At 40.6% G+C, this 122,348-nt stretch overlaps 9 protein-coding genes and 1 long non-coding RNA gene across 16 annotated transcripts in view; 7 read left to right on the top strand and 3 right to left on the bottom strand.

The window, feature by feature from the left end:
- Positions 1–142, top strand: part of fgf8b (fibroblast growth factor 8b) — a 5,112-nt gene extending 4,970 nt beyond the window's left edge. Inside the window, exon 5 of the mRNA XM_055040964.1 lies at positions 1–142. This exon is cut by the window's left edge and continues 670 nt beyond it. The gene's annotated coding sequence lies outside the window, so the exon portion shown is untranslated.
- A 1,263-nt stretch (positions 143–1,405) lies between these two features.
- On the bottom strand, positions 1,406–4,613 carry dpcd (deleted in primary ciliary dyskinesia homolog (mouse)). The gene is made up of 6 exons (XM_055040966.1): positions 4,504–4,613; positions 3,296–3,376; positions 3,077–3,198; positions 2,839–2,972; positions 2,572–2,674; positions 1,406–2,178 (listed from the first exon to the last, which is right to left on the bottom strand). Exons 1-6 carry the CDS (start codon positions 4,565–4,567, stop codon positions 2,074–2,076), a joined length of 609 nt encoding a protein of 202 aa, XP_054896941.1. The 5' UTR covers positions 4,568–4,613; the 3' UTR covers positions 1,406–2,073.
- Positions 4,614–4,803: 190 nt separating this feature from the next.
- Positions 4,804–9,881, top strand: poll (polymerase (DNA directed), lambda). The gene is made up of 9 exons (XM_055040939.1): positions 4,804–4,878; positions 5,303–5,446; positions 5,882–6,179; positions 6,643–6,763; positions 6,886–7,239; positions 7,668–7,841; positions 8,250–8,378; positions 8,832–9,000; positions 9,093–9,881. Exons 2-9 carry the CDS (start codon positions 5,332–5,334, stop codon positions 9,452–9,454), a joined length of 1,722 nt encoding a protein of 573 aa, XP_054896914.1. The 5' UTR covers positions 4,804–4,878; positions 5,303–5,331; the 3' UTR covers positions 9,455–9,881.
- Positions 9,882–11,699: 1,818 nt separating this feature from the next.
- Positions 11,700–13,446, top strand: LOC129367188 (zinc finger protein OZF-like). The gene has a single exon (XM_055041487.1). It carries the CDS (start codon positions 11,700–11,702, stop codon positions 13,023–13,025), a length of 1,326 nt encoding a protein of 441 aa, XP_054897462.1. The 3' UTR covers positions 13,026–13,446.
- Positions 13,447–14,378: 932 nt separating this feature from the next.
- On the top strand, positions 14,379–28,343 carry wbp1lb (WW domain binding protein 1-like b). 2 transcript variants are annotated; one of them, XM_055040954.1, is made up of 4 exons: positions 14,379–14,864; positions 22,152–22,278; positions 23,517–23,678; positions 25,107–28,343. In XM_055040954.1, the coding sequence occupies exons 1-4, from the start codon at positions 14,778–14,780 to the stop codon at positions 25,907–25,909; spliced, it is 1,179 nt and encodes a 392-aa protein (XP_054896929.1). In that variant the 5' UTR covers positions 14,379–14,777; the 3' UTR covers positions 25,910–28,343. The 2 variants fall into 2 exon arrangements, with proteins under 2 accessions (XP_054896929.1, XP_054896931.1); XM_055040956.1 differs by having other exon boundaries at positions 14,380–14,864; positions 22,176–22,278.
- On the bottom strand, positions 23,868–74,698 carry LOC129366891 (uncharacterized). Of its 2 annotated transcripts, XR_008606658.1 has the most exons (4): positions 74,595–74,698; positions 42,990–43,044; positions 41,987–42,099; positions 41,652–41,796 (listed from the first exon to the last, which is right to left on the bottom strand). It is a non-coding gene; the product is annotated as an uncharacterized LOC129366891 (long non-coding RNA). The 2 variants fall into 2 exon arrangements; XR_008606659.1 differs by lacking the exons at positions 41,652–41,796; positions 41,987–42,099 and adding an exon at positions 23,868–24,163.
- On the top strand, positions 29,388–34,257 carry as3mt (arsenite methyltransferase). The gene is made up of 11 exons (XM_055040958.1): positions 29,388–29,478; positions 29,763–29,811; positions 30,668–30,795; positions 30,887–31,037; positions 31,507–31,643; positions 31,731–31,800; positions 31,892–31,973; positions 32,350–32,481; positions 33,243–33,382; positions 33,452–33,574; positions 33,666–34,257. The coding sequence occupies exons 1-11, from the start codon at positions 29,462–29,464 to the stop codon at positions 33,753–33,755; spliced, it is 1,119 nt and encodes a 372-aa protein (XP_054896933.1). The 5' UTR covers positions 29,388–29,461; the 3' UTR covers positions 33,756–34,257.
- Positions 37,294–89,760, top strand: cnnm2b (cyclin and CBS domain divalent metal cation transport mediator 2b). Of its 2 annotated transcripts, XM_055040925.1 has the most exons (8): positions 37,294–38,976; positions 75,843–75,986; positions 78,491–78,628; positions 82,165–82,334; positions 84,605–84,698; positions 85,373–85,435; positions 87,242–87,420; positions 88,066–89,760. In XM_055040925.1, exons 1-8 carry the CDS (start codon positions 37,491–37,493, stop codon positions 88,345–88,347), a joined length of 2,556 nt encoding a protein of 851 aa, XP_054896900.1. In that variant the 5' UTR covers positions 37,294–37,490; the 3' UTR covers positions 88,348–89,760. The 2 variants fall into 2 exon arrangements, with proteins under 2 accessions (XP_054896900.1, XP_054896901.1); XM_055040926.1 differs by lacking the exon at positions 85,373–85,435.
- Positions 89,761–91,828: 2,068 nt separating this feature from the next.
- nt5c2b (5'-nucleotidase, cytosolic IIb) lies at positions 91,829–112,383 on the bottom strand. Of its 4 annotated transcripts, none has more exons than XM_055040940.1 (18): positions 112,054–112,383; positions 110,459–110,578; positions 105,105–105,178; positions 100,550–100,667; positions 100,031–100,126; positions 99,834–99,925; positions 99,692–99,749; positions 99,001–99,094; positions 98,813–98,866; positions 98,607–98,690; positions 98,451–98,492; positions 98,227–98,334; positions 97,940–98,006; positions 97,664–97,834; positions 96,626–96,677; positions 96,216–96,276; positions 95,865–96,041; positions 91,829–95,160 (listed from the first exon to the last, which is right to left on the bottom strand). In XM_055040940.1, the coding sequence occupies exons 2-18, from the start codon at positions 110,557–110,559 to the stop codon at positions 94,930–94,932; spliced, it is 1,680 nt and encodes a 559-aa protein (XP_054896915.1). In that variant the 5' UTR covers positions 110,560–110,578; positions 112,054–112,383; the 3' UTR covers positions 91,829–94,929. The 4 variants fall into 4 exon arrangements, with proteins under 4 accessions (XP_054896915.1, XP_054896916.1, XP_054896917.1 ...); XM_055040941.1 differs by lacking the exon at positions 112,054–112,383 and adding an exon at positions 111,438–112,047; XM_055040942.1 differs by lacking the exons at positions 110,459–110,578; positions 112,054–112,383 and adding an exon at positions 105,897–105,999.
- A 3,594-nt stretch (positions 112,384–115,977) lies between these two features.
- Positions 115,978–120,393, top strand: inab (internexin neuronal intermediate filament protein, alpha b). Its single transcript, XM_055040950.1, has 3 exons — positions 115,978–117,250; positions 117,917–118,041; positions 118,158–120,393. Exons 1-3 carry the CDS (start codon positions 116,222–116,224, stop codon positions 118,420–118,422), a joined length of 1,419 nt encoding a protein of 472 aa, XP_054896925.1. The 5' UTR covers positions 115,978–116,221; the 3' UTR covers positions 118,423–120,393.
- The last annotated feature ends 1,955 nt before the right edge of the window (positions 120,394–122,348 follow it).

Below are 122,348 nucleotides of genomic sequence, written 5' to 3' on the forward strand. Positions count from 1 at the left end.
ACGTGCTCTCTCGGAGAATTATGTAACCTGTTTCGTTTTTCTACATATATGGATATATTTTTACTGTAAAAATGTAAATTACATCAAATGATGGATATATTTATTGTAGAGTGTATATTAAAACCACTAAAGAGTTTCGTAATCTGCTTGTGTGTTCTCTTGTGGCTGTTTTCCAAACTAGAAGCTGGCATACCAACCAGCCCCCTTCACGCCCCCAAAATAGAAAAAAAGTTGTTGTTTTTTGGTGGGTTTTTTTTCTTCTTCTTCGTCTTCTTCAAGCTGAAAACCTAGATAACTGAGGGGCAATATCTGTGACAGGCTACTGAATTCAATGTGCTCAGCAAGTGAGACTTGGGCCTGAATGGTCTGAGCTATGCATTAAAAGCGATGAGGTCAGCCCACCATTTTGGCTCAAACAAAGGTTACCACCATGTAGTTGCATTTCTCACGATCGCACACCGTAACCCTCTGATCAAATGGGCCCTTTGTGGGACCTCATATAAAAGGGCATGTTATACAATAGTGGGTTCGAATAATAACACGAGGAGGGGTCAGTTATCAAAAAGAAGCCAGTCACACAGGGGGAGAGGTGGCGGAGAGGAAGCTGAGGGGTGGGGGGCGGGGGAGCGCCAAGGCCTGTGTGGCAAAATGTGGCATCAACTGAAAGAGGGGGAATGGCTGGGAAGAGGCATTCGGGAATGAAAGGGAAGCAAGAAAGAAAGCCCCTTCCCAGAAGCAGTTGAGCATGACCGTCAAAGGCCAAATGACAGGGGAGAGGAAGACCCTAAACAGAGGAGTTGGGCTTCTCTCACCAAGCATGAGCTAGATGTCAAATTCGTTAAGTTTGTTGCCTCCTGCTGCAGGACCACGGACTTTTTCCACTTTCTGTCTACTCACAAAAAACAAACTACAACCTATTTAAGTGGTATTCTGTGTGGTAACAATTAATTTCAACTCAATATTAAAAAAAAAGAAAAGGTGATCACATGCTGTTTTGTCACATCGGGGTTTGACAAAGAAAAAAAAAAAACACAACTTCTCCAAAACAACAGGACTGGTTGGTTTAAATGTTTTCTTGTGACCTGTCCTTTCCATCTGGAAGAAGACAAAGCACAATGGTGAGAGAGGACCTGTGGTTTTGTCTCTGCTTTTTGCACTTGCTTTCTGGGTTTGGACAAGCGGTGAAAAATGCAAGGAATCACAAGGTTGAAACAATCTATTTTTAAGTGCCATTGTCCCATTTAAACAGCACCACCGCTTTTTTTTATATCCACTGTTTAAGCATCTTCAGTCGAACTGATTGTATTTCTTTAATATGCAGTGGGGAAAATAACAATTTGTCTTTCTTTTTCTATTGTACTGTTTTTTTTGTTGTTGTTGTTTTTTTAAAAGAGAGAGAAAAAAATAGACATTTTATATTTAATCAGAGGAGCAGTGCAAGGCAACTGGAAATATTTCACCGATTTGAATTTACTGCCGAAGTTGAATCCGTTTACAGTTTTTGCAGCATTTCAGCCGCCGTGTGTTCTAACATGAACCGGTGAAACAAGCTTGTGTGATGGCTTTCAGGGTGGCCAACAGGGTGCAAACAACATGAGGGAATTCATTTAACACAAATGAGACGTCGTCGTAGCCGTGACCTCTGAACGAACAAGCATAAAGCATTGTGTGTCCGGAGTGTTTTACAAGGACATCAGTGAAAGCAGAGTGGTAGGTTATGTGACCCTCCTACCACCCCCCGCCGGAAAAAAGAAAACACCTTCAAATGAAGTGCAGTAAAACAATAAATACACCGTTAGGGAACTAAGAAAATAAATGAACTTGCAAAGTTCTTAAATCAAGGTTTTAGAAAATGCATGTCTGTTTTTTTAAAGTTTTTTTATTACTACTATTATTGATACTGCCTACATCCGATTGAATAATTAGCCATCAAAACTGAAAGCACAGAGACAAGGCACTGAGGATCCAAACAAAAAGATTAAAAACAAGCCTGCGAGTGAGGAGGGATATGACAATCTGAGGCGCTGCCTGAAATGCAGCCCTCTATCATTTTCTTTTCATCGTACTCAGAATTCACTGGGTTGTGCAGTCGACGTCCCCTTCACCAGTCCCCTTCAGTTTCTTCACTTCCTTCAGCAGCTCCTGCTCCAGCGTTAAAATCTCTTTGGGTTTCTGGTACTGGACAAGAGAGAAGAAAGGAAACGGTCAACCTAGAATTACTTTGGTATATATGTACTTCTTATATATATATATATATATATATATATATATATATATATATTATATATATATATATATATATAAAATTTTATATATATATATATATATATATATATATTATTTATATATATATATATATATATATATATATATTTATATATATATATATATATATATATACGAATGCAATTTTTAATTGTAATAATTTTTTTTCTGGAGAGACCTATGATGGAGGCTTTCAGATCAAAACAGATCTAGCACTCTGCATTAAATCATCTCTTTTTTTATTTTTAAAATGGTCAACATTAGAGAAAAAAAAACCATATAATTATTAGGGTGTGTTTGACTTACACTGACTATTAAAGTGTTGTTGGCATGTGTGTAACTGAGTGCAGAGCTGTCAAGCGGCAGCTGGCTTCGATCCAGATCAGGAACGCTGAACTTCTTGTAATACCTGGGAAGACATGAAGAAGATGGCATAACGTGGCCTTAATACTGATGAATGTATTGCAAAACAGTGCCATTTATATTTAAGACATAAGAACTGAATCCAGTCAGCATACTTTACAAAAACAAAAAGGTGCTCAGGAAAATGCCACTGTTTTTGAGCAAATGTACTTTTTATTTGTGGTCTTTATGATGATGCATCTCTCAGAGGGCTCCATGGAAACACTGAAGACATCCTTGGCATAGGGAAGGTTACGGATTCGCCACTGAAAGCTGGTCTTTGTGTCTTTACGCATAAACACTGGCTAAGGAGACAAAATAGAATTAAAAAAAAAAACACACACACACATTGATTTTAAAAAAACTGATGCTTTAAATATATTGGGAACACAAATAATAATAAACTCACGTTGGAGCAGTTTTCTTTAATGACATCGGAGTTGAGAGCTGCAGGTACATTTACAGGCTCCCCGACTTCTACCTGCCAAACCCCCTGAACTCCCAGCGTGCTTTTCTGCCGCCACTTTCTAGCTGTAACACGCAGTGTTTTAGTAAAGCACAATGAAATATTACAGACATCACGCGTTATTAATCTGCAGATGTGTCGAGCAGAAAACCCGCTGCTTACAGATGAGTTCATCTGTTTTCAAGTCGTACTCTTCAGCCATTTCTTTTCCATCTGTGAAGAGGTAATGGATCTTCCTTTTCCCTGAAGGTCAAAGACAGAAACACATTCATAATTCCAATGTACACAAAAATAAAAACAGTACGAATTAAAATTGTTAAATTATTTTTAATCAAATAGCAATTCTGGATGAACAGATTGTTATTTATGATCAAAGAATTACAAATCCGGGTTCATTCTAAAAATACCAACAAACGTTCACATACATACATACATACAAAAAAATGAAATAAAGATTAGGGTGATGGGACGGAGGCTTAAAGGGCTGGAAATGTTCAATAAGATGAAATTGCTGTTAAATTTTCAGTAAAAATGTACCAAAAGCTACTGAAGAGTTGGATCACTTCTTATGTGTTTTGTTTTTTTTTCCATTTTGCTTTTCAATATCATTTTTCTTAGTTGCATCATCCACTGATAGAGACCTGTCTGACTTCCTACCAAAAACAAACTTATTGGTTGAAAGAAAATAGTCCTAAACTTAAATCTATCAGGGGAATGAAGAATTTTGGCTTTACCTGTCCAGTGAAGATACGTGGCGTCTTTAACACAACTCTATACCGCACTCTTGTGGCCAGATTGTGTTTTGGATTTATTTTTTTGAAGGTTTTTGTTCTTCTTTATTTCTTTTTTAATTTTTACTTTTATTAACTCTGAAACATATTGAACCAAATACTAACCAATGACTGCCTGATGGGCAACTGTCAAATCAGTTGTATTTGTGCAGAGACCATAACACAACATTTTTGCGCTAAAACTGCGTTCCTGTTGTGTTATATGAAAACCGTGTAGAATATTTCTGTGCATCTTTACCTTTTCCATTTCAATAATATGCTTCAGTTCACCTTTGACTGACTAATAACGGATTTCACACGGGATAAGTAAAAGTGGCGTTGAGCTATATTAATTTTGAGGCACTTCTTCTGGTCAATCTACACTGATAACAAACGTATGCTAGTTTGTGTGTATTATTTACTATTCGCGTGTAAAGCCTCATTCTTTATTATTCAGAATGTGCGGCTCGGTTGTAAAACGAGTTCGTTGCCTAGTAACAGGAACTACACAGGTTGCAACCCGCTTACACGATAGAAATTAACTCACAGTGTCGACGAGACAAAATAAGTTCCGGCGACAATATGCTATGCGATGCTTACCGTCCTGTATCAGCGCCGTTTTCTGCGAAGATTTCAGGACATCGATCCAGTTTTGCACGGCCATGTTTCCATGAGGGCCACTTCCGTATTCAACTTGTAACCCCAGCAACCTGATGACGTACACAAACACACAAAAAAGAAACCCCGTTAACTCTCGTTTTACACAGCTTGGTTAAAAATAATTAATTCAACAAACAAGCGAACAAACAATAAGTACACAATGTAATTATTTATCATATAAATTCTGAAAATGAGCCAAAGACACACTCTAGACTTAACGAAACGATTGCGTCGCACCCGGAAGTGAAATATTTGAATTGCACGTTTTACTTCCTGTGTCGTCGTTACTGTGTTGATGGTTAGAGCAGAAGTGGGGTAAGAGCTGAGATTTTAAGTTTGAGATCTCACTTTTAAGCCAGGCAGTTTTCGGTACGTCGTCAAACGTGTGCTCAAAATCGAAACGGATTTATTAAACACACACACATACGTATTTGTTTCACGTCAACTTAAATAACAGCTAGCTTGCTACTAGCACAAGACAAGTAGTGGTAGTTGATCTCAGCAGCAAAAACTAGTGGGTAAGCTGGTTTTAGACGAGCGAAGATGTAATTTTGTTAACCTTTTGGAAATGTTAGTGATGTGAAGTCCAGATTTTTTTTTTCATTGGTGACAGTAAACCCAGGCTTTTTTATGATTACAGATGATTCACATTAAGCACTTCTTCTGGTCATCTATACTGATAAACAGCGTTTGCTGCAGAGCTCCAGGCTGCATTGATTTAAACTGCTTTGTGCAACAGGGCGGTGGCTCCTCGCTCCAACAGCCAGGATGGAGCCTCGACACGGGATCATGAAAGACTTCCCCAAAGTTAAACGGGCTAAAGTGTTGCAAGGGAAGGACGTGCCTCCCCTCAAGAAGAAAGCAGAGGAACATGATGTCACAGGTTGCTTTTTTTTTTTTTTGTGAGCTGTAGTCTGACACAGGCAGTTTGACAAAATATCATTTGTACAGTGTTGGGTAAAGATGTTTATGTGCCTTTTCTACAAATTCTTTCCCAAGTTGCAGCCACAAACTTCCACGTTCAATAATGGGATTTTGTGATAGACCGAAAAAAGTAGGGCATTATCGCAAAGCAGATGGAAAATAGGTTTCCTTTCACTTCAAAATTATGCACTACTTTGTTTTGATCCGTCACATAGAAGCTTGTAAAAAATACATTGCCTCTTGTCATCTAATAAAATAGGAAAAAGTTTAAGGGATATGAATGTTTATGGGTGGTGTACGAAGCAAATTATCAAGAGAAACAAATCCTCACTACCCTTCAGAATCTGTTAAGCATGCTGCTGTTGCTTTTTTTTTTTTTGCTTTCCTGCTTCAGGAGACTTCTTTAATGGCGTCACAGTTTTCCTTCTACCTGCTGGAATCGGAAACGCCAGATGCCAGATCTTCCACAGGCAAATCCAGCAGAATGGAGGGCAAATCCAGAGTTTGTTGTCCCCCTCCGTCACTCACGTTATTGTTGACGACACCATGGACAGTGACAGGGCTCTCCGCCTGCTGAAGGTGGATCGTCTGCCATCTGATGTTCATCTGGTGAAATGCACGTGGTTAAGCTTGTGTATTAGTGAGAAGAAAGTCCTGGATGAGGAAAACTACAGCCTTCTGTTACCCAAAAGGTTTGTCGTCTAATCATTCTTTATTCTAGAACATAGTTTCAAGCCATATTTTATCAATTTTCACATGATCACTTACACATTAGGGGTGGGCATCTGTCGTGTATTGTTTCGTTGGTCATGGAAAATTTCTTGTTTGTTCCACTGGAGCGTCACTAAATATCAGTAAATTAGACGTTTGATTAAATGCACTTCCTATGTTCAGTTTAAATCACAGTTCTTTAAGTAAGCGGTGTCCAGAATTAGCCCAATTAAAGTGCACAGCCATAAAGTTTTCTAAAAGAAGAAGTAAAACTTTTTGGGGGTTTTTTTTTGTCATTTTTAACATTATCACAATAATACCACGAAGTACTGTGATAGATATCTAAGTCCATATTGGCTGTTTACACATTCTTTTGATAATTAATTTAAGTGAAAAGCAACTCAATTATCAGTCTAACAGCACTTTTTGTGTGGTTTCACAAAGACACTCGGAATCTAAGTATGAATGTACAGAAGACAAACAATCAGAAAATACTGAACATCCTGCTGAAACAACCACAGAGCCAGAAAGTCATCTTACCAAGCAAGAGGAGACTCTAGACATAGTAAGTTTCCATGCATCATCTACATATTTACTTCTGTCGATAACTATGCTTAGATTCTGAGCTGAAGAAGGAAATTTATGTGAATGAGAATCATTCACATTTGACTTTTCTTCTGCTTCCAGACAATCCCAAAAGCCAAAGAAGAAGTGAACAGAGAAGAAGATGGCGTCTCTCAGAGCGACCTGGAAGCCCTCATCACCGGACGGCATCCTAAACAGGAGACTCCCGACTCCAGCACAAACTCCGGTCCAGATGCACCCGCCTCTGCTGCTGAAGCTCAGAAACCCATTTCGGGAAAGTGGGTCTGTGCTCAGTCGTCTCAGTCCAAAAGTAACAACTTCAACAAACACATCACAGACAAGCTGGAAGTGTTGGCCAAGGCCTACACACACCAAGGAGACAAGTGGAGAGCACTGGGCTACTCCAAGGCTATCAACGCACTGAAGAGCCTCAACAAGCCCATCACATCATATCAGGTAGCCTATAGAAACCTTTATTAGCTGGTTGACTTCAACTGTGCCGCTCTTTGCGTACAAATATGATTTAAACTGGTTCAATTTATCTCTAGCTATATGTTTGGGATCAGTGCCTTCCTGGAAGATGAATCTTTCCCTGCATCTTAAACTATTTTCTTTCAGGATTGACCTGTTTTAGCTACATCCATCATGTTTCAGTAGTTTTGGAGAAAGCAACATAGTCACTTCATTGTATTATAAAATTGCACAATGTTCCTGGAAAATACATTCTTTAAATTACACAAAGGTGTAATCCTCAATTTACATATCTGGTAACTTCTGAAGGCAAATTATTATGCTGGGATTTTATTTGGATGTGCTAAATTAGACATGAAAAGGTTTGAGGGGGATTCATTATTTTTTCTCCCCCCACACACCTTTGGTGTTAGGAAGCTTGTCAGATCCCAGGAATAGGAAAACGCATGGCGGATAAAATAGAAGAAATTATGGAGAGTGGCCACCTGAGGAAGCTCGATCACATTGGAGAGGCCGTGCCTGTCTTGGAGCTTTTCACCAACATTTGGGGAGCAGGAGCGAAAACAGCACAACTTTGGTACCAACAGGTAAACACAAAAACATTATCAGTACTACAGAGATCCTGTGCTGCAGCACCTTGGCACATTAAAGTCATATTTTATGTCTGTTGCGTCATACATTATGTTCATATGTTTAAAGCTCAAATAATGCATTGACTTCAGTTTATTAGTCAAGTTCCCTATCCCTGGATAGTTTTCTATACAGGGAAACCCAGCCAATGTGTTTTGACCAGTTTCTTGCCTGTGTATTGTGGCACATCCAAAACTAATCTTTGTTTTTAATGTTATGTTATTGAGTGTCATTAAACTACTACTGAAACCTATTATAAATATACTTTTTGCATTTTTTTTTTAACTTCTTTTACCTTTTGTTTAAAGGTAAATTATTTTAGCGAAAACAAGCATAATCTCTGAATTTCATGATTTGTCTTGCAGGGCTTTCGCACCCTGGACGACATCCGAACCAAAGCCCACCTGACCAGCACTCAGAAAATAGGACTGAAGCACTACGATGACCTTCTAGACCGAATGCCTAGAGAAGAGGCGGCAGCCATAGAGAAAGTGGTAATGTGTATTCATTGTAATACTGCAAGCATTTAGTGCTCTCTGGCTGAAATACCTTTATTCCTTTTATCGTGTCAATGTGTTTAGCAAGAAATTGGGGGGAGGGGAACACCCTCAACTTGTAGCCCCGAAATAGAACTGTGTTTAGTGGAACGTGAAAATACAAACATTATGCAAAATTATACACCAAATACTTTAGCTCAACAAATAAATTTGAGATTATGGATGAGGGAACTAAATGAAGATGTGAAAACAAACCAAAAGCAAAGTTGTGATTCGACCTCCAGTCATATTGGAAAGAGAAGCTAGCGAACGCACAGACAGCAGGAGAGAAAGTTCACGACGAGACACTGCGAGTTGAACTTGCTGCAATCAGTAAAGATATAAAGGACAACACCAAGTGATTTGGCTCTAAGATAAATTTTATGACTCATAAGTTTTTATCCTTTGCAGGTGAGTGATGCTGCACATGCCGTCGATGCCGATCTCGTGGCAATGGCGTGCGGCTCTTACCGTCGCGGGAAAGCCACGTGCGGAGACGTGGACGTTCTTATTTCTCACCCTGACGGCAAGTCCCACAAAGGAGTTTTCAGTAAAGTCTTACAGATTCTCCATGACAGTGGTAAGTCCTGTACTATCTGACAGTACAGATAGTTTTTGTTTTTATTGTTTTCATTTCTAATAACAAAAAGAACATCAATCTGTATTTCTAAGGGTTTCTAACAGATGACCTGGTGAGCCACGAAGACAACGGAGAGCAGAAGAAGTACATGGGCGTTTGCCGTTTGCCAGGGCCCGGTCGGCGCCACCGCAGGCTCGACATCATCGTTGTGCCTTACGAGGAGTTTGCCTGCTCGCTTATGTATTTCACCGGCTCGGCCCACTTCAACCGCTCGATGAGAGCGCTGGCAAAGACGAAAAACATGAGCTTATCGGAGCACTCTCTAAACAAAGACGTGGTGCGTCAAGGCAGCTTGAAGATGCACGGTGGTAACCCACTTCCCACAGCGACGGAGAAAGATGTTTTTAGACTTCTAGGGATACCGTACAGACCACCTCAAGAAAGGGACTGGTGATGAACTCCAAAAAAAGTTTTGCTTTTAGAAAAAGAGAGCTTGACGTGTATTTATGAATGGTAAATCAGGAATTATGCAAACGCACTGTCCATTGATATTTAAAGATAAAAACTTTTAAAAATTATGGAAGTATTTCACTAACTAATTTATTTAGCAAAATAAAAAGCCTGGATTCAGAATAGAGATTATTATGATGAGGTTTGCTTTGTTGATCTGTAGAGCTTCACGGCAAATGAGGCTCTTGGCTCAAGGAATCTTTGGAAATTGAGGACTGAATTTATTTAAACTCTGGCTGCCAATGTTCTCACCAACATGAACAGATAGAACTGGGGATGTGAAGGAAAATAAAGGCTGGAAATATCCCGATACTTACTCAACTTCCAAACTTCTCCTGACAAGAAATGACAATAAATAAATTTACATCTGACTCCTCCTGGCTCTGATTGGTTATTTTTGACTGAGAAATGTTCATTTCTGCAGAATAGAGGTGGTAAAGAAGTGTAATTTAAATATATATATATATATATCTACTAGCAAAAGAGCAGATAAGTTGGATAAGGAGCTGGTTACCAAAGGAGTTATTGATATGCCAATAAAAGGATCTAAAATCAAAGGCAAAAGCATAGTTTGGAAAGAATTTATGGAAAATGAGGTGGGATAATGAAATAAGTAGAAAACATTTGCTGAATAGGACACAAAATACAGCTGATGTCATAAGAATTAGAGGAATAAGCAGGGGGAAGAGATAATTCTAAATGCAATAAGAACTGCTCATAGTTTTTTGAATCAAGAACCTCTTACTGGTTCATCGGTGTAGTACTACAGAAATGATAGAACACATTTTTATCATTGTGGAAATAGGTTTTAAGAAAAATTTGAAATTTTGAAATATGATTGTTGTATGAAGCTCCATATTGTTCGGATAAATAGTAATGACCGGAAAGATTTTTCTGCTTTTGAAAAATACTGGAGAATTTGAAGAAAGGCGATGAGTAGTAAAATCCAGTAGGTGGCAGTAATGCAACATTGATGGGTGCAAGCTCCCGTTAAAAACTAAAGAAGAAGAAGACAGCGTATGAATTTGGATGAAAAACAACGTGCTGCGATGAGTTTGGACGAAAACTGTTCAGTTTTTGCTGAAAGGGCATCTTAAGAAGATGTAACAACAAATACTTGGAGGCAGCAGCTCAAATGGCAGCAGTGAGCCGCTGTCGGAGACATTTCCGAAGAAGCTAAAGCGGGACAAAGAACATAACCTGCGACACATCATGGAGGCAGGTTTCAACCAGAGGGTTCTGCTGGACGGATTAGGTTCGTATGCTTTCGTGACAGTTGCATTTGAGGCACATTTTAAGACGACTCGTGGATCTGTTGCTTAAAGCTCAAATTTAGCCAGTACACGTTTTAGACGAGCAACGTCCGCCATATTATGAGTGGTAAGTAGGGTTTGGAAACCGATTAAAGTGTTCCCTGATTATTTTTGTTTATGCTGCTGCACAAAATAAATCAATAAATATCGATGGTTTTTATATTTAATAAAAGAGGCTTTCAAACGCATCGGATCAGTTTGAAATTTAGGAAAAGGACCAAATTACAAATCCAGACATGGTCTTGCAGTTTTAATGACTTGAAATTAGTCTGTTAATCTACCAACACAAACATGTGCAGAATTGTCGCTGTGCTGCTGTTATGTGCAGATAAATGAGAGAGCAGAATCTGCTCAGATTATAGATGAACGGGTAGGAGCATCAGACTGAGGCAGATGTTTGTGTTGGTGTGTCTAATCAGGACCAGTTTATTGAGCCAGGAATTAAACAATGTGTTTGCAGTTTAACAAGCTATAGATCATCGCAAAATATCTCAGAATTACATTAATGTGTTCATACAAAATGACTTCTGATACTAAATTTCCTAAAAAAAAAATGGAAAGGTTCACAATGGGTCTGCGATTAGATTTATGAGTTTTTTTTTCCCACATAGAAACTAGTTTAAAGTATATTTTGTGCCACTGATAACATTCTATTCAAGAGTTATTGAGGCAAAAAGAGGCAGAAATGGTTTCATAATGTGGTTGTTTAGAACGGGTGAACAGATGTTCACATAAATAGACAGAAACCTTCCTGTGATGTAAAGGATAAGAAAATGTTTGCATTAAATTTAACCAAATAATCTAAATATATCTTTATTAAAGTACTTCAGTCCAAGCAACAGTCCAAATACATTCTAAGATGCATAATGTGTTTCCATGCTCGCTGCAGATGTTAAGCAGATGCTGATGGTTAAAGAAGAAGCTCCTGAAGACCACAGATCTGTTGCTGGGCTGCATGACCCAAAACCCTGGCAGATAAAGGAGGAAGAGGAGGAAGTCTGCATCAGTCTGGGAGGAGAGCAGCTCAGCGGGAAGGAGGAGATTGATGCCATGAGGTTTCCAGTCTCTGCTACTCTCATAAAGAGTGAGGATGATAAACAGTTCATTCTGCTCTCACAGAATCTTTATAAAGATGAAATTAAAGACAGAGATCTTCCAAAAGAAAGTGATGGGGGAGAATCCATCAAAATAGAAAACTGTGGAGATGCTTCTATTCCCTTAAAGACTGAAGATACTGAGAAGGATGAAGAGGACGACGATGTAAACAAGTCTACTTCTGAGTTAGATTCTGGTCTAAAAACTGAGAACTTGGACAATGACTCAAAGGAGAGAAGAGCTCCAGAATCAGAAGGAAACATTAACAAACCTTTTAACTCAGAGTGTCATGAACAATTTGTTCACTCTTGCTCTCTTCAGAAAGATATGACAGATTCAGAAATGGGATCTTCGACCACTGTGGGTAATAAATGTTTAACAGAGAAGAAAAATGTGGACTCAAAAAGTAAGATCCAGACAGGAGTGAAGTTGAGCTGTGAATACTGTGGTAAAACATTTTCTGGTAAATACACTTTAAACACACATGAGAGAATCCACACAGGGCAGAAACCTTTCTGTTGTGATCTCTGTGGACAAAGGTTTAACCAAAAATCAACTTTAAACAGACACATGAGAAACCACACAGGACAAAAACCTTTCAGCTGTGATTTTTGTGAACAAAAATTTAGCCAGAAATCACATTTAATCAGGCACACGAGAAACCACACTGGACAGAAACCTTTTTGTTGTGACTTTTGTGGACAAAGTTTTAGCCAAAAATCACATTTAAGCAGACACATGAGAAACCACACTGGAGAGAAACCTTTTGGTTGTAACTTATGTGGACACAAATTTGGTGAGAAATCAAATTTAAACATACACATGAGAATCCACACAGGACAGAAACCTTTCTGTTGTGATATTTGTGGACAAAATTTTGCCGCAAAATCAAATTTGATCACGCACACGAGAAGCCACACAGGACAGAAACCTTTCTATTGTGATCTCTGTGGACAAAAATTTAGCCGAAAATCACATTTAAACACGCACATGAGAATCCACACCGGACAGAAACCTTTCTGTTGTGACCTCTGTGGACAGAAATTTAACCAAAAATCTAATTTAAACACACACATGAGAATCCATACAAAAGGAAAAAATGTTTAGCTATTAATACTCAAACTGCGATTATTTATCACAACATTATTGTCATTAACGTCAAGAGTTTTCTCTCTGTGGTTTCTGCATTATCTCGTAATTTTGGTATTTTATTTCTTAAACAATTAGCTGTAATAGACTTTATTTGAGAAATATTTATTTTAGATATAAAAACCATACAGTAATACTGTAACAATACTGCAGGTTGTTTAGTTTTTAGAAATTTTAATAAAATACTGTCACACAAACGTCACCATGTTGTTCACGCTGCAATGCATTTTGGGTAAATGACATCCATAGGTCCAACTGCACCAGCTCCGTCCAGCCAAACCAGCAATGACGAACGTCATTGAGCCTTTTTGATTTGAACCGGAGCACGTTAAAATCAATGGGAATGTAGAATGAAAATGACAATAAACAAACAGATGAAGAGGACAGTCGGTTCTTGGAGCTGGTGTTTCGCTTTTGTTGCCACATTCAGCTTCATAAATGAAACAATGAATGATACATACCTCTTATCAGATTGTGTGATCCTGTATGTACTTTCATCAACTGTATAGGGTCGGTGGTTTCATATTCAGTACCAAGTGGCAGTATAGCTTCATCAGCATTTCAAAGAGCTTCCAGCTCTGCCTGCCACAGCACGGTATTTGTTTTTAGCTTGCAAAGGTAATGATCACCTGTTAGAGTTTTTGTCAGTTTTGCTCATACAAATGACTCAATGTCCTCTGGAGACAAATGTTGAGGGCATAAATGTAGGTTCTTTGGAAGTTGCTATCTCCCACTATGTTCTTCCTTTTTCATGTGGGAAATTATCCAGTTTCACCTTCCCTGCACACATTTATTTGGTTCCTTATTGGACATTCATGTCAACTTTTCTGGCCATTATGTTTTAATACACTCTGGAGATCTGTCCTGTAACAAAAGAAAGTCTGTTAAATTGTGTAATGTGATGGTAAATTAGCATCACGCCTCCTCTGTGACTCAGCTCCTTCAGACTAGCTGGCAGCAGTTAGCAAACACCTGGTGAAACTGCTAGCTGAGCTCATTGTACAAGCTACTTCTCAGTGCAGAACTGGTAAAAAAAAAAGTTGTTAAAGGGTACAGTTTTGGAAGGAGCAGACATTTTTAAAGACATAGAGCCCAATTGCAATGCCTTATTTTGTTTTTTTTTTTTGTTGTTGTTTTTTTACAACTGAAGACCACTTGACTTCAGTTATATATAAAATGGCACCATATGTCTAGAAAATACATAATGTTGTCTCTTTAAGTTTGGTCAAATTTTTTTTATTTCCAAACTTTCTGAGGCCACCTTCCAAAGTGTTCATATCCACCTTATACTTTTCATTAATCCTCCCAGAAGGACACAACAGAGTCAGAATGGCCTGGCTCCTCCACTGACGGGATGAGTTACATAGAAGATGCTCAGAGTTGCCAAACACTCACCAAGTTATTCAGTTTTAAACAGTTCGTTCAAGGATTTGCGCATCACCGGTGACCACGCCACACCCAAATGAGCTTGGCAGCGTGTCTGCCTGTCTCGGGCAGGGGATGTCTTGTGTAACAGCGGTATCAGGCAGTGGCGCGCCGACAGCAACCAGTTGCTCCGGCCCGGATTCTCGTTGTCATGTCCCAGAGGAGGCGGCGCATACGGCGGCCTCTGAACGCAACTCGAGCCGAAATATAAGTTGAAGACACGGTCAGGGGGGACGCTGTTCGTGGACAACAGTCGTTTACCTCCCGCGGCCGGTTCTTGGAGGAATGAGAGGCGCGTGTTCGGCTCTGAAAATGGGGTTGTTTTTGCACGCTGTCGGCTCTGTCACCCCCACGGAGTCCGCACCAGAGGGGGTAAGGTTGGAAGACAAGGTTCTTAACCAGAACCGCTGGCTTAAACCCCAAACGAGTCGGCACTTAAGGACTTTCTGTCCTTAAGCTTACTACATCATGCAAATACTGAGTCGTTTGTTTGAGCAGCTCGCTTTAGATAACTGACTACAGAGAGTTGTTTGTCCTGCATTCGCAGTGCTACACGAACTGAGATGTAACAGTTAGCTAGGCATGCTAGCTGTGGAAGCTAACAGCTAGCACGCCTAATAGCTGTGAGCTTCCACAGCTAGCGAGGCTAAAGCTAGGAAGCGGTCGCGGCCTTTCTTGTTTTTATAGTTTGGGGGGAGTTTATATTTTAGTAGAGCCCGGTTTTAGAAACAACAACTCTACAAGTGAGCATAACACAGTTGGTGGTATTATTGGTGGAAAAATTGGGTGCCAACAACATCTGTTGTCGTTTACTTCCAAGCTGTATCATCTTTTAACAGCAGTCTGGTTGCATTTTTCTGTCTTTAAACAATTCCAGACTGATTTGCATTTCCTTTGTTTGGAAAGCAGTTTGAGGTGTTTATCGGAACAGTTTAGTTTAAAAGAGCACTGTTGGAAAATTCAAATAACCACATAATGTTTCTCGGTTGAAAATTAGGCTAAAGTGTTTCAAAAGCCAACATTCTGGCTTTTGAAATTCAGACTAGTGAAGAGCTGTGGCAGCATAATCACACACCAACAGAAAATCAAAACGGAGATTGTTGTGAAACCTGGAGCTGTTCAATAGATTTTTCTGTTTTTTTTTTCATTGCTGATATTAGTTTAAAATTACTGTAGCAGCCCCTTTATTCTACCAGTAGGTCATGTTTGTTCTTTTTGCTTTGTGTGACCAAGACTTCCAACCACAAGTCAGGCTTGGACGACATTCACACACCAGGCAAATGCATCCCATATCTGACTTTTTCATGTCAGTGAATGCTCTGATCTTTTCACCCAAATACAAATCCACATTGTACCACCTCCATATGTGTTACTAAATCAGATATCAAATTGTTTTCAAAGCATCTTCAGTCTGAACTGTCTTTTACGCCGTTGATATGTTACATGCCTGAGCTGTTGTACTCATTTTCTACTTTTACTAGTTTCAGTAGTTTATTTTCAGAGCATCTCCTTGGAACCAGAAGAACCGGGTTCTGGGTTCTCCTTGTACATAGAGAATATATAAACAGTTTTAAACAGTTATGAGACACAGTGGGAAAACCCAAAATTGCTGCAACGTAAGTTTCTCAACCGGTGGTAGTTAGGTATCCAAAGAAAAACTTAGTTAATGCCACTGACCTTTCTTAGCTGACCGTAAGAGGATGAGCATCGTTTTCCACTGGCTTCTTTCATGATGCCACCTGTTTTTACTTGTGTTTTCTCTGCCCGTTGTCTGTGATGACTGTTTCCAGCCGTTGTTCACTTTTAATAAAACACACTGCTCCTTCCAACAAAACCTACAAACCTCAACAGAGATTGTCCCAAAAATTTATTAGATCAGTGCAAACAATAGATACAAACGTAAACAATGTGAGAGGAAATTTAACATTCAGCTTTAACCCTGAGCATCTTTAGAATAGTTTTTTGGTTTCAAGTGCAGCTCCAACTCCATTGCATCATCTGAGCTTTCTCTCAGTGACCTTGGCGATGATAATAAGCTCTCTCTCTTTTCACAGTTAATCGGATTAAGAAATAATTGTTCAGAGAGGGACCCATGAGCGTCGGCTGATTGCCTTATAGTCTTACATGAAAGTGGATCAGTTGTGGCTGTGAAGTCTGGCTTAACAAAGAACTGCAGACACAGTATCACATAGTCACAAAGACATCTTTAGGTTCTCAGCAGCTTTTCATTAAGGATGTTCTGCTGCAAGGATTTTCAGGGATGGTAACCAAATCTGCGTCTTAATCTGTTTGTAAAGACAGAGAGGTGGACAGTTTGGGTATGCAGGAGAATCTGATCTGTACAGAATGTTCTCAATGTTTTGTTCTTTTTTTTTTAAAGTTGATCTTTTATACTTTTTGTCTGAATCTCACTTACAGGCAGTAGAAAATTCTGCTCTTAAGTATTTTTTTAGATAACGTTGATCAGCACTTCTTCGGGGTTTTTGAAAGACTTTCAAAGTCTAAGAAAGTTTGCTGCTTTTTAAAAACTCCTGTTTTTTTAAAGGCCTCCTCCTAGAACAGGTTTCAAAAGCTCCCAAGTTGAAGTTTGACCTGGTGTTATTCTACCAGTTGTCACCTTTATTTTTATTCTCTCAGATGTTTATTTGACTTCACTTTGGAGAGGATCTATAAAAATCATTAACGATTACTCGAGAGACACCAACCATAGGGTTGTGGTCACTTTTTATAAAACTTGGCTCTTACATCACTGCTTTCTCTTAATTGTGAAACGCTGTACTGACACAGACGCGTGATCTTTTTAAATGGAGTTTTCATTTAAAAAAACCTTTTGATTGCCTGTAATATGAAGGAGAAGCTTTGTGAAATGAAAACTAAAAATAGAAGTAGTCTCTTTGTTGAGTTTAGGATCTGTTTCCTGCATGAAACTTTGACACGTCCTCCCCATCAGGAAACAGTGTCAAATACAGCAAATACTAGTTAAACGACAAGCGTCTAATACTCAGTTTTAAGATAAACATTTTTGAAGTATTTTTATTTATAAAAAGTCATCTTTTTGGTTTAAAATGAAACTAAAAATACAAGCGTTTAAATGGAGGTGTATGATGTAAATTTGACTTTTTATAACTATATCATGTTGAAATTTGATTACCTCATTGCTTTGGTACTTTAATCTCCCGTGGAAACCATCTGGGGTGCCTAAACGCTTGCTCAAGCAAACCTCAAACAAGTGTCGAGCATAATTTGTTTTGTGAAATTCAGGAAGTTATTTCAAAGGTTTACATTCCTGTCAACCTTGTCTAATGCGCTACTTCAAATGAAATAACTTTAATGGACAGATAATTATTGATACAGAAAATCTCTGGGTCCTTATCACTTTTGAACAACTTTCACTTTGAAGGGAGTTGTGATGGCAAATGATTTACCTTCAGGCGAGTCTTTTGGTCAGCAAGAATCAAGCTGAAAATAAAAAAACCCATTGATCACCTGAAGGTTGATGCATTTCTTTAGTCCTCTTTGCTTAAAAAAAAATCTTAGTTTTATACACACACACAAAAAAAAAAATGTGTGCTGCAAAGTTCAGGCAACAGAAGGTCTTCCTTTTTGGTCCAAAATAAAGAAGGAACTTACAAATTGTTTTAAAAAAATTACACAGGTTTTATTTGAATGCTTTTTCCTAATTTTAATAGCATTTTTGAGTATTCAGATCTGCGCTTTAAACCAACCAAACCGGATTCTTTTAGGCAAAACAAGCACAGTCTGAGAAGCATAGGATACCAACTGAGTCAGGAGAACAACAGATATTACTGCAACAGAAGAACAGAACGTCATGTGATTTTTACATCTTTTCACAGACTGGTCTGTTTTTTTTTTTAGATGGCCACGTTGATAAAGTCGAAACATCTGATGGTTTAAAACCGGGCTGCTGCTTCAGAGTCAGCAGTTAGATTTTGTTCTCATCCGGTGCGTCTCTTACAACTTCTGCTCTTCCCGTCTTCCTCCTCTCTGCCTAGATGTGTCCATCGTTTCTCTCTATGCGTCTTACGCTCGACACACTCCTCTCACCACCTTATTATCATGGAGCGCTGCAGCCAGGAGCCTGTTCTCAGCCGCTGCCTGGAAATTTCCGTAAAGCAATCCTTGCTGGCTGTTTGGGCTGTGTTGGAGTGGGGTGGGTGTGCGCGAATATTTCAATGGGTTGAGTCGAAGAAGGCAGTGGAAGGTGAGCAGAAAGAGAGGGGGTACGCTTAAGAGCTTTTTGACATTTCCTCCATTGGGGAGAACTAAACTTTAGGTGAAAGAGGGATTGTCTGGACCTGGAATCGTCATGCCTCTAAGTCAAGGACTTACGATGGTAATCTATAGAAACTAAACCTTATCTTTATATTTAACCTTTGTTTACTAACGATTAAGATAAATCTTGACAAAGTCCAAGAAGTTTTCTTAGAAAAGCCCATCAGCGTATATTGCTTTCTTTAATTAACTGTACTGCTTTTTTGACATCCTCTCTTCTAATCCATCTTGTTTTCTTTGACTTCCTAGCTTTTCACAAGTTTGATGGATATCAGTAACAGGTTCTGTTTGGTTAACTTTTGACCAGGCTGCAAGTTCGCTGTGTTGACAGTGGAAACATACAGCAGGCTGATGGAGGGGAGACAAAAGTTTAGAGGATTTCTGCTGAAAATGACCTCAAAACGGATCTCTCGTTGATGTTTCAGGTTTACATTGCGTATTTGCATTGTGGGCAACATACTGAGGGTTCTTGGCTGTGATATAACAGTTCTACTTGATTTGCACTAGGAAAAATGTCAAGCAATAAAACAGTTTTGATATTTTATCAAGACACAAAAGATTGCAGTAACGATGATGAAGGGTAAGCTTTTAAGTTCAGTGATGCATGTGGCCTATCAGGCAGTACATGGTAGCACTGTTGTTTTTTTTACAAACTGAAATATGAGTAAAGCCAATACATTTATCGGGTTCTTGTCATTATTATTAACTCTAAATTCAAGATTTGAGTTGGAGATGTGCCTGTCAGAATTGTGTGGCTATTTTTTGAAGATTTACTTTAAGAAATATAATATGTAATGTGGATTTGCCATCATAATTGGTCAAACTTTATTTAATAGTTGTAGCATTCGGTAGTATCTCTATATACTTTAGTAATTTGCATGCTAATTCCATCTCTACGTCTTACTATTTTCTGTCAGCCTTCTGTTTTATGTTCCTAAACAAACCATTTCAGACCCACGTACAGAAGCATTGCACCAGTTTATTTATCTTAGCAGGTATGTCATTTGAATTAATTGTGAAAATAAATAACATGTTCCTATTTTCTGAAGACTGTATAGATAGATGTATTACACTCTTATGTCCATTAACTGTGCTTCTGATCTTCATTTGGGCTTGTTGACTCTTATTAATAATCACACATTTTGTTCACTGATCAAACAGAAATAATGTCCAGAACCACTGAATCACATAAACCTCATTAGACTGCTTGCTTACGTTAAACAATACCAATAACCCGAAAACCATTACACTAAATTAGATGTTTAAAATGTATAGAATTGCTGTTGTTTTCAAACTAATGGCAATATTTATGCGTTCGTACTCTAGATTTAAATGATTGACCCTGTTGGGTGGACGTTCACTGCCTGTGACGGCCACACCTCATTTTAGTGACTTGAACACTCAAACTCAAGAAAAGTGACAATGTGTTGATGGTAAACAGACTGTGGAAACCGAAGGCTAGTCAAATATTGTCTCTTCAGTGTTAAGCAGCAATATCCCAAATGCATGTTGTGCCCGTATGCTCTTAAAATGCCCCCAGGACGGGTGTGAATTGTTGCATGGCTAAGTTCAAAATGTCCTGTGAAGGACGTCACGTTTGGGGAAAAGTCGAGTCTGAAAAGGACAAACCTGCAAAAGCACCAGAGGGCAGCAAGAAAGCAAAAACAACCTGCACCTTCTTAATAATGAAACATTCACAACGCTGATTTCTCAGAAAGAACAATAGAATAGATGTATCATATGTTGTTGCTAATTGGAAATAACAGCTGTAGTGGAATTTTTTTTAAATATATACTTTTCAGGAAGTGACTGGGGTGAATTATTGTGACCTACATAATCAATACTGTTAACCTGGCTTATGCAGCAGAAACTCACTAAGTACATCAGTAGTTTGTTATGACTTAATGTTAGCAACACATTTATGTCAACGAGTCAAAGAAAACGACTAAAAGCTAAAAAGAAAATCACGTTCTTAGTCATTACAGCTCTGGAAAAAAAAAAGAAACCACTTAAAATGATCAGTTTGTAAAAATGAACATTTTATTCTATGAACTACTGACAACATGTCTCTGAAATTCCAAGCAAAATTTTTGCATTTATTTGCAGAAAATGAGAAATGGTCAAAATATTAAAAACATGCAGCTCTTTCAGACCTCAAACACTGCAAAGAAAACAAGTTCGTATTGATGTAGAAGCACCAATACTAATGTTTAAATTGATATTTGGTGGAATAACCATGAGCATTTCAGTAGGATTCAGTGCAGTGGTCTCCTAGTTTTTCCAGAGTTGTATGTATTTGTTACTTTTGTAATGAGTGAACTCGAAAAAGTATGACTTAAATATTGGAGGTAATAGTAACTGATGACTAAACACAATCAGCACTGTGGGTTTTTGCTCAAGGAAAACTTCTGCCAGTGTCTTGATTAGCACTTAAAACCATAGCTGTGTTTACCACTAATGACTCATGGGAGCAGAACTTTATTCTTGTCAGACTTCTTCCCAAACCTTTTCCTCCGATGAAAGGAATATCTGTTGAACGCTTCAAGGGAATTTAGATTCAATAGATGTTAGATTTTTCTGGTCAAAGGTCTAGGTCAGTGTGACTGCACGTCCATCCCTTTCTGCTGGATGTAATATTTCAGGAATGCATGGAGGGATTTTAATCACTACTGGTGCAGGGATTTGCTTGGATTGGATAATTTAGTTTATGTTCAGGGTCTTTTATTACCACATTATTTATAAGAATACAACAACAGTCTGCAAAGCTCTTAAATAACCAAGAATAACCTGGAAGCTTCTTAAAATATATATATTTCTATGAACAGATAGTTTTAGTTTGGTTATTAGACACTTCTGTAAGGCTGGGTTGGTGCAAACATGAGGAGTTTATGAATAACTTATTACTGGAAAGAGTGGGTTGTGATGGAAAATTAAAATGCCAAGTAGTCCTCGCCTATTACGATACTGCAAGCATTGAAATTGCAATGACAATTTTAATTCAGTATGCAGCGCAGTTTTAGTTTGCAAATATTTTATCCCCCTGAAGTGCAAATCATCAACCCTACTACCTTAAATCTGCAGAATAGTGGTGGAAAATGTGTGAGTCTGTTAATAAATGTAGTTTCTCGTTATTCAAACTTTACTGCAGTCTTCACCTCACCTGGTCTTTGTCCTCCTCCAAGCACTTTGGAAGCAGGTGACGTCCTGCACGGATCAGTGGCCGTAGTAGACAGTGGAGGGATGAAAACCAGAAAATTGAGAAATTTAAAGGAATCCGTATTGCGCTGCTCTTTCATCTTTACCTACGCCCTGAAATGATACGACTAGACAGGATGACTTATTTTATGCAAAAACATTCCTTCACAGAGCTCTGATGTCCTTGTGCTGCAGAGCTTGATCCACTGTGATGGCGTCAACAACCAGAGCTACTTCTGCGAGTATGGACACTGCTGCGGAGAATCCCAGTGTTGCAGTTATTACTATGAGCTCTGGTGTAAGTTTTCGTCTTCTTCCTTTTCGTTTTTACAATCACATTATATGCCTTTATTTCTAACTTCACTAAAACTGCAACTTGTGTTGTTTGTGTTGTGTAATTGGCCTGGTCTTAAAAGATGATCGAAATACATTTATTTTTTGAAAATTTATGTTGATTAACTATTAGGAAACCTCAAAACAAGAAATGGTTACATTGCCTGAAGTGTGAGGTTTTGTCTCTTCATAACACTAAGGTGTACTTCATTGATGTCACATTAAAACATTCATTCAGAAGTGAGTTGAAGTACAGCAGAAAAGTAATTTTTTTTCTATTATCACCTAAATCTGATACCTAATGGTTGTATCTCTTAATGATTATGGATTAAGCCTGACTTAAAGGATTTAATCTATAATTGGATATTTAAGTTATTTGACATGGATTATTTTATTGATTAAGGTACTTACAGAACCCACAAATTAATGCAGCTTCTTACTTATAAAAGGGCTTTTTCAGATTCTGTGGCCTCTTAGATGAAAGTTTTAAGATAGACTTTTGATTCTGAGATTAATTGTCCTTTGGATCTAAATCTTCCCATTTCCATTGTTTTGGATTTCTGCAAACTAAACAAATGCGTCATGTATCAAAGGCAACACTTTAGAGACTGTCGGAGTATCTAAGCTATACATTTCTCTTAGTTTGTTGGTAAAAGTGCAGTATGAAATGTTACTAAAACGTTTATTCAATAATTTGACACCCATGCAGAGATTCATTTTCTGATAGCCCGAATTTAATGTTTTCTGTGTGTTTTTGTTTGTGTCTGCCTTCAAGTTCGTTTGTCCTTGAAGTGAAATTCCTCACATTTTTCTGTGACAACACAACAGAGATCTGTTAATTTCCCACACATAGTAAACAAAGTTCTCTCCTGCTTCCTGCTGCAGTTTAAGTCTAGAGTAGCTGAGAGGGCATTGCTGAAAGCACATTAAAATTATTTGCTCTAATGACAGAATAATTTCGAAAATGTGAGTCAGTGTAAGAAATGAATGTATATATTTAGAGTTAAATTGAACCTGTGCCACCAAATGAAATAATTTCTTACATGCTTTGAACCATTCTGTTAGGTATTAGGTGAATTGCTTCTCTTAATATATTATTTGGATGTACAGAAGCATCTTTTAATTGCTTCCTGTTTTATTTTTGAAATAAGCAAAACAATGAAATTATGATATTTAAAGTAAATGTTTCTTTTTCCATCTTAGGGTTTTGGTTGGTGTGGGCAATCATCTTTATTTTGTGCTTCTGCTGCATTTGCCACCACCGGCGCACAAAACACCGCCTGCAGCAGCAACAACGGCAGCACGAAATCAACCTCATCGCCTACCGTGAAGCACACAACTACCCCTCAGTTCCCTTTTACTTCCGTAAGTAAAGAGTCTTTGAATTTTGCATTGGTGAAACCTGCAGATACTCTGTCATGGATTAGTATAGAAATAGTTTGAAGCTTTTCGTATCTAACCATGTAGGGTGTAGCTTCACCACTGACTTAAAAGAAAATCGGCTTGTGTGAAAAAAAAAAAAAAAGTTATTTTTTTGCCTGTGGATGGTTTTTTTATTTGTTTACCAGAAACAAAAAAGTCTTCTAACTCAAAGTGGGAGCTCGGCTGAGATATAATGTTTGCAGTGAGATCCATCGTGGGGGTCCTGCAGCATCAGGACCTTACTTGTTTGCGTGTCCCAGCCTTCAGGAAACGCCGAGCTTTGCTTTCTTGGTCACTTGCCAACTTTGCAAAACCTGCTACCACCGTGTGTCAGCGCAGGAAAGAAAATCCAGAAATGACTCGAACACTTTACACCTCCTGATACTGTGGGGGGGCTTGAATAACGATCTGGAAAGCTCTGTGAGGCCCTAAGCAGAAATGTTTAGTCAAGGTTAGCCAGACGTTTTTATACATTGTATATAAATGATGCATAGCCATTTTTTCTCTGATATTGTGGCAGATATTACCAGAATTGTTTTTTTTTTGGGGGGGGGAGGGGTTTGCAACAAACTTTTATTAGGCTGATAGTGCCACGTTCATCAGTTCAACTGTCAGTAGAAATATTAACACAGTAGAAATGTGAAGTCATCACACTGAATGTTCGGGAAGGAGAGGGCTTGTGTGTTTCTAAGTGGATGTGTTGATGCAAACCACTAAAGCAAAGACTGAAGCTGCTTAGACAGTGTGAGTGCCACAGTGAAGTAACGCCAACGTGAGCTGAAAGGCCGCTCAGAAAGGAAGGAGCCATTACTTTGATATCAACATGAAAGGCCAGATTAAAATGTGCAAATGCTCTCAGGAACAATGCCTTAATATTTGGACAGGATGTCCTGTGGTCTGAATCTGAAATTTGATGATCTTCACAAAATAGATGGCATTACAATGAAATAAGATTATGTTGAAATGTTGAAGCAGCATCTCACAACATCAGCCAGAACGTCAACGCTTCGGCCCAAAAATTATTCCAAACGAACAGTGACCCTAAGCTTAATGTCAGATTAGTTTGCTTTAGGTAAGAAAGACTCTCTGTTGGTGCGTCACTCGACCCTCATCTGATTCGCATGGAAAGATTTTGACTTGGGCTGAGACGACCTGCAAACTTGACCCAGTTACACCAGTTCTGTCAGGAGGAATGGATCAGAATTTCCAGCATGCTTGTGTAAGAAGCTAGAGGAAGAAACCCAAATGGTTTGACTCAGGTCGTAAAGATTGAAGGCAAACACTGAGGGAGTGGATGGAAGCTTTTTTTTTTTGTTTGTAAAAAATCTGTTTTGAATCTCAAAGCTGAGTTTCTTCTATTTTTCTCTCTAGGGTTTTTACCAAACTACCTCCTTCCTGACTATGAAGAGGTGGTCAACCGACCTCCGACCCCTCCACCTCCTTACACCGCCCTGAACTTAAACTCCTCTTCAATGGCTTCTGTTGCCATGGCTCCTGAGCAACAGGCGGGACACTGTCCATCCACCCAGTCCTCTCCTGCGCCGCCGGTCTCTGACGGTCTCTGCAGTAGACCTGCAATAGAGGAAGCGCAGCCTCCTTCCTTTGACTTTAGGCCAAAGCCCAATAACAAACCCCATCAAACAGCCCAAGACTCCAGCATTATTCTTCTGTCAGATGGACTGAATGTGGAGACGCTCAGCAGCCAGGAGAAAAAAAGTGGAAGTGGGGATGACTCCTGCAAGGATCCCCTGCTCAAGGACCTGTCGCTGTCAGAGGGTTGTAGTGAGGACCAAGAGCGCCTCCCCAACGGCAGGAGGCGGCGATTCACCGGGGACTCTGGGATCGAGGTGTGTGTGTGTGGCACACGCGGGGGCGGCGGTTTTGGTGGGGTTGGCGGGACGGGCCAGGAGCAGGAGAGCCTGCTGGGGCGCGGCGTGGATGACGGTAACGAGGAGGAGGATGCGGGCGACTTCTGTGACAGTTGCGGCCATCGAGCCTCCCTGAGTTTAGAGGAGGAGCAGGCGCTGGGCGGGGCGGAGAGGAGGGCCGGGCGCGGGCCCCCGCTGACGCCTCCGAATGCAGGCGGCTGCTCACTCGGTTCCCCTACTTGCCTTCTCCTCCACACCATCAGCGAACAGGACGGCCCGGCTCACAGCCCGGATCCGCAGGGATGAAACGCTAAGAGGTGTCAGCGGCACCGTCGGATTGTCTTTACGAAATGAGCCCATCTTAAAATAACCAGATGAGGGAGCAGCAAAATGACTCCGATGCAAAGGTGGAGACGCCTTGCTCTTTTCCGTACTAGTCCCAGTGGCCTTAACCAGTGCAACATGGGTTGTGTAGGGGGCAGCTCTCCTCTCTGCAGTCATCCTTCTCCTTCTACCCAACGCACTGACTCAGCAACAGATTCGGTGGGAGGATGAGGACAGAAACTCTTCAGTTGCAGGAAATCTGTAGAGCTGCAGCACATTACATGGTGGTGTATCAGGCACTGCGGGAAAACCTTGCATGAACTGGTGCCTTCATAAGGACACTGCAGCCTCTACGACAAGAGCAGACTCCACGGCGTCCCAGTAGTCGTGCTTCTGAAGTGCTTTTTCAGCAACTGTAAACCACTCTGCCTTCTGTTGGTGTTGCTCTATCAGCCTTACAAGCGATACAGTAGTCTGTCTGTGTTTAGAAAAAAAAAAATAGATAAAGCGTGAACACTTCCAGTTTTGCACAGTTTCTCTAAAATGAAAATCTTTTGCAAAGTAAAACGAACCCCAACATTTTAAGGCTGAGTTTTTACTTAATTTGGTCTCGCATGGTTTGCGGTTAGTTTCCATCGCAACATGTTTAAATGGAGAGGTGTGTACGTGCGTGTGTGTGTGTGTTAGTAGGAGGAAATGTAACATTTACTTGGAATGTGTTCGTTTCAGCCTAACTTAGCTGAATGTATGTAGTTGGTGCCTAACAGAACTCGGTGTGAAAGTTTGAGGAACAATAAGCTTTAGTGAAACTGACGAACCCTGAGAAAGCAGGTACTCAAATCAAGAATGTCGAGCTTCAGAGAGATTAAAACTGAAATAACAACAAGCAAACCTCAACATTTCTTTTGTAAGTCACTTCAACAGATTACCAACCCTGGCCATTAGAAACATCGAGAACTATTCTTAATATTTGATGTTGAATCCTTGGAGCAACTTCCAGTCCGATGTCATTAAATATATCAGTGACATTATTGTTCAGAACTAAAATTATGTCCTAGTCTGTTGGGTTTTTTTTCTTTTTATGTTTTGCATTTGCACTCTTCAGTTAAAGAGATGAAATTGAAAACGCTTTGAACTTCTATGTATGTTAAAATAGGGCTGGATGAACCAATTAAAACCTGGTTCTGTCAGTTTCTCCTTATATAAAATTCACTCATAAGTATTCACACTCTTGAATTTTTTATTTCTTTCCACTTTACCAAAAGTCTGGGCTTTAATTTCTTACTGGACAAAAGCGTCCCCTCAGCATGATGCTGACACCACCCAGGTGGTTTCATTTTGGTCACCTCAGGACCACCATCTGCCGCTGTAAGCAGAACTTCTTGTGACTGTGAGTCCAGGTTTTTATTTGTAAAACTTAAAATTTTCCGCCCACTTCACAATTACAGAATTCCAGTGAAATTCACACAAATTTATGGTTGTAATCTGAAAGGTTCCAGGGTTGTTTCTGTAATTCCACGACAATGACATTCTACACTTATCGTCCTCCAAGTCCTATTTTTGACAATGTTGCTAATGTTTGGTGAGACCTTAGCAAACAGTTATTTCACCAAGGATTCAGTTCATTATTTTGTTCAACTGCCCATCTCCATAGTTTTGGTCCACTGTGTTTTTCGACCACAATAAATTGTGACATATTTTGTAAGACTTTCCTTCCTACAACTGCATGAAAACACAAAATTCAATCTCTGCGAAGCACAGACATTTTAACAATTGGTCAGACAAATTTATTTCGGTATGAATATATATACTGAAAGCACCTTGCAGGAGATCATTTCCCCCACATTCTTCAGCAAGGGGTTACAGTGCAATGCGAAACCGTTTTGTATTACCAGTAAGCTCATTGGCCTTTATGCGTCGCGACATGGACACACTTTTAAGTGCTTTACATATTAGGGTATGTTGTGAGCTACAGATGAAGAAGTATTGTGTACTTTTGTCTTATTAAAAAGAACTATTTTCATATCTGCCTGTTCATTTAAGTGTAATAGAGAGAAAATCCTCAAACCACTTTATATTTGCAAATTGTGTACAATCACATGTAGCGAGTTGGAGAACCATATAGTTGCTTTATAATGTTTTATAAAAATCTTTAGCTTTATTTTCATGGACAGGTTTTATTATTAAGGCTAACATTGGGTTCTTTTATAGAAACTCCCTCCATTGCGAGGTTGTGTGAAAGGTACCTTGGACTAACAAGTATTTGTTCAGAGATCAGGGCAGTGTTGCCAAAGATGGTTTTCTGACTTAAGTGTGTGTGTTTTGCACATATTCTGTGAATGTTCTGATCATAAGCCATTTATTTCAGCAACTAAGATGAATGTATGTTCAATAAATATTCTAAATTTACAAACAATGTTGTCTGGGTGACTTCCTGTCTTCTTGGTTTGGCATCAGTGATGGAAGTTTAGTGTAGACGAATGATGAATGTAGAGAGACTATAGGAACTCTTTACCCCATCGCTTACTGACGACATGTTTTACAACTGTGTGAGATGTGAATAAAAGATTTATTAAATAGTAACTTTGGAGGTCCTCTGGGTGTGATTGGGCTGTTTGTCCTGTGTGTCGCCTCTTAAAGAGCCTCATCTACTGACTGCTGAAGATGGGTACCAGCCCTATACAATCCTCCAAGGATGTACAGGTACAGACAAAGCTGGCTTCACTGTTGATGTCACAAAGCCCTCTATTTAGATTAAAACAAACTGAATTTCATTTAAATGATATAGTGCCAGAGGCTGGAGGAGGAATACCCAGAGAATCCGTATTATTTAGTGTGAAGTTTCTGCAGATGACTTGAGGTGCCATGTCGTCTGCTGGTTTTGGTCCACTGTGTTTTTCGAAGTCTAAAGACAAGCGCAGGCATCTACCAGGAATTCATGGTTTCTTCTGCTGACAAGCTTTTGAATATGTTGAGTCCAACTCCTAACTGGACTTGGTACCTGCCCATACTAATGGCACCTGCTTTAATCAGTATGATACCTTTGTTACTGCCTGACAAGCCAATTATCCTGACCTAAGTCCTCTTACAGAACCTGTGGAGTATTGACAAGAGGAAGATGGGAGACTGTAAACACAACAGAGCATACGAGCGACAAGCTGCGCTCCGCAGGCAATAATTGTGATAGGAAGGCATAAATCAGTAAAATCCAGATTAAAGTAACTTTTATATGCACAGGCTCCTGTGGTACCCTGCAGTCACAGTGAGAACGCAGCCTTCACTGACATCTATTCTGATCTTTTTGACTGACTTCGATAAATAGTAACTATGATAATTTAAAAGAAGTAACCTTACAACTTCTTTATAACCAATCTTTTCTAAACTGGGCGGTTACAAACAGATTGGTCCTTTGGACTGTGGTTTGGGGGACAGTCCAACAGAGGGCGCTCCCGATCAGGAAATGAAATCCCGATCAGTGCTGCGTTGGTTTTCAGCGTGACCAAGGTTCCCTGAATTTTGTAGAAAGCCGTGATAATGGCTCACCACAACAGGTACAGAAGTACTTAATCTTCCTACTACGTGTTGTTTGTGAGTCACATTTCCCAGCCAACATGGCGGGGTGCGTTCCGACTTAAATGTGTGTTTATGTCCAAAAGTAGGGACGTAAACTTGTGTCAAAATTACACGTATTAAGTTACTCTCCACGTTTTAGTTATTCTGTGAGTTTTCTGTAGCAATAGCCGCCTGTTTATTATATGTAAATACAGCTGTTGTCACCGTATTTACTGTAACGTTGGCATTGAGAGTTAATGATTAACTGTTTTGTTTTTTTAAGCGCCATTGGAAATGATTTCTCTGACAGCAGCGTGCACGCGGACGTCAAGGTAACGTGACGTGGTTTTGGCCTCCTCCTTCATTCAATTTCAAATTTTAATTCAAGGTCACTAAAATTGGCTAAATTAAAAAAAAAAGTTTTAGGTGACAAATGGAAGTTTATTGACATTATGCAGAGATGTCAAACTACGGTGTTATGACTCAGTAATTCTCAAGTGAATTAATGCAACGATTCAGTTATTGAAAGTTCTTAGTAATTATGATTGAATCGATAGGTGATTGGATTTTATAAGTTGAAAATGCAGCAAGGGGAAGACCCAGAATGTCATGCACTGATTAATTATGGCAGCAATTATTTTTAAAAACCACAAAAAGGAAAAAAAAAAAAAAAAAAAACTTCACTCAATGCTTTTAAAACCTGAAATCATACCAGGTTCGCTCACTGCTGCACTGTTTAATCCCGATCAGTGAGGTGAGGATTTAAAGGTGAATTCTTCAGCCATATTTGTCCACCTTTGTGGACAAATATGGCTGAAGAACAATAATTCTGATGGACAATAATTCACTGAAAGGACTGGAATAAATCATCTTTAATTCACACCAGCTGAAACCTCACCTTCACTCTGTAAAATCAGCCTAAAATCAGCGCACCGTGTGGTCCTGTCGCAACATGTCCAAGTCAGAATTATAACAGGCAAAACAAGAAGATATTTAACTAAACCAGTTATTTTTGAAGCTGGTTGCTTCAAAAATAAAGCTCACTAGCAGAACAAAGAGCTTTCCTGCAGCTGCTGCTATCACTGCAGAATTTGCTAATATATAAAGTCTTCCAGTTGCATCACCAGGAAGGAGCTAAGAATGCAGTTTACCCTATCTTCGGTGTTTGAGCTTTTCCGCGTTAAACAGGATTATTATGGGAAGAGGCTCCAGAAGACGTCGGACCTGAAGACAGGCGCCTGCGTGGCTCCAGCTCAGCCTCTCCCAGCCTTCATACGGGAAGCCCTGAAGAAAGTACACCCTGAAGTCTCTGACAAGTAATTAGGGGAGGAGAATGCCTTTTCTTTTCTTTTTTTATTTTGACATTGAAAAAAAGCTTTATATGTTTCTGATTTTCCTCCCGACCAGATACTACGGGTGTGGTCTGGTGGTGCCAGAGTCCTTGGAGGGCTGCAGGATTCTGGACCTGGGCTGTGGGAGTGGAAGGGACTGCTACATGTTAAGTTCGCTAGTTGGGGAAAAAGGTCATGTCACTGGCATTGACATGACTGAGGCCCAGGTACGGAGCAAAAGGCATTACGAATTCAGCCGTTGAGACAGACCACAACGTCTCGGCCTGTTGTCTTTCGGTGAGCTGGAAGTGCTATTTTCCCCGATTGGGCGGGGCTTAAGCGGGTGTCAAGGGAGGGCAATGCTTTGTCAAGTTAAGGAGGAAATATTTCTGGCTTTAAAAATGTCTTTCATCGGGACAACTTCACAAAGCAGTTGGGAAAAGTCTGTAGCAAGTTTGAAAAATGGCTTGATTTATTTTTAGAGTAAATTACTGAAGACAAAAATGCAGAGTAGTTGTTAAACTGAGTCTAGTTCAGGAGTATGATGTTTTTAAGCATGTTCAGAAGAAGTGCAATTGGCTAAATGTTAACTTTATAAATGTCTAAACAGGTTTGACTCAAAAGGAATGTGAAATACAAATGTTCAGAATGAACAGCATGTATCCTGAAAACTCAGACATTTTTCTTCTGTCAAAGCTTGAAGTGGCCAGAAAATACGTGGATCACCACACCAAGGAGTTCGGCTACAAGAAGCCAAACGTGAGTTTTGTTCAGGGCTACATCGAGGCCTTATCTGCGGCGGGTCTGGAAAAAAACTCGTTTGACATCATCATGTAAGACACGCTCCTTCCCTCATCAGGTTTTCTTCTTCTTGTTCTTTTATTCTGTTTTTAACATTGTTGATTTTTGATGTTGCTTAGCTCCAACTGCGTAGTGAACCTCTCCCCAGACAAGAAGCGGGTTCTGGTGGAAGCATACAATGCACTCAAGGTTATCAGTTTTTTGGGTTTTTTTTATAATCACTATATATTTGTAGTTAGACTGCTGTTGCAATGTTTTCTGCAAACGTGTATCTCCTCAGGATGGGGGTGAGCTGTACTTCAGTGACATCTACTCCAGTGGAAGACTGACCGAGGAAATTAAAAACCACAAAGTGCTGTGGGGTGGGTCACAAATATTTCCTGTCACTACATAATCAAGGTCACTTCAATTTTAGATAAAAAAGATTTGTCTATTTAAAACCAAGCAAAACATTTTCATCAGTTTGACTTAAAGTTAATTACACCTGCTTATGATGAAAGTGACAGAGATAACATTTTTCTTGTTTTATAATAATTGTAATTATGAAATGTTTTATGTCAGTCTTGTAGTAGTGAGATAGTTCTTCTCAGAGCTTCGCAACAAAATCATTTTGGGGTCTGAATGTGTGCAAGTTTTCCCAATACTGTAAGCTAATCAGCAGTTCACACGCCTCCCTCACTTGATTCGTATCATTAAGGCTTCGCTCCACAGTTTCTGTTGTCTGTCTCATCTTTGCAGGTGAATGTCTGGCTGGAGCGCTGTGGTGGAAGGATCTGCTGCAGCTGGCCGAGGAGGTGGGCTTCAGTCAGCCACGGCTGGTCACGGCCACCGTCGTCCCAGTTGACAATAAAGAGCTGCAGGACGTACTAGGTTCGATGCAGTTTTCTTAATTATGGTTTGCTTCTTTGTAGAACAACCTGTTCTATTTCATGTTATTGACTGTAATACTAAGGTGAACAGAAATGTCTTGTATTTAGCTTTCATTTGTACTTGTAAGTCGGCCATGATGACATTATTAGTGTCACAAGCAGAAAAAACGGGTGTATTCCCGCCTGACGATGGAAATAGCAACGAGAATAAATGTTGATTGCACAAATTTAACTGGACTAAAACTGTTTTTAAAAAATGGATGAACCATGATGCTGTTCAGTTGGTGATCATGTGGTTTGATCTGGTGACAGTTTATGGATCAACTTTTTACAGTTTTCCAGTCTTCAAGACTTTCAAGATAATTGTGAAACAGTATAAGCATACTAAAGTAGACATGATCTGATGTTACTGATTTTTTTTTTTTTTTTTGTCTATACGTAGCAAGAAAAATGTAATTTGAGATTTTTTTTATTTATTTTTTAATACTTTAGTGTAAAATTTAATACTTTAGTGTAAAATTAATACTTTAGTGTAAAATTTCCAACGTTTGATGTAAACGTTGGAAAAATCTTCATTACCAATAGCTTTTTTTGTTGTGGTTTTACGTATTTTGCACCTTCTCTGGCTATGCAAAACTACTTCCTGTTTTACATTTTAGTGCACTTAAGTCGTAAGAAACGTTGCAGTATAGTGCACTTACGTGAGTGAATTTTATTTAATGACTTGTACATCGTTGATTGTTCATGCAAATGTTCATACAGGTGACTTCAAGTTTGTTTCTGCCACGTACCGCCTGTTCAAAGTCCCTAAAGGCAAAGCCAAGACCTGCCAGGTCATATATAATGGAGGCATCACTGGGGCAGAGGACATCTTCCAGTTTGACTGTCTCTACACCTTTAAGGTCCGTACACAAAATGCGCTATGACGTTAAAAAAATGCACCGTGTTTAAGTGGCTGTTGTTCAATACAGACCAATGAAGTGGCGCAGGTGGACGGAGAAGTAGCTTGCATCCTGACGCATTCCAGATTTGCAGAAGACTTCACTTTCCAACCACCAGGGGGCTCCTGTGAGCCTTGTTGTGCCAAGCCTAAGGTCAGAGTCATACTTTAGTTTTTGCATGAGGACTCCTCCGGTTTGTTGCATGTATCCTCATGTCTTTATTGTTGTTTAATTATTGATACAGACTGACACGGTGGATCCTTTTGACCTGGCCTCTCGGTCGGGCACTCGAGGGGGATGCTGCAGCACGAAATCTGCTGACTGCTGCAAATGATCATAGGACGAGCATTGAGAAATGCAGCAGCATGGTACATGCTGTGTGATTGTCCTTTTTCAGTACGACTAAAATCAGACGCTTCAGATGAGTAAAGTAGTAAAATTTCAAACTTTTTCTGTTCCAAATGTGCCTTTACACAGTTTTCTAAGAGAAGAGAGATGGCTGTGAAAGGCCACATATGGATTTCTGTGTTTTTGTGGCTTTCCTTAAATCACTTTCTCAATTAAGGATAATGGAAGAATAAGAAGAAATGTGACCACAAAAGAACTTGCTATCCTTCACAGATAACACCAGTGAAGGTTTTTTGTGTTTTTACGCATGTTAGCAATTCTTTTTAATCAACAGGCTCGAATGCCATAATGTCTACTTAACCTTCATAAAATGAAGCTCTAGTTTCTGCAACCATTCAAGTTCTGAGGTGATTTACAGAACTGTACTTGTTGACATTTCACTGTAACATGTACTCTTTGTGTAGGTGAATAAATATTGTGCATCTTCAGGATATCTTGTCTTTATTGGTGAACATTTGGTACTTTTAGGTTGTTTTTTTTCCTTTAAACTACTTCTGTGGTGTTTATAAACAATATTCCACAGATAATTTTTAAAATGTATGTTTTAGTTTTTTGCCAGGCTTTAACGAATTCCTAAAATCCTCAAACCTTTTCACCTTTCAGTGAAGAAATTACATTTCAACTGAAATACTAAAGTTCCAAGTATATGAACAGAAAAAATACCCTGAAACCTTTACATGGCTAAACATCTGCTTTAATTTGATCAAATCTGAAGGTTGTGCCTAAAGTTATAGAACAGTATAAAATTAAATTTCACTTCAGATTTAGATCATTCCAAAACCTTAAATTACTGCATTCCATTTTATAATTTTAGATATTACTTAGGCATTGACTTGACCTTGTTGGGTCATATCCTCCCACGTTCCCTTGAGTTTAAAGGTGGTAACAAACGAATGGACAGCAGAATTCATGACAGCAATAATTACAGCACTCAGCTCCAGACCATCAGTCTGTAGTTATACTTTTTTCTGAAATGACGTATTGGTTTTGCCAGTCCCACATCTCCGACGAAGTTCCATTGGTACACAGAATATTTTTCCGGAAGTCTTAAGCTGCTGTTTTTTGATTCCTTTTGGAAATGTGAAATGAATCTGTGGGCTCTTTTTGGTCAGCATCAGTGCTGGATGTTTCCTCTGAACATCATTTTTGCCTCGTCACTTACTGTGGCTGTAGATGCTTTTCAAGGTATCTCTTAAGGCAACACCAAAACCTGTCAAGTGATTTCAGTAAAGCGATTGCAGGGTCAGAGGACCGCTTACAAATGGACCACCACTGCACTTTCACCGTTGTTTGTCCTGCATCCTGTCTGATAAAGAAACAAGATGCATGCGCTGTGTCTCCACAATCTTAAATATGTCCAGACTCAATAGACCAGTGAAGGTGGATGGAGAACGCATCCTGACCCATTGCAGCTTTGCAGAGAACTTCAGCTTCCTGCCACCGGGTGGCTCCTGCGAGTCTTGTTGCGTCCAACCTAAGGTCAGTGTCACATTTAAATTCCTGCATGAGGAATCCTCCCGATTTATTTGTTTGTTTCGAACCACCGGAGGTCAGTATGTGTCTGGGATCAGTCCAAAGTGTGTGACACACCCAGGGAGCCCTGCTGTGCGCACAGTCACAACTACACGGGTGTGCACCGGGACGCACGCTGCACTCACTCTCACTCACATACCCACTGAAACATGCGTACACACACATCCACATGCAAGAAGGTCAAGCAGCTGTCTCGGAGTCATAACCAGAGTGTGGAGTCATGCCGGGGAACCTTGAACAGGAAGGAATGTTCTCTTCTCAGCCAATGGAATGCCATCTTATCAGCTCTTATAGTCATTTGGCGCACATACACAGACTTATTTATTAAGTAAAATGAGTCCTTAAGAGTCATCCATCAGTAATAAATGAGTGTTATATTCCAACAGCCGCTGATGTTTAATTGCATTGGAAGCACAGTCACCGTCGAGGCTTATAGACGTATCCGAATGTGGTTTGCCCTCTGGACGCCCCCGGACCCCTGGAGTGAACGTGACCCCGGGTGATGAGGGACCATTTGCTGTGTTTGAGTGGTGTGAAAGTGGTGATTTCCTAAACATCCACTGGGCTACTTCGCCGTGCAGCAAGACTGCAAATGTGTGCCAAATACAATGCTGCATAACGTTTGCGACAAGCTTGGTTGTCGTGATTGAGACATGGTTGTTTGCAGTACATTCTTGTGTGTGTGTATCTGCACGCGTGTGGACGTTCTACACTTCTGATGTCTTTATTGCCGTTGAATTATTGACGCAGGCTGACATGGTAAATCCCTTAAAACTGGCCTTTCAGCCTGCCAGCCCAAGGCCTCATTTCAGCCACAGGGGGATGCTACAGCACAAAATCTGCTGACTTCTGCAAATGATTGTGCAAAGAGGAGTTGGAAATACAGGCCCTGCAGCGTGCTGTGCATGAGTGATTTTCCAACTGATGCAATCAAACTGCATTAACGCCTACGTATGAATGACCGTCATTTGTTTTGCTTGTACTAATAAATTACAACGAGGCTTGCATTTTTGCATGTATTTCGAACTGTGCAGAGATGTAAACACTTGTTGTACGGGTGCATTTGGGATGTTTACTCACGGTGCCTGAAAGATGATTGTGCCCATTTCACTTTACAGCGTTTTAGTTTGTTGGATTTTTGTGTATGAAGAGCTGCAACAAAGTACTGAAAACATATTATTGTACAGTTTAAACATAGTCAACTCTTTCAAATCACTTTTATTGATCTCAATTTTCATAATATATACATATATATTTATTTTAGTTGTTTTTTTTAATCTGTCTGCCATAAGCAATGGAATAATCACTTGATTATCACTTGAAATATCTCACTCTTAACTTAAATGTTTAATTTTCAGTCAGTTTTAACTTTTATTATATACATTTGTGATTGTACTATTTTGTGCTGTATACCGGTGTATTTTGTTGTGCTACCTTCTTGTGTGTTCTGACACCTGGTCTGTGAAAACGTGCTAAATAAATAAACTGTACTTACGTTAATGTACACATGTACATTTTAGAGTAGAATCAAACACTAATATTTTTGTATTACTCAAAATTTTTTGATATGCTCCTGTTTTAATGATACTCTTTTCTGCAAGTAGCTTGTGAAAATAATTAGTTTTTTTATTATTTCTAACTGAATTATATTTTTGCTTCACCTTAAGTGCACTTACAGAAACTGTTTATTTATTTATTTTTATTTATTTATTTATTTTTGCTAAAAACAGTCATGTGGCTTATCTTTTCATTAAATCAGCCAGGAGTCGTGCATAAAGAAGCCAGCTTTGAAAAGTTAACGGGCAGAGTTCTCTCTGCCTCCAAAGATGAGCTGCACTTGTTCCGGAATCTGATTCGCCAAGGAGGCTGCGGACGCCCCGCCCCCCGGCTCGGCCGCCGCCCCTGATTGGTCCTTCCCGTCGCCCGTCTCGCGGACACAGAGAGAGGCACGAGTTGGCCTGTAAGCCTGCGCTGGCTGCTTCTCAGTGTCGGGCACGTAGTGGGAAAGAGCAGGTCCCGATGCACAAGTCACGGCAGCCCTGGGCGGAGATGAAGGCGGACTCCGACTGGCTCTGATTTTTCAAAGCCCTTTTCATTCAGGAGCTCGCTTGCCCAGGCGGTCATCGGTATGGCAGATCCTTTATCCCCGGGACCCAACATTGCAAAAATGGCGTCACTCAGCCGGGTCCGAGCTTTGGCGATGATTTTCTTAACTGTCACTGGCTGCTGTGTCACCCCGACGAGTGGCAAGGAGGGCTCCGAGGAGACCGTCATCATCGGGCTCCGGCTGGAGGACACGGACGACATTTCCTTCATGGATAAAGGCTACCTGCGGGTGAGCGAGCGGTCTCGGGTGAAGCTGAGGGTCTATGGGCAGAATATCAACAACGAGACCTGGTCCAAGATCGCCTTCACGGAGCACGAGCGGAGCCGGGCGGCGGGGGGCTTTGACAGCTCCCCGGGGGACAACCAGAGCCGGGAGGACTCGTCCGGCTCGCATCCTTGCGGAATCAGGACTTCGGATATAATCATATTGCCCAACATCATATTGAATCGGAAGACGTCCGGAGTGGTCGAGATCGAGGTCAAACCCCTGCGGAAGACCGAGAGGAGTAAAGCGTACTACCTTTGCATCGCCACCTCCACGCCGGCGGCGGCCGGGCTGCACGACCCGTGGACGGAGAACACCTGGATCTACCACGACGGGGACGACACCAAGGTGATCGTGGTGGAGGAGAAGAAGTTCCTGCTGCCTTTCTGGCTCCAGGTCATCTTCATCTCCATGCTGCTGTGCCTGTCCGGCATGTTCAGCGGCTTGAACCTGGGGCTCATGGCCCTGGACCCCATGGAGCTCCAGATCGTCCAGAACTGCGGCACGGAGCGGGAGAAGAACTACGCCAAGAAGATCGAGCCGGTCCGGAGCCAGGGCAACTACCTGCTCTGCTCGCTCCTGCTCGGGAACGTGCTGGTGAACACCACGCTGACCATCCTGCTGGACGACATCGCCGGCTCCGGGCTCATCGCGGTGGTCATGTCCACCATCGGGATCGTCATCTTCGGGGAAATCGTGCCGCAGGCCATCTGCTCCAGACACGGCCTGGCCGTGGGGGCGAACACCATCTTCCTCACCAAGTTCTTCATGCTGCTCACCTTCCCGGCGTCCTACCCGGTGAGCAAGCTGCTGGATTACCTGCTCGGGCAGGAGATCGGCACCGTGTACAACCGGGAGAAGCTGCTGGAGATGCTGCGCGTCACGGACCCGTACAACGACCTGGTGAAGGAGGAGCTGAACATCATCCAGGGCGCGCTGGAGCTCCGGACTAAAACCGTGGAGGACGTCATGACGCCGCTGAGAGACTGCTTCATGATGCCGGGCGACACGATCCTGGACTTCAACACCATGGCGGAGATCATGAGGAGCGGCTACACGCGCATCCCGGTGTTCGAGGGCGAGAGGTCCAACATAGTGGATCTGCTGTTCGTCAAGGACCTGGCCTTCGTGGACCCGGATGATTGCACGCCGCTCAAAACCATCACAAAGTTTTACAGCCACTCGCTGCATTTTGTGTTTAATGACACCAAGCTGGACGCGATGCTGGAGGAGTTTAAAAAAGGTGAGGAAAGAAAAAAAAAAAGCACCATTTTGTTGTTGTCGTCTCTGTATGGAAAGCCAAAAGTGACACAATCCAATACATTATTTTTCTTTAGTTAACTATCTTTTATGTAAATTCAATCGCCAATTCAATATTTAAGGCATAGTTTTAAATATTAATTGTGTCAAAGCTATTGATCCAATGCTTTTCGTCCACAATGTGTGTCTGATCACATTCCTGTGATATAGATTTTCAACCATTTTGACCATCTTCACTCATGTTCATTCACTTCAGAATAAATATTAAAACTAATTCTTATTAATATTCATTTCTTCGTTCTTATATTTTCATTCATCTTTCTGATCCCTTCAGAAAGATGCAAGTATATTACAAAAAGCAAGTATTTTGTAATATACTTGCTTTTCACTTTACTTTCTGTGTTTGCCTCTGGACTTCTCCTTTAGCGAAACGATACTTGTCAGAAATAGTTAGTGGGATGCTCTGTAGATATGTAGAATACGCAGCTGTTTAACATTCTGGATGTCTAATTGTAACAAGGAACGCCATTTTTGAGAATGACGTGACGTGATAGCCTAAGCCTGAATCATTCTAATTGGTGCTATTATAAGATATTGCACAGTTGTTTATTGTCATTGTGATTAATGAACATGCTAAATTCCGCAGTACTTACTGTAGCTTTTGTCTGAGAAATTATACTCGCTAAGGGTTTTTCTCTTTAAAGGCTGATTGGAGTCTAAAAAATGGATTTGAACTGGTTAGATAGTCAGGCTATCTGCTCAGGTAGCCTGTAGGCAGCGGTTTTAACAGGTGAACGGATGGTAGCCAATTGTATGGCACTACTTTTGCTTTCAAACCATAACTGTTCTTGTTTTCTGAAACGCTAAACTGTAACTGAGGGAAAAATACAGGGACTTTATTTCAATGGCGGCCCCAAGACGGGATATGGCAAACGGAGATCACGTTAAGCTGGCACTTTATGCGATTCGGTTATGTTTTTCACGTGTGTTCTTCTCTTTACGCAATTAAATAGTTAGCATGAGACCGAATTCAGTGGATCCGACATACATCACAGTATTGAAATGAAACCTGCAAAGCAATGAAAAGAACACTTGCTCTGCTGAAACACTTGTTTGCAAATCTGCATTTATCATGAATAAATATGATTTTTTAAAAATTAAATATATATTTCAGTTTAAAATGTAAATATAACATAAAAAAAGAGATTTAAAAAAATTATAAACACTTAGTTACAGGTAAATAGCTTTTCCATTGATTGAATTGTGGCACTTTTGGTTCTTGGTCGCGCCCGTATTGTCTGTCCATGTGAAATGTTTCAGGACTCTCGCGATAACTCGTTATTAAACTGACGTTTCATCCGTCTGCCCTTCCTCTTCAGTCAGGTACGGTATTGGGATGAGTTGCGTCATAATTGATGAACCGACGCTGACCTTTCGTATTGCTCTGGATGCCTTTGTCGCAGCTGCAGGCCAGGTTGCTTCAAATGACTCCAAATAGTCTAAAACCTGATTTTCAGGAGCAGAGTGAGGAGAATGTGTTTCTGCCCTCCTTTTGACAAGACGTTCCTTGCAGTGAAAGCAAACAAAGCAGAAAAAAAAATCACAGCAGCACCACGTTGGGTTTGTTTCAGCCTCATCGGCCACATCCTTAGCCGCTAAGCTTCCTGTAAACGGGGAAGCAGGAGGTGCCCTTATCACTCTCCATCACTTCCACTCAGTGTTAATGTTCACACTCTCCCACTCTCCTCCAGCTTTCCACAGCTTCTTACCTCGCCTCTGAAGCCTCCCCTGCCCGCCTCCCCCTCTTTCTTTCTCTCTCTCTCTCTGATTTATAAAACAGTGGGACATGTGGGAATGGTGCGGCGGCGGTGCCGGGGTTATCAGGTGAGGGCATCTCGTTCGAGAACCTGCTTAAATCCGTCTCTGCCTCTCTCATGCTCGCATCTGAACGATGGCGGCGATAACAGCTTTTGTCCGGCGCTGGAATGCGGTTGAGTGGATAATGAATAACAGCCTCTAACACCTCCGAGCCCCCGAGTGTTTGTCCGCGCATGTCGTTCGACAAAGATGCTTACCTCACCTGCGGTTTATTTACCGGAGGGGGCGGTTTGATTTCCACCCTCGCTCCGTGGGTTGAGTCTGACTAAAACAACTGCTGCTGGCATGGCCGACCCAAGCCTCCATGGGGCCCTAAGCAAAATTTGGTTTTGGGGCCCTCTAGATCTGTTAACAATGTGGACTGGTTGCAATCAGCAATCATTAGATCACTCGCAGACCTGCTATAAACTTACTGCATCTCTGGCAGTGCTGTTTACATTATATACATGTATAATAGGATCCATTTATTGGCCAACTGATTTATCGACCAGTTGATTTCTGGGCGCCAGTTTTCTTAATTTTGGGGGATCATGATCTGCTGATTCTTCCACGTGAAGCCCGACTTCTCCTCTAATCTTATCTTCTTCAGCAAAGGTTTCAAAATGAGCCCCTGTGCTCTTCTGCTGCGCGGTGAGAGCGCGGTGAGAGGTTCGACTGACAGACAGACTCACCAGGTCACGTCTACACATTGACAATATTCACCTCACTGTTGCCAACTCAGCGACTGTCTTGCTATATTTAGCAACATTTCAAACAAAAAATATTTAATGTCAACCAAAATCAAAATCGGCAGGTCAGGCTTTTTAAAGATCCGGGGATCGGCCCGAAAACTGCAATCGTTGCAGCCGACGTTCTTTGATAAGGATACATTCCTCTTAAGCGTTACTCCAATAGCTAAAAATGTCTTCTGTACCAGGTGAATCGCCTGAGAATGTTAAATGATTTTAACAGAAGTTTCACATTATTTAGGAGTTGATGTGAGAATAAAAAAAATTCTTTTCATCAATAAAATAATAATTTCTACACACATTATCAAATATATATTATTGTAAAGAGAAATCACTCCATAGTGAAATTGTTTGTTTTGGATATTATAACGACATAGAAATTATTACCCAGAATCAGCTCCACCGAGGGGGCCCCTCACTGACCCTGAGGCCCTAAGCGGCTCCTTAGTTTGCTTATGCACTGGGCCGGCCCTGGCTGCTGGATTTAATGCAAGTTCCTCCTACAAATGAGAATGACGTGACGTGATAGCCTAAGCCTGAATCATTCTAATTGGTGCTATTAGAGGCACAGCAAGACGTGCCCGACCGCAGCTCATTCACCAATACTCTAAAATATTGGGAAAAAAGCATGCTCATTAGAATAATCACTTTACTTTTGAGAGGATTAATCAGGAGGTGAAACAGAACAAATCATTCAGCTCCATTACCAGAAATTAGGTGAAGTTCTCCATGCCAAATTAGCATTACGTAACGTACTATTTGTTTTCATCACAGTTGACTGGTCACAGACAGGCACTGTTATTGAGAGGAAGCTAACGTCCGTCTTTCGGGGTTATTTTACTAGTATTGTTGCCGCCATGCAAAATGGAAAAGTATCGATACCTTTTAAGCTTTGCTGCACTTTGTCACATTTTCTTGTTTTTGAAGATTTCATTTTTGTCGTCTTTTTTGACATCAACTTTGAATACTGGTCAACTCAGAGAAGGAATGATTGGGATAAAAGCCAGTTTTTAAAGACATTTTATTATATATATATATATATATATATATGTATATATATATATATATATATATATATATATATTTTTTTTTTTTAGGAAAAAATTACATTTTGTATTAAAAAATGTATTTCTCAGCCATATTACCCAGACGTAGTGCCAGCTTTGACTGGTGTATTTTTTCCCCCTCTATTTGTTATTTGTAGATATTTAAAATGTCTGCAACCTGTGGATCCACAGCCATATTTCCACAGTGGCTCTTACAAAACCAAAAATTAAATGGTTTTTGATTTTGGACGCAAGAGGAAGTGGTCATTTTTGGAGTTTTTCCATAAGTTCTCATGCAAAACCAGCATAGTGCATTCACAATATGCGCTTCAAACGAGACTCACCTCATTCTGCAACTTTTTTTTTCTTTCTTCTCTTGTACCAGAGGATTCATTGTATCTGAAAATAGAAAGGCATTGTAGTTTAATTTCATTGAACTAATCATAATATGTTCTCATAATAAGACATCTCGTGTGTTTAGATAATCTACTGACGATAAATGACAGATTGAGCATCATCCAGTGTGATGGTGAGTGCTTGGGATGTTGTTTTGTGACGTGACCTTTTAAGGATGTGGCTCTTGACCTTTACGGTGTTGGGTCTTCACTAATGTTCACTAAAATCACCAAACGGGGTTAGTTGACGGTGAGGCACACAATAGTTAATTTCAGTAGCTACAGACCTGATTAGTGGAAAAGAGGCCATGAAATGTGCTTTTAGTGGTCAGCAGCTGTGCCCAAGCTCTGCACCACAAAGTGCAGCGTAAACAGCATGAGTTGGGAGCGTGCTGCCACGAGTCTTAGTGGTGACATGTGGAGCTGCGTTCTCTGACGTGTTCTTCTCCTTTTTGCAATCCAGTGGACGACAGGAACCAGGAGAACGACACCGGGCTGACAGTGTTCTTCGAGCACAGCCTTTGGTGCAGAGTGGGTTATGGTGTGAGGCTGTTGTTCAATGACTGGGAACACTTAATGCTTCCGCAAAAATTTTCCGCCCCCAGTCTTTAGGAACTGTTTAGAGATGGCTTCCTTTTTTCTTTTTTTTTTTCCAACATGACTATTTTACCTGTGCACAAATCGACGCCCTGATAGACATCAAGGACTCAGACATAAGAACATGACTGTCCTGCACCGAGTGCAGATCGCAGCCCTGACGCAGCAGCAACGTTTCAACGTCAGTGTCTAACCTCACAAATGAGATTTTGAAAAAAAAAAAAAAAAGGTCAAAAATTCCCACAAACACAGTCTCAAATTTTGCTTGAAGACTTAAAGTTCTTGGTGTGACGCAATGTGGGCCAACACCAACAAAAGATTGGCATTAAATTTCATGTGTGTAAAAAGCAAGTGGTCCAAAACTGTTCTAGCTATTTTCCAGTCTTTATCTACAAAACTGTGGCATGGAGACTATAACACCAATCATCAGGTAACGCTGATTTAAACACAGTTGCTGAGCAGCGAGCAGTTTATCTGTATTTCCCTGAACAGATGGTTAACTGGATGATATCGGCTTGTTATATTTGTGTCACAGTATGAAGAGCAAATGCACTACTCTGTGTAAGAAGATCTAAAACCCAATACTAAATCTAATTTATTCTTCTTTACGCAAATATTGTTCTGCTATTAAGTAAAGCAATTACGTAACGGTGTCTGTTTTTTAGATACAAAATTTGCCTTTAGGACCAACTTTCAATCAGACCTGTTTCTTTCCAGCAGCCTTCCCTTTTCTGTTGATGAATTTATGGCAAATTTTAAAAAATAACACAATTTGACGGCAAGAAAAATTTCTTTTTTTAAAATTTATTTTTAAACGAAAAAAGAACTACAGGGTGAGCCGCCTTTCATGCGTTTTGTCAGATCTTTTGTGTCCAGTTTCTACAAGACGATGCATTCAGATGACCACTCATCTTTAGATTAGATTTGATAAACTGTATTGTCCCCATTGGGGAAATTTGCATTGCTCCCCTCTGTTCACCTTACTTATCTTTGAAGCTTACAAAAATTTTATAAATCTGTTCACAAGAACCGGATAGATGCTGATTGCACTCCACATTCCTTTTTGATGTGGAATATTGCATTTTTACTGACTTACCTTTTTTTTTTTTTTTTTTTAAACGAACATTTTGGTGAAGTTACAGTCGACCACGAAATAATCCAGGACCGGCCTCCAGGGACTACTCACTGTTTCTGCTAAACCTAAAACGAAGAAAGCTGTGCTTTCCAGCCAGTGGCTGAACTATCCAACTTGACTCATGCCAAATGTTGAGACTATTGAGTTTTATAAAATGGTTACTTATGCTTTTAGGTTTTGGATACAGCAGCTTCCAGGAATACAGAGGCTCAAACATGAATATAAAATCTCTCCTGGGCATGTTCTTAAATAGGAAGATATCAAATGCTTCTCTTGGAGTTTGTGCTTTTGACTGAGAGAGATGTAAAAGATTTCCTTTACCTTAAAGTTTTTCACATTTTGGTATTTTAGAACTGCAAATGTTTGTGTTCTGTTGGAATTGTAAATCCGGCATAAAGTACTGCTTTAGTGGGAAGGGGAAGCAAAAACAAACAACTTTTCAAAGTTGTTTGTTCTTCAAAATAAAATCAGAAAAGTGTCCAGCTTCAGTGTTTTGTACAACTATGCTGTGTTGTTTTGGGGTTTGTCTCTACCAGTTTTCCATGTTTTGGAGATTTTTTTTTTTTCTTCTTTTTTCTTATTCCTTCTTACCAAAACAGCTCAAGCTCAGTCAGACTGAATGGAGAGTATCTGTGAACATCAGTTTTGAAATCTTGCCAAAAGTTCACAGTTGGGTTTAGATCTGGACTTTTACTGGGCCATTTTATCACACAAATCTCCTTTAATCTAAACCACTTATACGTTAACTAAGTCTGAAGCATCTTGGAGTGTGGAAAAAGTCCACTTGACCACAGCACCTTCGAACACATCGTCCGCTGCTTGGTAAACTTTAATGCAGACTTCTACTGGTCTTCTGTTAAGGACGGTTTTCTTCTTGTCACTCCTTCGTACAAACCAGATTTGAAAAGTGCATTATGGGAAATTGTCCCGTCAACAGGATCACAACGCATTATGGGAAATTGTCCCGTCAACAGGATCACAACGCGTCTCTTGACTATTTCTCTGAATAACGCTCTCCCTGACCGGCCTGTCAGATTCATTGAGCATTTATTAGGTTCAGACATTACTCTACACGCAGTTGGACTCTACTTAATAATTAGGTCATTATGAAGCTTATTGGTTGAGTTTTGTTTCATTCGGTATTATCAGAGAAATAGCTAATTCACCCCTTCAGAGTTTGATGCGTTAAAAGATTTTGAGCACCTTTTTGACATCTTGACATTTCTGCACCGCTTTGTGTTCAACACGTCATGGTCCTGATAAAATACACCCTGGTTTCTGGTCGCAATGTGGGAAACAAACAAACAGAAAAAACGGGTGTAAGTATTTTTTCCTCCACGCTGTAGTTTTTGTCAACCTGCTGTGCATCCCACCAGTGGAAGAAAGCAGCACCGGGTCCGCGTCATATTTGCAACGCGCTTACAGTAAACCGGTGGGTTCAGCTTTAGTGGCTGAATCAGAGTGTTCCTGCGGCTGGCGGCACACCAGAGGGAATTTGCCTTTGCTTCGCCTCCCTCCGGGGAAGTCATAAGCAACTGTTGAAGGGAGGGCGGCGGGGTCACAGTTTCCAGTCAATCTGGCTCTGTTCGCAGTGCACTCTCACTTCAAGGCGCTTTGTGTTATAAGTCACTGTTAATTAATTTGTTGCCTCTCGCAGAGCTGCATGCATGTCTGAAGTCTGTTACAGAAGAAATGAAAGGCCACGCATATCAAACAGGCAGTACGTCCAGGATGCTGTCCGAAGTCTTTTTGCAAGTGCTGTGACTTAAAATTTGAAAGATTTCTTTTTCACAAAGCTGTGGCTAACGGTGCAATTTATTTAAATCTTTATTCTTTCTGTAGAATAGTCTTTCAAAAAAAAAAAAAACGTAGAAATTGCTGCCCTTCTCTTTTCTCATCAAGTTATGATCCCGCCTCACCCCCACATCGTCGTCCTGCAGGGAAATTTGTGTTCGATGAGTGAATTTGCATCAATGGTTGCAACTTCCCGGAGAGACTGAATACTGTCTCTCCGGATATTGGGAATTTCTTAGAGATGATTTTTACACTCTTCCATAATTCGCTGGTAGTACTTTCATTGAGGTTTCTGGTCTCAGAAGCGACACAAAAGTTCATTTTCTCTGTAAAAGAAAGAGATGTGTTACACCATGATTTGATACAGGATATTTGGCCACATCGTAGCGACACACTGCACTGTCACAGGTCTCCACAACACAAGTCCAACAGGTCAGGGGTCACAGCGAGCTTCACGCAGGAGCCTTTTAATGCAGTCAGACACCCTTGTGGAAACTTCTGGCCCCTTCATTAATTGCTGTGTCTCCGACTGCAACAATTACCGTCATGCAGGGGTTGTTTGGTCCAGCTGCAGGGTCACTGGTTAATGAGTGGGTCAGTGCATGCCATTTGGGACTAAACCGAGTGGCAGAGGCAAAAACAGGAATTCGGCTTTAGAGGGAGGTGCGCTATTCATGAAAGTCAAAGTTACCCAATGTGAGTCAGCGTTGCTCACGTCACAGCACGTATTACCATAACTATAAACTCAGTTGGCTCCAGCTCTTGTAAACTGTTGTTTTAGTTTGTCAGCAGTGAATATCCATAATACCTCGTATTCAGCTATGATTGATTTTTTTTCTCTTTCAGCTTCAGAATAAGGCATCCTGGGTAAATACACTGAACTACTTCACCTGGTTCCTGTAATATAGGCCAATTTATGCTTAATTCAGACTCGACAACCTAAACAACCTATGCGTGCAGCGCTTTGTCTTAACGGGGGGAGGGGAAAAAAAGTTTTCCTGTTCCAACGTTGACGAAACTGTTGTGCTTGGTTTTCTGTTCTCTGGGTGTTGTGGAGGATATGACAGCAAGCGTCTGGTAAACCGGGGGATTAAATGGCATCATGTTGGTAAGAACACTTCATGTTCCCTGATGAGGGACTTTGAACTCAGTAAGAACTAATCAGCCAGCTGCTCACTTTATTAGAAGTGAAGAGGCTGTTTCTGCATCTCGTTTTATTTGTTCTTACAGGGCGCAAGTGTTATCCGGAGATGTTCTCCTGTGTGGAAGGGGGTTTCTTTTAGAAAGGTGCAGTGGTTTGCATTTGGAAGGCATGTGGCCAGAATCACAGTAGAGCAATCTGAGCTTTGTTATAAAAGCTATCCAAACTAAGACGACTTGAAAAATAATTGTCTCACTTGTTAAATCGTGAACTAATGACAATCATACGCACTGTTTGGGCTCAGATTAAGCTGTTTTGCCCGAGCTTCGCTTAAGAATCTTCTTCCCACAATGCTTTTGGAACATGTGTTCTGGGAGTTTGAAAACGGAAAAACAGAAACTAAAGTTAATTAATCGCATGTTAAATGAAAAGAAACACAATAATTTCCATTTGCATGACTTATGATGTTTCTCTTTTGTCTCTTTTTACCCAAAAATTGGATGATAATAGCCTTCAATTTGGTGCAATGGTCTTAACAAGCTCTTTTTTTAAAGGGCCATTTTGCTTACAGAGACTTTATAATTCGTGTTAATTGTCATGTCAGTTATTTATTTGGGACACTTAAATGTCTTCCAGTTGAAGTGTCGAATGTTCAGTAGAATTTAAAATGTATTGATCTTTGAGGCTGTACATTATTATTGTTATTACCACTATATTTCCTTGTTTATTGCGATAACTTCTGGGACAATTGTAGTCCAGCAGAATTTGTTACAGCGACAGGCTTACCCGGGAAGCTATTTTTTTCTATGCTACAAATGATCACATGTACACAAAAGGAATGTTATGCTGTTGCATTTTAGGCAAGAAAATCTTTATTTTGACATTTAAATTGAATGAAACTATTTATTTATTAGCATTCTGAAATGTATCTCTAATACTGTATCAAATAAGTTCAGTTAAAATCTGAGCTAGCAGTAAGCCAGTCCTAAAGAAACTAATGAATAAACAGAAACTAATAGCCTTTTTTAGTTTTGTTCATTGCCCATTCACACTCTGCAGCTTTTAACATCAATGAGGAAATAATTACTTCTGGCGTGGAGTAGGCGTTGACTGGACTGAACTCCGCTGCGTGTTGTGTTACAGGACTTGCTTTAGAATTGGCCTACATTCTTCAGATTCTGGTGCAACATGGAGTAGGCTTTTAAGACCCGATTAGTACAGCAGTCGAGTGTGAATCTAGACATGGTGCATTCCCAGAGCCTGTCTGATGGGGAATTATAACATTTCTTTACATTTGTTAGTTAAAAAAAATAAAATAGATCTCTTAATACTGCATCACTCACCTCAGAACCATCTTCATTACACAGAGGAATAGCCAACTTTGAAGCAAACTTAAATGCAGAATTAAGCTAAGTTGCATTAAGCTAAGTTTGAAATCATGCAATGCAAGCCTGGACTGGGTTATTCAGCAAAGAAACTGCTAGGTATTACCTTACTATAGTTGGAATTAAAGGGAAAGTACTTTAGCCCCCACGTTTGCTCCACTTGGCAAACATCTCCAAAAGGGCAGGCAGAAACACAGTAAGCTGCTGTGGAAGAAGTAATCACGTATTTCTGAAAGGTTAACCCCTTGTTGATGGCCTGTTGTGTATGGAAGATGCTTGATTTATCCCCTCTTTACCTGACCTTGTCCCTTCTGATGTCATCTTTATTCATCTGCAGTCCTGGGGAATCAAGAGGCTGCTTATAGCAGGAACGTTTAGTTTGCTTCAAACTGTTTGCCTGGAAACTCTGGTTCATTTGGGGAGTTGGGAAAGCTCAACCGATCCATGATGCGGACCAAAGAGCAAACTCTTGCCCTCCGAAGAACCTAATCGTTCGTTGAAGTGAACTCTGGTGCGGTCTAAATGAATATGTGGATGCAAGCGGACCGGAGACGGCTCCAAATTCAGGAAGCGAACTATAGCGCGGGGCGTTCTGGATAAATGCAACCGCAACAAACAGGCAAGTCGAACACTAAAGAGAGAAATGGCTCATTGTCCTTTGCTAAAGACAAAAGAAAATACTACATACGCTAAAATCTGACACCACTTCATCTTTGTCCCGCTTTCGTGGAGAAGGAAGTTGGGTTCAGTGTCTTCTTCAGAGGTTTTTTTGAGTTGTTTCCTTCAGAGGTTCTTGTTGCAGCGCCACCACAGGCAAGCGGTTGAATAGGTAACAGATGTTGCAATTTTGGTCCCCAATCAAACTGAGTCTCTCTCTACGTTTTAGGGATAGTTCATTGTAGCAGATATTGTGGTATCAGGGTGTTTCCTTTGGTCAAAACAGAGATGAAAACAGTTTTTCCACGTCAGACAAATTGTCTGAAGTGGTGAAATATGTAGATTTAGCTTCAATCAAAGACCAAATGGTGTTTTTTTTGTTGTCATTAACATGACCCTGTTGCATCTTTCTGCATCAAGCCGGCTGCAGACTCATTAGTGACTCCTGTCACGTCCAGTGGCCTCTTATGATGCTCTGCTCCTGAAGAACCGCTTTTGTAGTTCTGTGTTGTGCGTGTGGTTAAGAGGCCGAGCCTGCCTTCGGCGCATGTTGCCTAGGTTCTGTCGCCATGCACCATGGTGGAAAAATTATTATGCAATTTAGAATGCAACCACCCCCACGCTGCTTTTATTAATCTGTTTCCCACAAAAGCGATCGCACCAGACCTCTACATGTCTTTAATTTGTTTCTCGTTAACAGATTATTTAGACTTTACGATTTAGGTTGTCACAGAACTATAAGACTCAGAAGCTCTTACTGAGCCTTAGAGCAGACCCAAAGGGGTGAGAACTACATTTGCCAAAAACAAATTACAGTTCTGATAAAAGTATTCACTCCCCTCAAGCTTACTTTTGTCACGTTACAACCAAAACCTCCAATGGACTTTAGTGGGATTTAACAACAATGTAATTGTTTAGTGGCTACATTCATTTTATTATTGCGTTTTAATGACAAAAAATTCTGAAAAGTGTGAGGTGTTTTTGTGTTTGTCCCCCTTTACTCTAGAAACACTAACAAGGATCCGTTGCAACCAGCTGCCACAGTTTCAGTAAAAGCTTTGTCAGCAAATTGTGTCAATTAAAAATATATTCCAAGTTTTCAAAATGGCTTTTCACAGACACTCTTCATCCAGTCTGATTAAGACAGTAATGTTTTTTGTTTTTTTTGACAAAGGGAGCAACTATAATTCTTTAGATATGTGCCCATAAAACCCTTTTAATTCCACTTTACAATTAAGAACTACTTTGTGTTGGTCGATCACATGGACTTCCAATGAAATGAATTCAAATTGATGGGTGTAAAGTCTATAGGTTATGACTATAATCTTATGAATCTCCTATGCAAAACATTTTCTCATGTTTAATTGGGTGGCTGCTCTCAACTCAAATACCTTAAAACCACTGTAAGTTCACAAAGGCACTGAATTTCCAAGAGCCATTCAAAATACAGTTTGCAAACAAAAGACACCTGTTTTATTTCACAGATACATTTTTTTAAAGAAAAATCCTCAATTCGTTTTTGTGTTTTTTTTTTTTCTTCTCATAAAAAACAATTCCTTACGTCTTCGAAAAGGAGGAAATGCTTGTTTTGTCTGTGGTTATGTCTTTAAGATTTTATCTGAGTCATTTGGGTGTTGGAACATTGCGTCACTCATGTAAAATGAACGGAAATTACTGCCATTACTGTCGCTGCGCTGTATGATGATTCGGAGAGGGATTATGCTCAGATCAGTGCGTCTTAATAGCAGATTGGAGTTCTCAGAAGTCGGTACCGTTTTCCTGTTAGCGTCAAATATGCTGTGAAACTGACTGAACGTATCAGAATTCAGCCAGTCTTACAGCTCGTCTGTTTTACATTTAGGTCATACAGAACACAGAAATATGAATGTCTGCTAAAAGTCCTTGTGGCAACAGGTGTATGTTTTGTTTTCATGTCCAACGAGGATAATGCCATTCTTAGCTTGTTAAATTTGAGAGCATCACTGTATTAAAATCTATTGATATCTTTTTGATTCATCTAGCTAAAATTCTAAAGCTATCCACATCTTGCCATTTAAATCGCTAAAATACAGTTTTTCTATCTTTCTTGAAGCAAATACCCTCTTCCTTCCTTCACATAGGTGCGATGTCTATATCTAATATTAGCATGGTTCTTATGTGATCTTGATTGAGAGTAGAGAGCTGTACCTCAGAGAGCTCAAAGAAAGAAAAGCTACTGACTTTTCCAAATCCATTTTACAAAAAATCTGACACAGTTCATTCAGCCTTCCTGTTACCTGCGGAAACCTCGCTCTCTCTCCTTCAGTCTGAATGGATATATCACAAAATCCAATTTAATTTCTGTGTTTCCTCCGACATCAGATTCAAACACCCCACTGATACTGAAAATTTAACGCCGTCCACTATATCAGCATGATCTGGTTACACTTAGAGTTGTGTGGTTCACTGATTGGGAAAGTTGGGATTTTTAAGTTTCTGTCTGGGCCAATAAACCTGAACTTCCACAGATTTATCTGTGCATCGCCAGTCCAGAGTTGCTGACAGTGAGTTGGTGTGTGCTAGAAGCTCCGTAAGGAAGCCTGCGGCTCGTAGGATCATTCATAAACAAGAATCCTGATTGACATTAATTGTTAAAGACAGAAGTGCTGAGCCTCAGCTGCGCTTCGACATTTGGTTTGAGGCAAATAAGCCGAAGTTTCTGCATGGCAAATGGAAGAACTTTTGGTGAGACAGCAGTAGTTTGCAGGGTGTTGACTGGGTTGTATATGATATAGTGATATTCTTTTAACCATATTTATACCTTCCGCAATTTAGCCACGTGGAAATGGATTCTGTCAGTCCTAAAGCTGCGTTGTACAACAGAAGATGCAGCGAGCAGGAGCCGTGGAGGAAAGGTTGTCTTTGTGAATGAAACACATGGCTAATGTGATACAGCCGTTCAGCAACGCAACAGCAGCTGTGAAGGAGAAGGCAGGATAATGTAAACTAGCAAAGTAAAGCTGTTGTTGATTCAGCAACTGTAACGTGGCATTACACCATGTTCCAAATTATTATGCAAATTGGATTTAAGTGTCATAAAGATAAAATTTTTTGTTGTGCTATTAAATTTATAGATGGTATTGTGTGTCAGGGTTCTTTGAATCATTATCATTAATCTCAGAGAGCTGGGTTGATTAGTTTGTCTGGTGAGCTCAATTAAAGGAAACCTACTTAAGGATGTTCCACGTTATTAAGCAGGCCACAGGATTCCAGCAATATGGGAAAGAGAAAGGATGTCCACTGACGAAAATGATCAGTGCCGTATGACAAGGTATGGAAACAATTCCCCCAGACTTAAGAGAAACGTGTGAAACTAATGACACTCCGCCATCTTGCCAGTATCCTGTGGAAAACTTTACTGCAGCAATTACTTGAGTTAATTTTCTTTTGTATGACTTTTTTTTCCGCAGACGACATTTCTCCTATGCTTCTTTGCGACACTTATATTTGAGAGTTTAACATATTTGTTATTGAGTTCATAACATTTCATAACATTTTTCTTTCTGAATCAAAAGTTACAAATGACTTTCAACTGAAGCATGTTAAGGCAGATAAAGGGAAACCATGTATTACAATAGACCCCCATATTGGTGGGTGTTGGGAACCACAACTACCCATAAATAGCTCAAATCTGTAAATACCTGAGTTCTCCTCTAAATTATAACTGTCTATTTTAATAGTTCAAACAACAAATATATCCTAATATGTATTAATACACATGGCGTAATACAGAAGAAAACATGGCAATATATAAGTCTTCCTTATTTATTGTCTTTGGGGTAGCCATCAGCACCAAGAAAAATTAAAGTCCTGCCAAGTAAAATTTTATTTTTCATAGAAAAAATTAAGATGACAATGATTCATTGGAGGTTATGAATAGCTGATCGTCATTGCTGTTTACTGCTATACCTCCTACAGATTTACTAGAGGTGTGAACCCACATTGTCACACACTGCTTCTGTATTCTGGCTCAAATTTCACATTTCAACTCCTTCTTTAAAATTTCACATTCTTGTTTTTTTTTCATTTTATGCCCTGATTTTATAGATCAGTGTGCAGGTGTTATGTACTTTGGGCACATTATAATTATTTTTTTTTATATTGTTTTGTATTGACTTTAGTTGAATGATTTTGTGTTTAATATATTTTAGCATATTGATAATTCCATTTTGTAATTAATTTGGTTTTGTTAATTTGTGGCGCTCTTGGACCGCCTATAAATAGGCTGGGTTGCGACAGTTTTGGAAGCCGCCCGCTCGCCCTACCACTCTTCGCTCCACCACTGCCACCTAGAATGCGTCCTGACGAGGCGCGCACGTTTCCAGCGGCTGTAGACCGCAGCTGACGTCCAGCCTGCTATGGGGTATTTTTGTTAGCCTTTGTTTTTTTTTCGTTTTGTGATCATTTTGTCCTGGTTGTCCTGTTTTCGATTATTTTGTTTCAGTAGATTATTTTCCTTTATAGTCCGGTACTAGCAGGGGCTTCGGTTGGCCCCTTGCTGTACCGTTTTGTTCTTTTTGATCGGCTCACCAGGTCCACCTTTCTGTTGATACTTTTGGAATGTTTTTTTTTTTTTTTGGGACACGGGGAACAGAGGATATTTAATTCTCTCTTTTTTCCTTCACAGGAAATTGAAGCAGAAAAAAAAAGATGAAGAGAGTTTAAAAATAAAACGATATTCTTTGAATCCTCCTTGCCTATGTGTTCTCGAATATGTTGTGCCCTTTTGGACGTAACAGCAGATGTTTATTTTTGCAGTTTTATCATGATTATAGGTGGATAAAAATAAAAACGAAACTGTTGATTTAACATTTTTACATATAAAAAAGTAGTCATCAGCATTCGGCTGTGCTGGTTAGTGATGGTGTTATTGTGAAAATGGACATTGAGTGCCAAAACATGAATGTACCGTAGACATATCTGTGTGGTTTCTAGGCATTTAATTACGACTAAATTAAATCTCGCCCCGCATTTTGTTTTTTATTTTCTTATATTTCTGACTTTATTTTAAACCCCCAAACAATTCCTAGTCATACTTTGTAATTATTCCGATGTAGATGTGTTGATTTGTGCAGTTACTCAGTGTCAGCTGTCATTTGGATGGGTCAACGTTGAGTGGTGGATTTAAAATGCATTTATCTAAAACCGGGCCCCATTCAGCTTTTCTGTCTCCCAGAAAACCCTCCAGCCCGGTCAGACTGGTATCCAGGCTCGGTGCAACACACTTTAGGGAAGCACCGCTTGCTTGAGCTGCGAAGTCCCTTCCCCCTTCTCCCAAATTCCCTCTCTCCCTCCTCTCTCCATATTGTCCTCTTACCCATTTCCCTCAGTGTTATAAATTACAAACGACACAAACCTCCAGGCCTAATGCCCTGCTATGGACGCCTTCCAAGCTGCACTTTCTGGAGAACCGAGAGGCCGGCTTCATTGATAACACTGGGCACACTGTCCGTCCCTTTATTTACTGGCAGGGGGAAAAGGCCCAAGACGGGCCCTCCAACAGACCCAAAAGACACCAGTGCTTTTTGCAATCAGCTGATGAAACCTACTTTTCAGAGACTTCGGCAGTGGCAGGCCTTAATTTCACTTGGACATGTGAAACACCGCAACGATGAGTGAAGACTCCTAATGCCAGCCTTAGAAGGTTCAGTGCCAAAGCAAAGGAATACATTACGAAATCCTTCGGGAACGAAGTCAGTCATTTTGGGAGGGAACATTTGGAAAATTCTCACACTATTGTTTCTGGTTCTTAGAAATTGGCACCAGCCTGCCATTAGCATTTAGTAGCAGGAGCCAATGAGGCATTAAGTGTCAATCTCCAAAGGGCATGTGACTGTTTCAAGCCTTGCTGAAGTGTTATCAGGAAGAAAATTGACCAATGAAGACATACACAGATATTGCAGTGGGTTTTAAATGCCAGAGTGAGATTACACAATTTTTTTGTAGGCATTTCTGTTCCTTTTCCCTTCATTTTCACTGTGGAAGAGTCATGCAAATCAAACTTTCACAGTTTATGTTAGTTCCCTATAAGCACACATCTCAACGTGCATAAATACAGTTGGCTCCAGAGAGTGGTAATGTCATTTCAACCCCCAGTTTAGACTCTTTTCCACACATCTTGGTCAGATTTGACACGTGATGGGGAAGCATGAAGAGGTTTCCTAATGCCACACATCCTTATGAGGCAACGCAGCACTGCAGTCGCTTTCGAAGCAACTTTGTTATGAAGGCGCAGATGCATTTTTTAGGTCATTCAGTTCTCTTGGTATGCCTCTGCACTCTCTGGAGTCTCCTGGCGAACAGCGAGGGAGGGAACTGCTAGTAGAGCCCCACGATGGGTTGGAGGCCCCAGCCACTGCTCCAGCTGACCCTCCAGACCCAGATTCAATATCAGAGCTTTAACCCCATCTGCAAACTGATCCGCCAGCTTTGAATTGTTGTTCCTGTTGGTTCTGGTTTGTCTTTGCCTTAGTTTTGGTCTTTGAGCGAAGATATTCGGTTGGAGCCACCGGGCATGAAGCCGAGAGGACGACCAAGAGGGGATTTATTGGTGTGGTGAGAGATGATATGAAGTTAGTCGGTGTGAGGATGCAGAAGATGGAGACAGCTGATTCACGGTGGCGACCCCTGGAGGGAAAAGCCCGAAGAGAAGGAGAAAAAGATCACTGTGTGTCGTGGCAAAATAAACCTACCCAGCTTTGTGTGTCACTGTTCTCTTGTGACACACATGCTTCAGGAAAACAGGATGATATTGAGTTTTAATAAAAAAATAAAAATAAAAAAAAAAACTTCGGTTATATTTATTGAGTATTAGTTGTTGGAGTCAGTGGTGTAACAAGTGTTACTCCATTGACTTTAAAAAAGTTATTTCTCAACATGGAATATTCTTTCACTCTGAATAATAGCACTGAAAATCAAAAACTTTTTTTTAAATTGGCAATAATTTTAATGTTTTGGTGCTACAAAGTTGCTGTACTAACATTCTCTGCCCAAAACATTTCTCATCTGCCAACTGCGTCAGAATTACAGCATTCTAAACCGAGGAAAAAAAGCTTTAAAGCTATTGAGAGGAGGGGCTGGAGAAAACGCTAATTTCAGAACCATTTTACCTTGTGCTGCTCTTCTTCCTCTCCTTCTCATATATGGATAGAAATCCCCTCCTGTTCATGTCTTCACTACTGCAGTGAAGACATGTTGATCAATGACCTTCACCATTTGAGGTCCATGGGGAATGTAAGTATCAAACTGGGTTTGGTCAGACCCACAGCAGATGACCGAGGACAAGTTGTACTTTTCTACTGTACGTTCTCTTGGTACTAAGAGAGATTGGTTGGGGATGACTTTTTTCAAATGGTTTAGTCTGACTGACTGCGGCAGGTAGAAGACCAACACATTGCTGTCAGTGAGGCAGTGACTATAAGCCAATTTTGTGCCACAGCCTGAATAAATTGACTTAAGCCCCAAGTTGACCCAGCAATTGAAAAGAGCTGCGATGTTATCCTGAACATGGAGCTGGCAGTTCAATCACTGGGCCTTTACTCAAGAGCTCTAAACTATCAGTATCGCATGTGGAACAGCTGCCTTCACTGAACAACTCTGTGTCGGTCTGTCCACCGAATGAGTCAAGCCAGACTAAAACCAGTTCAACCAAAGATCTTATGTCAAATTCACCTCCCTTTCCCAGTTCCCTCTCCGTCAGCTCCTTCAGTAAAGGCGCTGACGGAGTCGTTGGGAACTTGCACTGTCCCCAACGACTTTGCTCTCATCCTCAGAGAGAACTACCCCAGCCGGGGTAGCCTTGTTGTTGGGGACCCTCACACAATCACTGACAGAAGAAACCTTCCCAGCCAGGTTGGTTTCTTCAATCTCCAAAGTACCGTCGTGTAAATTGTGATCCGTCTCAGTGAAATAATCAAACATTTTCTTCATCCCAGTTGTTACAACGTATCCGAGTCCCCAGCCAAGTGGCAGAGCAAAAGGCACAAGTGCATGTGAAAAACTAAACATTGTTAAGAAATACAAAGTCAGATATCAAAGAGAGGTCTGGATCCAGAATGTTTAATGTAACCTGTAACACTCAGGTTAGCTAGTTTTACCCCTATATGCTATGTAAAATGGCTCCTGGAAAAGACAACTGTTTTGTTGTTGACTTACAATTCAGAAGTCACCAGCTGCGTTCTTGTTCGCTGCGCAGGAGGCGCCACTTCTTCTGCTTTTGGGTCTGACTCAGGGTCAAAGATGTACGCTTGTCTAACTGCGCACCTGGTGGCAGCCATTTTGGCGCGTAAATGTTGAGTTGGGGGCGTGGCCAGAAGGAGCTTATTTGGATTTAAAGTGACAGAGACTCTAAAGGAGCTCAAGGCTGATTTTGTGCATAAAATGTGATGAACATATTTTGAATGATTATATTCTGATTTAACAGGAATTTATTCAGATAAAGTTTTAAAGTAGAGTAAAAGATGTGATCAATACAGAGCATTAGGGTCCTTCTAAGAAAAAAAAAAAGCTATAAGTCACACCGTCAAGTTTTAAAATCCCCTGTGAAAATTAATGTCCATTTTGAAACCCATCTAATTGCAAGCCATTATGAACTCATCTGGGCTTCAGCGACGCACTTAAAACAACGCGGCAGGTCAGAACGTCGGTTTTCTGCTGCATTCTCCAAGCTTGTTGCATAAAGCACAGAAGCTTTTTTTTCTTTCTTTTTTTTTATGAACTACTTAGCTCATTCTAGCTTTAAGGATTTTGCTCAGCTAATTGTTTTTACAGACGTTTGTCAAAGCTCCAAGCAGACCGTGCCAGAAATGAGTGTTTCCCTGTGTTTAATTGTTGACGCGTGTGTAAAAGACTCCACCACATAGTGCGGTGCTGAGCGCCTTTGATGGTTGTCAGATTCTTTACTCAAGGAGTTGTGTCCTTGAGGACAGTCCAGTGGGCAATTATGACTCCTCTAAATATCTCGCTGTCTAAATTAAAGATGCCAGGCCAAGAACTGAGACTCCGGAACCACACAAGGTTTATAACATGATGACGTTATCAGCGGTGGGACTATAATCTATGCATAACTTCTCGAGATCACGATTGCTTATGTAGAAAATAATTAATAGAACAACTTTAAAAATTGCATTGTTTAATTTTGAGACTCTCAAAAAGCTCCTTATTGTCAATGTGTATGAACAACTCCAGCACGTGATGCTGAATGATTTACATGATTGTTCCCTGATATTAGTGGAAATAATATTGTGTCATCTGTGATTTTGCTAAAAGCCAGTCTTTTTCTTAACAAATGTTTTATTCAACCTACAAAGGTGAGGTTTATCTTTACCGTCTCTGTGGAGGTATTTTGGTTTGCGCTCCTTATCAGAATTGTTATAATGCAGACTCATTCTTTAGTTTTCGAACAAGAACAGCCTGTTTGGTCAGCCCAAAGCATCTCATTGAGATTTAAATCCAGACTTTAAGTAGGTTACTCAAAACCTGTTGTTTTGTAAGCACGTTTTAGGTGAGCTCGCTGGTTTGTTTTGGATTGTTGTTTTGCTGCATGACCTCAAGTGGACTTGAGCCTAAGCCTAAGGTCACAAACTAATAACTGGACTTTCTCCTTTAAGGTTTTCTGGAAGGAAGCAGCGGAATTTGTTGTTCAGTCATTAACAGTGTTTCGTCCAGACCAGCACACCACCACAACCATGTTTGAACATAGGTATGATGGTTGAACCGGTGCCCAGAATATTTCCTGTTGTTGAATTGAAAACAGGTGAGGCCTGTTTTTCACTGATACCCAAATTTCTTTGATGATCTGAATCATTTAGGTGTGAGGGGAAAACAAAAAAAACCCCAAAATGAATCTGTAAGGCTGGAAATACTTAGAATACTAGAAATATATGTTTTTAGCATATCCATTGTGACTGTATCTTTGGAAACATCCATTGCAGATTTGAGTGTATTCCTATTGCTTGTGTTGGTTGTAGTCATGCAGATTTCAGAAGATTGGCTGAGACGATTGCTTTGAGCCTCCAGGAACAGAACCAAAAGGAGAACATTTCAGCCTGTTAACAATCCTGACAAAAAGGCTTAAGTCTGCTATTTCAATACATATAAATGCAGAGTATGTCGCTTGATTCTCATTGGGTTGTGTCTTTAGTCCATCAACCCAATGAGATCATGGCAAACAAAATAATTAAAAATGTAGGCCAACAGTGTTTGTTTGTGTTCTTTGTTTTTTCTTTGCGGGCCCGATTCATTTGTTTGTTTTTTTCATGAATGTTTTATGATTGAAGAGAACTTTTCTTAAAAGGTTCTCATTTTCACTTGAAAATGATTAGTTTTTTTTTTTTTTCATTTTAAAACTTCAGCATAATATTTTAAAAAGCCAGTCTATTTATCAAAGATCAATTGTTTGAAATGCTAATAGCAAAAATAGTAAAAGTTCAAATCAATGCACGTCAACACGCTCAGACAGATAACGCTTTCGTTCCAGGGCATTGATCGGATCCATGAATTGGCAAGGAGGCCTCCCAACCTTGAAGACTTTGAGCACCAGAGATAAACCATCTAAATACAAGTGAAACCAATGCTGTTGATCATTTTTTTTCTATTGTATTATGCATTAAAACACTGCTTGTCCACCATATGCTTTGGTCATTTGAATGGAGAATGAAAATTCATTGTTTATCTACATTTGGCTTTGCTTGCATAGCTTCATGGGTATTTTTTGCGGCTTAATCCCTATCGTCCCGTTTGCTTAGCGAATCAGATGCTGAAAGTGGTGCAGACAGCAGTGGCATGTGTTGCAGAGTGTTTTGAGCTACAAACTAGCACACTTTGTGACTTCACACCCCAGGCCATAGTTTCACTTTTGCTTGGTTATTGTAATTTGGTAAAGCCTCGTTCTTCTCATTGTTCCGTGATGTGATCACCATTCAGCAGTTGCGACACTCACATGACAGAACTGCACCTGACCACAGGGGCATTCATTTATCCCCACTGGTTTCCCATTGATGCCTTGCCTTATGACTGAGGCCCAAAGGAATCTCCACCCAGGGGACCTTTCAACAACAAACGCAGCCAGCTACAACAGCAAGCTGCTTCTCTGAATGAACAACAATGTCTTTCCAGCAGTGTGTGTGTGTTAGAGACTGTACTGTATGTGTGTGTGAGTTTAGTCAAACACCACTGGCTAGTAGCAGCAGAGTGACCAAAGGCCTTTAATGACAGTTAGGGGCTGGAAGAAGACATTTTTAGACTTGTCTTCAAGAACTGAGATGTCCACATGTAAAGCGCCTCGGGCTGCGTTCACACCACTTCAACTGTCCCACATTCATTCGCACAAGCTACCTGGCCACCTTGAAGTAGCTCGTGCTCTTCCCTTTATTAGACGACGGGTTGAACTGTGTCTCAGTCAGATGTCAAAGCTCGGGATACCATTTTATTACATGACTGCTTTAAACATCTTCACGTCTTCCTCCCTGACCTGTCCGCTGTGTTTCTGGGTCTGAACACCTGTATTCCACATTGGAGCTGTGCTATGGCGTTATGGTGCATTTGTTTTGTGCCACACATAGAATTCAGCTAAAAGGTTCACTGATGTCTGACGAGACCATTTTCTACACGATTGCTGTGTCTCATATAACTTGTTAAAAAAAAAAAAAAAAATCAACTTTTTTGGTTTTTCTCTTGCCGCTCTTCCATACAAGTCAGATTTTCAAAGTCCATGACAAAGAGTTAGCCTGTTGACAGACTCCTCCGACTGAGCTGTGGCTCTCTGCAGCTCTTGTAGCATTCCCACATGGCTCTTTGCTGCTTCTCTGAAGAATGCTCTGCCTGTCCAACTCAGTTAGTCGGTGGATTGAACAGCACTCTGCGAGATGCTAAAAGCTTTAAATACTGCTTTATGACTTAACCTTCCTTAAACATGCACTTACACTGTAAGAATTGCCTTCACAGAATAGCTGTTTTTATAAAAAGATTAAATAACTGAATCTTTCTGACTGTAAGTCGCTGTGGAGTACAAGTCGCATTAGACAAAAATGCGACATCAAGAAGAAAAACACGTGAGAATCAAAGGAGTCTAAGTTATATTTAATTTGGAATTGTTTAGCATCAGAGAAACTTTGTGTTAATGATATGACGTGGTGACACATTGTGTCCACTGCTTTTCTACAAATTCACTTCAACTATCAAACTTGATTTGGAAGTCTGCTGGCAGATTTTGATGCACTGATATCCGTGTGTTACATCAGGTGATCAGGAACAGCTGTGCTCTGCTGGCAAAGTGTGCAGCAGCGCAGAGCAGAGACGCATGTAGTACATCCACAGTGATAGACAGGCAGTTGCATTGCATGAAGTGGTAACACCGTCTGCAGAGTCATTAATGTTCGTCTTCTTGGTAACTACCAAGGTGTGGAAATGTAGCTGCTCTGTTCACAAACCTCAGCAGGTGTCGAGCAGTTTCAAAAGGTAGCACCATCGGATAGACATGGCTATCTATATTCACTAGAGTCGGAAAATCTGACAAGTTAGCGCAGATCACCAGAACTTTGGAAACATGTACTTAAAGTATCCATCTGTACAGACAGTCCTCCACCTCTGGCCTGCTTTTCAGCCTGCAATTAGCTTTCCTCGCCACTGCAGACAATAATGTTTAATCTTGGGTTCAAGTCCACAAAGCATGAGTCAAAAAAAAAAAAAAACGCATCATAAAGAGAACAAAAAACCATACAAGTCTCAGGATCTGAAACTATGAAAAAAAGTAAGATGTTGCAATTGGTTGCATCATCTTTTACGAAGTCGTGTCACAGTAAAGGGTGCTTAGTGTAGAGTCAAGCTATACTTTTCAGATTTTTAATTAGAAATAAAATGTTGAAAACCTTCATTAACTTTCCTCCTTTCACCGCAGAAATGTGAAATCCCCACCAGATACACTCAAGTTTGTTGTAGTAATCTTAGTAATGTTGGCAAAGTGTGACAACATTCAAAGGGCTTCGGTACTTTCGCAGTCACACTTAAGATTAAGCCAGATATTGACCACATAAGTACACGCGGCCGGTACAGCGAAACTGCAAATGGTTCAAAAAATCAGTTATGATTTAATGTTGCAGTGCAATCATCCAGGATTGATAACTTGCCAACTGGTGAAAGAAGATGGCACAGGATTAATACAGAGTATTTTAATGGTTTGCAGTAAAAATCATTGTAAAATCTAGCAGCGTCAAGAAGACTTTTTTTCCTAGGTGCTGTCCACAGGGGTTGGTTGTTATGCAACATCCTTCACACCATCTAAGCTTTCAAAAGAAGTCCATTTTCTATTGATAATGGCAGAGCCAAGTTAAAGGCACTCGCTTGTCTGTCCCTTAGAACGAGATTGCGCAAGTGCCACAATGGTGTCCCATTTAAAGAGGGACGCCACTGGGCCTTCTATTAATGGCACTAAGGCTTGCTCTGCTCTGGAAGGAAAAATGTGACAAGATCTGCACCACAATCAATGTTGAAAGAATGAAAAAACTATCAAGAAGTTTTTTGAGAATTGTATACATTTCTAAGCAAAAAATGCTTTATGCTTGCTTAAAGCATTTGTCAGCTTGCTTACTTTATCCGCACAGTGGGATAAGGCATTTCATTTACTGTCTGATCAACGAGACCACATTTAATCTATTTTTTTCGATTTTCCAAGCAGGACAGATGCAACAAGTTGAACCTGGGATCAATTCTCATGTCTTTTCTCATTTTGCATCTATCAGTTTTTTGTGATTTTCATAAAAGTCAAAGCAGCTTCTTAGTCTGCAAAACGTCTCTGCGGCGTTATTTGTGCCATCACTTTAATGCACAGAGTGGACATTGATCCGAGAACATATATCTGTGTGAACGAACGATAAGTTGAGGTGTGTGTGTGTGTATAGGTCCACTACACGCTCGCTCAGCAGTATTCTGGCCCATGCTCTCTGACAACTCCTGCCTTGCCAGACGCCTGTCAAACGTGAGATGTCTACTGCGCTATTTGATTGCGCAAAAAAAAAAAAAAAGCCCGCCCTGAACGTGCTCAGGGCAAGAAGTTGGGTCCTGGACAAATTTGAGATTGAGGGACAGTTGGATTCACCTGGGTACATGTGTTAAAATATTCCACTTAGACGCAATAATCAAAGTTTTACCCTTTGTGTAAAAAGCACCCCATTTTATTACTCCCTTTTAGAGCAGATTCCAAGGGCTTTTTTGATGTCTGCAAGACATGTATGAAGTTTCCATGTGTGAAGATTTTAGCACAACTGTGAAGTGTCTTAATTGAGGTTAGCAAAGCATCTCCAGTGGAGCAACTGCATTAGCCCCACTTTGCGTCTAACAATGGATGGCTTATTTCCATATTTATCTAAATGTTGTATAGTAACCCTCTCTGGAGTTACTTTATCTGTATCATCTCTAATACTAGAGTATAAAATTGTACACAAACACACACAGACAGACACGTCTCCAGATAATACATCTCAAACCTCAGAATTATGTCACCGTGGGGTGAACTCTGATTCTGCTTATGAAAGCGGGGGCTATAAATCCTCGGTGTATTACCAGCATCAGGGTAAAGTTTTTATCCATGTCAGTGGAAAAATGGGTCAGAAACTCTGATCCTTTTTTTCCACTAGAGGTAGATTTACGAGAGACAGATCATCTTGTTGGTTCCCATCACCCTAACATTGCACTATATTTGTCGGTGCTCAAATAGTAGGAAAAATAGGGGGAGAGTTAAAGCTGGGAAGGGGAGGGGTGTTGCAGTGATGAATGTCTACAACAGATATTGACCTCTCATACTCCCACCCCGATTTTCTAAGTCTTACTTGACTATTTATAGAAGGCAAAACTGCGCTATGGAAAAACATGACAAAGCTGCATTCCATAAATAAATCTGGGAACGGTGGAAAAGAGCACGGGTTTGTCTCTGAAGGCCTGAATGGAGGTTCTCAGGCTTTCCTTCAGCATATGATGGATGCATTGATGGACTACTCTGAGCAAAACATGTTTTCAATGAGGATGTATTACATAAATGTAATGTTTTTTTGTTGTTGTTTTACATCATGTTATAATGTTAATTCCTCATCAAAATTATACCTGGAGTGTTACTTTGATTTTTTCCATGCATGTTTCAGAAATCCTTGAATTTCCCCAATGCTCTCTTTGACAAACCACTGTCTGTTTACACAAAGCTCCGCCCCGCAGCTGCAGTCTCCAAGCTGCCCTTTCGCCTCACAGAACACTCCTCCCCCACGCCTTCCCCATTAAGCTCCTTCAGACTAGTGGCAGCAGGAATTAGCAAATGCATAGTTTAACTGGAAGTCTGTTCAGCTCATCATACAAACGATTTTCCAGTTCAGTGTTCCTAAGAATGATTGTTAATGGTATGATGGAGGAGCATTGCTGTGATGACTGAAAGAAAGAGCAAAAGCCTTTTAAAGAGTCAGAGGCCCAATTTCAAGGCGTCAAATTGCGAAATCAAATTTTCTTTGTGTCATTTTTGATAATAGTTTTTTTTTTTATATATAATAATTGAAGGAAATGTAGTTACTTGATTTTGCTATAGAATGGCATTATGTGCCTGGAAAATAAATAATACCTCCCCTTTAAAAATTGCCTTTCAAATATCATGCTGACAGCTAAACTTTCCCAGAGGAGGAATTTTACGGATCGTAGCATCCTGTTGACCACCAGTGGGATTATTTTTCCTTTTTTCTGACATGTTTGGGTCAACCATTTGGTTAAATACCCAATGATTTCACTGCAGAAAGGTCTTCCTCTGGCCCTGATAAACTGGTTGTTTCTCAGCACCACTGCTGAGCCAGGCCAGATGATTAAATGCATCATCTGAGCATCGCTTCCCGCAATGAAGAACATCTACAGGAAGCGGTGTCTGAAAAGGACTGGGAGAATCATCAAAGACTCCAGTCACCCAGCACACAGACTCTTCACCTCACTGGAAGTCTCTGGAAGGCGCTACAGACTACGGACTAGAACCACCAGGTACCGGAACGGTTTGTTCCCCACAGCTGTTTACACTCCTGAACTTCAACGATGGCTGTATTTTCATATACACAACAACACATGGACTGATATACCACTTGCTTACCTGCACTTTTAGCTATTAGTCATTACTGTATATATAGATAATCTACTCCTGTTGTAGTATGTACACTCAGAGCCTGTATAAACATATACTTAAATGTTAGCATATTTTTTTAAAACGAAAAAAACTTCAAAGGACATTTGTAATATATTTTTGATTTTCTTGATGGATGCAAACTGCATTCCATTACTTTGTACTTGTGATGTGCAATGACAATAAAGTTGAATATTTTATTCTAGAATACTGCTTTCACCCGGACCTTGGGGGCGGGCTTATGGAGACCAACAATCAATCAAAATGTTGTGAGCGCCATGTTGAAAACCGCTCACATTTTTGATTGGCATAATAGGCAAAAAAAAGTAAAAACACATTAGCATTCAGTTAACCTGTGAAGAGTGACACAAGCTGATTGCCTCTGATCTCGCTGCTGTTTATTTTAATATCAGCGGTCTCTGAGTTTAGGCAGGGCTGATATATTTTCTACCAACCCAGAAACGCCATTTCAGACTCGGCACTCAAACACAATGATGACGTCACTGGGTGGTGGAAACAAACGCGTGTTCAACTCCCATTTTCCAACACTGCTGGTGCGTTGGAGGGAAAGTCCCAAACTTGGTTCTATTTCTGAAAGAAAGTAGTTTGGGTTTTCACAACCAGAGAGACATTTTGGTGTGGTTTTATTTGTAAATTAAAATGCCAGCTTTTCCAGCTACTGTTTGGTCGTCCCTCTGTTGTTGCATAAGGTCACAGTTCATGGAGAGAGTGTCTGTTTCTAGCGATCAGAGGAAGAGAACGCTCTTGATAGGTCAGCAGTCAGTCACAGGCAAAACATAAATTTTCTCATATCTTTTGGTTTATTTTTTTAACAATCTTCCTGCATGAACATTTCTATTGTAAATCATTGAGTCCCAGAGATTTATATTTTAGGAAAATATATTTATTTCCATAATAATAGCGTTGAGATTTAAGTTTAAAAAAAATTTAATTAGAAGTTGTCACTTACAGAATCAACATTGCTCCTATTCGTAATTTCACCAAGCAGTCCAGTGGCCATTTGCATTAGCTGATTTAATGCAAACACAAGGTTTCTGTGCATAACTTGTAGTTGTAAACACTAGAATAAAAAAGAAAATTCAGAAATAAGATGGATTTATTAGGTTTAGCAGACAGCTGCTTACTTTCTCAGAACCAAATTCTCCTCCTGGACAAGACAACCCGGTTGACTTAGGAAAATATCTACATCACTTCAACCAGGTCTTCTTTTGTAAAACATATGTACATATTTTTTTATGAGTTTTTTTCTTCTTTAAAAGAATCCTTTTTATTTTGCACAGAATGCATTTCAAAGGTTTGAACGTTGAGAGCTGAAACTGAAACTCCAGTCACAGTCCGTGTTAGTATGCAGGATTTAATCACAAATTGTTGTTTTGTTTTTTTTTATCATTCACTTTAAAGAGCATTTTTGACCCATATGAACATGCATCTAAATCAACAGCAGCGAAGGATGTGCATACGAGTAGTTTGACCCCTCCAACATTGCCTCTGGCTAAGCCTACAGGCAACCTGCTGTGCACTGCACATAGCAGGACTGCGAGAGAAAAAAGTTTGATTCCTAAGAGAAAGTATTATTTTGAGAACAAATGAAATTAAAACAGAAAACAGCTGAGAAAGTTTTGAATGCCCAACAAATCCGCAAAAAGTCCACCCATATGACACCTGCCTGAACTTTACAGATTTAATATTCTATTAGATTTTTTTTTTTTTTACTGTAAGTGGAAAAAATATCTTTAATTATCAGAAATAAAAGATGGAAAACAAATAATCAATACAATGGGATCTAATTTATTTAATATGACTTGTTACAGGTGTGATGATTTAACATTTTCAGAATTAAAACTTTTCACAGAGTAACAATAGTATAGAAAGCTAATAGCTGGTTGTTAGTAAAGCTTGCAGTCAGCTACTCAACTGACATGTGCAATTTGAGAAGGGCGCAATTACTGGAACTCCATTGGTTTCTTGTGTGCATTTTTGGTAATAGAAACATTTCAGATACAGCTGGATTTGTCTTTGAAGGCAGCCGAGCAATAGTACACAGCAACAGGTGTGGGAGGGGCAGGGATGTGGTATCGTGCTCCACAGAGGCATTGATGACTGCATTAATGACTTTAAAACAAAATGTTATTGGGGAAGATGTTGATGGTTTTTGAAAATGTAGCTCCTTTTTAAGCATTTTAATAACGGTAACTAGCCCGAGTCTCGTTGCATCTTGGTGTTGTTTCCCTGGGGTCACATATGATACTCAGAGTAGAACGTCACATCATTTTGAGGCTGGAAATCCAATTTTTTTACGTTTCCTCAATACATAAATGTTAGCATTCTTTGGTTAGTGGTTATCTCCTTTATGAGTCACATACCAATACTACAACCGTGACTTTGTGAATTGATTGATTTTGATAGTTGGATTGCAGACCTTTAGATTATTTTACAAGGTTTGATTTTCTAGTCAGAGTTTAAAACAAGTAACTCAACTAAGAGAATTGAACCCCTTTCTGTTGTTGGGCCTGTACATCAAACTGAAAAAAAAACAACAACAAAAAACATTCTCTACATGTGACTAAAACACTGGTGACATAACTATTACTTACAGAGCTGCTCTACAAATAAGCCATTTGTTGACCTAAATGTTGTATTTTATCTTGGTTCCTTAATGTATGAAACTGAAAGCGGGCTGACCCTTGGCCCTGTTGTGCTCTGGACGACCCAGCATGCATTCAGCCTCAGCCCAGCTAGACAGCCCAGATGTCAGTGGTGGGTTATAGGACCCTAGACGACTGGTCTTCACATGGACACACTTCGCCTGAGGCCACTGGCAAGTTCCAAGCTCCAGACGCTCAGCCTCCACTGTGTATCTCCGGTCCTTCACAAAAACCCACTGCCTCTGCAGCAGCTGGGAAGCTCGGAGGCGAAAAAAAACAGCATTGTTTTTATATTTTAAGATTTTCATCATGGTAGGGAAGCTGCGTTTTGCATTTTTCTTGTTGGCACCATGTTGTTAGTCTTTGTAGAAAACTAGAAAGTATGTGCCGCTCGTAGTGAAAAATATAAAAGTAGTGCTACTGGGCTAAAATGTTTGAATGTTTTAGGGTATGTGTGTGAGATAGAGGGTACTTGAGGTTATAATTGGTAACTTTGCAGGTTTTTAACTACATTTTAAAAATTCAGTTTAGATCTGAGATATATTTTTAAAAACATATGAAGTTAAATCTCCATAAAGGATGTCATAGAATCTTGATTTATTTATCCCATTGAGAAGTACTTTTAGTTCTTTTTAGCTTGAGGACAATAAAGTCAATATTTTGATGTGGCTAATGCTGAGTGACGTTGGACTATCAGGTTAATTGGTGTGTAGGATATGTGTGTGCATATTTGGGCTTTGTGTTACCAAAGGAAGTTCCTTTGGACCAATGGAGAAAGACCTCCATTGGTCCAAGTAACCCTGAAAGGATAGGCAGGTATAAAGAATGAAAGGGTGAATGCTTTTTCAATCAAAAATAATATGGCATTATTGAATCATGATTATAAAATCAAACACAAATATTTATGTCAAAAAGTCACATAGTTGGCTTTCTGTTATATTGTCCTGTCAGATAAGATATAGGTCTTCAACGCCATCAACAGAACCTCAAATATTTGCTTTGTTGGTTTCCATCCATCAAAATATGTCAAGTAATTTTTAATTGTAATAATGTTTTTTGTAACTGTTATGCGCTGAGATAAATTTTCCTTTGCACCATCACCACCAGCAGCAGCCCGAACCACTGATACAGCACAGGATAGATCTGTGTTTTGATGTTGTTTGCTCTAAATTATGACTCTACCGTCTGAATGTTGCAGTTTAAATTGACCGGCGAACATTTTTCTAGTCTGTCATTGTCAAACTTTGATGAGTTTGTAGCCTTGGTTCACTGCTCTTAGTTGACAGGAGGAGCGGCTTTCAGGCTCTGTGTGCTCATACGGGTCATTCTGCATGTGTTGTCTGTAACATGGTTCAGTGAGTTAACAAGGTCTCTTTGTTTCCGTATCTGCCTCACCCTGAATATTTTCTGTTTTTTGAAATATTTTATGAGATGGTTGGGTGCAATCAATCAATCAAATTTCATTTGTATAGTGCTTTACATCCTAACAAACACAACACACAAAGCCATGCAACATAGACTCAACAATCAAAACATGGCATTAAGTCAAATGCCATGATGGAATATGTAATTGATTTTGTTTTCAAATACAACTCTAAACAGATGGGTTTTTGGTCGAGATTTTTAAGAAAGTCAGTGTTTCAGTTGTTTTGCAGTTTTCTGGAAGTTTGTTCCAGATTTGTGTTGCATTGAAGCTGAATGCTGCTTCTCCTCGTATGGTTCTTGTTCTAGGGATGCAGAGCAGAACAGAACCAGAAGACCTGAGAGGTCTGGACGGTTGATACAACAACAGCAGGTCTTTAATGTACTGTGATGCTGAGCTGTTCAGTGATTTATAAGCTAACAAGAGTATTTTAAAATCTACTCTTTGAGCTAGAGGGAGCCAGTGTAGGGACTTTAATTGAAGTAATGTGTTCCATCTTCTTAGTTTTGGAGAGAACGTGAGCAGCAGTGTTTGGGATCAACTGCAGCTGTTTGATTGATTGGTTGGACAGACCTGTGAAGACGCTGTTGCAGTAATCAATGCGACTACAGATAAACGCATGGATGAGTTTCTCTAGATTTTGTTGAGATATAAGTCCTCTAATACTGGAGATGTGCATCCCAGAAGAGCATCAGTTTCTGAAACAGTCAAACCAGCCCGTCTGACAGCAACAACCGTGTCACATTCAAAGTCTATTAAATCCCCTTTGATAGCATTGACTTACTGTAGTATCTATTGCATGTACCTCATAAAGGGGCTAGTAGTAGAGAACATATGTGGCCATAAATACAAATTCTGAATATACCGGATCTGCTGCAGAGATTTGTGGGCAAGAATCAAGGCACACTGCCTTTCATGGAGACTTGGTATGGTGCAAGCTATTCACTCCGACATATCCCTGGATAAATATGGAGTTCTGTGACTTCCAGCATGTAGACTAGTATTGGGAAAACATTCTGTGTATAATTTTTCCTTTGCCCTTTGTTCCATGGAGAAATTTCTTTCCCTTTACATCGCAGCTCGTGGGACAGACTCTAAAATAAACAGTTAATCTTTGCATAAACATGCTTTTTCTGTGGTATTTTCACAGACTGTCTTTCTTTTCATTTTTGATGCTGTCTGTGTTATTCTTATTTTAAAGTGATGACCTTTGGTGGTTCCAATTAAGCACTTCAAAGTTGGTAGGGAAAGAAAGAGGAAAGAGACAGGTCGGCTGTGTGTGAGTGTGTATGTAAGAATGTGTGTTGTCATGATTGCTTGAAGAGCAAAGGTTTTCTTGGGTATTCCATGCTTTATCAGCTGGCTTATCTAAAGGTCAGAGGTCAGCTCTTATGTTCCAGATGAGGCCAAGGTTTTCAGATTCTGATAAAGCTGGATGAAAGCGTCATGTTCTCCCACTGGTACTCAACAGGTTGCCAGGTTTTGTTGGTGAAGCCTGCTGTGTTTCTGATGAGTTCAACTCATTTGTTTTTCTATAGATTGAAACCATACATTTTTTAATGTAATAATAGGTTTGGATGCCTGGATAGAAAGGATTTATTGATCATAGATAAAGTAAACGCTTCATTGAAAAATACGTCTCAGAGTTTACACTTTAGCGTTGCAATATTTAACTCTTGAGTATTTGTCTATTCTACAACTACTCAAGAGTATAAGTTCATCTTAGTTGTCTGTGAAAACCCATGTTATATATTCAAACAAGTCAAACCACTTATTATATACACTGAGTAGATTAATTTAGATTACAAGTTTCTGGAATCTTCTTGTCAGCTCTGATCTTAATTTTGTCCAGAGATTTCCAATTAAAATTAGTTTTACTGGGTCATTCTAACAACTTTATTTTCAGCAACCTGATAGAAGGCAACAAACTCACATTTTAGCCTTTTTTTAAATTTTATTTTATTGGCTTTTTCTGCTACATGTCATCTCCTTTTCTTTATTTGTTACCCCAAAGTCATTTTAAGTTATGAAGCAAAACCTACTACATGGATTATCTGTTTTGATTTCATTTAGGGATGCGCCGATAAGAAAATAAATATTGCTGATATGTCCGATAACCTATACCTATTGCTATTGTACATGTTACATTCACTGCCCCTTCATCAAAATGAAAGATATGACCACGCAGTCAACTTCACTGTTACTTTTCCGGTTTAGTTACAACTTCCCACAATCCTGTGCTGCATCACTATCACTGGCACATAACCAAACAAATACCGATTAACCAATCTCCTCCCCTGTCCCTCCAGAAACAAATATCAACAAGATGGAAGTAAATATTGGTTGTTCACATCAACCCAGTTTTATTTATTGGTCTGATACTGACAGGCTAAGAAATGACTAATATCAGTCGATGCTGATATTAGTGCCTATAACATTTTTAGAGTGGATTACTTAACTTGTTATGGAGATTTGGTGTAAGCTTTATGCCAGTAAGTTCGCTATACTTATCAACTTTTCCAAACCCTTTAGTGACTTTTCAAAAAAGAGTCAAATCTAATGTGCTCACAACTTAAAGTGTATGTAAATAAACCACATCAACAATCTCAATTGCAATTGCTCCATTCACAGTGATTCAAAATGCTCCACCAAGCAGCAAAAATAACTGAATAAACTGGTAGGATTTTAAGAGAAATGCAAGAGGACATAATAAAACAAAGATATTTCCCAACAGATGAATTCTTGTCTCTTGCAGGAGCAGGAAAAGCATAGCAGACCTCTTTCTACTAGCTGGCCAGCAGTGTGCAGCAGCAGGTGGGGAAGGGGTATTTTGTTTCATTTTCATTTATTAGTATATATGACATCTGTTCCCTGTTGAATATTATGCAGAATTTAAAATGCAGATACAAAACATCACTACAGCAGCCGGCAAAGCGCCAGACTTAAGATTGTGCCAATTAACAGATTTAAAAAACGTTCTCAAATGTTCTGATGGTGCAAACTCAGCAGAAAAGATGCAAAGTCACTTGTGGGAAGATCGTGTTTCACTTTAATACTGATGAACGGTCTCTTTTATCAAGGGAACAGTTTGGCATATTTTTTGTTCTGAACTCAGACTCAACCTGGAACATTTGAGGTTGTCCATTTTGTTTCAGCGTAGCTTAGCACAGCCAAAAAACGTCTCACATGTCAACATATTTACCAGTATTCTCCTGACTCTTGGTATTTTTACTGCAATGTCACGAGTGTAAAATGGATAAAATTACACAACAACCCCATCAGAATTAGTTTTTTCCTCTTTCTGCAGCAGTGATGTCCAAATTGTTTGCCCTGGCAGCCAAAAATGACAAATTTAAACTATCAGCTGGCCACAAAATTCATTAAAGTAAAAATGCAAAAAAGTAGTTTTCTGTGATCTTTCTGCAGCATGATTTGTGAACTTTTTATGCATTTTTTGTGATTTACCTGACCTTTGAACTAAAACCTGCAGCATTACCCTCTCAAATGCATCTTCTATGATAAACTACGCTAATATACATTGCGTGTAGTGTGCTTCACGCCTATAATCAAATGTGGTTCTAAAGCTTATCTACAAAAAAGACTAGAGTATATTTCTTAGCGAATAAAAAAATATATATATAAAGCAATCGCATCAGCCTATTTATGTTCAATCTCAAGTTTCTTATCTTCACCTTTAAATGTTGAGTTCATTCAAAATCAAGATCGCTAAGCTGGACAGTGTTGTCTTGAGTATTAACTTATATTCAATCATCATATATTAGAATATTCATTTCAATGAGACTCGTTTGTCAGGTTAAAGGTACTTTTAGTTTTCAGTTATTGAACATATATTTTGTTAAGCCCAAGTTTCTGTGTTAAACTAAATAGAGGACAGACACTGACACAATTATAAATAAAAGCTGGACTATATAAATGGCCAAATAATTAACAGAATGATTTTAAAAAGAAAAAATGTATCTTGTGTTTCAATATTTAACTGACATCTATCATTTATTTCTTTTTGTTCACTTCCAAAAATTACATATTAAGCGCATATTACAAATGTTACTGTTTACAAAAATATCACTTTGCTCACAGATACAGGTATGTCCTCAATAGTTTCAGTTTAATTTATTACCACAAATATTTGTTAAAAAAATGGGAAAAAATGTAGAAAAAAAAGGTGCGATTGTATTACGTTTCCCAGCCTGTCAGCCTGACGTCACATGTAGACGCGTTGTCATGGAAACCAATGACAGCCCCGCGAGAGCGTAGCATAGCATCGGGAATTAACACAAAACAAATTCACGAAAAAGTAGGTAAAAACACCAAAGTGACCGCCTGAACACTCGCCGTGGTTGACCAGCTCACTTAAAACACATGCACTCCTGGTTATCCGCCAGAAAAAGTGTGTGTTTTGTGTTAATCAAGCCGAAATACTCCGAACTGCACAGCAAGGGTACGCGATGATAAAAGTTAAGCTAGCATAGCTAACGTACGCTCCACTTCCTTATATTTATATAAAAAATATATACATATATATATATATATATATATATTTAACTTAACACTTTTTACTGACCTGTGAAGTGATTCCCTTGGACCTTGTTTTCAATTAATATAAAAACGTTGCGTTCCTACTTCGGATTCTTAACTCGCTTGTGTCGTTTTCCCGGCCACCGACTCAATGCAAGGCAACGGCGCAGTGAGTCACGTGACGTCCCAATCCGCCACGTCACTGGACTTGCAGCTGACGCGTTGAACGCAGCCGCTGCCGAGTTACTGTCCGCACATGGGTGCGGGCACATAAACAAAAACAGAAAGAAGCAGGAAACATTGGGCCAGAGTTGGTGGGGACATGTCCACGCCAGCCCTTCAGGAAGTGACGTGTGTTTTACAGCTCACCGCTCTTAACGAAGACGGCGTACGTGGAGGCCGTGCTTCCTCTCTTTGTAATTACATTAATTAATGTCTTCAGGAATCAATCTGAAAACATGTCTTCCATCTATTTATCACCTGCAGCATTCTCCCTTTCAGGCCCGGTGGGCCCCGGTGGGATGTCTCCCGGTCGTGTTGTGGGGAGGCGGAGGGCCGCAGTGCGATAAAAACTCTTAAGTAATCAGCATTAGGGTCTCTCCATCCTGCGCCACTGCGGTCAGAGCGCCGGCCAGCTGAAGCAGCATCGACGTCGCTGCATTTCTCCACGCAAGCGTCCATCTTTTGTTGCACAACCAGGTGCACGTGAACCGGCAGGCTGGTCCTTGACAAGTCTGCTCACACAGAGGACCCCTCCGCCCCCACACACACCCCAGCACTCCCTCGCCGGGTCTGTTCCTGGAGCTCAGTGAGAATATCACCGGGGTGGAATGGAAACTTCATTTTGCGGGGGCTAATATTAGCCCGGGCCTCTGGAAAATTCCTTTTAAATGATCGCAAGCTGAGAAAAAAAAAAAAGAAAAGAATTTGTTTAGTGTTTTGCCTGACAGCTATTCTCCGCTGCAGTTCGGTGTTTCAGACGGTAGCGGAGAGCGGGAGGGCCCTGGGAACACAGACGTGACGTGACGAGATGTCGGATCCTGTCTCTTTTTTTGCCTGAAGTTTTTAATATTTATCTATGCCTTACATTTGTGATACCTGACAGAACTGGCCATGCAACCATGATTGTCATGAGATTGTTTTTTTGTTTTTGTTTTGTTTGGTAATAAAAACCCAGAAGCGTTTTTTGTGTCAACCGGTTTTTATCCCAGTAACCTGATGCTTGAACTACATCTGCTTTGTTTTATTACTATATAACCCTAACTTGACAACCTGTGTGTGTATATTTTGCTAGGAACATCCCACCTGGCCATAGTTCAGAGGGTGAACAATGAAGGCGAGGGAGACCCCTTCTATGAGGTTCTGGGAATTGTCACCCTGGAGGACGTTATTGAAGAAATAATCAAGTCAGAGATCCTGGATGAGACTGACTTATACAGTAGGTCTCCCTCTCTAAGCTCACAAATAGTTCAGTGTTTGAATGTAGAGATGTGTCAAATGAGATGGTGTCGTTGTACCAAAAGGTTTGTCGCCTTTCGTCACGTTTCAACCAGTGTTTCATTTCATATACCGACACAGGCTGGCGCAAAGTTATGAACTGTTTCAAAAAATCAATAGTAAAGATTAATAGTGAGGCCTGTTGCGGCGAGCAATAAGCCAATCGATCACATGATGAATTAAAACAAGCACAATAAGTTCCATTTCTGTTTTACTTTTTTCTGTCTTTCTACTAAAAACCGGATGACAGAAGTCTTCAGTCTGGTGCTTTGGGCTCAACTTGCCCTTTTTTTAAAAAAGACAGTTTTGTTTATAGAGACTTCATTATTCAACTTATTAGTTGTTTCTGATGTTTTGTTCATTTATTGGGGAGGTTTTAAAAATGTCTGACAGTTCCAGACTTAAATGTTCATTAGAATTGAAAATGCATTGATCTTTGAGAATGTGTATTGCGTTATTGTGCCATTACCATTATCTTAATTGAAAATTGTCGTTTATTGCAATAACTCCTGGGGCAATTTATCGTCCAGCAAAATTCGTTATCGTGACAGGCCTATTGAGAGTGTGCAAATGTGGTTTTTGATCCCCATTTACTCTGATAAGGCTCAATAAAATTCAGTGCAACCAACACCATTCAAAAGTCATCGAGTTAAAAATTTGAGTCCAGCTGTGTGTCGTGTAATCTCAGTGTAAATCCAGCTGTTTTGGGAAAGACACAAAGAGCTCTGGTTATGAACCAACAGCATCAGGAACACAGCAGACAGAAAAGCTACGATTACATGGACTGGATACTTATGTGTTGGAATGATCCAGTCTGAGTCCAAACCTAAACTCAATGGAGATTTTGGGTCAAGGCTTAAAACTGATGTTTAGAAATTAGAAATGAACTCCCACTGACCCGTTGCTGGGTTCCACAAAAAAAAAAACAAAAGAGCCAAAAGTTCAACCTCCTGTGTGAGAAGCTGAGAAAGACTGGTGACTGATTGCAGCGAAAGATTGTTCTACAAACTATGGGCACAAAGGAGCCGATCACAAATCCTCAGATTTTAATTTGAAACAGATTTTTTTAAAAAAAGATTCATAATTTTCAGTCTTCTCTGTTTTATGTTGATTAAACATATAGAATCCCACTAACATTTACTGGCTGAACCATCATAACACGTAAATACATAAATAAATCACTCACTGAGCTCGACATTATAAGCAATCTGTAATTTTGGTTACTTTCTTGATTGCCTTCCTTAATTTCTTATTTTACTTTGGTCTGGCTTGCTTTTTGTGGCCTAGTTCAATGTATTGGATCTTTTTTTTTATCTGGTAAAATGTGACATAAAATGATAAACTATTCAAATCTTTATAATGGAGGTAAACGTGTGCAGCAGTTTCTGTTGCACACACACATTGTAGTTGTTTCATTTAAGTCTTGCTGTCAAAAGCATCAGTCAAATTCAAAAATGCATGTGTATATCCTAGAGTTGTGAAAATAATAAACTTTATATAAAAAGGGACATTGTACAACTCCTACATAAATGTCACTATGTGAGGCACTTTACCAGATAATAGCTAAAGTAATATGCATCTGTAGTCCCTGGACAAGTTACAAAAATAGATATACATCTATTCTATATATAGATATGTGTAACATTATGGCATACAGTGTATGGTTCAAAGAGCACCAGAAATTCATACTAATAATGAAAATATTTATGACTCATCAAAATAATTTTCTTACCAAAAGAAATCAGCATGGGGTGGAAATAGTTTGCTTACAGGGACAAAACAGACATTAACTAAGTCAAAAATAGCAACGTATAAGTGTGGGAATTGACCAGTGCTCACAAATTGAGACATACCGTTACATATAATTAGATTTCCACGTGGGTTAAAACAGCTCTCTGTGGCATTTGATACTGATGCACATCTTAAGCCACAATCTTAGTTGTAAAAGCCATTTTCTCATCATATTCAGCTACTTATTTGTGTGAAATTGAGTTTTAAAACTTTTGGATATACTTTTGCTCCAAAGCGTTTGCCAAGGTAATCGCAAGGTAATTGTTTTGGGTTGAGGTCTTTCATGGAACGTATTTACTTTCAATGTTTCTTTGAAAATAATGATTTGAAAATCTATGGATTTAAAAAAAAAAAAAAAACTATTACTGGTGGAATATCAACCCTTTACTAATGCGTTACACTAAATCCTAACACATGTGGCTTTCTGTAATGTCAGGAATGTGGTAAGAATGTGGTGACAATGTCGCCCAGTAAAAGTCTCCTTTTCTGAGAAAGCGGCCACGGCTGCTGTTCCAGAAAAGCCAAAGAGCTTTGGGTAACTCCAGTTTAGGCACCTTGTGACCTGGGACAACCAGCTCGCTGTCCGTGCCTCACAGTGATGTTTTCCTTGCTGGAGGAACGGCTTCAGGTTGTGTTTTCATCTTTTCTCCTCAGCCGACAACAAGACGAAGAAGAAAATCACCCATCGGGACAGGAAGCAGGACTTCTCGGCCTTCAAGCCCACTGACAATGAAATGAAGGTTAAAATATCACCTCAGCTTCTGCTGGCTGCCCTGCGTTTCCTAGCTACAGGCAAGTAGGGCTGCGTTGCTGCTTGACTTCCCCCAGTGTGCCCTCAGCTCCTAAATGTGGGGAAGGTGTGTGTGTGTGTGTGTGTGTGTGTGTGTGTGTGTGTGAGTGTGTGTGCGCGTGCGCGGGCTTTGAGTTTTGGCCGTAAAACTCCGAGCCCCAAAGGAGGAGAGCGTATGTGTGTAGAATGAGTATCTGCGTGTACATGAGTGTGTGTGAGGGAATGAGCTGTGTAAAGACTCACAACAAGCGTGTTGGTATGCATGTGTGTGTGAAGAGGTGGAAGGCTCCTTGAGCGTGCTGCACGGGACGGGATGTCCACAGGCTGTGTGGAGAGATCCTGAAAAAAAAAAAAACACAAAAAGAAAGGGAAAAAAACGCGGGCGTTCATTTGCTTGCATGTCATGCACCGAAGGTTACACGTTGCAGTCTTCGCTCGCAGCTTTAAAAACACCACCCTGTTTGCTTACACTCCCTCCTCAATGACATCACATCCAGTGTTTTTGGCCTATGATTGCGGTTCTCACACAAGTCGACATACTTGGGTGCTCGCTGGTGTAAAATGTGAGGCATTTCAGCAGCTTTCCCTGGGGAAGCCGAGCAGGCGGCAGCAGGACGGTGGAGTTGTAGTACGACGGCAGCGGCTGACGGTGCCTCGTTGCATTTGGATTTGCTTTCGAACTTTGACCTTGCGGCTAAGCGTTGATTAAGTTTCTCTAAAGGCTATTAGGGAGTTTAGTTCCTCTCAGCGGAGCCCGCAGCCAGCTGACACACATCACCGCCGCTGAGTTGAAGGAGCTGATTGGCCCAACAGGTGGCTGAGGCTGACCAGTTGCTGTTGGGATACACACTTCCTCATTTCTGGTCCAGTTTGTGTGTGTAGTTTTATAAAGTGGTGGCGATCAGTATTTCTTGAGGCTTCTGAACACACTGGCTTTGTTTTCCCTCATTTTTCTGTCCACTTTCAATCGCTTGGTCAGAACATTTATGGATAACATTCTGAAACTTAGGCTGAGCCACCGTAGTTGAGAAAAAACCCGACACAGAACATTCATAAAAAATATTATCTGATTTTGGAAAAGAAAGAGACAATATTTACCTGGAAGGCGACTGCTGGAGTGTGGATGGCAACTTATCTTATGCTAAACAGAGTTAGGACCAGTGGATGGATGGAGTGTAATGCCTGTTTGTTGTTGTTTCTAGGGTGGTCAATATGTACTTTTGGTACTATTGTGATAATAATAAATATTATGAATAAAAAAAACAAAACAATTTATTATGTTTTTTAGGTAACAGTAGCTGCATGGCACAGCATCCTCAGCACCATAATCACCGACTGGCCACCGACTTTTAATATGTGTTTGTCACTAAGCTGCACACAGTTACTGTATTCGATCATGTTTTTGAATTTACTCATATCTATTGATATTTCCGTGCAATATGTGGAGAAAATGCAAAAATAACATTTGCAATCATAACACCAATTTTGTTTTTTTGCACATGACAACAATAAAGTACTTAAAATAAGCTCATTGAAACATATGTTAAATACCTAACAAATAAAATAACTGTTCTTTTCAAAAGTCGCTTTTTATCTGAAAAACGAGCCTCATCAGACCTCATTTTGATTTGTTGAGTTTGACTCTACAGTGTTTAAGCTAAGGCCATGGCACTTGAATTAGATTTAACTTCAGACTTTGACTAGGCCAATGCTTTTCTTGCATTTTTAGAGCTACTCAGAGAAATTTCAAACATTTCAACTACATTCTTGATGGTGTGATTTGGATCACTGTGCTTAAGCTTCAGATTATGAATTGATGGATGGGAATACTTCAGGATTTTCTGGTACTTTTGCACAATTCGTTGTTCATCTCACACACACACACACACACACACACACACACACACACACACACACACACACACACACACAACCACTTTTGTGTGTGTCTGTTGACACAATTATTGTATTCTTTAATATTTGACTGTTTTTTACTTTTTGAGCTCAATTTGTCAACTTAATGTTGCCTGAAGGGATGTCTTGATTCTGAAGGTCTGACATTAGTCAGACCTAAAATCCACAGGATGTTTTAAAACATTTTAATTAAATTTAAATGGAACTGAAAAACAGAAGAAATCTTTAAGTTTTACTTGAAGCACTGTATGTGATAAACTGATGGGTGCTGGATCTCTTTGGTATTTTGTGGGACGTTCATATTTTTCTCTTTGTTACGAATATCTGACAGTATCCTTCTGCTCTTGCTCCTTAGGCTTGACTACTCTCCTATTTGTTTGCCTGCTTATTTTGTCTTGTCTTGCTGAAGAAAACTTTTTAAAAGATCCTTGACAGGGTCAAGTGCTGTTAACGAAAGCCATTTTTTTGACTTTTTGCAGGGGAGTTGCAATAGAAATTTCGTTGAATCCTGTTCAATGACAATAAATGCTATTCTATTCTATTCTTCTATTCTATTCTATTTATTTTATAGGTTACAAGCAAGTTTAGCATGAAAATGGACGTTGTAAAACGATGCTTTTTCAGAGATTAGGTTTGAAGAAGGGTTGGACTTGGGGTCAGAAGTCGGGATGTAATTTGGTTCAGAAGGGTTTAAAATAGGGTTCGCTACCCTCTACCTGTATAAAGGTAAATTGGAATCAGGGTTGGAATTTCACATTAAACAGAGGTAAATTGAAATAAATAACACAACTCAGTAGTAGTTATTTCTGTGAAATGAACAGCGTTCTCCTGTTTCAGAACACAGGAAGATGCACTTGAAGTGACGTCACTGTCTTGTTTTGTCTCCACGGTTAATGATGGCCGACCATCCGGGGATTAAAGTTTAAGGCTTTTTACGCAGTACATTAGTGCCCCCAGGTGGTCAAATGATTATTAGCTGAATTAAGTAAAAAGTGGGGGGAGTCTGTCTCTGTCCATCGCAGGGCAACACAGAGACAAACAGGACAAATAACCACACACACACACACACACACACACACACACACACACACACACACACACACACACACACACACACACACACACACACAAGGACAATTTACAGAAACCAGTGAACCTAACACAGTCCATGTGTTTGGACTGTGGGAGGAAGCTGGAGTACCCAGAGAGAACCCATACATGCACAGGGAGAACATTCAGAAAGATCCCAGGCTGGGATTTGAACCCAGGACCTCTTCCACTGTGCAGCCATGCCTTTTATCCTTTAAGAGGCCTTGGCATTCAGCTGTGCTTTTTTCAAGAAGGCACTTGCTTTGCTGCTGTGGAGCTTCAAAAGTCTTGTTCTCCTCTAGACAGATGTTCAGGACCCAGCATGAGGGTGTCTGTTCATGTGATTCAGAAAATGTAGAAAATATCCACTCATTGTTTTCCAGTTTTGAATGAATATCGGCTTATACTCGTTTGTTTTCCAGTTATGTCTTGTATAAAAATGTTGTCCTGTTTAACCCATAAAGTGTGAGGTCTTTTCAGAAACCGCTTCACAGTCACCTGACGGTCTCTTTTTGTCCAAAACTTGGTTTTTCAGAGCTGGAGCCGTTCTTTCCGGCGCAGATGTCAGAAAAGATCCTGCTGCGATTGCTGAAACTCCCCAACGTCATCCAGGAGCTGAAATATGACGCCAATAACAAGCGGGCAGCAGAGCACTACCTCTTCCACAGGAACAAGCCTGTGGATTATTTCATCCTGATCCTGCAGGTGCGCATGCAGTTGGGCACAAAGGAGGGAGGAAAAAAAGCATGATTTTAGTTCAAAAAGATTTTAATCCAGAATGATTACCATTACCAGAATTAACCAGAAATACCATTTACATTTAAAAGAGTGAATGTTGGCGCTTCAGCTCTTTAAAATCAGACAATGAAAGTGCAGAAGATGTAGCTTCTCCCAAGCTTTTCACATTACATTGATGAATTTTCATTTCTTTTTTTCGACCACAGCTGCACAAACAGCACTACATTGGAAAATTGCATAAAATACGTTGCTGTCAGGTCCATAAACTATTGTTTTCCTACGCCATAATGTTTTTCCACTGTACAGACCGCCAGGGTTCATTCCCATGCGGCCTTAAATAGCATACATGCTATGGTTTAATGCAGGACGGCTTAGATTACAACAGCAGCAACGGCAAAGATAAACAACTCTTGAATAGTTAAAGATGTTTGACCTCATCATTATTCACACACCAGCCTGTTTACAGCCTTAAAATGTAAAGTCCTTCTATCAGGATTGAAACGATTAATTAGATTAGTCGTGATTAATTGATTATTGAAATAAATCTGTTCTTCGTAGAATGTTTTAAGTGGAATTTTTGGCTTCACTCGGAACAAATCTTGGGGAGCACGACGCGCTCAAAGTTAGCGGACTTTCCGCAGGAGCGCTCTCCGACTCCGTCATCGGGAACCCGGACAAGGCTGCGGCGGCCGCGGCTGCGAGGGTCTTCTTCAACCGTCCATGTCAGCGAACCCGTACTCGTTTTTTGACCTGGGATCCAATATATATATATATATATATATATATATATATATATATATATATATATATATATATATATATATATATATATATATATATATATATCTCCTATTCATTACCTTTTGCTATCCAATTATCAATCGAAAAAAATAACGAACAGATTAATTGACAATATTTTATTTAGCTTTAGATCCATTGCTACAATTGATCAAGCTTCCACTACATGAATGCTATGTTACATTTTAGGCAGTACTATCTTATTTTCTTGTTTATGAAAGGGATTAAATGATTTATTTGCAACTTTTCAGTGCATTTTTAATATTGTGTAAAAATGGTGTTTGTAGTTAAATAAACAATCTGCAGCACATGACAATTTTTAAAAATCTGATTAATCAGCAGAATAATTGACAAAATAATCAATAAGTAAAATAAACGTTATTCAAAATCCCTACTTTCTGTATGTTTAAAACGAGCTGTAAATAGAAACGATAACACACGCGATGACTTTGTGGACGCTCAGTTACAGCATCCACACCAAAGAGTGTTGCTGTCACCGACAGGCTTCTGATTGATCAAGGTCAGTTCAGGTGGAAATCTGGTGATTCCATTCACCTGCATGTCCGTCTAAAACACATGATCATAGCATGTCAGAAATGTACAAACTATTAATAGCATCTCTCACACCTCATGACGATGACGACAGCGTTGGCTGGTTCTGACCAGGACCGGATCGGACAAGCTGGTTCACCTCTCGGCCCAATAAATTTACTGTGAAGGCGCTTTTTCTTCCTGAAAGTTGTTTTAAGATGTTGAGGCAGAGACGGTGTGAAGGTACACGTTCATTTTCACCATCCCGTCGTTTCCAGACCATGTTTTTCTGCACAGTTCGTGATACAGTTGTACAGTTGCCACCTTCACAGATCTCTTCGGTTCCTGCGTTTTATGATCAGACAAAGTAAATAAGAATGTAGATTTCAGATTTGGTTTTGCACTGGGATGCACGCCATCAAAACGATGAGGCTCTAGTTTTGCCTCGTCGGTAAACTGAATATTTCCCAGAACAAGATTTGTTTTGGCAGATTGGAGATGGGCTTTTGTGTGGTTTTTAAACACTCTCCTGGACGGCCCTTTCATCCAGTTTTGATTACGAATGACTTTAATTGATGCGAGAGAGGACGACCACCACTCCTTCAACGGTTCTCGACATTGTCACCCCTCCTGACTGATTCATATCAATGGCTCTGCTCCTCATCTAAATTTGAATTCATTTAGATCAGGAGATTATGTGTTGCCTTCTCACATCTTTTAGGCTCCGTGGCCAGTGAAATGAAATTCAACTTCCCAAATAAATGGGGATAAGTCGAGTTAATACATGGTTTAACAAGCGAGATCATTTCTTTTGGGTGTCTTTCTGTCCTCAAAAAAAAAAAAAATTGAAGTCGTCATTTGAAAAGTGCTCTAACTAAAAAGCCTTTGTGTTTTTTTTTTGGCTACAGGGGAAAGTGGACGTGGAGGCAGGAAAAGAGGAGATGAAGTTTGAAGCAGGACCGTTCTCCTTCTACGGGATGATGGCTCTGACAGCGCCGCCTGGTAAGAGCGCCACGTCTTTGTCGTCAGAGAGAGAGACCAAATGGGCGAAAACAGCAAAAATCAGCCATCACTTTCTCCATAATGGATGTCTTTTGATTGTCATTAAGATTAATTAGCTGTAAGTCGTCCTAAGATTATAGCATATGATTTATGTTTGACCTCAAATTCGAGATTATACTTTCGCAAATATCTTTTGTAGCGCTTTTCTGTCAATGTTTTGTATTTTGAGGACCTGAAAAGCTTCTTGTTTCTAAGCAAAGACCCAGTGATTGAAAAGAAAGAGGCTGTTTTAAAGAGGCAGCATGACGTCATGGACAAACGTCACCAGAGAACATCAGCTGGTGATTGACTCGGTCCTCCCAGTTCATTCATAAACTTCACAGAGAGCCATGTTGGATTCTCTCTGTGGTTGGATGTAGGGAGCCACCTAGTGGTGAAATGGTGGAACATGCATCCCATCTTGTTCCAAGTGAAATCAAATCAAACCCAGTGATGTTTCAGACCTCTTTATCTGAAAACTGATTGCTTTCCAATTGAAACTTCTCTCACGGATTGAATCATTTTCGAAGCTGCTGATTATTTCTACGCTATTGACGCTCTCTTTTTTTTTCTTCTTCTTCTTCCTTTCTTTCGCTCGTTTCTCCTCACGATGTCCTTTCCCTCTTCTTCCCAAGTGCCGCTGTCTCTGTCTCGTACGTTCACCGTCAGTAGGGCAGAATCATTAGCGGGATCTCCAGGTATGGTGACTTTTTCTGTCCTTTTCAATGCCCGTTTCACTAACTACATCTCCAGCCAGGAACTGACAGGGTTCCCACTCAATCTGGAACAATCTGATGTTGATTTCATTGATTTACAGATCTGGATAAGTTTGGAAAAAGAAAGTAAGATTTCAGAAAAAGATATTTGTATTTCCAGATTAGGTCCCGCATTAAAAAAAATCTAAATATCTCCTTCCTTCATTTCTTCCCTATTTTAACACTTACCTACCAAATGTCTTTACCTCTTTCAGTCTCTTTGTCTTCCTTTCTTCTTTCCTCTGTTTTATTCCTTCCGCTCTGTTTCCTTCTATCCTTCCTCTCCTTCTATTCTTCTGTCTGTCCTTCGTTCCTTCCTGTCTTTTCTTTCTCTGTTACTAAAAGTTACCTATGTTACGACATTCCTTGTTTTGCCTTCGTATCTTCTTTTCCTCCTTCACTGATTCCTATGTTTCCTCTCTTCCTCCCTCCCTTGAATTCTACCTCATTTCCTTTCTCCTAGTCTGTAGTTTTCACAGGTTTCATCTTTACATACTGGATCTCTCCTAAATTGATGGAGAACATCAGGATTTTATACCAATAATTCAGTAATTAATGGACTCCGGAGTCCATTAATGGACTCCGGAGGCCCCAGAGTGGAACCAGACTCCGCCCCCCCACACGCCCCTGACCTTTAACCCTCCCAGTGTATAAACAAGACCTGCAGCTACAGCCCCCTGCTGGACAGCGCACATACATCCACATACGTATGTCCGCATGTGCGGACCCCATGTCCACACAAACACACCCTCCGGTTTCTGCCGGAGCAAAAACAGCCACGCTGAGCCTCTTCGCATCTTTTTCCACCTGTTACGATGCGGCGATTGGCCCAGAGGCAGACGCACACCGCCTCTTTGTGTGTTGACCCGGTACCTAGAAAGTGGAGTACTAATCCACTAGAGTTCACATGCCAGGTCTTCGGCCCACACACACACACCTACACACACATCCTGATTTGGGATTACATACATTCCAGTCCGTGTAGCAGCAGTAGAGCTGGCCAAGCCGTTTCCACTTTGTTGTGTGTGATTTCCACGTCTTCAAGGAGTGGAAAACATAATCTGGCTTTAATTAAAAATTAGAGGGATGAAAACAGTAACAGAGCAAATCTTCTGGGCGGTGGCACGTGAAAAATCAGCAGCAGCATCCCCGGACACGCAGGGTTTACCGACAAATGAGATTTCCACACATCACAGCAAACCGCTGTGCTGCTATGTAACAACTATTAAAACTTCAGTTCTGCTGCTGCTTCAGTTCTCTCCATCCTCAACTTTCTTGCTGAAACTTGACCGTTTTGGATCATAACAGATATGAAGGACTATAAATAATATAAACCATCTTGAAAAAAACAAAGCTGCTGTTCTATCCGAACAGCAGCATGATGCAGACACCACTGTGCTTTACTGTGAGTGTACTGGTGGATACATATTTTGCATTTCAGGTGCCGTTCATTCTAAAAGAAGTGTGAACAGTTTTGATGTCCACACTGTGTGCAGGACGTCAAAGAGACACAGTTTCCCTCTTTCCACATGTCAGAAACATTCCAGCTGCTTTGTAATGAAACTGACCTTCTGTGAGTGAAATAAGTGTCTTAATTAGTCCATTGATAGAAACCAGTAAGCTGAAAAATAATGACGACAATTTAATTCCAGGGCTTCATTTATCTTTGAGAAGCAGCGCTCTGTGATGGATGCCCCTTGATCTTTGCTTTGTGCGCTTTGACCTTCTCGTCCTCTTCTGTCCTCACAGAGAACAAGTCTCCTCCGCGCTCGTTTGGCCTGAACCACTCAGACTCTCTGAACAGGAGCGATCGCATCGAGGCCATCACGCCGACGCTGGGCAACAGCAACAACCAGCTCAACTCCTTGCTTCATATGTACGTCCCCGATTATTCTGTCAGAGCGAGGTCGGACCTGCGGTACATCAAGGTGAGAATAGCTGCAAGGATCCGGCCAGAGTTGACCTGAAGCGCGCGTAGTTTATATGAATGCACTGTAAAACATTTCAGCTGCATTTCGCGGTGTCTGCTGACTTTTGCTCTTTGCGGCGACGGAGTCTTGCGAGTTTTAGGGTGCGTTCACACCAACCCTGTTTAATCGGACTCCAGTCCGTTTGCTAGAAAGCCCAGATCGTTTTGGGAGGTGTGAATGGATAATCAAACCCTGATACAGACCGAACAAAGTGAACTCTGGTCCGCCTGCACCCGGGCCTCGATTCGGTTACAGTGACGTCTGGCGCCTTTTGAATGCCAGGCGGACTAGACACAGCTCCAAAAGCAGGAAGCGGACTATAGCGCAGGGCATTCTGGGTAAATACGAATGATAGAGGGAGAAATGTTTCATAGTCTTTTACCAAAGACAAAAGAGAAATCCTAAAACTTCTATCAATATTCTAAATATTTTTGATCAATCTACCCACCTGGTGCGAAATGTGTAATAATTATTAAACGGCGGTATTGAGATATAACAACTCACGATTGAAGAGTCGCATCAGAAGTTAACAAACTGAGTTGAAACCTAAACACGTTTCTGGTTGACTTTACTGGTACTAGAAGCGACTCCTCTGTCGTCCAGGTGACGCGCCAGCAGTACCACAACGCGGTGATGGCGTCACGGATGGACAAGACCCCCCAGTCCACAGACAGCGAGCTCACCAAGATCGAGCTCACGCTGACGGAGTTCCACGACGGCGTGGAGATCCCGGCCATCGTCACCACCACGGCCAGCACCACGAGCACCTCCCCCGCCGTGGCCGTCGCCACGGCCAACGAGACGTCCCACCTGCTGAACCAGCAGCAGAACTGTGTGGGCCTGAGCCGGAGCAACCACAGCGCCCACAACGAGGGACCCATGTAGCCCTCAACCCCCCCTCCCCCCGCTGTGGCCGGTGGAGACCCTCCACCTTGTCCCCTGGACACGCATGGAGCAGTGGCGTCGGGCGAAGAGGGAAAGTGGGCGGAATCAGGGTTCTGCTCCGACCCGAAGCCCCGGTTCAGTCAGTGAGACGTTTCCGCTGCAGGGGTCGATGGCAGCAGCGGGGCCGACGGGTCACCGGAACACCCCCCCCCTCCCCCCCGCTGCGCTGACGGGACCAGCGAAACGAGTTTTTCAACGGACTGGAGGGCGACGGAGTGCAGGTCCGCTCGCAACACGGTGCAAAGCTCGCTGGACTTTCTCCTCAGGCCAAAGACTTTGGTCCCGCCCCCATCCCGCCGTCCTCCTCCGTCCCGTCACTGTGAAGCGAACCCTCCACGCCGGCGCTTCCTGCAGGGAGGCTCAGGCGACTGCTGGTCCAATCAGACTCACACACAGAGCGACGGCCCGTCACAGACTGCACCAAAATAAACCGCTAAACCGAGAACCAAGAATGTTTTGTTTGTTTTCTTGTATTTATTTATTTTATAATATTGTTTGTATATATGTACACGTGGAGAAGTGAAAAATAAACTAAGAGCATGCCTCCCCAGAACATGCTACATATATGAACACCCGCTCATGTACATGAGGAGGTGAGAGTCTTTTACAGAAACACTATTAGATCTTATTATTTTTACTATTATCCTAAATCAGGCTCATAGTGTCTTTTTCACCTTTTAAAAGAAAAAACAAAACAAAAAAAAACAAATCACACTATTGCCTTGGAGAGAAATTCTATGATTAGTTACTTTAACAAAGTGCAATGAACAATGATTTATTTAAGAGATGATTATAAAAGATAATTCAGTGTATTCTAAGTCGGCAGATGTATTTGTATGTTTGTGCCGTGTGCAAACCGGTATTTGTCTTTTTGAGACGCGCTCAGCTGCGTCTCGTCCTCTTTGTCTGTGTCGCGTTTTTGACCTGGAGCTCGTCCGGCTCAGGCGGCGCCTTCACCAGTGACTGCGGCGTAGTTTGGGTGGGGGAGGGAGTGAAAGTGCCAACCAACAAAGGAATCTATGCATGTGAGGTTAACGTGTTTTTTATGCCTTTAGTTCAATCGAACGTGAGAATTGCACAGTATTAATGACCTCGTCCTAACACGTCAGAAAGAGCAACCTCGACTTTAAATGATGCACAGCTAATGCTTCTCCACTGTTTTGCTTATAAATGTCTGTTTTTTTTTATTATTCTTTTTTTTTTAGCTGATTTGGACACCAGGCTGTCTCATTGTTTTGGCTTCCCTGCTGATTGTAATTAACAACCCCAAGCTTAATAGTTATTGACTTGATCCGATTTTAAGATGTTCTTCAACAATGCTGGCTGCTATTAAAGAGACGTATTTATACATCATTCTGATTTTTACTGATCGTGTTTAAGTTGCATGATTAAAACATATTTTGAAGGATATTCCAGGGATGGGCAATTTGATTAGAGGATTATTTTTGTAAATATTGGGTCCCAGCCTCTTGTATAACTTGTGTAAATGATAAGTCAAAAGGTTTCTGCACAAAAACAAACCCGTTCCTGAAGATGTCGAAAATAATTCTAAAATAATTCAGATTGTTTAGGTTTTCCTAGAAAATCTAAACGATTTTTTTGTAAAGACGAAGCTGTGCTGTAATCAACAATTTTGCACGTTTGAGCCTTTTAACATTGACTGGTGTGACAGAAAAGCAACAAAATAACTAAAACTGAATCTCCTCTTGTTCCTGTCCAGCATTAAGCAAACAGCACAACTATTATTGATCATGTTGCTGTAATTCTTATCGCTAACCCTCGTGATGAAAACCTTTCCAGCCTTGAATTCGCTTTTTGAAAGCTAATGAACTCCGCAACATCAGTCGACACCAGAGACACCAGCATCTGCTAACACAGCGGAAACAAACACACACGCAAGGTGGATGAAAGCTCGGACAAAAGCAACATTTCGGGTTTCGTGTGTTTGGAATCCACCTTTGGACGGATACTTAAGTATTAAAAAGTCTTTGCCTATCCCTAGGATGTTCAGAGAATTTGTTTTATTGGAAAATATCTACTGGGCTACTTGTTGAGTCAGCTGAAAGATGTCTGCTTTAGACAGAGCAGCATTTCCTCTTGGAGGAGAGGCAGGACAACAATGAACCAAGATGAACTACATTATACAAAAAGTTGCAATGTTCATTTAAGACAAAACAAAAACAAAAAAACATCCTCCTATGCAGCTTAACAAGCAGTTCTGTTCATATTTTCCAAAATCTTCTTTAAGAGAACATTTGTTTTTGTAGGCTCTTGCCATTTTATTTTATTTTATACTTTACCTCACAGGACAGTTTCAATGCACTGTGTGCTGGAAAGTAAAGTAACTGTGCAGATGTTAATGAAAATAGGAGTTTCCACACCTGTTCATTCACATGTTTTGTGTGTGTGTGTGTGTGTGTGTGTGTTTGTCTTATTTTATGGCAACATAAAAATGTCTCTTAAGGCTGAATTAATCTCTTTAGGATGTAATTCCCGGTAGTAACCACTGGTGTTCGCTGTTTCTTCGTGTTTTTCAACGTGTGTGTGAGATGGCCTGGGAAATGAGGCAGAACAGTCCACCCATTGGTTCCCCTCCAGTTTCATAAGTTTGCAGCTGTGCTCACTGTTTTTTTGTGTGTGTGTGTGTTTTTTTAAAACTATTATTATTGTTGTTTACTTGAAAGTGCTGCTCTGCTGGAACAGTCGCTCCCCCTGAGACAAAACAATGTTTGGCTGCAACATTTAAAAATATATATATATATAATTTTTTTATGAACGCACAACAGGAAACAGTGTTGGGGCATCAGCTGTGACGGGGTTCATATTAATACTCCATAACATAGAAAATGTGCATCCTCCTTTGTCTCAAGCTGCCATCTCCATCCTTTGTGTGAATGCTGTGAAGGTGTGTTTTTACCCGCTCTGATTCTTCTACCTGAACACAACATTCCCTGTTGCCTCTTTCAGCTGGTGGTTTAATAAAAAAAGCGAATGATTAACAGACCAAACAGGAGTTGTCCTTTTGTGGTTTGGGCTGTGCAAATCCGGCGGCGTCTTGGGAGAGATGGTTTCTGTTTTCCCTTTGTCATAAATCTAATTTGTGCGAGATCAGAAGGCGCCAAGGCGTCGATTTCAGAGCTCTAAAATGGTCTGACCATATTTGTTTGTCAATCTCATTTGGGTGGCTCTCTTTGGGACTTCAGGTTCTGCTGACTCAGCAGAAATAAAATGCCGAGTCAGTGGATGCTGGTGCACTGCACTAAAGTGTCTGTGAGACAGAACAGAACAGCTGACACTCCCGCAGTCTGAATCGCCCTCACATGGTTGAAGAAGCGGCCGCTGTTGTCCAGTCAGCCCCCTTGCATCCGCTGAGCATGAAGAGCAACATTTCCTCAACGGCCGACAAAACCAGAACCACAAATTATGAAAAACTATCTTTATTCTAGATTTCCATGTAATGATTTCATTGTACAGTCTAAAGGAACATTTCAGGAAACAAACACTGTTCATAATCTGATGAGCATAAAAACAAAAAGGACAGCTGAGAAAACGTGAGGAGGCTGTTAATGTTTCAGAGCAACAAGGATGGAAAAAAAACCTACAGGGTAATGCTCTTCACAAGGCTGTTATTAAGGTCTGAATGTTACACTTAAGTGGTAGGGTTAAAAAAAAAAAAAGAAAATCAAACGTTATTTTGAATAAAATAAAAAAGGTCTATCTACAGTTCTGTAAACCAAGACCATTTAAAAATACTTATTTAGAAAAATAAAAACCTCAGCTAATATAGTAATTGTACTTTTCATGCTAACCCCACTTCCTCTGACTTAAGATTTTCTGTACAGGTTTGCTGCGTTTCATGAGTGTAAACTACGCTGACACACAGGGAAAACCTTCAACGTTTCCTTTCCAGAGAGGAAATAACCGTCGAGTCAGAATGGACACCGACTGCATGTATAAATATGCGGCTTATGCAACTTTCTTCATTAGCTTTACAGCTGCCTTCTGCAACATGCGCACTTCTGCAAAGATGAAAACATGAAAACACAAAAGATTTCTTTGTAAGAAAAAAAAAAAAAAGAAGACAAACAGCTGTAATCTTTCCTATCAAACTCAAATAAAGTAGTGACACTTTAGGCTAAAAAACCCCCCCGAAAACATTCACATCCCTCCAACACAAACCAAACCAAATATGAAAAAAAAAGACAAACGGCATGTACCTTTCCTTTCCTGGACAAAATGATCAGACTGTACAATTTCAATAAAACCGGAAAACGTAGCCCATCAGGAAAGGAAAAATGAAGTTCAGGCAGTCCGTTTCAACACACACATGAACGCCGACACCGTTTTTAACCCAGTGAAACCTCAGGTTTAAAACCCTGAAAGCTTATTTTTCCCAGCAACACATTCCCTCTGCGAGCAAAACGAATCAAATCTGATCACCGCTGAAGATTTTTTCATTTTTCTTTGTCTGTGGAGTAAAAATGAGCAAAATCCCTGGAGAAAAATGTCAGTGGAGATTTAGCATCTAGTCAGCAATGTCATGTAATAAAAAAAAATCTCCAGAAGCTGTGATACGGTTACCCAGCATCCCACAAAAAAAAAAAACTCATCTATAGTTTTTTAGTCATAGTTTCAGTTCAGATCAGTGGATCACAGGTGTTTTGAAACGATCAAAATACAGAAACTTCATATTATCACCATGTTTGGACATTAAACGGCATCTTATTGCTTAAATCAACACATTTCCCACTGGGGGTAAAATAACTTATTACAGTAAAATAACAAAAACAATCTGGTATTTTCCACCAAGCAGTGACTCCTCGGCTCTAATCGGCAGCATTGTGTTATTTCAAGACGAACTCGTTTAATCGGAAGAATTCAAGGTCCAAATCAACCTCATTCTCCGCAAGTAAATGTTGGAAATGACCATTTTTCTTTATTTGCAGTTGGGAGAAATTTCTCCACCTTATTCTGGGGGGGAAACGGTGGCGACGGCCGATAATCACATTATGAAGACGAGACACTCCTGCGATCAGAGACTTATTTGCCAGCCAATGAGAAATCAAGATTAAAGCGGCCGAAGAATCAGAATTTAAAAACGCGTCGCAGGACGGAGGAATAAGGTGGTCAGACGAAGCCAAATATGTTGATTTGAATGAAATCTGTGAAACCAGGGAAACTGAACATTTAGTTTGATGTTCAGTTGGGCGGCTGCAGTGATCTGGTGCTTGAAGCTGGACGAGCTTCTGGGCTTCAAGCTGCTGACGCTGCAGAGTCACACAGCCAACTATGTCGCTCTTAAGGGAACAAAACCAAAAATCTTTGTGTAAAACTGCATTTGAATCATAACGGAAACATAGTTGTTTTTTTTTAAGTATATTTTTCCCAACGAAAGATTACACACGTTAAAATAGCAATGCTAGTAAGGGATAATACTTCTTAAGAGTCTGGTCTCTTTTTGTTAATAATTAAAATCAACTACAGCAGCTTGAACTATGTCCACAGTGTTACTGGGCAGACTGAGGAATACTGAACACACACCGCCTGCATGTTTACTTCAATAACTAATGCTGAGGACTCCGCATATGTGACAATAAAAACATCCTTAAAAGCACCTTCATACACTGAAGAACTTCACAACTAGGCAGCTTAAAACAAAATTAAAAAAAATCCCTTCACTCCCAGCGAGTCCGTCCCACTTTTCTCATCAACATCCCCGATAGTGTGATACGATGCTCAAACTTCATCGTCCAAAAACACCAAACTAAAATGAAACGGTGCAGGTCAGCCTGCTTGCTGTGACGCAGCTATAACAAGTCGTTTGTTATGTGGCGAGTTACATAACCGCTACAGTATGTCAGGGCTCCTACAGAGGCTGCAGTACTAAGTCCTCAACTCGCCACTGAACCGGATGCACACTGAGATCCTGAGGTTTAGGAAAACCGATCCCTACTGGCCAATGGGGAAGATGCATCCCGTCATGCATGGGCTAGAAAACAAGCTAAACGGATTAAAAAGCTGAACGTTGTTCCCAAACAGCAGGAAAATGTCTGTTTTCAACACTCAAGACGATTTTCCCGCGCATTCCCAGTTAGCTTGTCTCGTAGTTAGAGGTATGGTATAAAAATCGTATTTGCAGGATTACAGCATAAACATTATTTGGTTATAAAAATACGTTAAAAACTAGCGTTTCAGGAGATGATTGCTCAGGGTGGCTTTCCCCCCCCGTTTTGAGAGTCGAGCATGCGTGTTAATCTTCTGACAGACGTGTGTGATCCTCCCAATGGTTCTTTCAATATATATATAGTTTTAGAAATCTCCCGAGTGTGTGTGTGTGTGCGCGCGTGTGTGTGAGTGTTTCTGTGTCCGTGTGCATCGATTTACATCGACAGTGAATGCAAGTACACACAAACGCACACAGGAGGCGTTTCTCTTTCCCGTCTGGAGATCACCATTCGACTCTGTAAGGAAACGTAAGGCGACGGGGAACAGGAACACGGCTCAACTCTGCAGGGTGTTTTATTACTCCTCCTCCTCCTCCTCGTCGTCATCCTCGTCGTGGCAGTGAGTGATCTCCTGGGGCGTCTGGGGGAACAGGTTGGGAGGCTTGATCTCGCTGAAGGAGCGGGTCAGGTGGTTGCGTTTGCACTCCAGGTCCTTGCAGTCGTTGCACTGGGTGCGGTTGCGCGTGGCCAGCGGCGACTCCACGTCGATGTCCACGTGGGCGTGCTCGACCGTCGACTCGTGGGGCATCTGAGGGACATCGGGCAAATGTTTAATGGCGAAATGAGCGAGTTATGGCGAACGGACGCTTAAAGTCCGGGGTTCGCTCGTGGTTCGTCGGGAAAGTCTAAAAACATTTTGCGATTGAAAACAATACAAATAAGCTAAAGAAGACGGTTTCAGTTTTCTATTAAACAATATCATTTATTATTATTAACAAGGGCTGTTTCCCTGAGCAACAGCTCTTGTTGTTCAGAGCTGTTTTTTATACTTATTTATTCATCAATTCCTAACGTCGCAGTTGTTCTGCATTACTTCGAGAGATGCTATTTTTCTTATTCTTCTTATTTTATGTCTTGAAAATTTTCTCATGTCCACTTTATACACCTGACTGGCCTAAGAAAAAAAAACACAAATTTAACAAAAGAAGAAGAAAAAAATGCCCCAATTTCAATAACTAACATTTCAAATATAAACCCATGATTTCAATTATACAGATCAAGAATAGCAATAATAATAATCAGGATAAAAATATTCATCACATTGATCAAATCTGTCTGTTTCAAGGTAATTGACCTTCTTGCTCAAATTAAGTGCTTAAATCCTACACAGAGATCAAAACAAAGTCCTGACAACACAAAATTCAGCTTCTATTGGAGCTTAAACTCCACAAGAACGTTTTGCATCCGGTGAAGTGAAGCGTTGGCCTGGAGTGTGACCTTACAGACACTCACCAGCACGTGCGCGGCTCTGAACAGGTAGCTGAAGGGGTAGTACAGCAGGTTGATGAAGGAGGCGGCGTACAGGTCGGCGTAACGCATCACCTGGGAGGCGAACAGAGTCTGTCTGGAGCCGCTGCGGAAGAGGCTCCCCATCATGCCGTAGCACATGTCCATGTCGTGCGTGACTTTCTGAAAAGAGGAAACGGGTGAGAAGGAACAGCGCTTTTATTCCGAATCGGCCAAACTGACACAATGTGAGGAGCTGTTGGGAGGTTGGAGGACGGCGTAGAAACTCTCCAGCTGGTGTCAAAAGCTTGGGAACAAAGGTGGCGCAGTGATTTAAAACAGCAACACAGGCTGTACCTTGACTCTTCTCTGAATAGTGCTGATGTCGGGCCTCTCGTTGCTGCTGCTGTCCAGATGTCTGAGGAAAGAGGAGGAGAAAGACGATGAGTTCAGGGCGAGGAGGTTAGGGGGCGCGGGGCGGAAACGCATATCAGTTCGCTGACATGTAGGAAGTCAGAGAGGCGGTGTAACAGCGAGCTATAAATACGGTCAGTAAATGTGGTTATCAGGTGGCCTGCGTGGGCCGACCCCTCCGCACTTCACCCTATTGACCCCGTTGTTCTCTCGGTGTGCATGCCTTCACACGGGCTGCGGAGAGCAAAGTGCAGCAGAGCCGGCAGTGTGGTCGGCCCGGACGCGAGGACAGCGGGGTGTGATGGAGGACAGGAAGTGGACGAAAAGAGGGCCAAAGGGGGAGCAGCTCTTACTTGTAAAGCTCTGCCAAGAAAACGTCCAGGCTTTGAAGTTCCTCAAATAGCGCTGCGAAACATAAAAGGAAAAGCAAAGTGTCAGCGACGAGGATGTGGCCCTGCACATTTAACCCTTCGATTCGTCTCCAGTAACGTCACATGACAAAATCCCCCGCAAACAAAAATGTGTTCTTAACAAAAAATAAAATCCTTTTTTTTTTTTTTAAACTAGCATTAGAGCCAAACATGGTGATTAAAAATATTAATGAGTAAAAAAACATTTAACAAAACAATATCAAGTGTTAGAACATTTTAAGCAAAACACAGTGACAAAAATGTAAATATCTGGAAAGTCCTAAACAAATGAATCAACTAATAAACCGTTTTAATCTCTAACCTGCTAAGTTGTTGCCATGAAGTGACTCTAGTTTATTATTTGAAACAACAAATGTGATTTATGGTAAAACATTATTAAAATCTAATCAACTATCAAACCTGTGTAGGTTTGATAGTTGATTTTCAGCAACTATCAAAGTATTTTAAAACTTTGACCCGTAAAGATTTTTCTACATAAGTCTCTGGTTTGTAATTTATTTGTCAAAATACGTTTCTAACGTTATTTATGTTTAAATATTGCAACCCAGTAAATGTGGTGCAAACACAGACCTGGTGACCAAAACGTCACCAGGGCTGTGACGTTTTGGTTATTACATTTCATATTAAAGGTTTCTAAGTTTAACAGTGTGTGACAGTTTCTCTTTTATTTTTATACAGTTATATTAAAAAATAATTTGGTATTATTTGGTCATCTTCAGTCTTGGTTGAATTAAATTTTAAAAAATGATGCAAAACTTTCCAGCTTGACATAATCAACTTTTACTTAGCATTATTGGTTTTATAGTGAGTTTTGATTACTCAAATCAAATAAAGATATTGTAGCCGACACCTCCTGGCTCTTTGAGGTTGTCTAGGAATTTTGACTCAGGCCTGATTCTGTCTTATTTTGAGGTTCTCATGCTACCAAAAGATGAAATTCAAACAGCGTTTCTCTCTTACAGCTCTTGTCGGTCCAAACGTGCAGCTCCTGGGCCAGCTCAGGAATCACCAGGAACGTTCTCCAGCCCTGACGCTTCTTAGACTTGAGGATGTCTCCGAAGATATGGTCCCCGATGTACAAAATGTCCTTCCCTTTGGCCCCCAGAAGGTCACACATAATGTCGGAGGAACCTTAGGGAAATAACATGTTCCTTAATTACACCTCCGGCCCTTAACTGCTAAAAATAAGAAGTAATCGGCAGTAACACTGAGAAATTGAAGGCATGCTCATCTCACCTCCTGAGTACACTATGCCGTGCTGCAGAGGTCCTGTGTAGGTTCCGATCTTTAGACGTCCTGTGGTCTGGATTAAAACGGCCCAAGTAAAAATCTTCATCAGACTAAACACATCCGTTTTTGTAAAGTTAACGACTGCATCGATTTCTTTCGCGGTTGGACGCAAATTGCGTTAACCGTTATCGCTTCGACTTTATTTTTACGCTTTGAAAAATTATAAGTTGTCCAAACGCTGAGGACGATTTGACGTGGCCACAGAGTCTACGTCCTGCTTCGTGTCCGCTCACCGTGTCGACCTGTCTGAGAACGGTTCCCTCCCCGAAGAAGACGGGCTTCCTGGCGTCCACCAGGATCAGGTCAAAGTAGGACTGCCAGGGCTTGTGAGCGGTACCGGGCTGTGGAGGGTGGAAACCCAAACAAACCACGAGTTACCAAAAAAAAAAAAAAAAAACTACAATAAAGTGACACGTTCTTCACTTTCTACCTGCAATTTCAGTAAAACTGATCTTACCTTTGGGCCGTGGGGAAAGTCAAACAGGTAAGTCATAATTTTCTGTGAGGAAAAAGTGTTTGGATGTAAATCGCCCGTATCAAAAATTGAATAACAACTAACTGAACAATGAAAAAAATAATTTCGGTTGTTTTCGTCGAAACTGTTGGCACTCACGTCTGTGTATTTGTAGTCGCTGTTGGTAGCCAGGAAAACCTTGGCCACTTCGTTCATCCGGCTCAGGAGAAGTGGGAGCTTCCCCTGATGGGAACAGAGAAGAGAGAAAAAAAAGAGAAAATAGCTTTAAGCATCTTCACAAAGAATGTGACACAGTGTGTGTGGCTCTCACAGCAGAGGACACCTGCTGCATGCAAAGTACTCACATCTCTCACTACGTATTTCTCCAGGTTTTCCACGGTTTTCTCCTTCAGCGTTCCCTGAAAGAAAACAAAAGAATATGTAATTTTCAGCATGTTCTGGCACGCTGGACTTTTTTTTTGGGGGGTGAGGGAGGTTCCACACCATAATAATGTTACCTAAATAAATAAATAAATGGTTGCATGAACTTTACCTTGAAGTGAACCCAGTCCACCGCGTCCCGAACGTCCTGGAACATGCTCTTGTAGGACATGAAGAGGTCGCCATCCTTGAAGCCCGTTTCACAGCTAGGGAGGAGGGGGAAAGAGAGACACGCGCACAGCCGTCGGACAGGCCATATCTTTACAGAGAGTCTTTAAAAACATGACATTTGTTGCTTTTTGTTTGCTTTTAAATGGGATAGCCTTCCCTTGTTGGAGGGTCCCCAGCCAAACAGGAAAGCATTCTCCCCCTAAAAGACCAACAACCAGGTTTCAGAGGACAAAGGACATGCAGCCATTCCAGATTACATTCTCAAAAGAAATTAAAAATCAATTACAGGCCATAAATCCTCCTTTACAGAAGTGCTAAAAAGATTATGGAAGATTATTTCATTTTATGTGGATAGTTAGTGAGATTTCCTTTGACTGCTATTAATCTGACAAAGATCCATGCGCCTACTATCTGGTATTAAAAATATTAAAAATAAACAGGTCTGACTGAAGTCCCATGAGGAAACCATTTATTAAGAATTAGCTGACATTAGCCTTTAGGACACCGGGACACTCCCATGCTTCAGGCCATTTGCTCTTGCCCCCGTGTGGCTTGCAAATGTCTTTGTGTCAACATGCAGAACTCAGAAACTTGTTGTTGCACGACATGTAACCTGGCAGAGATGTTCTTACCTTGCGTATCGGTCACAGTTGGAGAAGAAATCCACAAGACAAGCAAAAAGGTAGGTTTCTTTAAAAAGAATAAAATAAAATGAAATTAAGTCGGAGTTTTGCTTAGGTGTAAATTTTCCAGAGCAGTCTCCACCAACCTTACCTGGCAGGTTGAAGAGTGTGTTAAGGATATAAAAGCGCTCTGTGTCGTCCCTCTGGATAAACTTGTTGGGGTATCGTTCACGGATATCAGGACTGGGAGAATAAAAAACAAAGAGAAAGACAGAGAGAGAAAAGAAAAATATATTTACTTATATATATATAATTTGTTTCTGAGATGCAGAAAGAAAACCAGCTTACCCTCGGAGGAAGTTAAACCCGTGGACACAAACCAGGATGTTGCCATAAGCATCAACCTTCAGTAGGTTTCCATACATGGTATCAAACACAAGGCCTCTGAACAGGAAGGGGGAACAAAAGCCACACACTTTACTTTATTGGGACTTTTTCTGACAGAAAATCAGCAAGTAATGAATAATTGTGATGCAGCAGGGAATGACATGAATGGAAGAAATGCTACAGCTGAAAATATGAAAAATGCACTTCTGGTCAGCCCCTTTTAATCAGACACCCACACACAGAGAGTCTGTGGAGGAGTTTAAAGCTAAACCAAGTTAAATTGCAAAAGAAGATTACAAGTTTTGGAAAGTTCTGCTGCAAAATGAAGCTTGAAGAATATGTGGTGGGACTTGAACAATGCCTTACTTAACATCTCATTTTACATTTTCACAGGAACCGTTCAGTATTTAAGGAAAAAGTGGATGAATGGGTCGGCCATCAGTGTCAGAACAGCTCTTGCTGTGTCCAGTTTGGTCTGACCTGGTGGGAAATGAAGGATCGTAGACGAAGCTGAGCAGCTCCTGGGGATAACCAATGGACACCAGCCTTTCTACCGTCAGCTCAAAGCCCAATGACTCGTACTCAGGTGACTTGTAGACTAAAAATCAAAACACACAAATATTTAGTTTAACACATTTCAATAGAGTTGCAGTTCTATTGAACAGAAGCGGAAACAGGTTTGTGTTTAATTTTCTATCAGCAACATCTTTTTAGTTATGTAACTATGAACTGAAACTTTGATACTAATAGTCTTTTAATGTCTCATCAAAGTGATGAATCTAACAAAAGTTATTTAGCTTTCTGGCTAAAAAACAAAATTTGTCTGACTGAGGTTTGGACTGAAAACATATTTAACTAAGACTGCTGTAGTGCCAATGCTACACCAGTAGGTGGTGAGAGAATACTGTCAAGATAAGCTTGAAATTAAAAAGAAGATGCTGAGCATGGCTAAGGCTGTGCTTGGCTAAAGAAGCTCCCAAAACAATTGTAGCTTGTTTAGCTTGCAGGAGACCTCTGCTTTATCGTTTAACTGATTAATAATTGGATGGGAAAACGTGCCTCATACAATTAATCAATTACTAAATCAGTTGACAATGAGGTCAATAGGTGACTCATCACAATTAATAATTTCAGTCCTGATACCATGTCTCCAATTTTAACTTATGCCCAAAAGACAGAGTCTAATGCCGTTATTCTGTTTTTCACTCTCTCGCGGACCCTCCCCCTCCAGACGGCCACTCTTCATTTTCTGCCAGCTCGAACGTACAGCACACAGCCCCGTAAAGAAAGCTGATCAAGTGTGAAAATAATAAGGCCTTAAAATTTCAGCTGCAGTTCATAAGAGCTCTGCGGAGACTGACGAGGCTCTTCCTCGTCGTCGCCCGGATTCGGTATTTACGCCATACTCTGGAAATATAAACATAGGCTGATGCTAAGAAAAGGCTGGCACAAGATTAAAATGCCTTCTTAGGCTGGGGGGAAAAAAGTAGGAATTTGTACAGTTATAAATACGCAAGAAAGAATGTCGTCTGTGTTGTCGGCCTCCCAGTGGGGCGCAGGGAGGACCCAGGGGAGCTGAACTGGTTGATGATTCTTAAGGGGACAGTAAAGTAGGAGGACAGCAAACAGCGGACAAAACAGGAAAACATCTGCAGTGTTCTGTAAAAAACACACAGCGGCAAGCTAAAAAAATGATTTGAGCTGAAGAAAACTAGCTAATTTTTGGGTGAAGTAAAACTCTCCGTAAGAACAAGCCTGCTCCTGCATTATAATCATGCACTGTGTTGCAGCTCGGCTCCCCCCTCCTCTCCTCTGTTTTTCTCACAGTAAACTGAGGCTTTGGGCTCACTGCCCAGAGCTGTTGCTGCTAACATCCCAATCCACTCCTTTTTGCTCACTTGTCGTAATCCTCTTGAAAGTCTGAGGTACAAAGCAAAACAGGAAACAACAAAGAAAAAAAAAAAAACATCTATTTTGAGAGCTGTTTCCCCTCAGTCACCTTTGCCATCATCACTCGCTGTATTTAGTTCAGTGGTTTCACTGAGTGTGCTCGTTCCCTCACATCAGTGCAATCAGTCCTGGCTGAATGAAAGGCCAATCAGGCTGGCCATCTATCACAACTATGTTTTGTTTTTTTATTGTAAACTTGAAACATAATTATACACCTCCATAACTCAAATGAAACACATACTCCCTTTTTAACAAGGGACAGGCTAGGTTCAACCTCTAATTACTTCAAAAGGCATTTAAATCCCTTTACATTATAATCAATGCAATGCAGTCAATGCAGATTACTGAATCCTTTTTTTTTTTTTTTTTTGCAATGTTTTGAAGAAATACGAGGTTCTTCTTAGCCTGCTCCGCGTGGTCAGAAAGGTCCTGGTTAAGTGACTCTCCAAAGAAAAGTAGGACCAAAACTCCTCAACAGTGACGTAAAAATACTTCATGGCATTAATCGCAACCTGTTACTAGGATCAGGAGAAGACTACTTTCCTTACTTTGAGACAGATTGTTTTGGATCCCCTTTAATAAATAAAATTGTCATGGTTGCATGATTTGGGTGTCGCCCGTTATTATATAACTGTTTCTTTTTGAGTGCTTGACAGTGTAGCATTTCTGCTCTCCTGAGGTCTGTGCTAACCAGATGTAGCTCACATTTCTTCTGCTGTCATTTGGACACTCAAACAGAACTAGAGCCACAGAGAGAGATGACTTCATCTTCACAAATATGTCAGATCACGTCCTTGATCAGATTATTGCCAGATAATTATAGTCCCACTGCTCCCATTGTTGAGCAGTGTGTTGTCTCCTCTGGGTTTTGTAGGCCAGGTCAGCTCGGGCCCGAATGTAACGCACACCCTTCACCCAGAAGGTAAACAACCCGCATCGCTCTTCAAACACACAACCTAATCCAAGCCTCCCAAACGGGGACACAGTGACTGAACCATGTCACATAACCGTCTATATTAAGGAGCTAACAATATGGGTCTTAATTTATCTGTTTCCATCAGTGTGCAAATGAAAGCCTCGGTTTTAGAATCAGGACACGGCGAGGCCCACTGTGGAAAAATACGAAGACTCCGGCACCGCCTCGGGGGCCGACATTAAGCCCAAAGTCTGCTGGAAAACTAGGACAAAACTGATAGCATCTCAATGCAATCTGGGTCTAAACAGGCTGGTGCAACTGTTGCACCAGCCTGCTGCTATTAACGTGCTCCCGTTAGCCGCACAGATAAAGCAAGGCTGACCTGTCTAATATTGATTTAGCTTAGAAAATGTCACCAAATACGCGATGTTTGAGGGCTGTTCCCTTAAGAGTTCGCCGAGGTTCGAATTTTTCATGAGGTTTAGCAAATTTGTAAGAATAAAAAGTTTTATGTAAGACATACAAAAAAAGTTCTGATAATGTTTATATAAAACATATTGGATGTTACATTATTTTTTTTATAATTAGTAAATAAATACAGGTTTCAAAAGTTGAACCTGGGATTTTTAGTTTTGGTTAATTTAAATATTAAACATTTGCATAAAAGCTGGCAAATCTATACAGCCAATAGAAATCTAATTAGTCCAATGTTTTACATAATGAGGTCAAATATTCACATTCACACTGGTCACCAAATCCAGAGACAAATTGAATATTTGGAATATTTATCTTTAAACTGAAATGTTAAATTAAGAAAATTACAATAAGAAGTTATATTTTTTTAGTTTAGATATAAGAAAAATGACAATTAGGAGGATCCTAATCCAATTTCTACAGGTTCATACACTCTGCATTTCTATTTTAATGTAATTTTCCATATTTGACTCAAAAAGCATTTACTTTTCCAGCGTCCTCTTTAAATAACACTGAATTATGCTTCTCATTGGACTGTTTGGTAAAGAACCGTCTCACTGGTCCTTATGCAGCTGATCCAACTTTAATGAGTTTACACTTCATAAGCTGTTAGTAGTTAGATCACAACATTGCTTAAAGACCTGTGATCAATGTATTCTAGACTTTAAAAGATGTGGACAACCTGCAATAAATTAAATTATTACAGGTTAGCCTTAGAAAACCCTTCCTGTTTTCTAAGGTTATTTTTGTCTGATATCAAAATTTGATTGAAGCTCGGAAACATTTAAGCGTGATAGAAAAGCAAAGAAGGAATAACTGGAAGGGAGCAAATGCTTTTCGCTGCACTACATTCAATAAACGCCAAAAAAGAAGACGTTACATCAGAACTGTTTGGAGTGCAAATCATATACGTCTTTCTGCCTCTTTAAACAACATTGTTCACACGCGTTGCAAACATGAACAGTTAAAGCCTGTTGCCGTCATCCGGTGGCGATGTTAGGCAGCAGCTATTCAGTGAAACTGATGAGGCACTTCAGTGATGAAAACTGTCCGAAGATACATGATAGCCACACTTCTAGCAAACATTAACACTTGGTAACAAGCTCCCATAAACTGAGTCACGTCAACAGCTGAGCATCTGGAAAATCTCCTGCTATCCAAACGCGGCCTCCAGAGCCTCACAGGAACTGCGAGTGAATCCCGACCTCAGGGGAGCCACCGCTGCTGAGCCCCACAAACAAATGTGACCCGCTTTTCAAAGGCGGCGAGCATTTATTTTTAGACGTGTGGAGTCCAAAAAAACTGGAGTGAAGTCAGAGAACAACAAGGTAGGGCATAAAGAGAAACACTTGGCCCATAAGTTATTCAACTTACTTTAACTAACCTGTTCTGATCCTCAGCATATTGGAATTTAATACATCACCAGGATCTGGAGCTGAGGGGACCTTCATCAATTCAACCAGTATTCACAGTGAAACTGTCTAGAGTCTATCTTTTTATTTATTTTCAAAGGATAGGCTTAAAAATAAATCCAAATATATAAAGTTAAACAACACTAAAAATAAAAAAACTTAATATATAGGAGGTTTTTACTTCCAAATATTAAGTGCAGTTTCTTCATAGTCGATCAGATTTTTTTTTTAATCCCTGCTTTTGTGAACGGAAATAAGTCGCGTCAATTAATATTCAACTTACCTGCTAAAGTGTAATCCATATCAAAACCAAAGCACTTGATTTTCTCCATTGCCAAGCTTCTATTGACGAAGATTCTGAAGAAATAAATGGACAAAATGATGGAAACGTGTAAGTTACATTGCTATGATTAACAATTGGACCGTTAGAAAGTGTAAAAACTCTACAAGAAAGCTGCATTTTCTCACATCAATTTTCCAAAGTCACAGTGGAGGCGTACTTTATAGAAACTACTGTGATTTTGATTTGATTTTGCTCATGAAAACAATATTGCAAAAGTATGAAAAACATATCAGAACAGCTGTTCTTGGAAGGCTGTAACGCTCTCTGGCACACGGAGCAGAGAGCATCTGGCAACATTTGGTCTATAAATTTAACATCATCATCAACTTTTAAACTACAGAAACTGAAGAAAATCATTAATCGTGTGAAATCCAGGAAAAATGGACGACAGCTTCAATTGTATTTCCTTATAAATATAAGGAAATCATCTTTCAAATGTAGAAACTCAATGTTTACGTAGCCATGTTTACGTAACCATGCCGCTAACGTCAGGGCAACAGAGCCCCTGTCTCTTCAACGACTCTGATTTAGCTGAATATACAACAGATCTCCGTTACAGAAAACCAAACAAATCAAAAGTTCAATCTGCCAGAAATGAGATTTAATCCAGTTATAGAGACAACTATAACTGCTTTGAGGTCTTATAACCTCAAAGCTGACTCGGTGCTTATGTGATTCCCAGTCAAAAATCACATAATCCTGTTGAAAATCCAAGAATCCGTTGTGAAATACCTGGCAGCAGATCCGTAGTGAACAAGCTCCCATTTAGAGTGAAGTCCAAGACACGACTGGCAGTGCATTCTGAGTGAAATAAACATCAGTTTGCCTCTGCGTTGGTCTGATCTGCTCCAGCTGCACGGTGAAGCTCTGGCACCCTGAACAATAAACTCCCCCCCGGCGCCCTCCCTCACTCTTTGCTTTCTTGTCATTCAGAAATTTTCTGACTTGTTGCAAAACTGATTGTGGCCCTTCTGCGTCATTCTCTGTTGTTGTCAGTCGGGGTCGGGGTCGGGGGGTTGTTGTTGAGCAGTGCGATGATGTTTGTTTGCCCCTCAAAGACATCCAGAATAATCCCAAGTCAGGGAGGATCATGAGAGCCGGCGGCCCGGGTGACAGCTGCTCACGTTCCTCAGGTGAGGCTCAGAACGCACACAGGTAAGCTTCAGATCAATCATCTTCTGGACTCATTTATCATTCACACTCCAAACTGTCAGAAGACTTTGACAGACATCCGCTAAAATTTTTCCCAGGGAATTACGTAGCTCAAATAGATGTAGTCTAGTTTATATGTGAGGGTTAATGCAGCATTTATTCTTGATTCTCTGATATTTCTGCTTTTTGAAGACTTTAATTTCGGAGAATCTGGATTTTGAAGTAATAATAATAAAGAACCCTGTCACAAGATCAACTTGTAGCTATTACATAGACAAACAAACAAAAAAAAAAAAAAAAAAAAAAACAAAAAAAAGAAAAATCAGGCCTTTTCTGCCTGACACCAGTTTCTGGCTTTTATTTTTGTACTCCTGACCTGTCCTTCCATTTCTGACCGTTCCTATTTTTTGTTCTTTTTATGAAAAATACAAACATAAAACAGAAAAAAATAAAGCGCCACAAGCTCTTTGTCAGATGTATTAGTTTTGAATCTAACAGGAGATAAAGGGATTTTAAGATTGTTCCCATCTTTTGACCTGGAAAGAGCTGAACCAGTCGACTTGTTCATCACACCCAATGGAATAAAAAGGTCACAACCAGAGATTTTTTCATAAAGAATTTTGCCAAAGACTGTTTAACCCTGCTTAAAGCTTCTAGGCAAAGCATAAACAAGAGGGGGAAAAACACTGAAAACAATGTTTGATTAGATTTTAAGTTTAAGATAAAAGTTGAAACCTGATTTCAACTTTTATCTTGAAAAAGTTGAAATCATTCACCGTCCATTTAAGTAACAATGTATACAAATGTTATCCCCTGATTATTACAATGCTAAATCTTTACTGTTTATTTCATTACTTTAGTATTTACTGATCAACAATCAGAGTAGTGTCCTACTTTATTTTTAACATTTCTGAGAGCTGTGGTGGTTATAAGTCACTTTGAGCCAAGGATTTGAATCTTAATCTTTCCTATTTTTATGCGGATGACATCTAATATGCAACCTTTGGCCGGAGGGCGGTGGGAGGCAATGAACGGCCATAAAGGATAATCCATGCTCCTCCTGAGCTCGCCTATATTGAAAACGGGTGTGGGCGACTTGATTACTGTAGTCAGCCTCGACTTTGGTCTTGCTGACAACGGCGTACAAACATCTCCGACGGGCCGTGAATCCAAGAGAAGCCCTTAATTACTTTAGCTGTAGATGGAAGCAGCTGCGGGACGCCCTGCCAGATTCTTTCCACTCCTCGCTAATCTCACGCAGACGGCGATTGGACTCTGGGAGTTTTATCTGTGCGGGTCAAAGTCATCCGTCCGTTGTGATGTGATCTCCGGCCTCGCTCCGTGTGACAAACAATCCCACTTACATAAATGTTTGAACTGATCAAGAACTTCTTAATACGATGCGAATGTATCGTATTAATGAGCGGGGAATTGCTGTCCTGCACAGCACCTGTGGCTGTTTTGCAAGCACAGGCGTCTGATGGGAGGGGCGGGGTCGTGGACCGAGCGACCTTTGCCCCGACAGGACACACAGACCCAACAGATAAGTGACAGTTTTATAAACCCTCTGAGCACGGGATATGATATGATGGCAGGGAGAAACAACAGCGCCCATTGTCCCCCAACCCTCCGAGTTAAACATTAAACAGCCACTCACAGTGAAATACTGTAACCATGAACGGATGTTTCATCACAACAAGCCGAGTTCCCTGCCCCCTCCCCTCCATCATCACACAGAGCGAAGACTATCAGAGGCAACAGCGATTGGACAAAATAAAGGACAGATTCATTTGAATTCACTGCCAGTTGCAACAAGACATATTTGCTGACCGACAGCAAAGTTTTGATTCATGCATTAATTTCCTGGAGCCCAATAGTCTGACGACATTTGCTACCAGGTAGCACGAAAAGCTGCACAAAGTCAAACAACCGGCCTTAAGAAATACGTGACTGAATGTGCAATCAAAGCTGGCAATAACCCAGTTTGTTTGACAGAAACTCTACACAGTGGATGAGTTCTCAGACCACAAGAGCATGTTTCTATATAACTTTTTTTTTTTAGCTTGAGAGCATGTATTTGAGTGTCTTGAGTCAGAACCAACTTAAAAACTCTGAAAGCACAGAGTGGGCTCGTTGCATTTAAAAACACTTCATCCAGTGAGCAGCACAGACTTGTTACTTCTCCGCGTCAGGAATTATATCAATCCTCCATCAGCCTTTTAAGTCAGACTTCTAGTTTTGCTGCCCCTACCACATGACGGAAGCAGTGGTTTTCTATATGCTAATGAATGCGCTAGAAACAAAAAAACATGGTTCCATTTCAAAATGGGCAATCGATGAGCAAACGTTGTGAAGATTAGCTTCTAAAAATGACAAGAAACCATTCAGAAATTCATTTTCTAACCATCCAGAGTCAAATTGCAGAACGCAAATACAAACTCCTGATATGTGACCTTGTACATACATTTAGTTACTTCTACTACTTTAAAATGGTGTCACCGTTAGGGGTGCACCGATTGCAGCGCTCTTGCTGACCACCGATCTTTAAGAAGCCTGACGTGGTGATTACAATTTTGCCGTCAACTCTTTTCTTTGGAAAGTTGCTACACTGGTGTCAGTGGAGGTGACTATTGCTAACTCCGCTCATGCGGATCCGGTGAGCGGTTCTGTAAGCCGGTCTGCTCTCACAGCAAAGCGAAAGAGGACTTTGGTTGATTTTCAGACGTTTGCGTCGGTAGATAAAATCAATTTCTCAGGCAGGTGTCGGCCGATCGCCAGCCTCCCAAAATTAAGGAAATTGCGGCAGATTTATTGGCGCACCCCTATTCACCATAACATCAGGAAGATCTCAATAGAAATTTATTTAATTTCTCTCTGAAGTCTAAACAAGGTGGTGAGGAATAAGTAGCAGAATTGTATTTTTCTGATGACTCGTGAACGCACCACGGCCTGGTGATGTCTTCTGCCTGCCAACCCTGAACGCAGCTGAGCTCTGGCTCAGACAGACAGGAAGAAAAGGGCCCAAAAAATCCATTAAGATGTTGTGGTCAACCAATCTGAGCCAGTCTTTTTCGACCCGATCCAATTAGGTTGCGTAACAGTTCTTGTGCACAATCAGCAATGTATTTTTTTGGTCCAGTGTTTCCATATGAATTCTGGTAAAAAATAAAAATAAAAAATTGTTTCCTGCACATATATGCAGGGGAGACTTTTCATTTTTACATTTTTTTTTTTTTAAGTTGAGTGTGATCCAGAGAGAGGAACCTAAAGACATTCAAACACCCCGTCAGCCCCACGACCCACCAGTCTGGGGAGCCTTTCCCAGAATAAACAGCAGGTTTATTCTGGGTTGTGTGAGATTCCCCATTTCTGAACTGAGCATCCAGCTGGGCAGTGATCCAAATGAGGTTCTGCCAGTAAACCATTTCAGCCAGAAGAAGAAAACCCATGATTCTGCTCTGGTTCAGGTTCTGGTCTGAAAAGGACTCAGATTTTTCTCCTCCGATTCAATTCCAGATCTTTTCTTCTCCCATGTGTTGTTTTTTTTTTAATTCAAAAATACTGTTGGACATCTTACTCAAAATTAGGCCACCAGTTCTTTCTTTAAACAGACACCAAAAACCTAAAAAGGTTCAGTCTTTAAACTGTTTAATAAAGTGTTTTTTTTTCTTCACATTTTGTTTTTTAGTTTATCTAATTATTAGAAAAGGTTGGTCTTACTTCTAATAAGTTGATTCTGAACCTTACTACTGACCTGCTGCAAGAATAATTCACTTATAATTTAAGCATTAATATTGTTAATTCTTACATAAGAATAGAATACAAACTTTCGATTATCCCTTGTTTAAAACGTGTCAACACAGCCGCTCAGTAAAGAGGGATTCAATCTTCTCCACACATATTAAGACTTGATTAGTGTTATTTGCCAAACAACACAATAAAATAGCTTAGTTTATTTTTTGTTTGCCCAAAAATAGTTTTGTGAAACATGATAATAGATACAGAGGATTCTAGATCTCAGGATAACATAATATAAATGTGCAGTCAGTCTTATCCATCACAAGCTGACAGCGCCACAGTTCGTACCATGCTTGTCATTCTACCTGGTTGTTCTCCAGGTCATTCATAGATGAGCTCCTTACCTGTGGTAGGGCTCCCTCCTGTACTTTTTCATGGCAACGCCGTCCATATTGGCTGGCAGGTCTGCATAGTTTTGCAATCTGTCACTCCATGAAGTCATCATCTTTTAAATGTGTCAGTGTCTGGGGAAAAATAAAAAAAAGCAGGTGGGGAAAAGTTCTGAAAGAACTGGATTTATGTCTGATTCACAATTGCTGTTTTAAAACTGAAGTATTAATTTAATGTTTCCAGACTACTTGCATCTGTCTCTACATGCACACTTATGATTGTTCATTTAGCATTTTCTGTGCAATTGTTCTGTCCATGTTTTCCTGTGAAACATTCTGTATGATGTCTAACTAAATGTAAATAAGTAGCAAGTACTGCTACTGCAGTTAGAGCAGTATAAAATGCTTCTTATCACTTCTGAGGTAATCAATAAAAATTTATTTATTACTATTTAGACACAAACAAAAATATTGGATGAAATAACATTAATGATTATGGTTTTCCTGACCAATACTGATGTTTTCTCTAAAGTCGAATCTGCTAAATTTTATTTATTATTTGAAGGAATGTTAAAACACCTGAAAAATAGCAACAAAAAAAATTATTAAAGATTTTAGTTTTGAATATAACAAAACTAATAAGATTTCAAGATTATCCATATGTATGCATCAAAGCATACCTCTCTAACTCTCTATTTGTCTTTCATCATGTAAGAAAGGGGAAACTGTAGCAGGCTTGTTGTAGCCAGCTGACTGGCAGTGTGCAGAGATACAAGCTGCTTCACTCCCATCAATGAAAACTCCAGCAGCTCGTCTGACTGCATGGCGAAAGAGTGGGGAATGAGGAACAGGGCAGGAGATAAACCTGTTCATCTCAAACATCCTCCGTCATTACATTCCAAACTAAATATTGATTTTAGAAAATTGTTGAGGCTGAATAGATTAAAAAAAAAACCTGTCTGGTGAATTTGCTGACTTTGTTAGCTGTAATTACCAGTGCTGTGTTTGTGCTTCCCTTGCAGACACGGTTTCTTCCTCAGCTGAGTACTGCAGGAAAGGAGGAGCAGAGGCAGCTGCTGCTCCTTCTTCTACTTTTTCTTTTTTTACGTTAAATGGAAGCAGGACTCGAAGCGACTTTTAAGACCTGTCAAAGACCCCTGTTGATTAAAACTCACTGCAAAGCTCGCGCCATAGTCCGACACAACACAGCGAGACTTTTTTTATGCTCGTGCTGTTTAGCTAGTGTCTGTGTGACGGCCTGATTTGATGGACTTTGACAGATAAGTCAGCTCCTCTCGGGGACTCTTCCCCCACTCTCTGGTCGAGTTGTTTAGGTCTCCGGTTCTGGACGCGCTTCGGTCGAAAACTGTCTGCTCAAAACTACAGCCGCAAAGAACACCTTGTCCGCCGCGACTCCAAGCATCTCATTACATTGGCTAACAACCGTCGGCTGTTTTTGTTTTTCTCCTTCTTCCTGACTGACAAAGACTGAAAGGGCAACAGGAAGCAGGGCTTCACATAACTGCGCCACGCTATCGCCCCTTGACGAAACACAAAGAAGAGAGCTTAAGCAGATTTCTCCTTACAACCGACGCGTTTCAAGCACTCACCTCCGAGTTCCTGGATAAAACCAATGGGCCGTCCGTTGGTCTGAGCATGCGCTGTGAGCCGCGTCAAAGTCGGAGAAAGCGGGTGTTTTATTTCTCTCGGAGCGGCTCGACTCTTGACAGCGGGGGGCTGGGAGGCGCGGCGGCGGCGGAGACTCAGCGGAAAGCCGGGCAGATATCAGCGTCCGAGCTCGGATAGCTCTCAGCGGTCTCTGGGAGATGCCAGCTGTTGTTATGAGACGGCCGGAGGGAGGCGCTTGTTTCTGCGTGTCACAAAGAGGCGGACCCGTCCGGCCGCCGTGGCGGAGACACGTGACTGCGTCACAAGAGGCTTTCAGCAAGAAGGGCACAGATCACAAACGTTTTCTTTATTTATTTATCAAATAAATAAATAAATCAGTAAGACTATGGAACACATTTCATTCTGGGTTTTTAGTGTATACCAATTTGTAGAAGTCAGAAAAAGTAATGTGACATAGTAAACCACCATTATTCACTATTATTACGTCTAAAAAAGTATTGTGTAAAAGTGAAATATTTCCTGCCAGTCAACTCACAAAGTGAAACAAAAAGCGATATAATACTAAAATTTGTTTCTTGCTATTTTTGTGATTAACGAGAAACAGATAATCATAATAAAAAAATAGCAAAAAATGGTGTCTTGGAAAATTAGAATACTTTTAAAAAGTTCATTAAAACCAAGGAAACGGAGCACATCATCCTAGTTCTGAAGTCCTAACACTGTCACTCATAAAATAGATTTGAAAATACTGTTGTTGTTGTTTTTTTTTATAAATCACTGACACCAAAATACATCAAAGATCTTCTGGTGTATATACCTATCAGATCACTCATGTCTTCTGGTTCTGATCTGCTCTGAACCAGAACCAGGACCAAACATGGAGCAGCAGCAGTCAGCTTCTAAGCACCACAAACACTTGAGTTCCTTTACTTCTCCAGGCTAAAAACCCACCTGTTTAGAGTTGGTTTGCAAACCACAATAAATGAAACACTGACCTACATTTTGATGTTTAACGATGGCACAGAGCAAAATGCAACGTTAACTGGTTCACTGTGTGGTGAACTTTATGACTTTGACTTTTTGTTTTTATGATGCAAAACTTGTCTTGTCGCTGAAATCTGCTGTGCAAATAAGCTTAACTGATTGAATGATTAATGAAGACATGCTGTGTCACACCCTAGTCAACCTGTAAAAGTTTCTGAAGCCTTTAAACGGTCTGTCCAGTCTGTCCAGAAGACAGTCATCAGTTGAAACTCAAACAGTTTCATTAAAATCACAGATGTGTTTTAAGCTTCTGACGCTGTTTGTTTAGCTGTGTCACCAACACACTTCACAAGGAGGTGGAGACACAAAGGTTACTCCTGAAGAAGCTGGTGGTGCACAGAGTTCTGCATCCCAGGATGTTAACAGAAAATTCGGTGGAAGGAGGAAGTCTGGTTAGAAAAGATGTGCCGGGAACACAGCAAACTGCAGCCTTAAGTGACATCCATTCTAAGAGTAACCCCATATTAAACATAAAAGCATTCTGCCTCAAGCAGACTGCTCCATTTCAACAACTGACTGATCAATATGTGCAAGATGGACTGGTTTTTGATATTTGGGCTACTCCCATTTCAAGCTTAGTTAGATTTTTTTTTTGGGGGGGGGTTTCAGACACAGGTCATACTCTAGAAAAATTCTTCATTCTTATATGCTTCACGCTTATCGGAGCCAAAGCGATACATTGAGAGATAAGATACATTTTCATGGGTCTTTCCAACAAGTACAGCTCAAAACATTAGCATGTGATCAAAAACGTTTAACTTAAATTAAAAAAAATTCAGGTGAAACTCAAACATGTTCATTAAGCTCACAGATGTATTTTAAGCTTCCGACTCTGTTTGTTTAGTTGATTACGGCTTAAAGCTGAAAATTTCGCTTCTGAGAAACGTGCATTACACCACAGGAATAAAAGAGTGACCTTCAGCTCTGCGTTGGTTGTTCTCATGTTCCTCTGTGGAGTTTATACTGAGAGGAGTTTTCAGTCAATCAGACACAGTGATACCACTGGCATTAAAGCAACCACTAGTGCTTTTGGCAGCCTGGGCAGGGTTGAAGTCTTGGTGGAAAATGAAATAAGCATCTATATACAGCCTGTCATAAAGTCCTCTACAATGTTTTTCGAGAGATAAGTGTTAACTTTAGCCCAGATGAAGCAACTTGGATTCTGTTCTTTGTCTCTAATCCGCCAGACTCCTTGAGTTTGATTAAAATAATAATAATAAAATTAGCTAAATGTACTTGAATCTAAGAAGAGAACATTCCACTCCTGAGCCACAGTTCAGTCTTTTTATTCAACAAGACAAAGTGAATGATGAGGAACAAAGCAGTAGACGAGAGATCAACCTGTTTATCTCAATTACTCTTCATTACATTCCAAATGAAATATTATTGTGCAAACTGAACTTGTCCAGGCTCTTGCCTCTGATGCACATGTTCTTGATGTCAGAGGGCCATGCACTGGTTTGTTTTAGATATGATCAACCCATACAGGTAAAGTATCACTGACAAGACTGCACTGCTTGTTTGCGCTTTATAGATGTGAGACTTCCAGATTCAAAGTCTCTTATAGTATCTTAAATTTGAACACACTGCTATAATCAGTTGAAAAGCTATGTTTGAAAGGACTGAACGAGCTCGACTGACTGAACCTTAACAGTAACGAGCCATAAAAACGACAGAGACACGGTAAGCAAATGTGAATGCATGTGATGCATTTTGTAAGTTTTGAGGACTTTTTATGAAATAAAAAACCTGCCTCCAACCATCTGTTGGGCGGTTCGTGCGCCCAGCAAGTTTTTCAAACCGCGTCTACTCAACAAACTAACATTTTTTGGTTTATTAACGCGAGCAGTTCTGTTGCGTCGTGCCACTGTCAGGCACCAGATGGCAGCAAAAGCTCGTTTAAAGACTTGCTCTGTTTTATCTCGTCCCCCAAACTGCAAACCAACGACGGCATGGATTTAAAGAAATTACATTTTATGACTTTATGACGACAGTTTTGTTTCCTACAGAATGTGACAGCATTGGAAATTCCATGCGGTGATGGCAATGATGATCTCAATCTCAGTGGGTTGTGCTGATGGGTTTAGGTCACTCTGGAATATGATCATTGGCCTGTTTGCTACTGTTTAGGTGACACAAGCGGGTGCTGATCATGTTCAGTACCTCCACTTCAAAAAATAAAGAAAAAAAAAAAAAAAAAAAAAAAAAAAAATAATAATAATAATAATAATAAAACTGGTCATGAGGTAAGTGAAAGGAGTTAGGCTATGAAGTCCTTCCTTATGGACATTAAAAGCTTTTTTGTAAGTTAGATTTTTTTTTATTTTTAAAGCAGTAATATGATTTTAAATTGTCAACACACCGGCTGAATGTGATCAAATGCTATATTTATTGTATTGATCCTAACATCTCGACGTGAATGTGCGTTTGCCTCAACTGATGTCTTTTCTGCTCGTTTTCTTGATTTTTTTTTTTTTTTTTTTTGTTCATGATTCACGAACTCTGACCTTCATCGAGGTTAATGAAACCCTAGGTGCTTTAAATGCTGTCTCTTTCGTTTCCTCCTCAATGAGACGATTTAGTTTGATCAAGTCAGACGAGCCGCTCTGGAAAAAATTCACGACTTTTACACATTTTTTGTTTTTTTTTCTCCCGAGTCTCCAGACTCAGCCGTGGCTTTGTGACTCGTTCCCGACCGACGGATGTCACGAATTTACTTTCATCTGTTTTGAATTTCTAATCTGAACTGAATTTCTCTGACGCGCTGATTTTTGGTATTCTCTCAAAGCCAATTTCATGTTGTCACTGCAGTGCATCCCAGCACGCATCAGTTTTACGCAGATGGAAAAACAGCTGCAGATGGACGTGGACAAAGCAGCGACGCATTGTTTGGAGCGCGTGTGCCCAAAATGTCGCTTTAATTTCTGATTGAGCGACTTTTTGCCGGTTGTGGCTGCTCTCTAAACGCCATCCTGAGGTTTTCCTGGACCGTGTGACGCATGAACGCCGGATGTTTCCTGCCGGCATTAATTAGTGAGTGGGTTCCACCCCGCGTGTATAAAGGAGACGCGCCCACTGCCGCGCTCTGTGTCCACGCAGGCGAAGATGAGCTACGGATCCGATACGTTCTCCTCCTACCGGAGGATCTTCGGGGATTCTCCCCGTTTCTCCTCCTCTCCGTCGCGCGGGTCCTCCCGCGGAGGAGGCTACCGCTCCTCCTCCCTGTCGCGGACCACCATCTCCTCCGTGGGCTCCTACGGCAGAAAGTCAGCTCGCTCCTTCTCCGCTCCGCTGGAGGCCTTCGACCTGACCCAGAGCAGCATCCTCAACAATGAGTACAAGATCATCCGCACCAACGAGAAGGAGCAAATGCAGGGTCTCAACGACCGCTTCGCCATGTTCATCGAGAAGGTGCGCAACTTGGAGCAGCACAACAAAGTGCTGGAGACCGAGCTGGTGGCGCTGCGCCAGCGGCAGGCGGAGCCGTCCCGCCTGGCGGAGCTCTACCAGCAGGAGATCCGAGAGCTGCGCTCCCAGCTGGAGGAGCTGAACGGGGAGAAGTCCCAGCTGGTGATCGAGAGGGACGGCATCGACGACGACCTGCAGAAACTCAGGGAGAAGTACGAGGAGGAGTTCCGCGCCCGCGAGGAAGCAGAGGCCACCCTCAAGGCGTTCAAGAAGGACGTGGACGACGCCACCATGGTGCGCCTGGACCTGGAGAAGAAAGTCGAGTCCCTCCTGGACGAGATCAACTTCCTGCGGAAGGTGCACGAGGAGGAGGTGGCCGAGCTGACGGACATGATCCAGGCCGCGCAGGTGTCCGTGGAGATGGAGGTGGCCAAGCCGGACCTCACCTCCGCCCTCAAGGAGATCCGCAGCCAGTACGAGTCCATGGCGTCCAAGAACCTGCAGTCCGCCGAGGAGTGGTACAAGAACAAGTTCGCCGACCTGTCGGAGCAGGCCAGCCGGAGCAACGACGCCATCCGAGCCAGCAGGGAGGAGGCGAACGAGTTCCGGAGGCAGCTTCAGTCCAAGACCATCGAGATAGAGAGCCTGAGGGGGACCACCGAGTCTCTGGAGAAGCAGCTGCGGGAGATGGAGGACAGGCACAATATGGAGATCAACACCTACCAGGTAACTCCTGTTTATTTATTTATCTACTTAATATTGTGATGGATGTAACGTTGACGCAAGAGTCTCGATGGAAATCGATGAACTGATTTCATCTGGGTGATCAGTTATATATTAATGGAATAGATGGGGGGCATTTTTGTGCAGCAGAGTGACAGACAATAACAGCAAATAGACTCACAAAAAGATAAAATAAACGAAAAAAAATTAAGAATATAAATAAACTAAAAATAAAAAGAATAAAACCCACAATGATTAAAATTACTTTAAAAATAATATGTTTTAATTTTTTTTCTCTGCTAATTTGTTAGATTTTTTTTCCCTATTATTCTAATTGTGTTTATTTATTTGTGTCGTTTTTTCCCCCGTGAAGAACCGTAAAACTCGCTGCAGTTGCTCTGTCCTTGGTGCTGAAGCACACTCCCCTGCATCCGACAACGCCCACTGAATGCACAGCCATTTCTATCCCTTCCATCAGTTTTCATCAGAAACATTAACCGAAAAAAAGAGAAAAGAATCCTAAAATGTTTCAAAAATATGTCAAAAATATAAAACATTTATTTATTTAACAAGAGAAGTATATGAAACAACACATACAAAGAGTATGCCAATACTTTAGAGTCAAAGTGTGTTATTAACCCAGAGCTCTGATCTATTAATCCTGCTTAGGACAGCATGGCAGAGCTGGAAAATGAGCTGAGGACCACCAAGAGTGAGATGGCTCGACATCTGAGGGAATACCAGGACCTGCTGAATGTCAAGATGGCTCTGGACATAGAAATCGCTGCATACAGGTATGACCGGTCGCGCTGGCACCTCACAGAAACCAAACACACAATTCTTTTAGGGCTTGCGTTTCATTGCATGTTCTCTCTAACACGCTCCCATCTGTGTGTCTCGCTCTCTGCAGGAAACTCCTGGAAGGGGAGGAGACCCGCATCGGAACAGGCATCGCCTATCCCAGCCCCTCCATAAGCGCCGGCGTTGGGCAGGGCTACAGCTATCAGACCCGCATCTACTCCGGCTCCGGCAAGACCTCCAAGAAGGAGGAGGAGCAGCCGCAGAGCAAGCCCGCCGCGAAGGTGTCCCAGCGCGAAGTTTACGAGGAGACCGTCGTGACAACCAAGAAGATGGAGAAGCAGCAAGAAGACGTCCCTACCAATCAGAAAAACTAGAAACCTCCTCTAAGCCTGGGTCTGAAACCACTAAACCTTCGCTCTATCCCGCAAACACACGCCTCTTTTCGTGTTTATTCTTATTCAAATCCGTCATAACTCCACAGAAAGCAATCACTTTATTGCAAGAAATGTCATTCACAAAGTCATGGCTGAACAAGAGCAGACACTTTGGTAGCAGTCTTCATCACTAATGTTGCGTCATCATGTCGGAGAGACAGTGAGCAAATTTTTACCTCAAGCTGTGATGTAATCTCAACACATATTGAGGGACATGTGTTTGACTGTTAGGATGCACAGTAACACACACACACACACACACACACAAAATAGGCTGGAAACACATCAGCTGGTGTTGTACTTTATCACTGACAACTTCAGGAAGAAACAGTCTGCCTTACCGAGCAAAACAGTCCAACATCAGATAAACGTTTGGTTTTCAGTTGAGCTATTCTGTTTTCGTGTCATAACAGTAGGTGGCCAGAGGAAAGGCTTGGTGTCTTCATTTTAATTCATTAACAATGTTCCTGTGCCATAGCGTTGCCATTTTCATGAAGCTAAGACTTGAAGCGAGCAGTTTCTGAAAACGTATCACTTGAGCTTTGTTTGCATGTATGTGCCATGCTTGACTGATTTTCCATCTCAGTGCTCATTCGACTTCAGGTCGTTTGAACATGAAAGGTAAGCACCGCTTTTATCATTCTTAAGATGCAACTTTAGGCCTCTGATCTCTGCTGATAATGTGAATACACTGAAAAGGATTATCTTCAAAGCACTAAAGTAGAAATGAACCTCCTAAGCTGGGAACGAGTAACTATTTGCACAATGTTTTACCAAGGATGCAAGGGAGGAAACATTTTTACAAACATGAATCCAATTTGTAATTGACTCAAAACGAATGAATAGTGTTTTTCAGTCTGGTTGAGTATATACATGGGATCATTATACTTCAGCACAAAACGCATGAGATTCTGTTCGTCTCACGTCTCTGGGTGTGATTCATCGTATGCATAGATAGTTTAAGACCCATTCTCCATGAACCCCACAATCACATCACTGAGGCCATCACTGACGGCCGTGCCGACCGCGACAAAAACCCCGTGGAGCCAAATGAAAACGTGCTGGATCACAGAAACAACTCAACCTCCTTCTCAATAACTGTGGCCATGACTGGATCAAATGTCTGTTGTAGTAACTACTTCACTCTTAGAGTAACTATGAGACTCGTAGCTTATTTATTTTTTATTAATTCCTGCTTGTGCACTGCCTCACCCCAGGTCACGGCGGTCAATGGCCGTGACGAACTGCACTCACGTCTTCACAAGTAGAAGCAAAGAAACTGCTAATTGTACAACTAGCTGCTCTGATTTTTTGGTTGTGTTTACCTGAAGCTTGTGACGAGTATCTTAGTACTGTGTACGCGTGCTTCTGCACAGTGGCCTAACATGACCGGAAACGACGTTGGGGCATTGTGGTTTTATGGAATGCCGTCGCCGTTTATGTAATACGCGCTTTGACAATGGATGAACGGCTCATGGTTGCAAAGCCTTACACTAAAAACCAAAAAAAAAAAAACAACAACAAAAAAACCCCCCAACAACAACAAACAAATGTCACCACAACTGCGGCACTGCCAAACTTTTCTAAATGCACAATTTTCTCAAAAGGAAAAAAAAAACAAAACAAGTACAATATGTCACCAATCCATACTCAACCGTCAATACTGAAATATATCGTAGAATAAATACTGTAGGATGTAAAACGCCTTAAAACACCAGCAGCTTCTGGTCAATGTGTATATTTCAGTCCAGTGGGGTGTTTTCATCTTCCGCCATGTCTTCAGTAGTGTTTATTAGTTACCATTACTTCTAAAGCTTAGGGATTGAATGTACTTTGACATGCTGTTCTCTTTACTGTGATTGCTATATATGTATTGCCATGTGACACCATATCAATAAAGACTTGACCTGACCGAGGCTGAATCTGGTTTTATTGTGTCTCACTGCCTGTGTGCTGGATGATCTAAGCATTCTACCATGTAAAAAGCTTCAAATAACAGTTTTGCATCTTTGTGTCCCTTAATCATTGACATCCTCAAAGTCATGAACACATAAAAAAACCAAACAGCTGAGCTGATTTAAATGATCTTTTTAAGACACCACATTATAGTACGACAATGCTCCCCAAAACCTTTTCTCATTTTGCCACATTAAAGTCTCAGATTTCAGTGAAGGGAAGAATGTCAGGCTGTTTTGGTTCTGCCCTCAATCGGTATTTTGTACGTCCACATTTCTCTACAGTTACAGCTGCAGTATTTCTAGGGTCGCTCTTTGCCAGTTTTAAATATTTACAGGCAGAAGGTTCAGTACACCGGATGGACAACATCCGTCAACATTAGTTTTCAAGTTATTTCTTTTGTAAAAATGTTCTCAATTGGATTTAGGTTAGGGCTTTGACTGGGCCACTCCATTTTAGCTCTGGCTACATCTTTGCTATATTTTTAATCTTCCTACTAACCCTGACCCGATTCCTTATCCACGCAACATGAACAATGCGATCTTCAAGACATTTCTTATATATATATTTTCTTTGTCTCTCGGGCCCTTTGTACAGATGGATTTTGATAAATGTGAGGAAAAACTCTCTCCAAATTGCTGCGTTGACCTGTACACTAAAATCTTTTCTCTCCCAAACCTCAACAACTCCATCTTCACCTATCAGACCTTCTTTCCTCTTTCAGCTGGGTGGGGCAGATTTGCGTGTTTGCCCATGACGCAGATTGCAGTTCTTCAAAGATTTATACCCCTGCAGTGCTGCTGAGTAGAGGGTGGGGCACGGACACCTGTAACGGGGCTTCCATTTAACAAAATCCTTCAGCATCTCTTCAAACTTGAAAGAAGCCCCTCTGAGCTGCACTTCAGCCTGTTTGACCTCACTTCATAAGCACAAAAAGCCCTTGTCAGCTGTGGAAAGGTTCATCCTCCACCATGCTGATTAAAGCCTCCAATTAAAACCCTCTTCAGTTCAATTCACGTAAATTCTGCTGCAACCCTGCATGTTCCCCAGTTTATTCCACAAAAACCAAACTTGCACCAAATTCTGGCCACAGCATTTGATTCAGGGGTGTTCATCTCAAGTCCTCAAGAGCTCCCCTAGCACAGCATACCAGAATCAAATATAAAGATAATTAGCAAGCTGATGCTAAACACAATGTGCTGCTGAGGAGGTAAATTATTTATCTGAAAACCAGTTATTTAGGATCTGAGTTGAACACCCTGAGACTTTTTGGACAAGGGAAAGTTTTCTCAAGTTCTTATTGCATCGTTTTGGTGAATCTGCGTTAAATGGAGCTTCTTCTCTCCGTCCGTGGCTAACGCTACTGCCACTTTTGTGTGGTACTCTCCTTCGGTAGCCAGTCTGTCTCCAGCTTCAGCATGTTTGTGATGACAGGATACAAACAAAAAGTGTAAATATCTGCTTCCTCGTGGACGTCTAGAATATCTTTGACCTTTCAGTCTGCAGACATCCATGAACCGTCCATCGCAGTAAATGTCCATCCATTTTATGTCCTTCCAGCTACGACCTTGAAGAAACAACTGCAGGCGAGGAGAATGCTTTAGGTTCTGAGATGATCATTTTTTTCTGCACCTGACTTTGATGTAAGTAGAGAGGATCTTCAGTGAAGAACAGACTATGATTCAGCTTCTTTTTTTTTGTCTGCATAATTGGACTGACAATTGAAATCTTCCTTGAAATCAAACCAGTTGGTGAGATGTAAAAAATGAATCCCGACCATTTCTGTCATTACACTGAGTTGGAATCTATTTCAGATAATATTTAAAGACCCATCTCAGTTTATTTCTACCAGGAAGCAAAGAGTTAAGTGGTGGGTAACGTTGCCATAGATTCTGTTACTGAGCAGCAGC

The sequence above is a fragment of the Poeciliopsis prolifica genome, unplaced genomic scaffold (genome assembly GCF_027474105.1).
Source record: "Poeciliopsis prolifica strain line A6 unplaced genomic scaffold, Auburn_PproV2 SCAFFOLD016, whole genome shotgun sequence".
Lineage (NCBI taxonomy): Eukaryota > Metazoa > Chordata > Actinopteri > Cyprinodontiformes > Poeciliidae > Poeciliopsis > Poeciliopsis prolifica.

Bases quoted from the DNA above. Each gene is read 5' to 3' on its own strand.
- dpcd (XM_055040966.1), bottom strand. From the start codon at position 4,567: ATGGCCGTGCAAAACTGGATCGATGTCCTGAAATCTTCGCAGAAAACG. The intron at 3,377-4,503 runs GTAAGCATCGCA...TTTGACCTTCAG, and splicing joins AACGGCGCTGATACAGGACG to GGAAAAGGAAGATCCATTAC. The intron at 2,179-2,571 runs GTAAGTCAAACA...TCTCTTGTCCAG, and splicing joins ACAACACTTTAATAGTCAGT to TACCAGAAACCCAAAGAGAT.
- poll (XM_055040939.1), top strand. From the start codon at position 5,332: ATGGAGCCTCGACACGGGATCATGAAAGACTTCCCCAAAGTTAAACGG. The intron at 5,447-5,881 runs GTTGCTTTTTTT...TTCCTGCTTCAG, and splicing joins AGAGGAACATGATGTCACAG to GAGACTTCTTTAATGGCGTC. The intron at 8,379-8,831 runs GTAATGTGTATT...TATCCTTTGCAG, and splicing joins CGGCAGCCATAGAGAAAGTG to GTGAGTGATGCTGCACATGC.
- LOC129367188 (XM_055041487.1), top strand. From the start codon at position 11,700: ATGCTCGCTGCAGATGTTAAGCAGATGCTGATGGTTAAAGAAGAAGCT.
- wbp1lb (XM_055040954.1), top strand. From the start codon at position 14,778: ATGAGAGGCGCGTGTTCGGCTCTGAAAATGGGGTTGTTTTTGCACGCT. The intron at 14,865-22,151 runs GTAAGGTTGGAA...ATTCCTTCACAG, and splicing joins CGGAGTCCGCACCAGAGGGG to AGCTCTGATGTCCTTGTGCT. The intron at 23,679-25,106 runs GTAAGTAAAGAG...TTTTCTCTCTAG, and splicing joins CTCAGTTCCCTTTTACTTCC to GGTTTTTACCAAACTACCTC.
- as3mt (XM_055040958.1), top strand. The intron at 29,812-30,667 runs GTAACGTGACGT...CGCGTTAAACAG, and splicing joins GCGTGCACGCGGACGTCAAG to GATTATTATGGGAAGAGGCT. The intron at 33,575-33,665 runs GTCAGAGTCATA...TTATTGATACAG, and splicing joins CTTGTTGTGCCAAGCCTAAG to ACTGACACGGTGGATCCTTT.
- cnnm2b (XM_055040925.1), top strand. From the start codon at position 37,491: ATGGCAGATCCTTTATCCCCGGGACCCAACATTGCAAAAATGGCGTCA. The intron at 78,629-82,164 runs GCAAGTAGGGCT...TTGGTTTTTCAG, and splicing joins CCTGCGTTTCCTAGCTACAG to AGCTGGAGCCGTTCTTTCCG. The intron at 82,335-84,604 runs GTGCGCATGCAG...TTTTGGCTACAG, and splicing joins ATTTCATCCTGATCCTGCAG to GGGAAAGTGGACGTGGAGGC.
- nt5c2b (XM_055040940.1), bottom strand. From the start codon at position 110,559: ATGATGACTTCATGGAGTGACAGATTGCAAAACTATGCAGACCTGCCA. The intron at 98,867-99,000 runs GTAAAGTTCATG...GTTTTCTTTCAG, and splicing joins TGGACTGGGTTCACTTCAAG to GGAACGCTGAAGGAGAAAAC. The intron at 98,493-98,606 runs GTGAGTGCCAAC...TTTTCCTCACAG, and splicing joins GCGACTACAAATACACAGAC to AAAATTATGACTTACCTGTT.
- inab (XM_055040950.1), top strand. From the start codon at position 116,222: ATGAGCTACGGATCCGATACGTTCTCCTCCTACCGGAGGATCTTCGGG. The intron at 117,251-117,916 runs GTAACTCCTGTT...AATCCTGCTTAG, and splicing joins TGGAGATCAACACCTACCAG to GACAGCATGGCAGAGCTGGA. The intron at 118,042-118,157 runs GTATGACCGGTC...CGCTCTCTGCAG, and splicing joins ATAGAAATCGCTGCATACAG to GAAACTCCTGGAAGGGGAGG.